The sequence below is a fragment of the Meriones unguiculatus genome, chromosome 4 (assembly GCF_030254825.1).
Source record: "Meriones unguiculatus strain TT.TT164.6M chromosome 4, Bangor_MerUng_6.1, whole genome shotgun sequence".
In the NCBI taxonomy this organism is placed as follows: Eukaryota; Metazoa; Chordata; class Mammalia; order Rodentia; family Muridae; genus Meriones; species Meriones unguiculatus.
This window is the reverse complement of record NC_083352.1, coordinates 125,116,583-125,224,497: the sequence shown is the minus strand read 5'-3', so window position 1 is coordinate 125,224,497 and position 107,915 is coordinate 125,116,583. Positions and strand designations below refer to the sequence as shown.

Here is a 107,915-nt window from a genome sequence, read left to right as displayed (position 1 = left end):
CACACCTTTAGTCCCAGCATTGCAGAGAAGAGGGAGGTATTTCTTCAGGACAACATATCAAGCTCCAGGCCAGCCAAGGCTACTCAGTGAGACCCTGTCTAAAATGAAACATACCCTCCTCTGATAGAAAACGAAAATGCACAAAACAAAACAAGACAAAATCCCATATTCTGACCAAAAGCGACTTAGAAAGGGTTTATTGGTCTTACCTGTTCAGGTCACACACCATCACTGAGAGAGGCCGGGGAAGGAACTCAAGGAGGGCCTGAAGCAAAACCATGGAGGACTGCTGCTTACCGGCTCACTCCCCGGTTAGCGCAGCTAGCTTTCCTTTGCAGCCCAGGCCCGCTTGCCTAGGGATGGTGCTGCCCACAGTGGGCTGGGCCCTCCCATGTCAATCATCAGGCAAGACCGCCTTTCACGGACTTTGGCCAATCAGATCTGGGCGCCCCTTCAGTAGTGACTCTAGGTTGTGTCAAGTTGACAGTACAGAACACCTAGGACATTTGGCAAAGGTTTGATGGTGACACCCGTTCTGAGGTTTCTTAGGAAGCTGGCTGAGATAATACCCGTGCAGAAGAGTCCTGCTTTCCACTGTTCCTCACAACTTCCATGGGATTCTGCCGAACCTTGCTTCCCAACTGTCCGCTTGACAAGATGCAGGGCAGCTACCTGCAGTGACCAGGCTGCCTGGGAATGGCTCTTGTGATTCTAACAAGCTTTTAAATTTCATTAATCATCACCATTATTATTTATTGCTGTGTGTGTTTAGCACAGCATGTGTGTGGAGGCTGTGAGCGTCAAACTCACATCAGCCTCGCGCGGCAGGCGCCCTCACCCATTGAGCTAGTTCACAGGCACTAACAGTCTTATATCTAGACTGTGGTTTACGGTGAGTTGGATGCCCAGTCGAACTTCCTATTTATTGGCCATTAAAGATGTACTTGTTCCTTTATGCTCAAAATTGCAACTGCCTCGAGTAGCTCCTCCTTACTAGCTGGAGCCAGCTAGCAACCAAGGTGTCCCACACCCCAAGCCCATCGTGACATGCCCCAGCCTTAAGAAGGAGCCAAGGAGAGCATACTTGAGTTACTAGCATGTAGACTAGAGGGGAAGCAGTACCTGTGACCCCGGATCAACCTCGCCCTAGTCCTCTCTGCCTCATTACATGGCTTGTAACGGCACCTTTACAGGTTGGGGTCTCATAGGGTCTAGCCTAGGGCTGACATGTAGCGGAAAGAGTAGGAAAGAGGCTTTGCATGTGGCAGGACGGGAAGCCACATAGGTTATTGGAAAGCTGTCCCTGGCTAGAGCAGCCTTGGTGAGATGTGCCATGGTGACAATTGCACTGGCAATTAGCAAAAGCCTGGGCCTGGATACTTTACTCTAAGGATTTCAGACCTGGGGGATGATTGCCGCACAATTAAGCCATCTTGTGTACAGCACTGCACCAAATGCCAGGACAGGATGAAGCAGAATAAACAGCTCCCTCCTCAGAACCGCAAGAGAAGAGGCCGATGGACCCCCCAGGTGAGGGCCCCTGGGGTGTCCCGGCTTGCTTGTGGGGCAGCTGGTGGAGGTTTTGGGTGGGTGGGGGAGCTGTTGTAATCTGTAACTCCTGTCAGGGTGGCCTAGGCTTGAATTTGAGTTTACCAGGCTGTGTGGCTACGGGAGAGTCTGAACATACTGGGACAAAGGTTGAAGTTGGCATCCCATGTAGGTCTCTTGGAGTGCTCCTGGGGGGTGGGTTGTGTCTGGGGCCTGACACACTGCTGTGTTGCTTCGGTGAGAGCGATACATCAGGCATACTTTATAGGTTAGTGAAGTCCATGGGTGAGATCTGGAGAAAATGCTGGGCATGGTGCCTTATAGGCAGCAAGCCTTACCCTCGTAATAGATGGCATTAAGAAAATGAAAGCCATCCTTCAGTGCCAATGGCAATGAGGACAGTGGTAATGATAGCAACAAGCGATGATTATGACTCATGAATTCCTTAAAAAGGATGAGACAGTATTGCCCAGATGTGCAGCAGCTGCCCACTAATGCCAATGCTGCAACAGTGGGCAGTGAGATCTTCGTGTCCCTTGTTAGGGAAGAAGTGGGGTGGTGTTGGTTGTGAGGGAAGGATCTTGTCTGGGTTTCAGGACCCGGCCCTGGGTCAGTTTCAGGACCGGGCGGTGGTGGTGGGGTGAGCACCAGGCACACGACTCTCTCACTCTTCTTTCATCCCAAACTAAGAGATTAAGTGTCTCTAAGTGTCTGCCCTGGAATGTTCTTGGTCTTTTTTTCCTCTCTGAAGCCAGATTATCAGGGATCCCGTATCGGTGGCCTATTCCTTTGGGTGAGCAAGGGTGTTCTGGTATCTTCTTTGGGTCTCTCCACTCCCCTGCTGTGAATTCTCAGCTTTACAGGGCTGGTATGTGGCTCAAATGATCGCGTGATTGAGAAGCGTGGCTGAGAACTGTTATTTCCTACAGCTGAACCCTCCTAGCAACTGCTTGGAGGCTTGAGCACTGTGATTATAGGAAAGAGAGTTGGGAGAGGCCTCTCCACAGGGTCATACAGCTGTCAGGCTTACGGGTAACAAGCAGAAGTCTGATCCCTAAAGCCAGCCTATCTTTGCTCCTCGATTCAGCCTGTGCCTTGTTGGCTTTGGTTTGGTGGAACTTAGAATTTCCTGCAGTCTTTGGCACTTGTGAAATTTGCTTTTTTATCAGGTCAAACTGTCCTTCTTTCTTACCTCCTATCTTGCTTCCCGTCTTCTTCTTCTGTCAAAATTTATTGAGTTAAAAAAAAAACTTGGAATTAAATATTATTAATTATTATTATTATTATTTGATTTTCTGAGGCAGGGTTTCTCTGTGTAGACTTGGCTGTCCTAGACTCACTTTGTAGGCCAAGCTGGTCGTGAACTCACAGAAATCTGCCTCCCATTGCCTCCTTTGGAGTGCTGAGATTACAGGCATGAACTATCCCACCCACCTTTATTTATTTTTCAAGACAGGTCTCACTCCTGGCTCATCCTGGAACTCACTCTGTATACCACACTGGCCTTAAACTCAGAGCCTGCCTCTGCCTCCCGACTGGTGAGATTAAAGGCTTGTGCCAGCACCACCAGTGCTTGGATCCTTGGCACCCACAAAAAGGCCAGGTGGGCACAGCAGCCTATCTGTGATCTCAGCACATGGGAAGCAGAGACAGGGATCACCAGAGCAAGCTGGCTGGCTAGACTGGAGGGCTGGTGCTCTCTAGATTAAGGTGAGAGACCCTGTGTCAGTACATAATGTGAAGAGTAACAGAGGAAGACACTTGACAGCATCCCTGGGCCTCCCTACCTGCAGATGCACATGCACGGACGCTGGCACACATACAAACATGCATGCACAAAAACAAAGTACATAGCAGAGAAACTTCACACAGGTCTGTTTTCTCCCAGTGTTGCTGCAGGGGAAACCCGGGGCCTCGTGCACGTTAGACAACTCCTCTAATGTCAAACTATGACCCCAGCCAGGACATTTCTCATTTCAACTCCTAGCTGTAGGCATACTTTAGAAGAAAACACACCTCTTTTATTTACAGTTCTTTTATCTTTTTCTCCCTACTCCACCCCAATCCCTTCCAATACCCCAACACCAGGTAGGAGAGAGAAAGGGTTAGTGGGAGAATGGGCACAGTTTTCTTAGCTGCTTCCTGCTGGCTAGGGTCGTCGGGTTCATTGGAGCTAGTCCAATCCTCATTGCAGGAGACGTCCAACTTCTTGACTCATAACAGCAACCAGGAGCAGCAAGGGGGAAGCAGGAGCAGCCTTGTTCTTTCCTGGAGCTCCTCACTCTCTGGGCTCTGGCATTTATTCTCTCTCCAGAGTTCTCAGATTTAAACTATCTGCAGCTGACAAAGAGCTCCTCTCAGAGCCCGCAAGAGGCAAATGGTCTGCTGCTGTGGACCATCTGAATCAGTCCCATATCCCACACCTAGGACCAAAATGAAAACATGTTTATATCCATAACACCTAGCAGAGGTAGGGTTTAAATCCAGATTACTAGCTTTGCTATTTAGGATATGACGTCATATATAAAATGGCATTATCAATCTTGCCCCAAAGCATTTACAAATATTTTAGATAAATTATTGCCATTGATGCTTCATTATAATAGCTTGTTGTTATTGTTGTTGTTGTTTTTTGAGAGTCTCACATAGTCTAGGCTGTGCTTGGGGTTTTTGGTTCTCCTGATCCCCTAAGTTCTGAGATCATATCATGCTCTGTTGTTTCCTCTTGCTTGTATTTCCCTATATTAACCCTTTTATAAGGGTAATGACTCAACTTTTGGGACCATTGTTAACTCTGGGATGTCTTCCCATGCTGCAAAGTGAAGTCAAGTCTCTTGTGGTATGGTTGGAATTCTATTCACCATGGAAAACAGCAATATGCAGTCTGGGAATGCCCAAAGCCCTAGGTTTGATCCCAGGATCACATAAAATGCTGGTACAAAACGGTATTCACTCAGGCGGTGTAGGCAGGGCGATCACCAGTAAGTCATCCACTGTTACCGTGTGAGATTCCTAGCCATTCTCAGAAAAATCCCCATGGCTTCTGCAACTGGGGCTAAGCCCAGACTTTCTGGGCGCCTGTACACACAGTGCAAGCACCTTGCTATACACTCGCTACTTTTGCCTAGCCCTGAATCTGATCTGGTTTGAGTAAACCAAGATTCAAGTCACGGATGTGTCCGCTTTGCCTCCTTTGCCAGGGTAGAAACTTTAGGAGGTCACCACCAAATGCCTAGTGCCTGTTTGGTCAGGGAAAATAAATGCTGGCAGCCAGGCATGGTGGTACAGGCCTGTAATTTCCTGTTGGAAAGCAGCAACAGGAGGCTCAGAAGTTCAAGGTTACCCTCAGCTACGTAGGAAGTTGGAGACTAGTCTGGGCTATATTAGACCCTGTCTCAAAAAATTATGAGGTTTATAAATAAGTAGTATTGAGACAAAGAAACCATTCTGAGTCCTGGGTCCAACTCTGTGATGCTGGGCAAGTCAACTGGCTTCTCTGAGCCTGCTTCCTTTGATGTGAAGTGCAGTTGTTCATCCTTTCATCAAGGTGCTACAAACAAGCACTGAGACACAGTCTGGAGCTAGAATAGGAAAGCGTCTCCATGGGAAGGCAGAGGATGAAGGCATAAAAAGAAAACTTCTTCTGAAGTGCTAAGAATAAACTGCATGATATTACAAGTGCTCCTATGAGGTGACTTTTTTTTTTCCTTCGAGACAGGGTTTCTTCGTATAGCCATGGCTGTCCTGGAACTCACTCTGTAGACCAAACTGGCCTCAAACTCATAGAGATCTGCCTGCCTCTGCCTCTCAAGTGCTGGCATTAAAGGCCTGTACCACCACTGCTGGCAAGGTGACTTTTTTTTTTTTTATTAAGGTGCTGTGCTGGCTAGTTTTATATCAACTTGACACAAGCTAAAGTCATCAATTAAGAAAACGTCCCTATAAAAGCGGTTTGTAGGCAAACCTGCAGAGTATTTTCTTAATTAGTCATTGATGGGAGAGTCTCATCAGCCCATTGTAGATGGGGCCACCTCTGGGCTGGTTGTCCTGGGTTTTATAAGAAGGCAGGCTGAGCAAGCCATGAGGAGAAAGCCACCATTCATGGCTTTCTAAGTAGCACTCTTCCATGGCCTCTGCATCCTGCCTCTAGTTTCCTGCCCGGTTTGAGTTCTTTCCATGATGAATAGTGATATGGAAGCGTACGCCAAATAAATATTTTCCTCTCCAAGTTGCTTTGGTCATGTTTCTTCGAAGTAATAGTAATCCTAAGTAAGAGAGATGCCTACCAGCTGGGCAAGGTGGTGCACACCTGTAATTCCAGGATTCTAGGAGGCAGAGGCAGGCAAATCTCTGTGAGTTCAAGGCCAGCCTGGTCTACAAGGTGGGTCCAGGACAGCCACATGGAGAAACCCTGTCTCAGAAAAACAAAACAAAAAAGGTGCCTATCAAATATCACCCCCCCCTTTAGAAAAATTCTCACTCTGTAGCTCTCTGGTTGGCCTTGAACTCAGATTCACTTATCTCTACCTACCGAGTCCTGGGATTAAAAAGGTTCACACCGCCACATCAGGCTAATCCATCTTAAATTTTTAATTTTTTTTTTTTTTACATTTATTTGTGGGCATATTTGTGTGCGTGTAGGCATGCGAGTGGCACCGCACGAATGTGGAAGTCAGAGGAAACTGGCAGGAGTCGACTCTCACGTTTTATCAGCGGGTCCTGGCGATCGAACTCGTCAGGTTTCAGGGTATGCACCTGCTGAAGCATTTCGACGGCCCCTTTTTCCCTTTTGGAGACCGGATCTCGCTGTGCAGCTCCGGCTGGCCTGCTACTGTGTAGACCAAGCTGGCCTTGAATTTACAGGGATTCTCTTTCCCGTCCAAGTGTATAGGAGTGGCCCATTAAGCCCGCTTCTTTTCTTTCTGAGACAGGGTCTCAGCACTCCAGGCTGAGCTCCCTGAGAGTCTGGATGACAAAACGATTTGTTGGAAAGACAGGTGTGCTCCATCACAGTCGGTTTCTGTGGTGTTGGGGACCGAACCCAGGATTCATGCATGCTGGGCGAGCACTCTATCAACTAAGCTTCCTCCCGACCCCATCCAATGACCCACTTTGGCCAAACAAATTCTCTTCTTGACTACAGTAAACCAGAATGGGCAACTGGACCCCGCCTCCTGAGAAGACTCACACCTCATTGGTTGCAACGGACCACGTGTCTGACAGGCTTACTCCCCGCCCCTGGGCACCCCAGCTGTCGATCAAGGGCTCGGCCCCGCCTCCGGCTCGCGGGCCAGTCAGTCTCTATAAAAGGCCGGGCGGGCGGCGACGAGCCGGTGCGTCGGCGCGTCACGGCGGGGTGCGTGTGAGGTCATTGCGCGCGGGCGGGCGGGGTCCGACGGTTTGAACGAGACGAAGACGGAACCGGAGCCGGGCGCGCGGACAGCGGACGCGGGTCCCCTGAGAGCCGGTGAGGCGGCTGGCCGGCCCGGGCGGCGGCAGCAGTCGGGAACTCACGGGAGGTGGCCCTCGTGAGCGGCGCGGCGCCGCGCGGGTGTGGGGGAGAAGGGCGGGACCGGGACCGGCGCGCGGCCTGTGTGTGTGTGGGCGCGCGCTCCGTTGTCCCGGGGGCGGGGCGTGGGCCGGAAGTGGGGGGCTGCCTAGTGGTGACCGGCGAGGTCCGGGCAGTGCAGCTGGGCCCGGAGCGTGTGCGCGGGCGCGCGCTCAAGGGGCGAGGTGGGGACCGTCGGTGTAGGAGCAGTCGTTGCAAGGTGGGTGGGAGTTGGTCTGCGGGGTAGAACCGCAGAGTACGACCCTAGGCAGGCGCTTCAGCCTCCCTGTGCCTCAGTTTCCTCCTCTGTAAAAGGGTGACAGTAGGATGGTCTCAGCGTGGTGTCTGGCAAAAGTAAGGCGGCCAGCGGGTGGCCTAGTAGATGCTAGGCCCGGTTTGCATCAGGGAGTAGACAGGCAAAGACATGCTTTCTAGGAGTCTGCTTTGCGGGCAGAGAGCTAGGAAGCAAGAAAATGAATACATGGCCAAGATAATTTCTGTAATTACTATAAAAGGGTGATACCAGTACTTCAGGGTACAGGCTGACCTCTGCAGCTTGAAGATGAGGATCTGGAGGCCCATTGAGGGAAGTTAAGCTGGGCCTGATGTCTGCCGGTGATGGGATGTCTTGAAGAGCATAAATCAAGATAGCTCTTTAATGGGCATTTGTCTGTGCATAAGGCATCATGTTAAAGGCCTGATGTATCGTAGTGTCATTTAATAGTCACATTGTCTTGAGATGCTATCGTCATTTTCTTTCTTTGCCCTGTGTTGTGTTTTGTTTTCTTTGTGGTGCTGGCAGTTGACTCCAGTTCCCCGACCCTCCACGTTAGGCAAGTGCTGTGTCACTGAGCTACCCTCCCTGATCATCGCCCTCTTACAGAGGCAAGTATGAGACTTTAGGTGGTGAAATGACTTGCCTCACGTTGTCCAGCAAGTAACTCAATTCCAGAGTCATAACCTGTGCTACCCCTTCTCCCCCAGTCTAGAAACTGTATTTCATAAAGATGTGCCTTTTGTTGTGATGTCAGAGTGCCAGCATATAGAAGCTTGGGAGGTGTGTTTTTCTGTTAGGGGTGGTCACTCGGATTCTTACTTGGGGAGTCAAGTGTGGTGCCAAATGCCTGAAGTCTTTAGACTTGGGAGGTACAGGCAGGAGAATGAGAAATTCAAGGTCATCTAGCTACAGAGCTAGTTTATGACATACTGTGTGAAAAGCAGAAGAGAATGAGTTCGGGAGACTTCTAAGAAGAGAATGAGTTCGGGAGACTTCTAAGAAGAGAATGAGTTCGGGAGACTTCTAAGAGAGTCACTGAAGGGAGAAGGATACTTGAATAGGTGGTAGAGGATTTTTCATTGTGGTTGTAGTATCGTCACATTGTCTTGAAGAGATGGTTGTACCCTTAGCTCAGAGAGCCCTAAAATGGTGGGTGTGTATCAAACTCAAGGATCTTGAGGCTAAGCAGTGGCCATTTTTGTTACTTTTTTGAGACAGGATCTTACCCTGTAGCCTAGGCTGGCCTAGAATGCCCTGTGTAGCCCATGCTGGCCCTGAACTTGGAGTGGGCTGTGTGTCTCAGCTTCTTGAGTGCTAGGTTTATGGGCATGGCCCTCAACCGTGGCTCAAACATCTTTACCAAGGAGAGTGAGAAAGAGCATAGCTCAGAGAGCATGTCTCTGTTTTGACTGCCTGGAAGAGCCAGTTAATTGGTTGAGTGAGTGGATGTTTATTACAGTTTATTGCACATCCACAGGGTGCCTAATCCCATGTATTTAGTGGCCACGGAGTTTGTGGAGCACATGAGACCTGGTATTAATGTACTGCTAATGAGAGAGTTTGAAATTACATGATGATGAAGTGCCATTAACCTTTTCTGAGCCGGGGTGTGGTCAGGAGACACATGTGGCTTTGCCAACTGCTTTCATTTTATGGTAGCATGAGACACACAATACCTAGTGAGTACATGTATATCCAAGATAGAAATGCTCAGCCTGGGATCATGTCATTCTGTTTGGATGGCTCTCATTAGTACTTGGTAATAGCATTCTGCATGCAGTATGCATTTTACTTGATCATTCAGAGATTTTTTAAACAGGAGAGAAATACCTAATGTGGTTTGTGATTCAGGAAAGTCTTTTTGGCTGCCATGTAGGAACAGATTGAGACAGACTAATTTAAGGGCTTGCAGGGGATCTTGAGAGGTGTTGGCAGCAGATATCAGGCACAGTTCTTAGCACTGAAGATATCATTAAAGAGGCGGTTTCTGCCCTCAACCCCATTTGTTCCTATGGCTTGTGTTTGATACGCCAGCTCTGATATGATATGCTGCCAGTTCCTTATTTTGTATTGCTCTCAGAGATCTGTTTTAGATGGTTGTGTTCATTTAGAGCTGACGTAGATCGAGTCAGTAACTTGTCCAAAGTCACAGCTAATGGGATACACTCATGTTCAAGCCCAGGTCCTCCAGTTGCATCCTGGCTGAAATGTGGTCTGCGAAGCTTAGAAATGGAGAAATGGAGCAGCTCCATGCAGTAGGCGAGTGTGGGAAGAGCCCCTCGCATACCAGTTACTAGGTGGAGGAGTGAAGTGTTCCAAGAGAACTAAGGGTTGGGTTCTCACGGCTGTTGTAACTTGCTGTGAATTCCATCCCTCTCTCCATTGGCAAGAGTCCTGTCTCAGGGAATGAGGACAGTTTTAGGTGTTAGAGTAACTGTAAAACCTACTGTTGGGGCTGGTGAAATGGCTCAGTTTGCTACCAAGCCTAACGAACTGAATTTGTGCCCTGGGAGCGACATGATAGAAGGAGAGAACCAACTCCTTTAAGTTTTCCTTTGAAAACCACACACATGCATATATGTGCATGCAGACACCACAAACAAAAAGTACAAAGCGTGAGGGAATGACTGAACAGGAATTCATAAGAGCATGAGATTTATAGTTGAATATAATATTGCTGCATGTAGTCCCAACTGCTCCCACGCCTGAGGCAAGAGGATAACATAAGCCTAGAAGTTTGAGGCAACATGGCAAGATCTGCATCCCAAAATAAAAGTATTGTTGGAAATAAAAATGATGTTGGGCTAAATAATGTTTATTATTTGCCCTATGATTATCACGGTGGTATTATTTCACCCACTGTCACACTCAAGTAAGACACAAACACCTGTTAGAGTTTATAGTTGCCTTATTTACCCTGGGCTGGGCAGATAGTTCCACCTCTGCTATCTCAGTAACCTTAGCATTCACCTCCCAGCCCGAATCCCATGCCATTTGCCTTAACCATTTATATCTGAGCTACCTTCCTTCCATAATCTTATAAATACTTGCTTATATTTTTCACCTCGGTGTTTTCTCCATTCATGCCATCCTCTGAGTTCTTCCTCCTGGCTCACGTGGTTCCTTCTCCACACTAACCCATCCTGGGGTCCTCCTTCCTTCTTTCTTCCCATCTGTCCAGTCTCTTTCCACATGATTCTCCTGAACACAAAGCCCTGGAACCTTAGCCACGTCTACCCCATTCTGCCCTGCCCAGGTTTTAGGCTCTTTAATCAACCAATCAGGTATAATGTCTTAGGCAGGTTTACACTGGATCTTGAGGGCCAGTAATTAGCATCAAAAACGAAGCATCAGACCAACCCCAACAAAAAAGACATTATTTCAAAACTCTGTCCAGAAAGGTGAGGGGCAGCATTTTCTGAGAAATGTGAAAATAGGGCTGGGCAGTCTTGGCTGTAAATATTTAGGGCTTCCTTTCTTCACCCCTGGAATAAAGAGTGAAGTGAGCCTTAAAGAGGATTGTCAGTTCAATAACAAGTGCCTTTGAAAGACCTCATACTTCGTTGCCACTCAGGTACTCTCTAGTTTGCAGGGTGTGCAGCAAAGAATAGTCGATGCCAAGGACTTTGAGAGATCGTCGCTTGACCTCACTTATGTAAAGTACCAGGTTATTGAAGACTGAAAGCAGATAGGGATTACTAGGGATTGGGCCAGGGCTTGGTACGTAGGTACACGCTCGGCAAGCAAAGCACTCTCTGGTGAGCAGTGTCCTCGCTCTTGGTTTGTGTGTTGCTGATGATGACTTGAGACAAGCTCTTACTTTGTAGCTTGTGCTGGCCTGGAACTTGAGGTTCTCCTGCTTTAGCCCCCTGAGTTCAGCTATGCTGCCACCATACCCACCTGTGCTGCTTATTTTTTGTGGTGTTGAGGATTGAGCCCAGGCATCAAGCCTGCAGAGCGCATGCTCTCCACAGCCCTTGGACTAGTGTTTTGAGCAGAATGTTCTTGTCTGTGCACCAGCCTCCCTTCATGAAGTACGTCCTGATTCCTTAGTGTCCTCTGTGACTTGTCATTGTGTATCAGTCTTATTAACATGGGACTGGCTGGTTTGGGGCAGTTTATTTCAGGTCATTTTATGCATGGAACTCTGGCTTATGACTGGAATCCTAGTGTCTTCTAAAGAATCTTCTTCTTTAGGGAAGAAGGCTACACTTAAAATTGAATATTCGTACAGGTTTGTGCTCGGTGATACTGGGAACTGCTTGCCCTCACTTTCATGCTTACTGTAACAGCTTTCTCGCTTTCATTGCCTGTTGCAGAAGATGGCAGTCAATGTGTACTCGACCTCAGTCACCAGTGACAACCTGAGTCGACATGACATGCTGGCCTGGATCAATGAATCTCTGCAGCTGAATCTGACAAAGATCGAACAGTTGTGTTCAGGTAAGAGACATCCACTGCACAACCCCCCTCCTTTGTGTGTGTGTGTGTGTGTGTGTGTGTGTGTGTTTTTTTAAGACAGGGTTCCTCTGTAGCCCTGGCTGTCCTGGAACTTGCTTTGTAGACCAGGCTGGCCTTGAGCTCAGAAATCCACCTGCCTTTGCCTCCTGGGTGCTGGGAATAAAGGCATGATCCACTATTCCTTGCTCACTAGACCACTTTTTCAAAGTACCTGTGGCCTTAGGGTTTGCATAGGCCTCCGTATGAAGCCACAAAGAGATTATGGTTTCTTTTAGCTTTACCCCTGCTGAGTGCTGGGAGGTGTGGCTCAGTTGATCGAGTACTTGCTCAGCACGCACAGAATGCTGGTTTAATTTCCACGGCTGCATGAACCTAGATATGGGATCACGCCAGCAGGGTGATCAGATGATCAGGGTTTTGTTTTGGTTGCTTAGTGAATTTGAGGCCAGTCTGGGATATATGGGGCTCTGTCTCAGAAGTGACTAAATGAATACTTTTTTCTGAACTGTGCTTACCCAGAACATGCTTCTGCATGTCCACTGCCTTTTGCTGAGACTGTGACCAGGGCCCAGCTTCTCAGTGCTCATGCAGCCACAGTTCAGGTTTATCCAATGACACAGAACTGTAACGCTGTTCTTGTGTAACTTTTTATTTTTTGTTGCTGGAGATTGAACACAGAACCTCACATATGCTAGGCAGTGCTTTACCACTGAATGGTACCCCAGCCAGCTATTTTTATATTAATTCATCAGTTATGTTTCATATTCCAAAGAAGAACAAGACCAAGTCTAGTACTTACCATTTCAGGGCCAGTTTCATCAAAGCTACAATTCGCCGTAGAAACAGTAAGTTAAAACAAGAACAAACCATGTTTGTGTATGAGCATTGGACATGTGTAGGAAAGTGGTAGGAAGAAGGGATCCTAGGGGGTCCTGTTATTCAGAGGATATGACTATTGGAACTTTTCTTTTTGTCACCTTCTGTATGTATATGTCGTATGTTCCAGCTTTTCATGTGATATTTTCCACTGTTAGCCAGTAACTCAGAAGTCCTTATTTTGAAAGCTATATGCTGTTTCTTTCTGTGTTTTTACTGTTGTTATTTCATCCCAGACTTGGTCTCTCTCATTTGGGACAGTGGCTTCCTAAATTTCTCAGTCTGTCTTTAACTCACCCTCTTGTCGAGAGGTAGGTGATTCATGAAGAATAAATAAAGTAACTAGTGGTCCCCAAGAATGGCCATTATTTATTAGCCTTATTTTGTTATAAAATAGGTTGCCTTAATTTGTGCTACTGTCCTCTATCTCCTGTTCATTTTCTCAGCTTTCATTGCTGTGCCATCATTTTTTGAAGTCTTTTAAAGCACTTGTTTGCCTCGTGATTTATGAGTAATGTGGGGGTGAGGTCATCTTCCTTTTCATTGGAGACTGCTTTCTTACCAGCAGTTTTTCCCTAAAATTTTTTTCTGTATAAAGACAGTCCAGAATATTTCTCACTTAATTGGAAGCTGCTTCTCTTCCTGTGTAGATAAGTTGTGCATGTCCCAGTCTGGCCCCAGGCTCTCTTATTTAGGCAGGGAGCTGTCATGGACACGTCATGGCATGAAGAGGCCTTTAGTCTGTTGTGAGCCATGTGACCTTGGGTGAATTTTTTTGATGGTCTTCTGGTACTATTTTCTCAGCTGTGAACTGGGGCAGGAGTCCTGGCTCACCAGCTTGGCTGTTGTCAGGGTCCCCTATAATAGTGTTGTGTGTCAGACCCTGGAGGCGAAAAGAGATCTCTTCATTTTAAAGATGAGATTGCCCATGGGAAATAGCTTAGACATTGCAGAGCTTGCCTTTGAACCTGATGTTTGTGTGTTGTGTCATGTGTGCACGGATGCTCATGAAGGCTAGGAGGATGTTTGCATCCCTGGAGCCAGAGTTACAGATGCGTGTGAGCTGCTTGGTGTTGGTGCTGGGAAGCGAGTCCTCTGAAAGAGCAGCCAGTGCTCTTAGTTACTGTGCCATCTCTCTGGTGCTGTCTCCCAACCTACCATATATATTTTTTAAGACTAAATTTTATTTTGTAGCAAAGGGTAGTTGGCCCGGAACTTGTGGTCATTCTCCTGCTTCTGCTTCTTATGTGTTGGGATGGCCTGTATATCATTATGCATATGAGATTAATTATGCATGGTATGTGTTGCATTTTAAAAGAAGTATTTGGAAGAGAATTGAACAAATCTAATTGTATATAATTAGTAATAATGACTGTTTCACCAAAACTCTGTGAAGTATTTCCACTTTTCTTAGCTCCTGTCACTATTCTTATCCCACACAAGGTATTGCTCCTTAGTGGAAAGTATTGAGTGCAAGACATTTAACTAATGTGTTAGTAAACTTCTATTCATTGTCAGTTGTCCTCTTGAAAGCTGCGTGGGATGGTTCTTGGTGTGTTAGGTGGTTGAATTGTATTTCACATTGGCGTTTTGAAAGCAGCTCTCACTTGTAGCTTGAGACCACATAGGATAAGCTGTGTAGACTGTTTCTAAGGAATTATAGTCAGAGAAGGGAAAGCTTCTCAGCTCTGTGTGTGTGTAAGGCCCTTTAGTACTGGGTCTCACTCCTTCTTAACGAACTGCCAATAAGCAGTGGATCAAAAAGACCAGAGATCACCAAGTGCAGTCTTTAGAAGGGAGGCATAGATTTTTCTCTAAAAGTACAAAGCTGGGGTCTTGCTCTGGTAATGTGCTGCTGGCTGTGAATGCATACAGACTCAGGAGCCTTTACTTGGCTCTGGAAATGAAAGAGGGTCAGGAGAACTTGGGTGACATGGACAGGTTAATTCAAGAGCACCCTGTGTTCTCTCAGGTATCAGCTTTGGAGCACTAGCCAGTCAGGTATATTGCAGATACCATCAAAGAAGGAATTGTCTTCACACACTGATTTTGACACTTCACATAGTGATTTTGACAGCAGGCTGTTTTGTCCAGAAAGAGCCAGGAGTTGCTTTTGCTACCCTGTGTCTAGTGGGCAGTGCTATTAATTTCTTCTGTTGGTGGATTGCTGTGTAGTGTTTCCAGTTTCTCACCCCTCATACTGGAAAGGTAATATATAAGCAAAAGCAAATACTGGTTATATAGTTCTGTTTACTGTTTTAAAAATCAAAATAATATTTTCCCTTGTTAAAATATTTTGAACTTAGCTAGGTGTGATGAAGCATGCCTTTAATCACTGAGTTCGAGGTCAGCCCAGTCTACAAAGTGAGTTCTAGAATAGCCATGGCTACACAGAGAAACCATGTCTCAGAAGAAAAAATTTTAATTTTAAGCTTTAATTTTAAGGTTTGCATTAATGACCCCCAGCCCTCTCTGCTCATTTTATTTATTATTTAAGATATGCTCTTTGAAGCCTAAACACTCACTTTTAATGGCCATGTGTGTTTTGTGTACCTTAATGTTAAAGGGCTAGATTTATTTATTTATTTTATGTGTGATGTATGGGTGTGAGGGCTTCTGGTGAGCCATGGAGTACATGTGGAGGTCAGAGAACAGGTTTTGAGTTGTTTCTTTTCCACCTTGTTGAGGCAGGGCTCTCTCTTTTCTGCCACTTGATATACTACAGGCTTGTTGGGCCCTCAACTTCCAGGAGAGTCCCTGTGACCCCTTCCTACCTGTTGTAGGAATGATGGGATTACAGATTACATTAAATCTGGTCTTTTCTGAGTTTTGGTTGGCCTTGAATTCCAGATCTACCTTTTTGAGTTTCCTGAGTTGTGGGATTACAGATGTGTGCTGTAGGGTAAAGTGAATATTGGCTAGGATTTTTCAAGCATACCCTGGACTGAACCAGGTTGAACATCAGTGCACTTGAGATGAGAAATGTCTGGTATTGGGAACTAAACTGGGGCCCACTGCAAGAGCTGTCCATGTTCTTAACTACTGAGCTGTTTCGGTGGCCCCATCTTTTTTGCTATCTATGGTCCACTGTATAAATTTTAAAGTTTAAAATATATAAAATTTTAAAATTGGGCCTGGGAATGTAGAGGACTTGCCTAGAATACACAAGCCCTGGGGTTCTTTCTGAGCTTCATACATATAATCGGGTGTGTTGTCTCATGCTTAGAAATCCCAGCACTCAGGGAGTGGAGGCAGGAGGATCAGAAATTACAGATTATTTTTGGCTCCATTGAGTTTGAGCCTAGCCTAAGCTACATGAGACCAGTCTTTAATAAAATTGTATCTGGTTTAAATAGATGTGGATGACCATGCTTTTCTGCTAGTGGCATTTACAGTGCTTGTAATGGTGCACACCTAAGGAGGCACAGGCAGGTAGATCTCTGTGAGTCCAAGGCCAGCCTGGTCTACATAGGAAGTTCCAGGCTAGCCAGGGCTGCGTAGAGAGATTTTTGCCTGGAGGAAAAAAGTGGCACTCGGTGACATATAATTTACTGTTTTTGTTTTGTGTTATTATTGATTCAGGGGCAGCATACTGTCAGTTTATGGACATGCTCTTCCCTGGCTCCATTGCCTTGAAGAAAGTGAAATTTCAAGCTAAGCTAGAACATGAATATATTCAGAACTTCAAAATACTACAAGCAGGTTTCAAGAGAATGGGTGTTGACAAAGTAAGTAAACTTTATTTTTTTGTTCGGGTTACTTTCTTATATTTAAGATACTTTAAGTTTTAGTTATATTTTATAAAGAGGTGTGTGTGTACACGTACATATGCAAGTGCATTTGTAGATCTGAGGACATGGGGGTGAAGTAGAGGGGAAATCAGATCATTAGGTTTGGCAGCACGTGTCTTTGCCCATTGAGCCATCGTCTTTTTGAGACAGAGTCTGTGTGTATAGTCCTGACTATTCTGGAATGATGTAGACCAGGCTGGCCTTAAATGCACAGAGATCTGCCTGTCTCTACCTTCCAAGTACTGGGATTAAAGGCATGTGCTACCCTACCTAGCCTTGCTGGCCCTTTTAAAATTTATTTTTGGAAGTCTGTTTACCAAAGGCTAGCCTTGAACTTACTGTGTAGCCCAGGCTGGCTTTGAATTCATGGTGATATTTCTGCCTCAGCCTCCTGCACTCAGGATTACAGATGTGAGGTACTCCCTCTGGCTGTTTTAAAGTAATGTTTGATGTTTTCTGTTTCCAATTTATGTTACCTCTTGTTTTTAGTTAACTTGATTACAGGGAACCTGGTTTTCTCTACCCTCCCACCCCTGCTTCCTTCACTGTCTTCTTTCTTTATTTTCTGAATTTAGTAACAGTCTGGGGCAGTCAACCTGTAATCTGAACTAGTGACTAAAATTTATTTTAAAAGATTTATTCTATGTATATGAATGTTTTGCTTGCATTAATATGTATTATATCATGTATGTGCCTGGTGTCTGTGGAGGGCAGAAAGAGGGGGTTGGATCCCCTGGAGTTGGAAGTGGTAGTGAGCCACCATTTGGGTGTTAGGAACCAAACCCGGGTCCTCTGCAAGAGCAACAAGTGCCTTCAATCATTCAATGATCTCTCCAGCCCTAAAATTTTCTTTCATTACATTTTATTGAGAGAAAGGGGAGAGAGGAGTGGAGAAGAGAACTGCAGGCACACGAGTACGTGTATGTATGTGCCTGTGTGACAGCACCTTTACCTGCTGAACCATCTCACTGGTTCTGTAGCAGACTAGTGTTTTATTTAATCTCTACTAGTCTGAGGGCTATTTTAATTTCTAGATTTATGTCTATAAAATATACTGTACTTGATTCTGTACCTTGACTTGTTTTTACCCTTCTTTCCTCTCCTTTCTTTGCTTTTCCTTTACCTCTCTTCCCACTTTCTAATAGTTTATTAATTTTTATTTCATGTGCATTGCTGTTTGTATAGTCTGTGTAAGGGTGTCAGATTCCCTGGAACTGGAGTTGCAAACAGTTGTGAGCTGCAGTGTGGGTGCTTGGAATTGAACTCGGGTCTTCTGGAAGAGCAGCCAGAGCTTTGAACAGATGAGCCATCTCTCTGGTCCCTCCCATCCCTTTTTAGATAGAGTCTTACTATGTGGCGTAGACTAAGCTTGAGTTTGACATACTCTTGTCTCAGCTCCCAGAGTGTTCACAGATGTGTGCCATTGTACTAAACCAGGGAATTTCTCTTTATGGCACAGTGAATATGCTACCCTTCACTGTGTCTTGATATGTGCATATGACTGTGGTGAGACTGGTTCCTCTGTGGTGTAGAGGATTCAGTACAAGGCCTGTGCATGCCAGGCAGGCACTGAACCGTATCCTGGTCCTTGTTCCTTTTTGTTCAAGGTTTCTTTTCAGGAGTTTGGAGAACTGGCTACGGATTGGTACTGTATTGAAGGCGAACTGATCTTAGCAAAATCTCTAAGATATTTTCTCCTTTTGGCAGAGCTTTGTGGGTTTTTTTTTTTTTATTGTTTTTGTTTTTGATGAGTGAACAGGTTTGATGTTAGCCAAAGCCCCCTGCTTTGTTCTGAATGGTTTTGACTTTTCTCTGCAGATAATTCCTGTGGATAAATTAGTAAAAGGAAAATTTCAGGACAATTTCGAATTTGTTCAATGGTTCAAGAAGTTTTTTGATGCAAATTATGATGGAAAAGAGTATGACCCTGTAGCTGCCAGACAAGGTCAAGAAACTGCAGTGGCTCCTTCTCTTGTCGCTCCAGCTCTGAGTAAACCGAAGAAACCTCTCGGCTCCGGCACTGCAGGTAAACAGAACTATGAGGCTGTTTCTAGTAATTCCACTTACTCAACACTGAACCAGAAGTTTTTATTCTTTTAAAAAAAAAAACAATTAGTGTAGCTTGGCATAGGTGCTCCACACAGAACTGTGCTGTAGCCCTGAGTAAGGAGTTTTGAGTAGCCATAGGCCTGTCCTGTGCTTCTGATAGGGTCGTGGATTCTGGCATGTGGCAGATACATGCCTGTGCTCTGCGGCTCTGTTGGAGCCTCTTCACCCTTTCCCTGAGGTCTTCCTCCCCTGTAAAGTGGGAAGTTAACACTTGCCTCTGGCGTGGGTGAGTGAGCTGTTTTACCTAAGGGCTTTTTGTTGGATGTAATAGAATTTCCTTATGCTAGCTCACATAAGATAGCATCAGTTACGAGGGAAATTGAGGCATTTTTATAAACACCCAAGAAGCTAAGTTACAGTTAGGTCTGAAGTTTGGGAACTCAAGAGTTTTCTCAATCTTTCAGGGACTCTCTAGGCTGTCTGCATCATTATGCCTTTAGTCTGTAGGCCAGCCTTCTGTGCCTGATTCTGGCTTCCTTCATGGCGATTCAGTGCAAGAGCTGCTGTGGCTTTGCTGCTTGCAGGGTCTAGCAGGGAAGGGAAGTGATTTGTAGAGTGTCTCTTGAGAATGTTTGGGCTTGTTTGTTTTCCCAAGGTGTCTTTTTAGTAGTATATTCATAGAACATGGGCATTTGTTGTGAGCCAACACTCCCTGCTAAAGATGGAGGTCTTTTTTTGAGGCTGGGTCTCTGGCCCAGGTGGACCTTGAATCCACAGTGTAGCCAAGGATGACCTTGAACTTTGTTCCTCCTGCTTGTAGAGTTTTTGTTTGAAGAGCTTTATTAAGAAAGAATTGACACATTGCACATTTTACCGTTTTAACCTAAAAAAAAAATTTTATGTGTATGGGTGTTTAGTTTGTATCTGTTTGTATCACATAATGTGCCTGGTGTCCTCAGAGGCCAGAAGAGGGTGTTAGATTCTATGGAACTGGAATTAGAGGTGGTGGAATTAGAGATACCATGTAGGTGTTGGGAACTGAATCAGGTCCTCTGGAGGAGCAGCTGTAGCTGAACTTTTTACTACTTTGTGGGTTCCTTTTTCTCTTCCACCCTTTAACACTGGATAGGAAAGAAAAAAGGATAGAGAGGAAAGGGGGTGATGTTATTGTTAGACTTCCTGCTGATTATGGTCATTTAGTTCCTTGGGGTAAGTTTGATGTTTACTGTCATGATATCCAATCTCTCTTCTTGATTCTTTGTATATAAGTACTTGACAAACTGCAACCAATAACATCCGATCACCAACTGGCCACCGCCACCCCTCATCTTTCAGGGCTATAGCATTTATATGTCCTCTGAAAAGTTCCCAGAATTCCAAACATTACACACCTGCAGAAACCATCTGCAGCTGGCAAAACCATGCCCCTGCCAGAGCATGAGGCAAATCATAGTCACCTGCTGTGAAGCAGCCTAATATCCCCACACCTGGGATTAAAATGAAACCATATTCCCATAACATTTCTGTGGTTTTTAAAGAAACCCAAATTACAAAATTCTCACTGTGTTCTTTTTATTCTTTAGCAGTTGAGAATGGCAACTATGTAGGTAATTGTGGGTATAGAAAATTTTAGATGTTCAGGTTAAGAAAGTACCAGAAAGTGCCACCCAAAGGAAACACCTATGACTGTGGACAAAAAGGTCTGTAGCTATAGATTTTGGGTACTAGGAAGATGAGCTATTTATTTCTAAGCCTGGTATAGTATCTCTGTCTCACAGAATAATTGCAACATGATTAGCTAAGGTGACAAATGTTCATTCATCTTGAAGAGTAGCCATTTTTGGTTATGTTAACTTGGGTCACTGCTTTGTCTGCCTTTGGCTATAAACACTGAGGGATCTGTAACTCTTCGTTACTGAGGTTGTTTTTCTCCTGACCCTGTAGATATCTAAAAGGTCAGCTCTGAAGTTACAGTGGTAAAGGCAGGCTCTACTCTGGCTCTTGTGAGCTCCTTCCCTTACCGAATCCAGTGAGTCTGAGATGATGAGTTAGAGGAATCTTGTTTTCCAGATAGGGCACAGAGTGCTCCAGTACCAGCTGGGATTGAGACTTGCTCTTGGTAGAAGGTTTGCCTTTGATGCATTGCTTGTGGGTTGCCTTGCTTGTGGGTTAAGGTCCATCATTGTGTGTACCAGAGTGATTGCACTTTTGAGCAGACCGTTCACTGCAGCAGAGTGAGGATCTCACTGGAGGACTATCCGAAGCATGAAGGAGCCTGCTAAAATTGTTACTTGAGTCTAATGTCAGGATAAAAGAACCATTTTGGATAAATGTGGGTTGGGGTATTGTGCTGTTTGTATCTGGGCTGGCTACAATCCCTTTGCTGACTTTTCTGTGGAAAGTAGTTGATCACAGACTTCTTGCTTTTTGTGCATTTTTGTCTGCTTTTGAAATTTCTCCTAACATGGTTAGTCTTCTCTCAGCTCCACAGAGACCCATTGCAACACAGAGAACTACTGCAGCTCCTAAGGCTGGCCCAGGGATGGTGCGAAAGAATCCTGGTGTGGGCAATGGGGACGATGAAGCAGCTGAACTGATGCAGCAGGTACTAATTGCGTTACCTCTTGTGTTGTTCACATTGTCGCTGTGGGTTCTTTGCTTCACTCAGGAGGGCAGGGCCTCTCTGTTTGCCTGTTCAGACTTGATCTCTTGACATGTGTGAGTCTTTAGCTGCAGCATGGGCCATGAGCTGTGGAATAGAACAGGGGTCAGGCTTTCCTAGTGCCACAGAAACCTATGTCTGTCTGGAAATTAACTTAAAAAAAGATTCATTGACTTTTATGTGTGTGTTAGTGTGTCTGACATGTGTACCAGACCAGAAGATGCCATTGGATCCCCTCTTACTGGAGTTACAGGCAGTTATATCCTCATTGTGGGTCAAAGTGGATCACAGTTAGTTCTGGACCCTCTTTGGAATGCCCTCAAGTTCTGTGGGATTCAGAGAATAAAAGACGAATGCAGAGCTGCTTTCTGGAGCTTGAGAATGAAAGTGTTAGGAAAGACCTGCTGTTCCTCTGTTCTGTTCCTCACAGTTCAGTGACGGGCAGTAGATCAGAAAAACAAAATGGGGGCTGTTGTTCCTCTTTGTATCAATCCTTCATTTGTTTATTGCTTTTGGGTGATTATTTTGACTCAGTCCCTACTGGGCACTGCTGCTGTGAAGTGTGGAGTCCTGGAGGAAAAGCAGACTTCCCTAAAACTTCAGAGGAAGCAGTTGCAGAGGAAAAAATACAAGAGAGTAAAGAGTGGTCAGCCGAGGCCACATGGCTCAGTAGACCCTGCATCCCGCAGGACCATCTAGACAGTCTCCATCAAGATGAGCACAGAGAGGAACCGAGACCAGTTCTGCCATTACTTCCCTTATGCTTATCAGTCAGCCTCTGGACTAAACACCTTATGTATAGGGTGGGCCTGATACTGTGGATGTTTTTGTTGTTGTTTTCCTCTTGAGATAGGGTCTTAACATGCAGTCTAGGTTGGCCTTTAACTCATGGCCATACTGCTGTAACATCTGCTTCTCAAATGCTGAGATGTAATCTGTAATCTGGCGGGAGCTAACACTTCGCTCACAGTAATTGAGTTGGGTGGAATGGTGTTTGGTACAAACTCCATTGAGATAAATGACAATAGACAAAAGATACTCTTGAAGTCTGGAGTAGATGTTCCACTGTTCTTTAAAAGGTCACATTGATTAGAACTTTTTGGCTTGTGAGAAATAAGAAATGAGTAAGAAAAAGGAAACTCCCCTAAAATTTAAGAGCAGTGGTTCTTAACCTGTGGGTTGAGAACCTTTGACCTCTGTCTCCCAAAATATTGAAATTACGATTCATAACAGTAGCAAAATGATAGTCATGAAGTAGCAGTAAAAATAATTTTATGGTGGGGGTTACCACTATATAGGTACCACAGTTAACACTGCATTAGGAAGGGCGAGAGCCACTGTGTTAGAGGAAGCAGTTGGAGAGAAAGATACAAGAGTGTAAAAGTGGTCAGAAATATGGAAACTACCTCATATTTTTATAGTTGCTTATGCCACACACAGAATGCTTTACACTACAGGTTTTTGGCAACCTTGTGAGGTTTTACAGATGAACACAGTGTAATTAAGATTTGCATCTGACTGCCTAGCCTATTTTTGGTGCTGAAGGGAAACTGAGGAGGAGGTTCTCATTTGTTTTCCTTTTTGATCCCATCTCAGTGAAAAGCTCCTTAATAGTTTAAGGTGTGTGTGCTATCTACCTACCTAGCTCTCTCTCTAGTTTGTTTTTTGAGACAAGGTTTGTCTGTGTAGCCCTTGAACTCCCTTTGTAGACCAGGATGGACTCAAACTCACAGAGATCAGCCAGCCTCTGCCTCCTGAGCGCTGGGCTTTGGGGCATGTACCACTGCACCCAGCACTACCATGTCTTGCAGTCTGCCCAGTCTGGGACTCACAGTCAAGGTGGCCATGAACTAGTGTATATTATTTTTCTAAGGCTGAAGAAAATTGACATTAAACTGAACTGGAATTTTGCTTATGTTTTATTTTGAACAAAGAACACCTCATTTTGGGTTGACTATTTATTGTTTCACCAGTGCTCAATGTTGTCAATCTCTTGTGCAGGTTAAAGTACTGAAGCTCACTGTTGAAGACTTGGAGAAGGAGAGAGACTTCTACTTCGGAAAGCTGAGGAACATTGAACTGATTTGCCAGGAGAACGAGGGGGAAAATGACCCTGTACTGCAGAGAATTGTAGATATTCTTTATGCCACAGATGTACGTGTTTACCTGAAGAGAGTTTCTTTCCATTCTGCCTCCTAAGAAAAAGATGAACGTTGTTGATTTTAGTTCACTTTGTGCTGGTACCCAGTGTAGGGTTCACCAAAAAATTTCATCTTTTACTCCCTCCAAGTTAGCCAAAGAATGCCTTCTCTAGGTCTGTGTCTTTGATTGAGGGAACAGTAAACTCAGGAAGTGGCTGGCTTGCCCAGCTTTTATAGTTTTGCCACCTTACCCTTGTGGCTTGACCATTCCAGCTGGAGGTATTTTTGCCATTATAAGGACTCCAGTTATGCCCTTGATCCTTGATGTTTGTGTCCATAACTGCCAGGGTATGCCTTTGCTCCTCCCTCCCAGGAGCTTGCCTGACTCCATTTGTGGTTTTCTTTGGATCCATCATTATTACATAGCCTTTAATCATGATGTTAGTTCATCAGAGAAGACTGATTTTCTTCCCCCTAGGTGTAGGATTTGATACCTAGCTGTGTCCACTGTTTAACAGTATTTGTAATTGCACATAGCTCACAAGGTCTGTGTAACAGTAGATGAAATAGTTTTCTAAACATATCTTTGGGATTTTGGAGGATTAAGACAGATGACTGAAAAGCTGCTAATTTGTGTGCTAAATCCTTAAGATTTTCATTGTGTTCAGTTATGAAAAAATAAAGATATAGGAGTCTTTGGTCTTTCAGTGGAAGTACATCTTAACTAATTTAAACTATAGAGATTTAGTTAAAAAGAAAACTATAGATGTGTTTTTATGAAAGAGCAGTGTGGTCACTCCGTGCTGTATGCCAGCGTTGAGCTGGGGGAGGGGCCACAAGTCTTAAGTTTGCCCTGCTGTTGGCTTTCCAGCCGTCATTGACATTGGACCAACCCTTTCCTGCTGTTGCAGGTACTTTGGTTCAGTAATGGCATTCAGCGTAACAAAGATGCCTGAAGGCAGAGCTAATAACGTCAGAATACTAAGATTTTTGTTTTTTAGATAGCACAGGCTGACCTTGAATTTAGCAGTTCTCCTGCTTCAGCCTCTTGAAGTGTTAGAATTACAGGTGTGAGCCACCGCATTCAGGTTAGAACACTGACCTTGATGGGCAACTTCAGGTTTTTGGTTTTGATCAGGGGTATCATAACCTAGGTTGGGATTGAACTCACTATGTAGCCAAGGATGACCTTGAACTCCTGTTTGCCCATCCTGAGTTTTGGGATTACATATGTATGTTACTCTGCCAGTTTACATGTCATTGACTTTTTATGTTTCTCTCTTGTGCAACTGGGGATTGAATCCAGTTTGTCTGTATACAGTTAAGTGCTCTGCTGCTGGAGCTCTGTCAGGAGTTTTTGAGGTAGTAAGGTCTCATTCAATCCTGGAACTCTAGTCTGTAGCCACAGACTGGCCTCAGCCTCATGGCCATCCACCTACCTTAGCCTACCGAGGGTTGGTTTTACAGTTGTGACTCCTGGACTTGGAGTTAAAGACTTTTGAGGGAATATACATTTTAAACATACGTTTAAACACATAAATATTCATTACTTCTGACTGCGTTGAGGATGAATTTGTGTGTAGTTTTTGGCATTAAGAAATGGTGCTGTTGATGAGTGTGGTAGACACACCTTTAAGCTCAGCACTCAGGAGGTAGAGAGGCAGGACAGTCTGAATGTGAAGCCAGCCTGGTCTATATTTAAATGAGGTCCAGGCCAGGCAAGGCTGCATAGGGACACGCTATATCAAAAATTGAAACAAACAAAAAAGAAATGATGCTGTTGTCTGAACAATATAATTGTGGTCACCTGGTCTGTTTAAGTGCCACGTGTGTAGGAGACAGGAAGAACTGCCTACAAGGAGAGGCTTAAATTGTGAGGTCAGTGAGGTGAGGGAGGAGCTGGCACTGTTTTGATTAATAGCTTTCCTCCCTTTTCTTTTTCCGGTTTCAGGAAGGCTTTGTGATACCTGATGAAGGGGGCCCACAGGAGGAACAAGAAGAGTATTAAGCAGCCTGGACCAGCAGAGCAACATCTGAAGTCTTCACTCCAAATCATGTGCTTAACTGTTAAATATCCCTTTTATTATTCTTAGAGAATTCACTGGTTTCTTTTCATAAGCAAAAAGTACCTCTTCTTCAAAGTGCACTTTGCAGAAGTCTCACCTTTTCAGATGAGTTGAGTTAGGAGCTGTTGCCTTGTAGCAGAGCAGTATTAACATCTAGTTGGTTCACCAGAGGAACAGAAAGGCCAACATGGGGCTCTTTATGTGGATGCTGGTCACACTGACTGATGGAGAAGGGGGTTTTATAATACATGAGGTGACAAACCTCAGAGAAATGTAAAGACTGAATTGAACTTTAAACTAATGTGAAATTTTGGCAGAGAACGAATTAATAAATAAATGCCTTAAGAGTATTTAAAATATGCTTCCATATTTCAAAATATAAAATGTAACATGACAGGAGATTTTATGTGTCTGACGTTGTATCTGGGAAGGAAGAGCCAGACTTTAGACTCTTTGGAACCTGCTGTCACAGGCCTTTCAAGGCTGCTTGAATCTCACAGATGTAGTCTTTGGCTCAGAAGGGAAGTTTGAAAAGTTCTGTAAAGCCATTTGGTGTCATTGACTAGTTGCATCCCTGCTATAAAAGCAAGCAGCCTGGTTGCTTGGGTGAATAGAGGGGTCTGCAATGCCTGAGACGAAGAGCTCAGCTTGTGTTGAGCATCCCTCTCAAGTTTTCAAACTGCCCCTAAGTTCCTATGTATTGTGTTTCTGGGACCTGCCCACATCTCTGGGATTTGAATGGGCGTTGAGTCCTGTTGTACTGTCTTTTAAGTTTACATTTAACACGTTCTCTGCTCCCCTTGACCTCTGGGAACTCCTCTGGCTCCTTAAGTTTGCTGCTGAGCGTTGTAAATACAGCAGGCAGGTGATCGTGCTGCAAGTTCATGCTGGACGTCTGGCAAAGGAGTGATCAGTGAAGGCCAGCGCCGCCTTGGGCTCTGAGGCTGGGTGCTTGGTGCCTGCTGTTCGCAGCTCCCCTTTGTCACCGAATGCTTTGCCAGTGCACCAATCTCTTTGGAGATAAACTCTCTAGATGTTACTAAATGTTAAAATGGTTTTTTTTTTTAATTTTAGAATATACAGTACCAAGACTGAAATATTAATATTTAAAATACTTCTTTCCTTAATTCTCCCTCATTTGCTTTGCCCACAGCCTATTCAGTTCCTTTGTTTGGCAGAATTTTGCAAGATGTATGTTACCCACTACTGAGATTGTTCAGCCCCTCATGTGTTTGTATTGATTTGTTTCTGGTGGTAGCTTGTCTTATGCTGTGTGTAGAAAACAGGTATTTTATGACAGATTGTTATGTAGTGCATGCTCTGTGGAATTCAGAGGAAATCCAGATTCAGTGATTAACAATGCCAAAAAAAAAAAAAAATGCAAGTAACTAGCCATTGTTCAAATGACAGTGGTGCTATTTCTCCTTTGTGGCCTTTTAGACTTCTGTTGCCCCCAAATTCCATTTTATTGGGAACCCATTTTTCCACCTGGTTTTTCTTGACAGGGTTTTTTTCTACTTTAAACAGTTTTTAAATAAAATTCTGTATTTCAAGAGTGTCCTGTCTTCTGAAATGTGTCTTGCCTCGGGTGTAAGCTTTTAATTATAGGGATAAGGTAGCTATTCATCCGTCTTCAACTGATTTTAGATAGAAGGCTGAGAAGTGATTCTCGATTTCTTAAATAGGACTAATCTTTTCAAATTCCTCACTTTTTGTCAAACCAACAAATCTGAGTCCCCTTCTAGCCTTTTCTTCCTTCCTCTCCTTCCTTTTTTTTTTGTTTGTTTTTTGAGACAGGACTTTACTCTTTTCCTGATTGGCCTCAAATTTGTGGTAGTCCTCCTTCCTTGTCCTCTTGAAGGGTGGGGTTATGTGTGTGCCATCATTTCTGGCTTAAAACTGCTTATTTCGAAGTTTCTTTCTGTCTTAAAATTCACATTACTTTTCACAGTCTTCGCTGTTTTAATTTCTTTTACACTGTTTTCCTCACAGAAGCAGAGAGCTGTGTAAGGCTGTTTTAAGCTGAATAGGGTTTGGTTGATGACTTAATTGGAGGTAATTGTTTCATTTTCCTGAAAATGTGTTTTCAAAGGCAGTTAGCACAGTCTCAAACTGGAAAATAAAGTTGTTGCCTCTTTCCTGTTGTGTTAAGAAAGTCCTATGCCTTTAAAAATGAGTTTAAACAGTGACCTGCCTGTTTTTTGTATCTTGAAATGTTAAATAGAAGGTTAATTCATCTGATCTTGAGAGTACCTACAGTATTGTCTGCTCTGGGAGCAGAACGTAGTGATTTCGTGAAGTTTATACTCACTGCTGTCCCTGAAGGTTGATGGCATGCTTTTTGGCATGATCTCATCCAGAAACATTACCAGTTTTGGGAAGCATTTGGTACCATCTGTGTTCATCTATAAGACACCTGCAGGGATGTATGTTGGGTGCTGTCAGTTGAGAAGTTACTGGGTAAGGAGTGAAGTGGAGACTATGCATTGACGTGGCTGAGCCCTGTAAAGCCTTTATGTTACTAATTTAGATTAGGGCAATGGTGCAGCTAGATGGAGCTTCAGGTCTTAGTGTGTGTTTCATTGAGAGCTCAGATGTGAGGGTTTTAATCTGATCCACCTCTGTTTTTTTTTTTTTTTGTTTCTTGCCTGCAAATCAAGGGCACTGATGTTGACCGAAGGGCCTCCCATGCTGCATGGTTTTTTGGATCAGGGGACGCTAACTGACAAGTGCAGAAACAGGGTTGAAAAGCTCCCTATGACAGGACAGGAAGCATTATTTCATGGCTGGAAATTGTTTTTAGATCAAAACAAAACAAAGATTCAGAAAACTTCAAACAGGGTTTTTGTGTCCTGAGAATTCAGGGCATGGCTTTGGGCATTTTGGAAAGTGTTGAATTCTTTTGGTGGCTTTTTTCAGCTTGGTAGGTGACATCAAGCTTCTTTGTCTTTGAGTCAGTTTTTCCCAGATGAAGGATTAAACACATGTTGTGTTTTATTTAAATGATCTAGTGACTGGTTTTAGAATACCATCCATGATTGAAGAATTGTTGTCTAGGATGTAAAGTGAGGAAGAAACGGCTTTCTTTTACTAGAACCATGGGACTCCTCAGGGAAGCCTTTTCTTTAAAGATTATAAGTATTAGTTTGAGGAGCCTTGTTGGGTGATTTCCCCATAATTCATGGTTTGATTAGTTCACAAATCAGGGCTGTGGGCTTTAAGCCTGACCAGCCTGGCCAGATTAGCTTGCTAGTGTGTGTGTGACCCAAATTTCACTGTTGTCAGCAGGGAGAGTGAATGGATCTGCTTTCAGCCATGCTAAATGTTACCATGTGATCACTGTCCCTGAATCACTGGTTATTTTTCTATCCTGTCACTTGCTCTGAGTGATAATGTCCTATCTTCAAATTCTCATAGTTTATAAAATGTGAAAACTAAACAAGATGATATTTAGGTGTTTTCATTGTGTTTACTGCCTCTTTTCATAGTGTTTTAGTAATGTTATAGGTGTGTGGAATATTTTTCAAAGACAAGGAGGGGTTCTTTGCTTTCACCGAACTGACCATACCAAGAATCCTTGACCTATATGGCGTTAGCCATGTTACTGCTTAGTTTTCACTTGTGATGGTCAATGTTTTCCTTCCTCTTTGGCTTAATCTGCATTCAAAAGGGCTGTTCTTATAGTCTAGGGCTTTCTTTGACATTGTTGCCAGGTAGCTTCATTACTTTGCTTGTCTAGATTTCTAGTCTCCTTACTCCAGAACCTTAAGTCTTTCTGTTATTTTGAGGCAGGGTTCATGTATTCCAGATTGGCCCTGAACCCACTGTGTATTCTGGGTGACTTTGAACTTTGGGATTATGGGCATCCACCACCATGGTCCAGCATCAGACTCAGGGCTTTGTGCATGGTAGGCAAACGCTTTACCAGCCAAGCCACATATTTAGCCCCGTGAGTGCTGTTGTACTTTGAAAACTTCAACTACTTTTGAGGATGGTACACTGTATGTTTCTTTTTCAGGTAGATACAGATCCTAGTTTGTGTTGCCTCTCAACTCAGTAATTTTATTTAAGTTTTGAAAGGGTTCATAATGTTGCTTTGGCTGGCCTGCAGCTTGCTATGTAGACTAGGCTAGCCTTGAGCTTACAGTGATCCATTTGCCTTCTAACTGCTGGGATTACAGATGTACGCCACCATGTCTGGCTTACATATTAAAAATTTTGGCAAGGTACATAGAGCTGAAAGATTGAGTTTTGACATTTTAGAATTTTGACATTTTAGTGAGGGGAGGGTGTTGCTGTTGATAAATGTGAGTGAAGAGGTGCCTGATCTCTGAGGGTCTGTGTCTGCTGTAATTCCTGCCCGCCTGAGGGCCCTCTCTGTTGCATCCCTTTCAGTGGTCAGCATGTCCTTGGATTAGGTTGTATTTTCAAGGGTATTCTCTAGGTTGTAATGCCCGAATTCATCTCAAGTAGGCTTTGAGCTTTGACTGAATCATTGTGTTGAGATTTATCTAGATTTTCCTTCTATATGCCTTCCCACATTTAAAAAAACTTGTTATTGGTTATATTTTGACTCTTTTGAACTTTTCCTTAAAGAAATGAATATATTGTAACCCAGTCCGTGTCTCCTCCTACCCCATTTTTCTTCTAGAGAAGGGAGAAATTATCTCCTAACATATTTTAGCTATATAAATACTGATAGTCAGTGAAAATAGGATATACTTGAAAAAAGAAACCACCATTAAGTTAGTAATATGTGTCACTGGAAAATTAGAAGCTTTCATAATAGTCAACATTCTATAGAGACAGAACCAAAAAACAATTGGAAACATTAACCTTTTATTTTTAGGCTGACGAGATGGCTCAGCAAGTAAAGATGTGTGTTGTACAAACCTGACATCCTGAGCTCAATCCCTGGAACCCATGGTGGAGGGAAGAACCAGCGCCTGGAAGTTACCCTTTCTCTTCCACACATGAGCCCACCTGCACCCCCATGTACTCATGGGCCACACAGTTTTATTTGATGTGTATGTCTGTGCCACCCATATGTATGTCTGTGCACCATGTGCATGAAGTACTGAAGGAGATAGAATAGAACAGGCCATCAATTGGATCTACTGGGATTGGAATTAAGAGACATTTATGAGCCACCATGTAAGTGCTGGGAATCAAACCTGGGTCCTATGGAAGAACAAGCACTGCTCTTAACCACTGATTCAGCTCTCCAGCCCCACCCACCTCCAATTATATTAAATCAAAATTTCTAGTTTTTCATATCTAGCCAAACTATTTGAAAGGGTTTTGTGCCTTTTAAAAATGACTTATCCATTTAACTTTTCCTATCTAGCAGTATGGCAGAATACCTTTGTCCCATTGGGTGAAATGGGAGCAGACATTACTTTTGGTTTGTTAATGTTCTCTGTTTAGGCCCAAGGAGGAAGTTTTGTCTGGTTGTGGTGTCTTGACAGTTTGGTAATGTCCAGTTTCTCACAGTCTGGTTTAAAGATCTGAAATCCATGACTTTAGCAGAAGTCTCACTCAAGAGCTCTTTGATCTGCTGGCTCTGGCATTTATTCCATGATGAAGAGTGATAAAGGTAGCAAGTCCCCCACCTTGTGTGTCTCTTACTGCCTTTCTCTTCTCAAATAATTGTGGCTGATGTAGAAGTTGGAGGCTCAGAGCCTTTGTGCTGTTTGCTGTCTCAACTGGGGGAAGCAGATGGCTTTTTTTGTTTGGTGAACCTGATTTACCATAAGGCCCCCTGGTGTTTGCCGTGATTCCTTTGAGGGGGAGGCTCTCTGGGCCAGTGCTTGTCATGTAGATTACTTTGTCATCATGTTTGTCCTGGGTCTTTGCTCTGTTATTGCCCAATTTCATTAATAAAAAGTCTCAAACTGGGTGAAAAATGGCTGTGCTTGGTTTATGGGTATATGTGCGATTTCCTTAGTTCCCTGGTTCTAAATTTGATCAGCCAGCTCTGCAGTCAGTTAGAAGCCCTGTCTGCCTTGGACTTGGGGATTTCTGCCAAGAGATTACAAATGATGTGAAAGTTGAAAACTGATAGCAATCTGTGTCAAATTTAGCTATGGAGATCAAATTGGGTCAGGGTGAATGTTCTCTGAAAATTGGTCACTTTGGCCTTTAGAGTCATTTGCCTGGCTCCAGGGCCTGAATAGGAACTAGAAGTATGTCTTCATTTCTGAGACAAATGTCCTTTGCCTTGAGTCATCTGCCTTAAAATTGCATGCTGACCAATTACAATGTAATATGTCAGTTACCCCCTTCCTGTGCTGTCATGCTCCCTACTTCTGGATCTGTACTGCCCTTGATTTTCCCTTTGTTGTCTGTTCTGAACAGAACTTTTGGGTGTGTTAAAAGCAGTGGGTATAAGTTGAGATCTTACTTGCTCTGTGATTCTAAATATAAGTTGAATCGCCTGTTTCCTCCTCCTCTGTGGACTTCAAGTTCCTCTTCTCCCTTCCACCTTCATTTCTCCTTTGTCCCTCCTTCCTCTGTGGTTCTGGGGATGAAATGCAAAGCACCATGATAGGCAAGTGTTCTCCACCAAGCTGTGCCTCCAGCCCTTTTCCATTTCTCTTGAGTGGTCTCTGCTGCCATTGAACAATGTCTTTAATCCCACTTGGTAGTTTGCTTCAGGACTACAGGGTCATGTTCTCTCTTTCTAACAAAATATAATAAGATAAACTGTTGTATCACAATCGGACAAGACAAACCAACAGAAAAATAAAAGAGCCACAAGAACAGGAACAAGAAGTCAGAGACCCACTTGTTCACACATTCAGAAGTACTAAAATAGTACTATAAAAGTACTAAACTGAAAGCTATAGTATATAAGAAACAGACTTGGTGCAGACCTGTGTAGGCCCTGTGCTTGCTGCTTCAGTCTCTGTGAGTTTATCTGAGCTTTGCTCAGTTTTAGAGGGCCTTGTTCTGGTGTCCTCCGTTCCCTCTTCTACTCCTTCTGCCTCCTCTCCTGTGGGGTTTCCTGAGCTCTGAGAAGGGGGATGGAGACACCTTGTTCGGAGCTGTGTGTTCCAAGGTTGGTCGGTCTCTCTGTCTGTGTTGTCTTGCCACAGGTTTCTGTATTTGTTCCCATCTGCTGCAGGAGGAAGCCTCTGATGATGGCTGAATAAGGCGCCAGTCTGTGGGTACAGCAGAATATTGTTAGAGTCATTCCATGCTGCCCCCAAATGCTCTTCAATTCTAGGTATCTCTCTCCTTATTCCCTCCCTGAATCCAATCTCCCCTCTCTCTTCCCATTCTCAAGCTCCCTTTGCCTCCCCCACACCCCCCACCATACACCATAGAATTTATTTTCCCATTTTAGAGATCCATATGCCACAACCCCCATTCCCATGCCTATCCTCTCTGGGTCTATGGATTGTAGCTTGGTTATAATTTATTTAGCAGCTAAAATCCAGATATAAGTAAATATATACCATATTTATCTTTCTAGGTCTAGGTAACCTCACTCAGGATGATTTTTTTTCTAGTTCTAGCCATTGCCTCACATTAAATGATAGTAATTAACACTCAATTGTGTAAATACATCACTTTTTAAAAAAAATATTCTGTTGAGGGACCCTTAGGTCGTTTCTAATTTCTGACGATTATGAATAGAGCAGCAGTGAACATTGATGAGCAAGTGTCTGTGGTAGGTTGAAGTATCATTTAGATATGTGTTCAAGAGTAATAGAGCTGGATCTTGAGATAGATCAATTCTCATCTTTGTGAGGAACTGCCGTACTGATTTCTATAGTGATTGTGCAAGTTTCTAACCAGCAGTGGAGGAGTGTTTTCCTTGCTCCACGTTTTCACCAGCATTAACTGTCACTTAGACATATGTCTCTTACAAAACTTAGTTTTGAGGGGTTGGTGAATGACTTAGCTGTTAAATATTGCCTTGTATACCCAGGACCTAAGTTTGAGCCTTAGAACCCACATTAAAACAAAACAAAACAAAAACCAAAACTCCATAACCAAAAGCAAAAAAACAAAGCCAAGAGTGATGACACAGACTTACAATCTCAGTGCTGGGGAAGTGGAGACAGGTTTCTGGGCTTGTTGCCCAATCAGCCTAGCCTCCTTGGTGATGTCCAGGTCAGTGAGAAACCCTGTCTCAACAACAAAAGGGAGTGGCATCTGAGGACTGACACTGAAAGTTTCTCTGGCCTCCATAGGCATGCATGCACCTACATGGAACTCACACCAGTCTGTAGCCATATACTGAGCACATACCCACACCACCAGCATGTACCCACACACTAGCTGGAAGAATAGTATGAAGAACTCCACCCAGATTGTGGCTATTACCCTGATTCGCTCTGCTTGTGTTTGTTGAGCCATTTGAGAACAAATTATGGGCCTTGAAAGTATTTAAGTATGTATGTTTCCTAATCAGTACATGATTTTTTTTTTTTAAGATTTTATTGTTTACAATGTTCTGTCTGCATGTACAGCTGCATGCCAGAAGAGGGCACCAGATCTCATTGTAGATGGTTGTGAGCCACCCTGTGGTTGCTGGGAATTGAACTCAGGACCTTTGGAAGAGCAGACAGTGCTCTTAACCTCTGAGCCATCTCTCCAGCCGCAGTACATGATTTTTAAGACCAGAAAATAAATGTAATCTATAGTTATATAGAGCCCATATCACGATTTTAACAGTAGTTGGGCCGTAGAGTATTCTTACTTTTTCAGTTTGGGAACCAATGTCAAATTGTATTGCTTCTAACTGATGGTTCCTTGAATCATCTTCAGACTACAACAATTTCTTAGCTGCTTTGTTTCACATGGCAGACCTTGTGTGCCCTCTCTATGTGTGTGTGTGTCTGTGTGTATGTGCACACGTGTGCTCGTACATGTGTGAGCGTGCATGTGCACACCTGTAGGGGCCAAAGGTCAATGTTGGTTGTCTTCTCTCTTTCCTCCACTTTAGGTTTTGAGACAGGGCCTCTCACTGAATCTGGAGTTGTCTCTTTCAGGTAAACTTGCTGGCTAGTAAGCCCCAGTGTCCTCTTCTCTACTGACCCCTGGCTCTAGGGTTACCTTTGTGTGTTTCAATGCCAGTCTTTTACATGGGTGCTGAGGATATGTCAAATAAGTCCTCAATCTTGAACACCATGGCTGACCCACTGAGCCATTTCCCTCCTGCTTTTTGCTTTTTGTAGGTTTTCTGCAAAGTTCAGGCTGTTGCCCATGCTGGCTTTAAAATCACAAATCCTCCTTCAGCTTCTCAAGTGCTGGAGTACAGGCATGTGGCACTCGCATCTAGCATGACATCCTCATTGTAAGTACAACCACTTATAATGTTGTGTCCTGCAACCTGGGTTTGACTTTTATTCTCTCTTGTTCTGATCTGTATGATACATGGCTCTATCACCACATCAAGAGATGCCATTTACCTCTGTCATTACTGATGCTATTTATATTTTTTGAAACATGGTTTCATGTAGCTCAGGCAGGCCTCTAGCTGAGGATGACCTTGAGCTTATTATCCTCCTGCTTCTCTACCTCTCAAATTCTGGGATTATAAACATTCACACACCTAGTTACTGTTCTGTTGCTGTAAGAGATACCATGACCAGGGCAACTTAGAAGAGAGTGTTTAATTTGGGCCTACAGTTTTAGGGGGTGAGTCCATTTCCCTTGTAGGAAGCATGGTGCTAGAGCAGTAACCGGTAGTCCACATCTTAACCACAAGTTGCAGAAGGCAAAGGGGGTGAGGATGGAGGCTTGGTGTGGTTGCTTTGATACCTCACAGCCTACCCCCAGTGACATACCTCTTCTAACAAGGCCACACCTAATCCTTCCTAAACAGCCCACCAACTGAGAATGAGACATTCAAATATACGAGCCTGTGGGGGCCATTCTCAAACCATCACAACCGCCTAGCCCAGTTTTATGTAGCCCTGGGGACTGAACCTATTGGTTTTATGTGTCATTTTCATTCCTTAGAGATTAGCTAAGCCTTTAGGACAATACAAAGCTTAACCCCTATGGGCATACATATTCTTGCTGACTTCATATAAGTGTAATGATCCAAATTCAGACTTTTTTGTAGAGCTTTTGTTTCTTGGTGGTTATCTTCAATCCCTGTTAGCCTTTGGCTTCTGGGAATCCAGATTGATGTCTTAGTTTGGGAGTAAAAGAGGCCCAAACTTCATCTCCACTCTGACAAGGCCCACTTGTTTGAGAAGAACCCATCCCCCATACTCATAATATTTTGTAATGGAAGTTTTGGTTTCCTTAAAAACTCAGTTATGGTAACCTTGTTACTGTTTTATTGCTGTAAGAGATACCATGACCAAGGCAACTTAAAAGAGAAAGTGTTTAATTTGGGCCTACAGTTTTAGAGGGTTAGTCCATTTCCCTTGTAGAAGCTTCTTGGCTTCTGATGAGTCACACCAGGCATCAAAACTCATAGCGATTTGTTGGGAGGGTTGAATCCAGAAGTGGCTGCCTCCGTTCCTGGAGAGGACAGTAGGGAACTGAATAGACATAGGCTTTATATTGGATTTCTTAGGGGATGGAGCTTTTTAGGGCAGAGATTTCCAGAGTGGTGATTGGTGGGATTTCAAGTCCTGCGCTTGGGAAGCTCAGAGATTGGTGGATTTTCCTGCACAGGAACTGGTGGCTTTTTTCACCTCTCTTCCCCTGCACCACACCCGTGGGTTAGGAAGAGAAGACCTTTTCAGGTGCAAGCGGCTTTGGCTGCATTGCCATTGCTGGAGCTGCTGGAGAGGGGGTGCTGCCACCGTGGGCAGCCCCTAGATACCTCACGACTTCCGCAGGCTGGGGTGGGGCGGGGGAGAGAAGGTGCTGTCGCTTTGACAGGTCCTGCAGCACACCCCTCAGGGATTACACCCTTCCCATGCCAAAGGTGCATCTTTAAATCCTAAAAATTGCTGTAAGCCTCTTCCCTCAACCCTCCACTTAAATATTAGATTGTGGGTGTGTTGGCACACAAGATAGCTCTAACACTTCGGAACTACATCCTTGGCCATAGAGGGAGTTCAGAGCCACGTGGGATACATGAGACCTTGTCTTAAAACCAAAATCCAAATAAACAAAAGGCCTAGATCTAATTGGTCCACTGTGTTACTAGTGGGACTCAGAGAATGCACCTGCATTGGCTTCTAGCCAGTGAGGCAGAACCAGGACGTTTTCATCCTTGAGCACACTAGTGACTCTACTGGTCACTCGTGTGCACATCACAGCTGACATTCAGTGGCTCCGCAGACAAGGAAGATGAGCGAGTGGAAGGCCAGCTCTGGGCCTTTCAACAGAAAAAGGTTGGAACGGAGAAGGCAGGCCAGTGCAGCCTTGGGTGTATCTGGCAATCGTGTTGGTTAGGAGTGAGTTGGAGCCCAGCGAAGTACTAACACTGAAGGGATCTCTGGACAACCAAAAGGGATCAAAAATAAGGGTCCTACCGAGACCTGGAAATCCACCGCAGTTCCAGGGAGAAGACGGAGACAAGTCCCCACCCCTATAACCTATAAAAACCTATAAAACTATAGGTTTTAGAAGAAAGCAGAAGGAGCAGCAGACTGCCAGCCCAGGGCTCCGCCTCCCAGCCTCCCACGGCTCCGCCCCTCCCATCTACCCTTACCTACCAGTCGCAGGTCTTTGCTGCCGCCGCTGCCGCTGCCGCGTGGGGAACAGTTTTCCTCCAGCCTCAATCCCAGCGCCTTTCCTACCCACGCGCACATTTGCCCGCCTTCCCGTACAAGGTTAACGTCCAGTCCCATATAGCTTCACCCTGTGCCTCCTGAGCCCCTCCCTTGGAGACGTTCTCTGGACTCTTGATCTGGGCCCAGTTTTGCTTGTGCTCTGCTCTTCTTCCTTGGGATGAGCTTGGGTGTGGGTCCCCTTCCCTAAAAGGTACAAATCTTATCTCCATTCTGGCAAGGTCTTGTCTGAACTGGCGGCAGCAGTAGACTGGACAGTGCAGATAATGCTTTGACCCCAGGATGTCCTCAGTCAAATTGTCACCGGCCACCTCTACCCCACCTTACCTAGTGCCTTAAACTAGGTTGGGCAAGTCCCTGGGGTACAGGAAGTTGGACAGGGATTGGGACCCTTCCGCCTTCCCTTTACCCGAGATCATGAACCTAGTGCAGTGACAGGTGAGGTCCTGTTTCTTGCAGCAGCTACCCAAAAAGCGTACTGGAGTACTCTCCCACTCCTACTTCGGTGCTGCGCTGTTTTCCTCCATCCAGTGGGATACTTACAGCTAGGAGCTAGTCCTGCCCCATCTCCTCCTTCCCACCTCCCCGAGGTTCTTTCTCTCTCTCTCTTTTTTCCTTCGTTCACAAACCACTTCTGGACAGTTGTGTTATTTTTCCTTCAGTGTTCACGCTTAGATGCCAACCACTACTGCTGCTGCCAGCACCAAGTATTCATCCTCAACCTTCTGATTCTGTCAGCATTCCCTTCCTCAAGGTACTCTGTGGGGAGGGGAGACTCAGTGCGGTGGGTTGCATTACTAACTGCCATTAAACTTAAGGCATCTTTCCCCAGGCCTTTTCATTTTTTTTAAATTTTATTTTATGTGTATAAGTGTCTTATGTGGATGTATGTCTGTGCAGTACATTTGTGATGTGTCCAAGAAAGTCAGAAGAGGGTGTCAGATCTCCCAGAACAGTAATTGTGGACAGTTGTTTGTTGCCATGTTGGGTGCTGGGAATTGAACCCAGGTCCTCTGCAGGAGTAGTCAGTGCTTTTAACTGCTAAGTCATCTCTCTAGCCCTTCCAAGGCTTTTTTTTTAAAATGCATGTGTCACTACACACATATATTTAACAGAAATGTACATATATACACACACACACTTTTACAGTTATTTTTCTACCATGTTCAGTGTTTTTTTTTTTTCAGAACCACATCCTAGCTGTCTTTTGTGTTTCTTTTTTCTGTTCCCTAAATGTATCTATACCTGAAGCTTCTTAGTCCCCAAATTTCCAGATATTTGAGTTTTATTTCGCTGTGAACAAGCACAGCGAAACTTTCACTCGAGATAACAACATGGGCCTGGTGAAGCAGTGCCTGTCCTCTCTCTACAAGAAGAATATCCAGAGGCTAATAAAGACCTTTTTAACACTATCGTTACAAGACATGGCAAGTCGTGTGCAGTTATCTGGACCTCAGGAGGCAGAAAAATATGTTCTACACATGATAGAGGATGGAGAAATTTTTGCAAGTATTAACCAGAAAGATGGTATGGTCAGTTTCCACGATAATCCTGAAAAATATAATAACCCAGCCATGCTTCATAACATTGATCAAGAGATTTCTAGCTGAGTGGTTATCATGACTTGCTTCATGCCCCTTTTCCTCCCTGCTCTTTTTTCTGGAGAAGTTTCTGCCATTTCCTTTAGTTACCCTGTTCTTGGCTTCTAGCCCTTCTTCTTGCTTCTTCTCTGTCCCTTGGTCCTTACCTTCAAGTTGTCAAGACACCACTGATGAGGACCTTTTCGGCCAGCTTTCCGTCTTCCTCCCCATTGCCCTTCCTCTTGCTCTTAGAACCTTCTCTATTGTCCTTCATGCCTTCAGTACCCTGAGCCAGATTCTCCTTTTTTTCCTTCTTACTATTTTCTCTCTGCTTTCCCAGATGTCTCCCAGAAACTCTGTGGTCCAGTCACATGGCTTACTTGTCAAACCCCCGGGGAGGACAGTCTCTTCTCCTTCCTTGCTGGCTATTCTGCTCTCTGAGAATGCCTCCTAACTCTTACCAGGTCTGGGGACCCTGCTAGTCTGGTGCCCCAATGTTTTAACTTCTCATTAGAAACATCCCTGGAGGGTGTTGGGTAGGTGTATGCAGTGGAAGGTCATGCCTTTGACCTTGGATGTATGTCTACCTCTGGATCTGCTTCTCCTCAGAGGTGAATGGCTCTTGGGACAACCACATGGCTTGCTAAGCCCCTGGGTTCTACAGATCCTGGATTCGAGCTGGGAGTAAACTAAATGAGGAATTTCATGGCTTCAGTGAGGCCAGCCCTTTCCATCAATTCAGGAAGGCTCTACTGTCAACTTAGGGGAGGTCTCTGTGGGAAAGGGGATGCTCATGAACCACTTAGGAGTGTCTGTGGACAAGAGGCAGCCATCATCTCCTTTACTTTTTCCCACTCTGAGTCTTAGTGAGGTCAGTTTTGTAGACTTGTGTTAAAGCAACTGTGATCACCCATTTTAGGCCAAGAATGTCTTCTGAGAAGTTAGACGAGAACCATCAGCCTAAAAAGGTAAGAAAGCAACCAAGCGAACAAATAGAGGGGGCATTTGGGAACCACACAAAATGTCACTTGCCAACATACAAGTCCACTGGCTTCTAAAATGTCACCAACATAGATCCAATACCTTCTGCACCAGGCTTGCAAACTTAGACATTTATTGGACCAAGTGATAACTTAGGTGAACCTAAAAAGCAGGCTCCTCTTCCTTCCTCTCCTTTCTTCCCCACCCCAATGCCAAGGCTCCAGCCCAGGACCTCCAGTAGGCTAGGCAAGTGTAATACTGACCTATATCCCCAGTCCTACTGCTCTGCTGGCCCGGAACTCACTATGTAGAGCAGGTTGGCCTCAAACTCACAGGATCTGCCTGCCTCTGCCTTCAAAGTGCTGAGATTAAAGGTGCACACAAACCAGGGTTTCATTATGAAGCCCAGGCTAGCCCCACATGTGTGGCAGCCCTGCCGCAGTCTCCCAGGTGCTGGCTGGGATTGCATGTGTGTATTTTTATTGTCACATATTTATTTAGCTTGGGTGCTTCTTTGAGAGCACAGCGTCAGCCAAATGCCACACACACGAGGATATCAATTTACAGACTGTTTATGGCTGATACTTAAGTTTGTTTAGCAAACTGGTGATAATGGTGAGGTGGATTATATACATTATCACCAAGCCAGATATATATCATATTATCTGCTCAGTGCAGGGGACCCAGGTAATATAAAGACAGTGCAAATTATGATTAAGTTAATAGAATGTGTCTCCCATCTTCCTATATATCATTTCAAGATATGTCACAAGGGCCATCATTTATTGTAATGCTACTTTCCTGTGGCTTCCTGTGTCATTTAGGTCTTCAGAACTCTGCAGGATGGGTGCCGTAGAGTTCTGTTTTTCAGGTAGAGAAATCTGTGGCTCAGAGAGAAGATGTAAAATGTCCAAGATAAAATAGCTTGTAAATGGGATTGCTGGGTGTAACTCCAACTCAGAGCTCAGGACCATGCAGCCATGGGTTTCCCTCCTCTCAAGACTGCTGTCTACATGCATAGGTAGGAGATATGCCGGAGCGGCAGAAATGATCAGAGCCTGGGGAATGTTAGGGGTGGCAGGGGTGGCTCTCAACTGAATGTTAAAAAACGCTCCTTGGAGAAAGTGCTGACAGAGTGGGGGTTAGCCTTGGGTAGGAAGGCAGTGTTGTGCAGAGTGCAGGCTGAGAAGTAGAGCACATGCTCTGTTGGGCCGGTGGGCTGCAGTTGGTGGGCCTTGGACATGGCGTGTGCCCTGAAAGGAGGAAGTCTGTTACAGCTAGGTTGTAAAGGGCTCCGGATGCTAAGCTTAGGAATGGGACGTGGAGGAGACAGCTATGAAGTGTGTCAGAGCCAGGCAACATCATGACCCATTTGCCTCCTAGGAAGCTTGACTGATATCAGTGTTGAGAGTGGACTGGAAAGGAAGGGTAGATCCTGGTCTTGTGGAGGACTCATTGCACTTGAGCCTGCCATAAGCTAGAGTTTGGGGTGGGATGAAGGCTGGGAGATGTTATCAGGAAGAATGAACAAGAGGAACATTAAGAAGGGGCAGGGAGGAGAGAGCTGAGGCGTTCCCAGCCGGCCTTGGGTGGATGGTAACTGCCAACTCCATCTGGCTCTGTCAAGGCAGGGTTCTTGCTTTGTTCTTGCTGAACCCGCAGAGAGCCTGGTGCTCAGTAAGCGTGTGTAGATTGTGGGGGAGTTAGTGGACGTTCATAGGAGGCCGAGCATGTTTGCCCCTTTGGTGGGGCTGAAGTCCATTAAAGAGTTCTAAGCTAGGTGGATGGTATACTCCTGTAATCTCAGCACTTGGGAGGTTGAGGCAGAAGGATCTCAAGGCCAGCTTGGGCTACTTGGTGAGACTCTGTCTCAATAAGCAAAACAAACTAACTGTTAAAAAACAAACAAACAAAAAAAGGAGCCCATGTCTTCTAACCTTGCTGACCCAAACTCGGCATCCATAAGAGGACAATGGTTGCCATCCCCCCACCACAAGAAGGACTTTTAGACCTTTCTCCAACATCATAGGATTAAAATATGTCAGAAATTGTTAGGAAGCCTCACTGCTTTGGGGAGTAAGCAACACTGTGCACCTAGCCGCTTCCTCACAGATTCCCCTTGTAAATAAAATATGCCAACAAACATTTGTCTCAGAGATCTAACTCTCTCAGTGCCTGGTTCTTATGTCATATTTGTCCCAGCTGTCCTTTCCACGTGGATCCCAGGACAAGGAGACTTCTGACTTCACGATGCCGACATACTCTCTTAGCCAGACCATTAACACCCAGAAGCCGCAGCAGTTTGCTGAGATGCACCTGGCTGAAATACAAAAGTTGTTTGAGAAGGAGACAGGCAAGAGTGGAGGTACAGCCATGCTGTAGGCTGGTCTCCGTGACTCCTGCTCAGGACCTGGTATCAGGGGTGTGTGGAGGGCTCTGACCTGATCAGCATTTTTACATGTGGTGTCTTGTTTAAAAATTCTCTTTGGGTAAGTGCAAGGATATTGAAGGCTATTTGGGATCTAAGACTTTTTTTTTTTTTTTTTTTTTTTAATCCCACTAGTCCAGATACCCAAGTATACCCTGCAGCATTTTGGTGTGTTTCCCTCTAAGCATTTTAGCCTGTGGTTTGTTATCAATCACTGTGTGACAGCAGCCCCATGATCTTACTGGTTGAACCCAACAAGTGCTCGTGATCTCATAGTTTCCGTAAGTCTGGAGTGAGGCCAGGGATGAGCTGCCATCCTGCTCAGAACCTCAAAAGCTGAAGTCCCGAGGTCAGCTGGGGCCATGGCGTTCTCTGGGGCTTGACTCAGGAAAGACTTACTTCTAAGCTTACATATGCTGTTCCAGAATTCATATCCTTGAAACTATGGTATGGAGACCTTTCATTTTTTTTCTGGCTGTTGCAAGGAGGCTGTCTTCAGCTCCCAGAAGCCGCCTCATAGTGGCTGGCCATGTGGGATTTGCCAACATGGAAGCTGTCAAAGCTTGAGCCAAAGGTAAAGCAACACTCACAGGAGTCACAGTTTATGGTCATGGGACTGTAGGCAATGATGTGATACCCTGTTGTCTAAAAGCAAGTCAAAGGTCTCATCCTAAGCAGGAGGGGACCACAGGAAGGTGTAGACAGCAGGACCTGCCCATCCTGGGGGACTCTGTAAGTATCTCTAATCTTACTCCTCAGATACTAATTTGAAGTAGAAAGTATTCCAAATTGAGAAAGGATTTCACACCTGACCAATCAAATACTAGCTTAGCCTCCCTTACCCAGATGTGCTCAGAATAAAACCAGCTAATACAATGCACATCTCAAAGTAAAGTGTGAGATAACTTATGAAAGGAAGAAACATCGATTAAATGGGTTTGCATTTATACTGCTATAAAGTGGAAAAGCTCTAAGCTGGGGACTGTATGTATTATTACAGATCCTTCTTTTTCACTTGATTTTTATGTCTGAAGGACTTGGTTGGGGCCTCAGAGCCTCCTAGGCAAGCCTTGCTAATGGGTCTGAGTGTTCTTCTGTGACTGGAGCTATTCCTCTGTTTTGTTTATTTACATTTCATAGGCTATAAATGATGTTTTGGGGATATCCTCTGCAGTCCAGATCTTCTCCCTCCAAACAGCTTGAGATCTGCCCTTTGGAATGATAATTCCTGAAAGTCAAATAGGAGTAAAGGCATTATCAGAGTTTCAAAGTTGAGTTGATAGAGTATGGACGCTAGCGCTGGGCCTACCTACTTTCCTGTTCCTTTGAATTTCTCAGCCACACTATGCAGCTTGGAGAGGGAGGGAGGAAGAGAGCGAGAGCGAGCAAATGAGCGAGAGGACAAGTTGACATCAGGATATCGTCTAGTGATTTTCACCTTATTTACTGAGACAGGGCCTCTTCTCCAGATCTGAGGTTTGTTGTTTTGGAAAGTCTGGTGGACAGCAAGCCACTAGGATCCAGCAGTCTTTGCCCTGCCTATGACTGCGGTTGCAGGCATGTGCTGCCATGTCTGGCTTTGTGTATAGGTTCCTGGGGTTGAACTCATATCTTCATACTTGCAAGGCAAGTGCTTTACCACCAAACTGGCTTTCCAACCTGAGCTTTGTATCTGTAAACCTCTGGTCATGGTGTTCGTTTAAGGAAGGACAGTTCCTTTACATTGATGGAAGGTTAGGAAATCAGGCTGGCTTTTTTCTTTAGACACCTTCAAAAGGGCTATGGAGAATATGGGTGGCATACCATTTCCCAGGCACCTGGACACCAGCCCTGGTGGCAGAAAGAGTGAGGCATGTCGGTGCTTTCCTGGTCACCGTGTCCTTCAAGCCAGGGAGTTCTTACGGTATGAGAGGCCCATGACTCTGAAGAGACCTCCTTCCCCTCTCCTGAGGCTTTGCAAGTACAGAGGAAGTTTTGCTTTACCTATTTCCTGAGGAAGGTCTCTGCAGTGCTCATAAACTGTCATTGTCACCATGCAGACATGGAAGGACCATGGAGCAACACTTACAGCATGGAAGCCTCTTGGCCCCAGCTTTACATACTTGAAATGGACATTTCTTCCAGCAAGTACATGTTGCTCAGACTTTTGTTTGACCCTCAGTCTAGTGTGGCAGGCACAGTGGCACTGGGTTGCTGTGGATGAGTAGGTCAGCGGTTTGAAGATCATGAGCTCTATGGACAGACTGACATTCCTATCTCTCACTACCTACCTACTTGCAGGCAGCATCTGTTTCCTCAGAGCCTCCCTTATGTTGCCAGCATTCATAGGGCGCAGAGAACAAAGCTATCACTTCCTGGTGCACGTAGAGTCACTTGGACCAGTGTTGAGTTATGGAAGGGCTCTCATGCACTTCCAGAGGTCATGGTGAAATGGGAGGCAATGCAGGCGTCAGACAATAGGAAATCAGGCAGCAGGGACAGTAGCCTCTTCAGCCAGTCTTTAGGAAGAAGGGCATTCTTGTAGAAAGAGTGACTTGAACTTCATGGAGGACATCCCTGTGAAAGGGACATATTGTGAAAAGGCCCTGTGGGGTGTGTAGAGAGGTCCTTATGGCTGGAGCAGAGTAGGAAGGACGTGGTGAAAAATGGTACTTGCTGAGAGGAGCCAGGTACTGCATGGCCCTCTCTGGCCATGGTGAGGGCTCCAGTATTTGAAGGGGATTTATAAGTGATTTATTTTATTTTTTAAATAAAATTATATATATACATATTATAATTTATTCACTTTGTATCCCCAGTGCAGCCCCCTCCCTTGTCTCCTCCCAGTCTCACCCATCCTCCCTCTTTTCCTGTGCTCTTTCCCTAGTTCCCTGATAGGGGAGGACCTCCTCCCCTTCTATCTGACCCTAGCTTATCAGAATTCATCAAGGCTGGCTGCATCATCTTCCTCTGTGGTCTGGCAAGGCTGCACCCAAAAGGGGGAGGTGATCAAAGAGCTGGCCACTGAGTTCATGTCAGAGATAGCCCCTGTACTCCTTACTAGGGAACCCATTTGGAAACTGAGCAGCCAATGCACTTCCTTTGAACAGGGGGTCTAGGTCCTCTCCCTGCACGGTTCTTAGTTGAAGTATTGATCTCTGCAGGCCCCCCTGGGCCCAGGTATTTTGGCTCTGTTGTTCTCCTTGTGGAGTTTCTGTCCCCTCTAGGTTTTTCTATCTCCCTCTTTAGAAGTAATTTTTAAAAAAAGATTTTTAAAATTTATTTATTATGTATACAGTGTTCTGCCTGTGTGCATGCCTGTGTATCAGAAGAGGGCTCCAGATCTCATTATAGATGGTTGTGAGCCACCATGCAGTTGCTGAGAATTGAACGTAGGACATCTGGAAGGGCAACCAGTGCTCTTAACCTCTGAGCCATCTCTCCAGCCCTTGGAAGTGATTTTTTTTTTTTAATTTTATTTTTTTTTATCAGTTACATTTTATTAACTCTGTATCCCAGCCGTGTCCCGATCCCTCATTCCCTCCCAGTCCCTCCCTCCCTCCCTCCCTCATCTCCACCGTGCCCCTTTCCAAGTCCACTGATGGGGGGGACCTCCTCCCCATTCATCTGATCCTGTTTTATCAGGTATCTTCAGGACTGGCTGCAAAGCCCTCCTCTGTGGCCTAAAAGGACTGCTCCTCCCTTCGGGGGTGGGGAGACCAAAGAGCCAGTCATCGAGTTCCTGTTAGAAATAGTCCCTGTTCCCCTCACTTTGGGAAACCAATTGGTTACTGAGCTACCACAGGCTACATCTGAGTGGAGGTTCTAGGTTATATCCATACATGGTCCTTGGTTGAATGTCAGTCTCAGAAAAGACCCTGTGCCCAGATATATTTGGTCCTTGTGGAGTTCCTATCCTTTCCCCATCAGACTAACTCCCCTTCTTTCTTATGATTCCCTGTACTCTGCCAAAGGTTTGGTCATGAGTCTTTGCTTTGAAAACACTGAAAAATATGGAACGCTTCACGAATTTGCGTGTCATCCTTGCGCAGGGGCCATGCTAATCTTCTCTGTATCGTTCCAATTTTTTAGTATATGTGCTGCCGAAGCGAGCACTGGAAGTGATTTTTGAAGGCAATAATGATATAAAAAAATTAGACAGGGTCAACTGACACCTTTGCAAACAGATTTTCTTATAGCCACAGAACCCAGCTCAGTGATAAAGCATTTTATGCTTGCCTTGCCTTCCTCCTTTCCATCTCTCTCTCTAGTCAAAGGTTGTTGCTGTTGTTATTGTTATTATTATTATGTCTTTCTGAAACAGGATCTCATGTAGCCCAGGCTGGCCTTGAACTTGCTCTATAGCCCAGATTGACCTTGTTCTCTGAACTTTTTGTCTCTGCCTTCCACATGCTAGAATTACAGGCATACACCATCATACCTGTTTTCATAAATTGTTTTTAAGAGATATACTTAACAGGCTGTGGTGGTTGCTGCTCATTACTTGCACCAAAGATGCCTCTGGTCTGTGGAGACTTGTTGCTCTAGTCTGTATCCCTTGATCAGAAGTGGGATTTTGCCTTCTGAGAGCCTCTGTCTACCCTCCCTCCTGGTGAGGGGTAAACACAGTGGCAGGTGTTCACGAGGAATCACTGAGTGTGGGAAAGTGAGATGGGAAAGATAATCGGGTGATGGCAGAAGCACCAGCAATCATCGGGCCTGTGCTAGGCTGGATGCTAGTCCCTTAAAGGAGAGTAGACAGGGTCAAGCTTATGACTGATGACGGGCTTGGGGAAGGGTTGCCTGCTGAGAAACCGTACTGCCAGCTAGAGTTCTGACAATCACAGGCAGGTAGCAGAGAGTGTCTGGAGCGGGGGGTGCCTACAGCCTGTGGCCTTCAAGGGCCACGCGACCTGTGATGAAGCACCAATGTTTTTCTTTCTCGAAGCCCTGGACAAGAAAACTTTTACCAGGATCATGAGGAAGGTGATGAGCGACATGACGGAGGAGATGCTTGAGGTGCTCTTCTTGAAGGTGGACTCGGACTGCAATGGATTTGTCAACTGGGTAAGGAGGGTGCATGGCTGCCGCAGGAAGCTGGGAGAGGATAGAGGGACCTCTCAGTGGAGCAAGCAGAGGCTTGAGATAGGAGTCAGCAAGTTTCAGACAGTCAGTTTGGACTCTTGTACCAGCCGGGGCACCTGCCAGGTGGAGGGAAGCTTGGTGTCTCTGAGGGGCCTCCTTTGAGACTTCTGTGAGGGGGGCTCATTGGCCCTGGCATCGAGACCTTCTTATCAAGCACTCACACCTGAGGTATAGCTAGCTAGCCTCCCATTTAGGGTAGGGGATCTTTATCAGTACCATGACAGTATCATGGCCCTTTCTTGTCACTCAGCTATAGGCAAGCTTATGGCTGTTGAATCCGGAGCTATCAGGTCTTCATAGCGTAGTAATAATGCTAACGCGGAAGAACTCAGAACATTAAGCAGAGCACATGGCATTAAGCCTAACAGAAACGTACAGAGCCTTGTCAGAGAGACTGATGTAGTAAAGATGACAGTGAAACACCATGACCAGCCCTTTGTGTATCCCCCTGTTGAAGGCTCTCAGGATCCAGAAGGAGTGGTGGTTGGGAAACTTAGGCTCAGAGCCACTAGGAACTTTATTTTAGTGTTACAGAGCTGGCCACCAGCTGAGCCCATGTTTAAACCCGGGGAGTGTGCCTCAAAGGGGATAACAGCCAGTGAACACCTCCTCGTGGTTTGGATATAATGTTCCCAGCTTTCTCTGACCATCTACACAATAATTCTTGACAACTTTTTTTTTTTTTTTTTTGTGGTGCTAGGATTTGAGCTCAGCATGCTAGGCAAGCATTCTACTACTGAGTTACATCCTTACCTTCCCTCCTTCCAACCCTTCTTTCCTCTTTCCCTTCCTTTCTCACTGAGATGAGATGTTGCCCAGGTTGGTCTTGAACTGTTGGACTCAGGTGATCCTCTGTCTCAGCTTTCTGAGTAGCTGGGACTACTATCTCTGGCTTCTACTTATTATGGCCTCATATGTTTGGCCCTTGGCCATGTTTGAGTGAGGCTGGTTACTGGAGCCCAGAGTTGCCGATATTTGTAGGCTAAGTGCACCCACATAGATGTGGACCCTTTCTGCTGTTAACTTGGTCATGGACTTAGACAAATCAGACAGGGTGGATTATCCTCCATGTGAAGCAGAGGTGATCAGAAGCTTTCCGTGGATGGTCACGTGGTGTGGCTGTGCCAGAGGGGTGCTTCATGTTATACACATGCACATTTAAGATTCAAGCACAGCCTCTCGCTCGTCTACTTCCCTTATGAGTGCTCGGAGGACAGCCTTCAGAGCCATTTGGATGGGGCCATGTAGAAGTAAGGGAAAACACTATGCCAGGCTTGGGTCCTTAAAGGCAAACATTAAGACCACTGCCAACACCTTGTTTCCCTTGCTTTGTCTTTCTGAGGCAGCAAGAGTATGTGGATTATATGATGCGTGAGTTCCAGGGCAAGGAGGAGATAAGGAAGAGCCAATACCGCCTGCGCTTCCACCTTCCCATGACCATCATCCCCCTGTAAGAGCCTCCTCCCTGCAGCTGGGGTGGGCCCCTCCTCAGTCCATGAGCTGCTGGGCCAACCAAGCTGCTTCCTGGCCTCTTGTCCCTTCAGCTTGTTCTTCCCAATCTGTTGGTGGTCATGATGACAAAGGTAGGTGGCTTGTCTCCTCATCACAGATGAGGGAGCCAAGGCTCAGAGAGGCCAGCCTGATGGCTTGCCTAGGCTGACAGGCAGAAAGAGGTGGGGCCGTTCTCTTCCCCACCTCCTCTGCACACTGCACTGTTTCTCCTGCTTCTCTCGATGGCCAGTGCTGAGCGAATCTGGCAGTTTCATCCCCAGATGGCTCACATATGTGCAGCTTGGATTCTGCTGGGAGGAAGCTGCTTGTGGATGCCCTGGACAGGCTGTGAGGGCCTTGCAAGGCCTTGTTGACCCACAGGAGAGGGTGGTGGTTGGCTATGCCTGAGCTGCTACTCACTCCGCTTGTGACCCCTTTGCCCATGGTGTCCACTGGAGCTCAGCCTTGGAGTGAGTGCTTCTGTGGCTGATGACCCACAAGAGAAGATCATACAGACTTAAATAAGTTTTATGTTTTCATGGGAACCCTCGTGGGGAAGTGAAAGTACAGAAGCTGTAAATCCTGAGTGCTGTGTGCTAGGTTTGAGGAAGAGTGAAAAGCTGTGGGAAAATTGCATATTTAATTTTTTAGATGACATGTGTCCCAGGCTCATCTCTAATTTGACATGTAGGCTGAATTTTTGATCCTCCTACCTCTGCTTCCTGAGTGCTGGGATTATAGGTATGCATCTACTTTTATAGCGTTCTGGGAAGCAAATCCAGGGCTTCATGTACACTAGCCAAGCACTACTCCAACTGATCTAAATCCCTAGTGCCTGGGGGAAATTAGGGCATTGTAGGGAGGAGGTAGTGTAGTAACCTGGGGGAGACTTAGCTGGCCTGTCCATCCCCGTTCCTCTCTGTGTCCTCGGCTATTCAGAAGCAAGGCTGTAGCTGAGAGTGGTGGTGCACACCTGTAACCCCAGAACTCAGAAGGTAGAGGGAGGAGAATCAAAAGTTCAGCTACATGATGAGCCTGGCATACATGACACCCTGTTTCGCGGGGGTGGGGGGTAGAAAGATTGCTTTCACCTGGGACCTTATGAGCCGCACAAACTGCTGCTCAAATACCTTCAGCTGAAAAGATGCAATAGTCCAAAGTGCCATGCTCCGGAATGGCGCGCCTCAACCTTTTCCTTTCTGTGCTGTGGCCCTGTCTCTCCTGTTGGCATTCTTCCTCCTAACGCCATAAGGAGGGGGTAGTTTGTTAGCCTGCAGTGGCTCTCAGCCTTCCTAATGCTGTGATCCTTTAACACAGCTCCTTATGTTGTGGAGACCGCCACCCCCATCCTAAATTATTTTTGTTGCTACTTCATAGAGTGGTTTTGTTACTGTTATGAGTCATAACGTAAGTACCTGATATGAGACCCTTGTGAAAGGACTGTTTGACTTCTAAGAGAGCTACAGGTGGAAACCTCACTGGCTGAGAGGTTGGCCTTCTGCAGCCAGGGCACTTCCTTCCCTGGAGCTACCCCAGTTGGAGCACCAGCAGCCTGGGTTGTGTGGCCAGGGTGCCAGCTCCTGCGGAGCAAGTGCAGTTTGGTGAGCCACATTTGTAGTTTGTTAGGGCCAGCTGTAGGTGGGCGGGTCCTTAGCCACACCCAATGCAGGCTGTAGAAGAGCAAGATCTAGAGTCTGTCTCTGCCTCTAGTAACCTGGAGCTTTAGTGCAGTGGGTGGCTCAGTGGAGATCATAGAAGAGCAGCTTGTAAAAAAATTATGGTTGGTAGTTAATTGAGGAGTAGCCAATTAAATGTGAATACTGAGAGTTTTTATAACTCTAATTTTGACATGAATACTTGGCTTCATGTAACTTCTCCTTCACCAGTCTTTCTGTTTATTCAGATCTCAGAATCTGGGACCAAAAACAAACAAACAAACAAACAAACAAAAAACAACTCAGGAAGCTTCTTCCTTATTTGCTCTAATTTATTTCTACAGCTTACAAACCCAGAGGGATCTCTGCTCTGATGGAGAAAGTAGCCAGAGTAGCCAAGCAATGTTCAGTTAATTTTATGAGAGAGTGACTCTCAAAAGTCAGCTCACCACTAACGATTTGGGCTGAGCACATACCCAGGACACCACCCTTTTTGATCCCTTCACTGTCCAGAAAGTGAGAGGTGCGGTCACCACATGGATGAGGAAACAGAGCTCCCTAGGATGCCATTCCTAGGGCTGTGTTAGCTTCAGGGCTCACCTCTCTATTCCTCACAGATTTTGGTACTGATAGGAGGGGTAGAGCTGAAGTGATGGAGGGAGAGGGAGAGAGAGAGAGAGAGAGAGCGCACAGAGAAGTAGGCCAATGGCAGGAGGCAGGGGGATCTATAGCTTCTGTGGAACTGCAGTGAGAAATGAACTGGAGTTCATAGTGATGTGGGTCCCCTCTAAGCCCCAGGTCAGCTCATGCCTGTTTTCAAGCTTTGGAGAAGGCCCTGGAGGAGGGATGAAAGCACTGGGCTTTGGTTCTATTCTGCTAGGCCTGAGAGGGATGCTATTCTCTGTGGCCTTTGTTGATGTAACCTGCCCTGCCCTGCCAGGACACAAGATGGGCAGATGACATGGGGGAGTGGGAGCCCTGATAGCCAGAGAGCTGGCTTTGCAGACACTAGGGCAGAAAAGCAACCCCTGGCAGATAGCGTTGAAGCCTGCCCAGGAACTGTTTGCAGTGGTCAGCATCCTGGCCTTGAAGAGTTGGGTGCATAGGGCCCAACTCCTTGTTACTCCTTGCTCTACTCTTGTCTGTTCTATTCTCCTCTTCACCCCAGAGCATGAGAGCAATGGTTGGAAAGTGCCATTTCTCAGATTACTGTCACAAGCCGTGCCCTGGTCGCTATCTGTGGGCTGTTTCTTTAGTGACAGAAGCTTTGAAGATCTCTATTCTCCAACTCTGCTCTCCCACTACAAAGTGAGGGCCTTGGCTGGTCATTTCTCAGGATGGGTTTGGGACTCCATTTCATATCATATCATAGTTAATTATTATTATTTTTCGATTGAACCCAGGGTGAACATTCTACCACCAAGACACACCCTATTCTCCACTGGGGTTATTTTCTTGTGGCCTTTGTTGATCCAGTTGAAATCCACTTGTAGGAGGGACAGAGTCCCATGTCCCCTGGAGACACCTACAGTTTCTTGGTGTGTGTATGTGTGTGTGTGTGTGTGTGTGTGTGTGTGTGTGCATGCATATGCACATGTGTGTAGTTGCCGCTGCTGGCCTACCTCTTCCATGGCACTTGGTTCACGCAGATACTTCTTTTCTGAGTCATGTTCGCATGCTTCTTGCCATCTGCAGGCACCATGGGAGCGAGATTGTGAAAGTGGAATTTTTATTCAAACGGTTCAAAACGATGGGGTATTTCCTGACTGTTACGAAAGACGGGCTCCTCCAGTTCTGGTCTGAGGCCTTCTCAATGATATCCTCCTTTCGGGTGAGTGGGACACTCATGGGGTTGGTGGAGAGCCCCTGCTGTGGCACCCTGAGTAGACTTGCCCTTGGCACTCATCATCCAAGCAGCCAGGCCTTGAAGTCACAGGGCTTAGGTCAAGGTGGTGACTTAACCATGGGGACCTCACACTTTCCTTCTGCTAAGCAGAGTTCTGCCTGGGTGTCCACTAGGCACCTCCAAGGCAGTTTTCCCGAGGAGTATGTCCCTGCAGTGCCCCCATATCAATGAGTCTTATCCTCTCACCTCTGCCAGTGCCCACCCTTCTCTCCTTGTCCTGTCATACCCATACTGCCCCTAAGTCCTGCTGGCTGGGGCTAAGGTTTGTGGAGGTTACATTACTCTTGCATGTGTGTGTGTGCATTCATATCTGCATCCTTGAGCCTGTGGTTTCTGTCACACTCTTGTCTTCCTTTTCTCCACATGTGTATAGAATGAGGTTTAATAGACTGATCTCTTGGCAGTGACTGCTATATGGTCACCTCTGTGCCCCTAAGGAGGCTGAAGAGACAGAGGAAGCCTTGCTGAAAAGTCTTGAGAGTTCTGGAGATTCTTCCCAGAGGACCTGGTTTGGGGTTAAATTTTGGCAAGGGTGGGCCTCCCAGGACCATTGGTGAATACCCACTGGGGGCTTGCTGTCATGCAAATGGGAGGCTTTTGAGGTAGGCCTGGCCCTAAGTCTCTGGGATCATGAAAATGGGTAACTACTAGGCCCATTTTACAGATGAGGGAACAGCCTGGAGTTTATCCAAGACCCTGTTTTTAGTGCCGGCATAAGTCTCCATGCCAGGACTGTGATTGCTCCAGGGTCTTGTGTAGTAGGAAAGATCCTTGTGCCTCTTCTGCACTCTGTTAGCGACCCTCCATGGCCTGAGCATCCTCTGTTCTTCTTCTGCCAGCTTGCCCAGCCCCAGCAGTTCTACCGCCAGCAGATGTGGGTAGTTGACATGATATGTCTGCACAACATGAACCTCATTGCAGTTGCCTCGACTGAGCTAAAGATAGGTGAGTCTCTGGGGCTCTCTAGGCCTGCCCTTGGCTTCTAGCGAGTGGCGCACTTGGGACAGACCTGTTGGCTGTGCAACCGGGAGCACGAGTGGGAGTCCTCTGGGAATGTTGCATGGAGAGGCCTTAGTCAGTGGGGCCTGCTGAGTGTTGTGCTGTAAGAGGTCCTGTGTGTTGGTTACTTGTGTTGGTGACTGCTTTTGTAGGCAGGCGTGCTCAGTGAGGGCTGTATGTCTACACGTATCAAACAGTTCAAAATTTAAACCATAGCCCATGCCAGTCTCTTCAGTTTGATTCCACCTTCTGCTGTCAGTGGAATAGCACTGAAGCCTCCTTTTGGGCTGGCACATTTCCTCTGAAGGTGCCCATAGCTACAAATGGGTTTTTGAAATGTCTCCCTGCAGAAAACCTTCACACCCCTACCCCCACAAAGCACAGAATGGAGGGGGATCCTTAGTGTAGCTCCTGAGGCAAGGGTGGTCTGGCTCTGCTGCTCATTGTTTTTCCTGGACTAGCCCCTCCTCCTGTTGTGCGGACTCTCCCATGACCTTCTCTGATGGACACTGTGGATCTGTGCTCACACTCTGCCTAACCTCTCACTCATCTCTTCACCCCAGAGCTTCTACTTTTCCTTTGATTCATCACAAGTGTTATTTTCTCAGAGACCTTTCCATGATCACCTAGTCCAAATCAGCTTCCTCTTAAAAAAAAAAAATGGCATAAGGTAAGGCCCTCTCCCTGCCAAGCCCCTTCAGAATATGATCATATATTTGTTAGTGTGTGTCTTTGATATCTGCCTTCTCTATGCCGGAGACGGCATTAGTGCATACCCACAGCCCATGGTGCAGAGCTAAATAGGAGGATGGAGAGCAGCTGAAACAGCCAGTGGCCAGGTTTCAACCCTGGCCTTGTCACTCAGTAGGTGTGTGACTTTGTGCAGCTACTTCACTTTCAAGGGCCTTAGGTTACCAAGAAGGAAAAATAGAGCAATGCTCTAATCTCTATGGTGAGTGTGGCTTAGTGATTGGATGTGTGAGGTGCTTGACACACACTAGGTACTTTAGCCAATATTGTCCTTATCAAGAGGACAGACTGTGACACAGCCAGAGAAGCCTCTAGTCATAAGCAAGGGCTTGAACAGCTAGGACCTTATTGTGTCCCATGATTCCAGGTACTCTCTCCCTTTACCCTCAGCCCCAAGAGCCTGGCCCTAACGCCTCAGGCCATCAAGTTGTGCTGACTGAACAGATGTGGTCTCCTCAGAGCATTTGGTCAAGGCCAGAGGCCAGAGGGTGGGAGGGTACCCAGCATGGGCCTTGACTTAAGTGGCTCAGCCGGTCTAGCTCTGTTCTGTGACCCATATCCCTTCTGGGTGGCTGGGCCTGTAGGAAGGAGACACTTGGGAGCCTGTCATTCAAACGTGGAAGGCTGCTCCCCATTAAGACAACTGAATTGAAACTGGGGCTGTCAGAGGAGCCAGGCTTCCAAGGTGGTGAGATTTAGATTTAGCAGCTGTGTGCCAGGGTCCCATGGAAGGCTTTTGGGCAGGATGTTTTCAGAAGGTGAATGTCTGGCACCAGCCAGTGGGGGTTGCACAAAACCACTCTACAATCTGTTCTTTATATGCACCTTATGGCATGAGCTTACCTGGTCTCTGATCTGCTTGGGGTTCCCAGCTCTAGCCCTGATGAGGGGTGGTGAGTGATGGGGAGGGACTGTATCTGTTATCTGTCTGTTCTAAACACCTGAAAGGGTTTAGTGGAAGCCATAGGGGCCAGAAGTTGCCTGCTACCCACATTACCCAGGGTTTGGACCTTGTGCCTTTATTTGAACATCACAGCCACAGTCACTCAGCAAAGCAGAGCCCCAGGTGCTAGATTAGATGCCCTGGATCCCATGGGTGCCGTGCAAACATGCTCCCTGCCCTCACACAGCGGTCAGGCCGGGGCAGGCAGCTCCTGTATTCAAATATAACAGAAATGAAGTTGAGGCAGAGATAAAGGTGGTGAGGGAGGTTGATGGGCATCCAGCCAGGTGGGAGAATGCCAGTGGGCCCTGCTGAAGAGGTGGAGGCCTTTCTAAGAAGCGGTCAAGGAGCTGATCTGGAAGGCGTCTGGTCTGGGAGTGTTCAAGGTGGGCAGAGAAGGGAGTGGATGATGCTGATGCAGCTACAGAGGTAAAAAGCTGGCATGCTTAGAGCCTGGTGGCTGGGCAGGGGCCGCAGGGCAGGCAGGGGTAGGCACAGAGGCAGTGTTTCATGTATAGAAGATACACTGAGTTGTGGGGGGCCTGATCGTATAGGACTTTACAGTCTGAGATCTGCACTGGGGTTTTACTCTGGGTGCGTGGGGCTAAGAGGGTAGTTTGCAGATGAATCTTGGCTCCGTGAGTGGCTATTCTTAGATCTACTGCCCTTGTGGCTAGGGGTGTGTGTGTGGGGACTACAGGGCCAGGGAGATGGCAGGGAGTGCTGGGAGGTGTTTGTCACATCCAGATACCTCCCAAGCCTGGGGCATGGTTCTCTGCTCTGCATGTCCCTCTCTTCTCTCTTTCCCAGAGTTCTATGATATCAGTAACCAAAAGTGTATCCGGGTCTTTACCTTTATTGACATGGATAGCTGTGTCATGGTCATGAACTATTGGTAAGTCTCACAGGAGATGGGTACAGGGGCTTGGCCGGTACCATATCACTGGGAAGGGAGCTGGGACCCTAGAGAGGCACCTAGGAGAACTGGTTCTGAGCACATTGCCACATTGCCCCTCACTGCTTCTCCCTGGGTTTTGCACACTCTACTCTGCCCTCCTTTCTTATCCCACCAGCCACCAAGTGTTAGCAGAGGCTTGTCCTGCTGCACTGAGGTCTCTGGGAAGTAAAGTGGTTGAAAAAGAGCCTGAATTTTGGTTCAGTGGTGACTAGGGTATGCTTGGCTGCTGGGCACAAGGCCCAGAGCAAGTCTGGAAGTCTGTTGGAACTGCTCTTGTCCCTAAGGTAAGCAGGTCCCCGGGGCACTAAGGCAGAAGCTCCACAGTGAAGGGTTAATAACCTAAAAGCCTCAAGCATCCTGAGAAATTCCATGCAGGAAGATTTGACACACTGATAAGATCAGTAGTATCGGTGGGCAGTAAGGAGCAGGGAGGTCAGTTGGCAAGGGGTCACCATGTCATTAGGACCTCCCAGGAGAACTCCTGGCAAGGATGCCAGTGTGGCAACGACCTCTTTTATGAGTTTGGGGAAATAGAAAGCAGGTCTGCAGACAAAAATATTCTTACCCAAAAGTTCTCTTTACTTCCCTATAGAACCCCAAGTCCCCAGTGCCCTGGCCACAGTCTCCACTCTCAGGGGGAGGCTGTCCTTTGTTATTCTGCTTAAAGGTCAACCCTCTTCTTCTGTAGAGACCATTCTCCTGCCTCCTTTAACACAGCATGCTCTATCCTAATCTCTTCCCAGGACCGACAATCAGAAAGGTGTGTTCTGCTTCGGGGACGCCAAGGGCAACGTCGTCATCTTCATCACTGAAAATGTGGCTAGTGGACTGTTCAACCCACAAATCCTTCCCCGGACCATCAAATGGGGTAGCTGAAAGACATGGGAAGGGCAGAGGCCTGGGGAGTGGCTAGATGTGGGTGCTAAGTCGGCCCTGGGTCTCTGAGACGTTTTTGCCTCCCTGTCTCCCGGCTCTGAATCTTTGATAAGGTTCCTTGGCATTCAGAGGGTGCCCTGCCCGCTAGGGCAGGAGTTAGTGCAGTGGTGACAGGATTTGCAGAGGAGGGCCTCGGGCTGCTGACCCTCCTTACCTCATTCACCAGGAATGCAGTGCTTAGCTCTGACCCTGGGATGGCTCTCCTGTTTTCTGAGGCCCAGGATAGTGGCTCCATGCGATGACTGTGAGAGGGCTTCTGCTCTCCTTAGTTTTGAGCTGTCTCTGAATGGGTAGGAGTAGGCTGGCAAGGCAGGAGGGCTGTGATGGAGCTTAGGGGACGACCTGGCGTGGCAGCAGCGTGAATGAACATCAGTAAGCAGCTGTCTGCCGAGCTCTTGATGCATGGTCCCCACCCACAAGGACTGAGTGACTTGTCACTGCTCATGAAGGGGGTTAGTGAGCTAAAGCTACCTGCACACACCCTGAGGCTGGGGAGTGGTGACTGAGACCTAAAGCTGAGCTGTGTGTCCAGAGCCTCCAATTCTCACCGCCTTCTGGGATGTGCCATCGATTGAATAAGGAAGTTGATTGGGTGCAAGGTCAACAGAGGCCACGGGCCTGTGGCTGCCTGGGAGACTCACTAGAGCTGGATTCCATCCAGGATGGAACCGTAGGTGTGGTACTGGGCCTGTAGCGACCCTAGAAGCCTAGGACCCTGGGGCCCTGCCTGCAGGGAAACCAGCCTCCCTTCCGTCCAGGTCACTAGAGCAGCCCTTGCTGGGACTGCTAGCTAAGGAGGACTCCAAGGGTCCTCAGGCCTTGGCAAGGACCCCTGTTAAATGTGCCTGTTGATGTTCAGAAAGGGAAGAAGCAAGTACTAGTACCCTGTCCTGTTGTTGTTGTTTATTTTTTATTAGTTCGTTTTGTGTGTGTGTGTGTGTGTGTGTGTGTGTGTGAGAGAGAGAGAGAGAGAGAGAGAGTGTGTGTGTGTGTGTGTGCTGGTGATTGAACCCACAGCCTTGACTATATCAGACAAACTTTGTAGCACTGAGCTACACTGCCAGCTACACTGTCCCATCAGCCCCTGGTGGCTGCCTTGCCCTGGTCATGTTTGTGCCACCCTGGGAACTAGCTTAGGGATCGTGGTGATGTCTGTGACAAGAGGGGTGTGAAACAAGCCAGGAGTGCTGGGTGCTAGTCTTTGCAGACCACCTTCTAAGGGAGGGCTGGGGACAAATGTGAAGATGTGGTGAGCTGTGAGAGGGGATGCGCAAAGCTAGGAGGTGCATCCAGCTCTGGGTGACCAGCTGCTTAACCTTCTCATCCAGATGGGGGCAAGGACAACCAGGCTTAGTGTTTGGGTCTGCTTTAGGGGGCATGGAATGAGTATTAGGCATACAGAAGTACCTCCCAGGACGCCAGAGCCTAGTGGGAGAGAAGGGCGGTAGACATTGTTAGGCTGCAACTTCCATGTTAACAGCTGCAAGCAGCATCCCATCTGCCTCAGGATTTCTGTGTGTGCTCCTGTTCATGTATGTTGTGTGCACATGTGTCTTTTGATGCTTATACATGTGTGTGCAAATGTGTGTGGTGACCAGAGGCCAACCACAGGCATCGTATCTCAGGAGCTGTCCACCTTGTGTTTTGAGACAGGGTCTCTTAGTAGGACCTGGGGTTCACCAAGCTCCAGGAATCCTCCTGTCTCCAACCGTTCCAGCTCTGGGAACAAGTGTGGCTCTGGGAATTAAGGTGGCTCCTCCTTGAGTAGCAAGCACTTACAGACTGAGCTATCTCTCACCAGCCTGGGGACTTTTTTTTTTTTTTTTTGCAAGCTTCCTCTTACCCCTGTACCGACCCCATGATCCACCCCCTCCAGTGTTTTTCCTCCCTGTTCCCTGGGAGTTGCTTTCAGACCTAAAGCCAAACTGACCAGCATTTCTGACCTACTTCCTTGAGCAGCTCCTGATCCTACAAGTGTCCCCTGGCACCATTGACTCAGCCATCTGTATCAGTTAGCTCTCTCTGGGGCTTCATCAGATGCTGCTTGGGTGGTCTCCCAAAGTCAGGGCAGTCAGTGGGTAGGGTGCCTGGCATGTAAGAGTTGCTTATTCATGATACATATATGCACCCTGTAAGTCTTGGGACTTTTGCCTTCTGGTCAAGGAGACCATGTATTCTGAGGCATGATGGCAAGCCCTCCGATCATCAGTTTCGGAGTGAACACAGCCTGAGGTCAGAGTGAACACAGCTTGAAGTCTCTGTTCATTCTCTAGATCTCACTAATGGAAGCCATCTTGCTCAGATGGCAGACTTGGGAGTGTGTGGACCCTGAAAGCCGGCCACTGTTGCACTGTGGGCTTGTAGGGTCATGCTGGGCAGCAGGGGAGTAGGTGGAGGTTCTCTGCTGAGCTCACGAAGTCACACGAGGCTCCAAGAAGTGGCTGTCTGGCTGGTGTTCTGGGAAGCGTGGCAGATGCACCTCAGGGAAGATCGGAGCTGCCAGAGGAGAGGCTGCTAATGAACACTCTGGTTGTTTTCCTGTCAGATCAATGGATCAATATTCCCTTGCAGAAACTCTTAAATGAGAAGTCCTCTCAGTACAGAAATTTCCGAGTGAAGGTAAGTTGTGTCTTTCCTTAGCCTGTAATTATCCGTGTACATGCTCTACTCAAAAAAAAAAAAAAAAAAAAAAAGCCCCAAGTGGATTCATCCTGTAGGCTCAGCCTCAGTCCCTGGGAGCTTGGAATCTAAGAACAGAGTTCAGGAAGCTGTTGCATCCCACCTGCATGTCTCTAGGACACAGGTGTGTCCCAGGGCTAGCTCTGAGTCTCTCACTGACTTTCCCCAGGCTGTGAAATTACCTTTAATTCTGGACAGCTGCTGGCTTCCTGTTTGGCCTTCCTACTCACTCTCTCTCCATGAAGTGCTTGCTCAATTCAGCATCCAGAGGAAATCTGCCTTAGAATACAGTCACTTCACCCTGGTGGCTTCCTGTCATACTTGAAGCAATCTCTAACTTGAGCATCAAACACAAGCTGATCAAACCCTGGCCTTATACCATCGTTAGCCTCCCTACAATCCCCACCCCCCTGCACCAGAGTTGGACTCTCATGTATTCAAGGCCAGCCTTGAATTTGCTATGTATCCAAGGGGGACTGAGTTTCTCATCTTCTTACCTCCACCTTCCAAGTGCTGGCATTACAGTCATGTGCCTCCACATATGTGCTGTAAGCCCAGGCCTTTGAACATGCTAGGCAGGCACTCTACCAGCTGGGCCACCTCCCCATCTTCTGCTGTTCTCTGCTTTCTTTCTTCTCATTTGTCATGGAGACAGGCTCCCTTGCTTGCCCCAGAACTCCCCAAGCCCCTTCTCACCTTGGCACATGCTGTTCCTTTGTGTTGCAGAGGTCTTCTGCTTAGCTCATCTGTCATCCCCACACTTGAGGTCCTATGCCCTGCTGCCGCCTCTGCTGTGAGCTGGGTCCCCAGAAGAGATTATCAGCCCTCACTGAATTATCTGATTGTCTTGTCCCATCATCCTCACCACAGTGATAGCCCCTCAAGGACAGGGGCTTGTGGGCTGTGTTCTCTGTTCTGTCTCTAGTTCCTGAAACAGTACCCAGGGCCCAGTGACTCCTGGTATATTGGAAGAGCAAATGAAGGAATGAAGCTTTCAGGGAAGATCTGAGTTGGATGCACTTTAGGAACAGGCACATGACCTCACAGGAAGCAGGACCCATATGACTCCCCCTCTTTCTTTTCTTCCTTCCTTCCTTTCTTCCTCTTTCTTTCTTTCTTTCTTTCTTTCTTTCTTTCTTTCTTTCTTTCTTTCTTTCTTTCTTTCTGATTGAGGTTCATGTTCCCAGGTTGTCTGTGAACACATGATCCTTCTACCTCCATCTCCCAAGTGCTGGATTGCTGCACACATCACCATGCTTGTTCCCCCCACCCCCTCCTTTCATTTGGGTTATTTCATTTGGGAGAAGTTTGCTGTTGAAGTTACTAAGCATCCTAGGCCTCATTTCAGTGCCTTGGCTTAGGTACCATTATTGTGGCAGGCATTAGAGGAAATGGTGATGTAAGACCCAACCCAGGGTCTTACCAGGCTTGCAGGTTTAAGGTGCTATAAGAATATTTGATAATCTTATCCATCCACCCCATCCCTCTTCTTCATTCTCCTCTTTGCTTGTCCTAGGGAGGGACATCTCCAGACTGGGAGGCTAAGCACAGTTACCATCCAGGGCCAGAGTGTGAATGTGTTAGTTTGCTTTCTGTTGCTGTGATAAAGCATCTAGCAAAAGCAATTTGGGGATGAAAGGGTTTCACCGGCTTATATGATCCACCATTGAGGGAAGTCAGGGTATGAGCTCATGTAGGAGCTGAGGCAGGAACCATGGAGGAAAGCTGCCTACTGGCTCGCTCTTCCATGACTTGCTCAGCTTGCTTTCTTATACAGCTCAGGACCACATTCCCAGGGCTGGCACCGTTCACCGTGAGCTGGACCTTCTCACACCAACTGTTAATGAAGAAAAGGACCCATAGAAATACCTGATGGAGGCAGTTCTTCACCTGAGGCCCCTCTTCCCAAGTGGCTCTGGGTCGTGTCAGTTGACAGACTCTCACCCGCACAGAGGGCATTTGGAGTCTGGCCAGCCTGCCTTTCCCGTTCTCTGAGTACCATCTCTGTTGCTACACTCCTGGCAGAGTGTGCATTGTGCCCCTCCTATTCCTGGGAGCCACCATGTTCTAACAAATACAGAGCATGGTAGTGGGCCTGGAAATGCAGGCTCCTGTAGTAGAGGCAGCCAGTAGAAGGCAGTGGGACCAATTTCACTCTTTGTCCCTGTTTCAAAGAATGATACTATCATAAGTCCTGTTGTTGCAGTTTCTAAATCTTAAGAGACTCTGAGAAAACAGGAGTTCAGATGATGGTAGGCTTAGTGCTTTTAAGCAGGTTTTTTTTTTTTTTTTTTTTTTTGAGACAGGGATGGGCCAGACACCTTGGTTAGGACCTGGTTAGGACTATGGGCCATATCATTTTGTCCAAGCTGTGGTCTCTAAGGCAAAGGCCTTAGATCTTGTGATCTCCAGTCCCATCCGGCACCAGCCCTGGCCATGTTCAAGGAGCAGGATATAGAATGTGACTGTCATTGGGAGGTCTCCTGCTACAACCATTCTCTTTCCCAGAGTCTCCACTCCACTTGGTGCCAGCAGATCAAGTTCATCCCCCAGCTGAATGTGGTAGCCTCGTGTTCAGCCATTGAGAGGTCCTCTCTTGTTCTCGTAATACTGCCAGCCAAAGGCCCTGAGAAACCCAGGTAAGGAGCACCTGATGATGGGAGGTGGATAGCAGGTGAGTCCTGGACATATCTGGCTTCCGTCTGCCATGTGCAGATAGCCCTGCTGAGAGAGGACTTGCTTCTGGGTTGTTGTATCATCAGCAGGGCACTGTCCTGGGGCTCCTGCCAGGCTCCAGGAAGTAGCTTGTGTCCCATAGGCTGACAGTGGGTGTGGGACTTAGCACATGGGCTCTAGTTTCTGTTTAATCATCATTCTGGAATTTCTACCAGTAGCAAAAGGGTAACAGGCCTCTCTCAATTCTGTCTGTCTCTGTCTGACTGTCTGTCTCTTCCTCTCTATGTGTGTCTGTGGGGAGGGCGCGCATGCCTTACTGCACATGTGGAGGCCAGAGGACAACCTTGGGTGTGGGTCCTCACTCCCACTGTTTGAGACAGGGCCTCTTTGTTGTTGATGGCTGTGTCCACCAGACTGCCTGGCTTGTGAGATCATGAAGGTTTGGCATCACAGCTGTAGAAAGACTGGATTACAGATGTGCACTACAATGCCCAACTTTCCATGGCTTCTGGGAGTTCAAACCCAGGTCCTCAAGCTTGTATGGCAAGTACACTACCCACTGAGACATCTGTCCAGTCCTAGTTCACCTGTTTTACCCACTAATTTGTTAAAAACAAACAACAAAATCAAATCAACCCCAGCATATGTCAAGTAGGCAGACAAAAAGGCATCTCTCTCTCTCTCTCTCTCTCTCTCGAAAGCATAGAGACAGGGTCTCATGTAACCCAAGCAGGTCTTGAACTTCTGATCCTCCTGCCTCTACCTTTCAAGGGCTAGCATTATAGGCCTGTGCCACTGGCTGGGCTCAAGACTACTGGGTTCACCCCCTGAAAGAAGTACTGAAACCAGTGTTGTCACCCTGGGACCTCAAGTTTCTTTCTTAGAGAGTGAAGCCAGTGCCTACTTTGTTTACCTCCAGGATTCCTTGAGTGGATAATATTCTGTGTGGCATATGTTGATCCATATTGTACAAACAAGCAAACAAACAAACAAAAAAACTAATCAACCTCAGAATAAGTGAGTCTAGCCAAATGCATGCCTTATCCTTCTACAGCAAGCCATGATGCAGGAAGAGGAGAACCCTCACAAGCATGCACATTTATTCTTGAGACAGTTCTGACATGTTTCCTTCATTCTAGAGTTTCTAGTTTTATTGTATTTGATGGCAGGAGGAGGTCAGAGGGTCACCTCACCATGGCCTCTGGAGGCTGGCTCTGATGCCTTCCTTTTCTTACCTGCTTTGTCTTCCCATTCTAGACACACAGGCCCAGAGTTCACACTCCTGCTCCAGGCCCTTTGCTTCTCTCACCTGCAGAGTTCTTTCTTTCCTTTCTTTTCTTTCTTTCTTTCTTTCTTTCTTTCTTTCTTTCTTTCTTTCTTTCTTTCTTTCTTTCTTTCTTTCTTTCCTTTCTTTCTTCCTTCCTTCCTTCCTTCCTTCCTTCCTTCCTTCCTTCCTTCCTTCCTTCCTTCCTTTCTTTCTTTCTTTCTTTCTTTCTTTCTTTCTTTCTCTGGATTTAGATTTTGTTTAGATTTTGAGACAGAGTCTTGCTGTATAGTACAAGCTAGCCTTGAACTTGCCATCCTCCTGCTTCCATCACATGAGTGCTGGGATTATAGGCATGTGCCACCATATCTGGCTTTCTTGTTTTGTTTTTCCCTTGTTGCCAGGGGACCAGACCCAAGGTCTTGTGCTTGCTAGGTGAGTGCTCCATCACTGAGCTAATGCCCAAGCTTTCTCTTGTTTTCACTCCTTTTTTTCTTTTTAAAATTTTATTTATTATTATTGTTGTTATTATTATTATTGTTATTATTATTATTTTGAGACAGGGTTTCTCTGTGTAACCTTGGCTGTCCTGGGCTAACTTTGTTGATCAGACTGGCCTGCCTCTGCCTCCCTGAGTGCTGGGATTACAGGCGTGTGCCACTGCACCCAGCTGAAAATTTTTATTTTTGAAACATGGTCTTACTGTGTAGCCCTGGCTCATCTAGAACTCACTCTGTAGACCAGGCTAGCCTCTAATTTACAGAGATCTATCTGCCTCCTGAATCCTGGAATTAAAAGCATGTACCACCATTTCCTGCATCTTTCTTCTTTTCTTCTGAGATAAGGTTCCTCTGTATAGCCCCTAGTTGTTCTGTAGACAAGGCTGGCCTTGAACTCAGAGACCGACCTACCTTTGCCTCCTGAGTGCTGGGATTGAAGGCATTTGCTATACCACCTGTTGTTTTGTTAATTAATATTTTTATTTTAAAAATCTCAAATATATACATAAGAACATAAAAAAATCCATAATTCCTTATCATCCCTTGGGAACTAGTATAAGTTAGTATTTCCCCAAGTTCCTCAGAGTGCCTTGCTCTAATTCTTTGGAATTAGGCGCAGATGGTTTTGAGCAGAGGGATGGTGGGTCTAATGTATGTCTTCAAGTCCAAGGACCAGGAAGAGGTAGGACCACAGCAGGGAGGAAATGATCACAATAGTTTAGGCTATGCATGATGGTGACTGGGAGTTGGCCAAGAGTAGAGGTGGAGAGGTTGGAATACTTTTTTAAAATACTCATTTATTGTGTATACAATGTTCTGCCTGTATGTACACCTGCACACCAGAAGAGGGCACCAGATCTCATGATAGATGGTTGTGAGCCACCATGTGATTGCTGGGAATTGAACTCAGGACCTCTGAAAGAGCAAGCAATGTTCTTAACCTCTGAGCCATCTCTCCAGCCCCCAAGGTTAGAATATTTAATTTGGGAGTAGGTTGGAGGAGGTAGCACACATGTTCTCTGTCTGTCTGTCTGTCTCTCTCTCTGTGTGTCTCTGTCTCTCTGTATTTCTCTGTCTCTCTGTTTCTCCTCCTCTCCTGCCCTCTCCTGTCCTTTCCCTCCTCTCCTGTCTTGGTGCAGTACCACATCAGGGCAGAAGGTGGCATTATTGGCTGCCTGTTGGTCTCTGGCACTTGATGCTCTTTGGGGAGTAACCATTATAGGTGACACTTGAAGTTGCCATACCCGACTGCTGTAGAGTCAGCCTCACTTTCCCAGGGTCCTGAGTGACCATCCTCATTGTAGTTGGTCTTACCTGAGCTTTTCAGGTGGTTGAAGCCAGGAGCGGAACTGATGAGAATCAGGGATTGGGGTTGGAGCAGCTGGTGTGGAGTGTGTGAACTGACCTGCGCTGCTTCCCCTCCTTTTTCTTTTCTTTTTCCTTCCACCTCCCCCTTTGTTGAGTCACTGTCACTGCTCCCCTCTGGCTGCTGTCCATACACACAACCATCTGCAGATCTCCAGCTGGGGCCCTACACAAACCCTTTATAGTCCAGGCCCTACCTACCTCGCCTCTGACTACTTCTGCCAGCCCTATAACCTTGGACTTGCTGCTTCCTTAGTCTGAAGCCTCGAATCTCCCTGCGTGCTTTCCTTGGCCATTTCTAATTACCCTGCAGGTGTCTGCCTCCCATCACCTTCTTCGGAGAGGATATCCAAAATGAGCCATTCAGTTTCCCTCTGCTAAGCCATCCCATTGCTTCCCCTGCAGGCTCCCTCATAGTTGGCCCTCCTGTCTCTTTCCATTTCCTTGCTCCTGTGTGTTGCTTTGGAAGGGTCTGTAAGTCAGGGAGCAGGAGCCAGCAGATACCATAGATGAGTGAGTCGGTCTGAAGTAATTCCTTCTATCTTGTCTTGGTGACAGTTGTTGCAGAAAATTTCTCTGCACATATGCACATAGATGGAGGCATCTGTCTTTTGCTTTTTAAAAACATGTATTTAATATAGGGATGGTGGTATATACCGATGTTCTCCTGTGGAGGTCAGAGGACAACTTGTGGGAGTCAACTCTCTCCCATCGTGGTTTGGGTCCCAGGAGTCAAGCCAGGTCATCAGGCTTGGCAGTAAGCGCCTTTACCTCCTAAGCCATCTCACTGGCCCACATCTCTGGCTTGCCAGTGGGTGGAATAGCCATGCTTTCATGTGTTCTTGAAAAACTGAAGCGAGGCTGGAGGTTAGGAAACAGCTGGGAGGCTGCTACGGAAGCTGAGGGTCCCTAGTGTAGACATGCTGTGGGTCCCTAGTGTAGACATGCTGTGGGTCCCTAGTGTAGACATGCTGTGGGTCCCTAGTGTAGACATGGTGTGGTGTGAAGATGATAAGAAAGAGCTGGCTGTGTAGGGGGCTCACAGCCTTGGGATCCTGTTAGGGTCTCTTGGACCTTTGGACCCTGCCCAGCCCTTTCCTCCTCTTCTCCATTCCTGGGGAATGGAGCCATTTCCTGTTGTATTTACCAGGGCAGAGTCCTCTTCCCTCCATAGATCTGTGACTGTGGCACCCTTAGGTAAGCTCTTGATCTCAGTGCACTCATCTCATCAAGGCAATGCCACTGTGAGGATTGCATGTGGGAGCCCCGGTGACTTGTGGGATTTCACCCCACACAGAGTGAGGGCACAGTGCCAATGGCCCTGGGCTACTTTTAGAAAAATTACTATTTTTTTTTCTTCCTAAAGGGTGGGTGCTTCCCCATGAGCTAATGATTTTAGCACCTGCTACTTCAGCAGGAGTCCTGGGCTATGCTTTGGGTACTGGTGTGTGTGTGTGTGTGTGTATGTGTGTGTGTGTGTGTGTGCAACTGGGCAGGTCTGCGGCCTCTCTTCTTCTGGGTGGATAGATAGTGACCCTTCCCTACCAAGCACCTAGTTCTTCTCCTTCCCAGGTCCAGGGTGCTGCTCTTAGCCTTGCAACCCCCCACCTTGATTTTCTATCCTAGGTTATCATCGCTGAATTTAAGAAAAGGAATTCTTTGCTTTGATTACTGTCCAGAGAGGAACTTTTTGGGTAAGTAATCTTTGTGTTCCCCAGAAGCAGAGTTGGGGTGGGGGCTGCAGCAGCCTGGGGATTTTGAGGTCCAAGGACAGGCTCCATAGCACCCAGCCTATGTCAGGATTCCCCTGCTGCTGATCTACATTGCTGGGAGGTGGGGTGTGACTCAGAGTGTGTCAGAGACAGAGACAGAGAGAAAAGGGCAACAGGGACAGTGATAGATCACAGTGGCCTTCTCCACCTGTCAACTCTGGCTGGAGTTCGGGCCTGGAAGAAGGTCCCAGCGTAAGCTCTGGTAGCTGATACTCATTTCTTGACTGCAGTCACTGGTGGCTATGACCCCCACATCCGCCTGTGGAACCCCTTGGTCTCAAAAAAGCCAGTGTGGCTGATGAAGGGACACCAGACATCAGTGACGCACCTCCTCGTGAACAGCAAGTACACCAGCATCCTCATCAGCATTTCCAGGGACAAGGTGTCATCCTCGTGGAGTGTCATCCTTTGTCCCCCATACCTCCAGCTCTGTTCCCTGGGAAAAGACACTAACCCTGGGGTGATAATGTAGCTTGGCTAGTATTGGGAGGAGCCTGTGGCACAGAGGTAACCTTCCTGGCCCTGCTCTTACGCTTTGCCAAAGATCCACAGGGAGGTGCCCTAGAAGAGTCATTATGCAGGTGGCCACAAGCCTCTGGCTCCCTCTGGTGGGTGTGGAGCCCAGCTCTAAGCGGTCTAGAACTGGCCTGGAGTCAGGGAGCAAGTGAAGATCAGAGGTAGGGCATGGGCTGCCTGCTGTTTTTGCTTTAGCTTGCTGAGCTTAGGAGGCCAGGCAGGCCAGGGGTGCTTGGGAACCTAGGTTATCAGACCATTAGTTCAGCCTCTCTAGGCGGGGCTGGGGCTACAGCAGACACATTATATGTGGTGGCCTTGCTCACAGGAGCATCCCCAGGACCTAGGATGCTGGCTGCATCTGCAGACCCTTTTGCCTACTCCCTACAGAACATTCGAGTGTGGGACCTGCATGACTATGTGTGCCTCCAGTCCTTCTGTGGGAAGTTTTTCCCTCTGGGCAACTGCCCCATCACCAGTGCCTACTTCCACAGAGACAGCACCCTCATCTGTAGCACCTACGACGTGAGTGGCTGTCCTAGGACTTGGACACAGCTAGCAGGGTCTGTCCTGTGCTGGCTTGGCTCTGGAGTTTGTGAGGCTCTGGCTCTTGAGCTTCCTTGAGAGTGGGTTCTGGACCCCAGCCCATCCTCTTTTCCACCCCTGCTGTTTCTATTCCTCTCTATGCCTGCACTCTTTGGATTCTCCTGTCATCCCTCCACGCTCCTTTGGCCCCATCAGTTTTAACTATGAACTCCAGGAAGGCAGAGAGGCCCTAGAGAAAAGAAAACTGTCAGGAAGAATGCCTGTGAGCTATTCTAGACCCTGCCCACAGGTCTGCTCTGACTTTGAGGATGGAAAGAGGGAGGACTGGCTAGAGCCATGATGGGGCCTGGTACCACATGGGAGCCAAGGGATGGGCCAAAGACAGGAGCTTCTGTCTAGGGAGCTTCACTGAGGCCATATACCCACTGTTGGCGGAGCACTCTGTTAAGGGTCACAGACATCTCTCTATGCACATGGCTGGCTCTCCTCTTTGCAACAGGTTTATGGAGAGAGAGAGAAAGAGAGAGAAGGGTAGGTGTTTACTCTCTGCTGGGTGCTGGACTGGCTGCTAGTGTTTTTTTTTTTTAATTTTTTAATTAAGTAAACCTTTGAAGGTCATTTTCAATCATTCTGGGCATTAGTGTAGGCTCTCTGGGTGGGGCTGTGGCAGCATTTAATCCCAAGCTTTGTTGGGGTGTGAGAGCATATTACTAAGGCTAATTCGGTAGGAAGTGCAAGGTCATGTGACAGTGTCGGATTCTAAGGGCTCATGGGCACAGGAATTCTCCTCTGAGTGGCACTGGAATGGTTACAGAAGGCTTCCTGAGGGTGTTACTAGATTTGTGGGTCATAATTTATACCTCCAGTCAAGTTCTCAACAAGCCCACTAAAAGAACCAAGTTAAGTCGGGAGCGGTGGTGCATGTCTGTAATCCCAGCACTTTGGGAGGTGGCTCTCTGTGAGTTTAAGGCCAGCCTGGTCTATAAAGATAGTCCAGGACAGCCAATGTTACAAAGAAAAAGCCTGTCTCAAAAACCAACCAAACAAACAAATAAACAACAACAACAAAAGAGCCATATCAACAGCGGAAAACAGAAAAAGGAGATTGGTGGTCACATTGGGACGCAGTCTAGCAAACTCCAGTGGTCCATCTTTGGGGTCCTGAAGTGAGATCCAAGTTTAAATAGAGGGCCAAAGGCATGCATATCTAAACAGTCCCAGGCAAGTTGTGGTCATGCTCACTATTGACCCAACATTATCTGGACTCCAGTCTCATCCTGTAAAATAGTCTGATGAGTTGTCAGAACTATGTGTAATCTCTTTTTGGGAGACAAGCATCTCTTCTGGCTGGTACCCTTTCCTTCTCCCAGCGTGAGATCCCCAGGGAAATTCCCATTTCTCTGGGGTCCATTTTTCCAACAGTCCCATAGTCAGATCGAAAGATACAAGTGTCTCTTTACAATATCTTCATGTCTGCCTACAAAGGGAACACCTGGAAGGTGAGAGGATGATGGACTTGGGCCTCAAGGTTATTGGATCATGAGGGACCAGGAGTCCCAGTCCTGGGAATAGGGACCTTGGAGTGGGGTAAGAGGAGAAATGGAATTCTGAGTTGTTGAGGAGCCTTGTGCGGATGTCCTGAGGTTTCTCCTCCAGACTTTTGTCACAGAGGGCAGAGCCCATGTGACTGCACAGCTGTTGGTCTCCCCCCATCTTGCAGATTGGGATCCTTGGAGGATACTTGGAGTCCCAGGGCCCCACGAAAACAGGGAAGATGACCACTCACAGCTCAATCCTGTGTGCCGTCCTCTACAGCAAGATATTTAAACAGGTGAGTGGGCAGGACTGGCCTCAGCAGCTGGGAGGAGTGCCGGTGTCAGAACCCGGGCCTTTCTATGTACCCACGTCTGCATTCAAGTGTCAGTGAGCTCACATGGCACTCTGGAAATGGTTAGTGCTTTCGTAGTTCTGGTGTCTCCAAAATCTAGATAGGAAGTATTGCAGACCGGTTGGCATGGGATCTGACTGAGCTCCCTGATCTGGATTGTTGACCCTCTGGGCATCCCTGCCTTGGCCTGTGTCACTTAGGTCAGCTCTGGGCAGGCGGTCTTCTTAGCAAGGAAACAGATGCTGGTGTGGGGTAGTCTTCAAGGTTCCCATCCCATGAGCTACCCTAGAGTACCTCCTTGCAGAGGCTGCATTCTGTTTCTTATGAGAAGGACAGAGCAGCCTGTGCCCTCGGCTTAGGAGATGTGTTAGTGTGGGCAGGGCAGCTGGGCACACAGAATACTTCTAGGCATCGTGGACAGAAAGGGCTGCAGGCTTCTGGCCACTCCCAGCAGCACCTCACGTCAGATCTGGGCAGTGGACAGGGCAGCTGTCCATGCAGGACTGGCCTCTGGCTATGTAAGGCCAGGGCTGCTATCCCATTCCAGCTTTTAGCGCCACTTTCTCAGTGTCCAGCTGCCTTAGGGCTCTTCAGTGCTACAAAGGAGCATTTTATTCCTGTCTGTAAACATGCTCAGCTCTTCTCAGTAGCAATGTCAATCTAGAGTAACTTCTCAGGCCACTCTTAGAACAGGCTGAAGGCAGAGAAGCCACTGCTATCTTGCTTCTTCAGCGCTTCTCTGTGGAGGTGCTGGGAGTCTGTCCCCTGCTTAGATTTTTCTCTCTCATTTTGGTCCTGACTAAAGGTGCTTTGGCAGGCATGTCTCTATACAATGGATTCTTTTCTACAGAGAGAGTGATAAGTGTGTTGATGTAAACCACACCTCTTACCCCATGGGGAAGAAAATGAATATTAATGTGACACCAAATATGAATAACTGTGGTCTGGGAACATGGATTCGCTTTGCCCCAAATTACATGTTCTGATGTTGAAGTGGTTACATGAGCTTTTATAGTCACAAGATGAAAGAAAGCCATAAACGGAGGCATTTCCCCAGATGTATTGGTGGGAGCATGAGGTAGGTGAGTGACAGTAAAGCTGGGGTCACCCTGCTGTTGGTCTCAGATGTTAGCTGATGTTGTTCTCTGCCTTCCTGTCAGTGGAAGCTGGTGGTTAGCTAAGCTAATACAGTTTAAAGGTGTTTACTCAGAGTTGAAAGGGTGCTAGGTCAGACACAAAGGTGGACAATGAGTGGCTGTTAAGGGAACTAAAGATAGCCCAGGATCATTTGGGTCTGGATCTGTAACAGTCCAACCTTCCATAGTCATGAAGTTTAAACAACTCCACTAGTGCTGTAGAATCTTTAAAATAGGTGTGGCTCTCCCATCTCTTCTGGGAACTTGAGCTCCTAAGTGCCATTTTATTTTTTTGCACTAATGGGGGCTTTATGAAATTAACTCATTTAAAAAGAGTTGTAGCTGCAGTTTGTGACACAGCTCAGGAAGGCCTGTTTTCAGGCACAGTTTGTTGAGGTGAGGGTCGGGATGTGGAGGGGAGAGGGGCCACGACATACTTAGGACTGCTCTGCAATGAGTGTGTGTGTGCGTGTACGTGCATGTGTGCCTACAGGTGGTGAGTGGCTGCCTAGTGGGCACCGTGAGTGTGTGGGACATCACCACGGGCAAGAAGAGGATGGAGTTCTCTGTGTGTGGCATCCAGCAAGCCGAGCTGACCGCCATGGCACTGGACGAGTCGGAACGGTGTCTGCTCACAGGCTTGCGTGATGGCATATTGCAGATGTGGAACTACAACACAGGGGAGTGCCTGATGAGCTTTCCCAACCCGGACGGAGTGGAGGTCAGTGGGATCCATCAGCTGGGGATTTCCATGTGTCTGAGAGGCTGCACAGCATGGTCAGGCTGCCTACCTTCAAACCTGCCTGAGCCTTTGGGCTCTCCTCCCTATCGAGGATTCCACACATGCCAATTGCTCTTGCATTTAAAATCTGCAAGGATGTATTTATTGTTCTTCCGCACCCTGGGGCTTTGGGTTGTGTTTTTAGCAGTGGGAGTATTTGATCTGGAGGCTCCTATGCTCACTCCTTTATGATATGGTTAACAGTTTTATTGTAGATGAGGGAGAGAGAGAGAATGAGAGAACAAGAGAGAGCATAGGAGAATAAGATAGTGAGAAAGAGAGTATAGTGAGAATAATGGTGCATGGCGATGGGGGAGGATTGCCATTATAAAGAGAACCAATGGGCATCTGGGAAGAGGGAAACCTGGGGCAGTGAGAAGGGCTAGGATGCTAGCATGGACTTTGAAATGTGTAAGAGGTACTTGAGATACCCCGGGAGCCTGGAGGCCAGCATGGGCTTTGATAGGCAGATAGGTGCCACGGGTATCCCTTCTGCCAGAGGAATGGAAATGACTCCTTTTGGAAGATAAGAAATGGTTTCACAAGTTCCTGAGGAATGCTGGCTTTCATGTAACCACCAGAAATCCTCCTGTAGTCCGCATCGATCTCATTTCTGGACATCTGGATAGCCTGAGACAAAAAGTACTTGTTAGGGCTCTAGGAACAGTCCATGGATAGAGCATAGAGCAGAGGCAGCATAAGTGCCTCTGGGACTTGAGCCCCTTTCCGTTAATCTGTGCAGAAATAGTACTTGGTCAAGAAGCCAGAGGAGAGGGTTCTGAGGAGAGAGCTCAGCTGGTGGAAGAGTTTGATCCCCAGCATCCATATGAAAAGCTGGGTATGTTGACATGGGCTTCTAATCCCAACACTGGGGAGGTGGAGACAGATCTCTGAGGTTTGCTGTTCTGCCAGACTAGCCTAATTGGTGAGCTCCAGTTCCCAGTAAGAGAGCTCTTTGCCCCAAACAAAGTGAATAACTGAAAATCTACACTGGAAGTTGACCTCTGGCCTTCATTTGTGCATGTGTACACACACAGACACACACACAGAGACAGACAGACAGACACACACACACGCACACACTAAACAGGGGATTTAATACTGATCTATGTGCTATCCTCAGCTGTTATCAGACCTTAGCTGGGTTACAGTCAGGTCACATGTTGCTCAGTTATCTCTTCTGTAAAATGTCCATGGGTACCCACATTTTCTGTCTCTTTCAGACACACCAGGTTTGATGGTCTCTAGTTCCCTTCAGGTAGATAATTAGCAGATGCTCTGAAAGCTCAGCAATGGCATTGACTCTAGGAATTTCCACCTTCATTGAGTTTTGACTTCCTGGTGGGTACATTTAGGAAAGCACCTGGGCTCAAAGGCATGCTCTCTGAGGAGTCTATTGCTCTGCTTTCCTTATCTCCAACAGATTAGTGGAATTGTCCACATGAAGAAAGCATACTACATGGCGGGGTGGAGCAAGAGAATCACCCATTTCACGTGAGCAGCAAGCGTGATGGGAGGTTTGGGCGGGGTGTCTCCCCTTATCTTGTGCTTTCCTCGTTGTGCATTCTCAGCCGCTGCAGTGGCTAGCAGGCACCTGTGGTGGCTACCAACCATTTCATTGCTCCACCTGTGCATCTGCCCATCCATTCCTTTACGTGGAGAGATGCTTCCTACTGTTGGTGATAGTCATGGCAAGAGCAATAGTCTCCATCTGCGTGGAGCCACTCATTCTGTGGGGGAATTACATCAATCTCTTATGACAAGATGCCATTGGCTGGTAGCTTGTAAAGTACAGGAATTTATTTCCTATATTCCTGGAGGTCTAAGCCAAAGGCATTAGCAGGTTTGGCTTTTAGTGAAGCCTGCTTCTTGGTTCTAGAAGGTTCTTTCCTTTCTATAATCTTACAGGGTTGAAGGTTCCACCCATGTGACCTCACTATATTCCAAAGGCTTGGCTTCCTTGTGCACTCACACTGGGGGTTAGGTTTTAATACATGCATTGGAGAGAAACAAAACAAAACTCAGTCTATAGTGTTCTACCTCTGGCTCCCCAAAATTCAGGTCCTCAGGTGCAAAATGCATTTCGGCAGCCCTCAAGCTCTTTTCAGAATTGGTGCCCTGGAATTGCTGGGCTACATAATTATCTCAGAGCTGACACCTTTCCCAAGGAACTAAGGGGCAAGAAGGGACAAGGCCACCAACTAGTTAGATGTGGATGGGACTGAGTGTACCATTTATCCTGAGGCAAGTTCTCTCTTGGCCGTAACAATGTGACATGGGCTAGTTATGTATACTTCCAGAGTCCACCAGTGAGATGGGTACGGGGCAGGTGAATGGGGACAGGAGGAAAGAAAGGAACAATAAATCCCAATGAGTCTGAACTCATTAAAACAAATTTCAGATCTCTCATCCACCCACCATCCATCTATTCACCCATCTATTCTATCCATTCATCCATCCATCCATCCATCCATCCATCCATCCTCCATCCATCCATCCATCCATCCATCCATCCATGTCTGCCTATCTCTCTCTCTCTCTAACTAATTTCTACCATCTATCTATTTTTTATGCCATGGCATACATGGCAGAGGTCAGAGGATAATTGTGGGAGTCAGTTTGTTACTTCTACCATGAGGGTTCCAGGGATTGGACTCAGATCATCACGATTAGCAGCAAGTGCCTTTATCCACTGAGTCATCTTAAGACTCCAAAATAATCCTCTTTTTTGGTCCTCTGCCTCCAAGGCCCCTGAGATAGAGACCCTGTTTTGCAGGGGCTAGACATATAAGGCTCTAGACAATCTGCTTTCTTGCCTTTGGAAAGCTGGGATCTCTTGGTGGCCCTGGGCCCAGGTGATAACCCCTGTGATGATTCTAGTCCATGCATGGGTCCTGTGGCTGGCTGGGGCTGGAGTTTTGAACCCATGGCTTTGTCTGCTGGAATCTAGATGATAGAAACAGCCAAGCTTTCCTATTTCTGTTGGTATAGCTTGTATCATACTACCATTCTCAGGAGCTATGGCTAAACAACATGATATCAGAATGTGAGATGACAGACTATGAAGTGAGGTGATGAGAGCAAGGGGTGCTGAGGTACAACCTGTGCTGGTGGCCTCTTTTCTGATACTCTTTTGCAGCAGGAAGGACAGTTTAAATGCCTGAATTCATCTTTGAGTCATTCTTCTATTGTCTTAGGCAGTGGTTCTCTGGGGCCCTTTAATACAGTTCTTCAAGTTTTGGTGACCACTCCAAGCATGTATCATTTTTTTGTTGCCACTTTATAAGTGTAATTTGATTGCTGTTATAAATCATAGTCTAAATATATATGTATATATTGGAAATAGAGGTTTGCCAAAGAGTCAAGACTCACAGGCTGAGAACCACTGGTGTTAGGGCATAGGGCTCAGCTTCTGCCAAGTGGTTGACCAATAGTGTTCTCATCAGACAGTCTGGACCACACCCTGGCAGGCTCATCTTTCCTTTCAGTTGATAAAGGCTGAAAAGAGAAGGTCTCAACTCTGTTCTTTACCCCGTTTTGGTGCTATGGACTGAGCCACAGCCTCATATGTGCTAGGCTAATGCTCTACCATTGAGCAGCAATCTCAGATTTTCTTCCCCTTGGCTCAACAACTGTGTTTTAAAAATTATTACTCTTTTCTAGAATAGTACTATGAACAGGAGAAAACTGTCTATACCTTCAAATGTTTTTTTTTTTCTTAGAAATCTCATTCAAACATATATCTGAGTCTCAAGGCCTGCAAACGCTACTTGCTACAATGCACTAGAATGTGACACAGTCCAGCCAAGTTCTTTATCACTCTGTACCAAGGATGGCTCAGCCTTCAGTTTCCAGTAGTGGGTTCCTCATTTCTACTTGAGATGTCAGAATGGCCACTGCCATCTGTATTGTTACCAGCAACTTAGGATCACTTAGGTAATATTTGAAAAGATGGGGCTGGGCATATAACTTAGTGGTTGAATACAATCTTAGCCTGGGTTCCAGCTCCAGTGTCGGAGAAACACATTGTCTCTCTCTCCCTCTCCCTCTGTATCCTGTAGCTAAGCTGGCCTTGAGCTCCCTTATGTAGATGATGTTAGAGTTTTGATCCTCTTGCCTTCACCTCTCTGGTGATAGGATCATAGCCATCACCACCAGGCTCAGTTTATTCAGCACTTGGGATCAAATCTAGGGCTTCACACATGCTCGTCAAGCACTTATCAATGGAGCTACATCCCAGCATGGCCTTCTCTATTCCTCTTTCTATGCCCTTGCCTGAACCACCCATGTCCTTGCTGGAACCATCCTTGATGGCCCAGAGGTGCTGATACAGGCTTTTCCTGGTGTATGTCTTAGAACTTTTCCAGTTTCTGTCCATTTGCTCCCTCCAGAGTTAGCTGCACATTTTTAGGTGTTACCTGTTACAACAGCACCTTGCTCCTCTGTATAGTTTCTACCTTACTCATGTAGGCCACTGTAGCATACCATCACAGAGTGCATGGCATACAAACTATGGAGGTTTGTTTCTTGCACCCGTAGAATCTGAAAGGTCCCAGGCCAAAGCATTGTGGAGTCTTGTGAGAGAGCCTTTCTTCATTTATAAAGGGCCATCGTCTTGCTGTAGTTTCTGTGTGTGGGAGGGGAAGGGTGAAGGATCTCTCTTTGGTTTCTTTATCACACCATTCATGAGGCTTCCATTGTCACAACCAGATGTCATCCAAGAGGCTCCATTCCTCACCTGAGGATTAGGTTCTAACATAGGAATTTTGAGTGCATGCAAACACTCAGTCTCTGTTAAGTAATGAGATAACTGGATTTATGAAGGTTATTGAGTGGTGTGGGGAAAGAGCAGAGACCTTGGTTAGTATTGGAGAGTGCTCTGAGCAGCTGAGTCAAGGAGGCCTAGGGAGAGATGTGAGCTCAGGGTAAGCGGGAGGGGTGTCAGGGAAGTACTTGGGATGGGACCAACATGCACAAGGTGCCCTCTGTTACAGGAGGCCTGGTCACAGCTATCATTTCCCCTTGTTTAAACCTGAGTCTTTACTCAGGAGAAGAATCAAGCCTCATTATTTGTAAACCTCAATAGCAGACCCTTTATGTGTGGTGCATAGTGGGTGCCTAGGAAATGAGGTCAGTGGGGGGCTTTGAACCAGCTCCTGGACTCCCTGAGATAATGCTGCTCTAAGTTGGCTTCTGAATCCTAAAGGCTGTGGTTTCCCACAAAGAGCATTGCAGCCTGTGAGCTCTTGGCCCTCCTGCCTCTGGCCATGTGCACACATTCCACAGGACCATGCTGGTACTCTCCTGCTACCACTGGCAGACCTTCCACACGGAGGACATCCTGTGCATGGCCAAGTATCAGAACCAGTTCCTTGGGACCGCTTCCTACAATGGCGACATCATTTTCTGGAATGTGAGCATGTTGAAGCCCATCTTGAGTTTCAATGCCTCTAGGAGCCCTTTGCCTATACAGCTGAAGAAGGTACAGTCATAGTGCCTTGCATTCTCGTACTTTTTTAGGCACATTTCACCCCAATCACAGTCTCCTTTTATTTTTGTCTGGGCTGTGGGACAGAGTCAGGGAGGGAGAGAGAGAGCACCATGGAAGCAGAGAAAGAAATGGATGGTTGTACTGGGGTGAGGGGTTTGATAGTGAGGCTAGTGGAATGAGCATCTTGATGTGACAGAGGAGAAAACAGAGGCCTGAAGAACTTAGGCACCTTTCTGAGGGCATACATCCAATAAAAGGTAGACCTAGACCATGACAGTCTGGCTCCAGGGCCTGCTAGTGATATGCTCTCCTTTTCAACAGATTATTTCCTCCCTGAAGATGGTCCACTGTTAGCTTTTCATTGCTGTAGCAAAATACCTAACAGAAGCAAGTTAAAAGGAGGAAAGACTTAACTTGGTTCACAGTTTCAGAGATTCCAGTCTGCCGTGGCAAGAGGGCCAGGCCAGCCAGAGTAGCTCACATCAGGGTGACTAGAAAGCAGACAAAGGGGTGCCAGAGAAATGGGCTTCCTCTTTTGTTCCAGCTGGGCACACATTCAAGGTTGATCTTTCCTTCTTTTTTTTTTTTTTCCTCCTTGAGAACACTTTCACAGACACCCAGGGACTGCTTTACTCTTCTCTAGGTACTTCCTAATCCCATCAAGTTGGCAGTAGTTCCTGCCCACAGCTTCCCTATTTGAGCAGTAATCTTATACATGGCTCCCCAGTCTCATGATTAGGGATATAGGCAACTTGCCCAATCTTTAAATTGCAAGTTTAGCACAGTCTCTAAATTGCTATGTTGTAGCAGCCTAAAGCTGGAATGGTGCTAGAGGTCACCTTCTCCAGTGGGTGGAGGCCACCTCTTTGTAGGTACACTGATGGGTAGAAGCTCTTGCAGAGGTCTGGGGCTCTAATAGGTACTACATCCCCATAGACAGCTCAGTGTTTTATCTGTTTTATACTGTGGGCTTGCCTGAGGTTGAAAGTGACTAAGCAAATATTTGGAAACCACCATCCATGTTTCAGATAGGGAGATCCAGTCTCTCTCAGCAGCTGTGTCCTGCCTAGGGCATTAGTAATAGGCACAGGAGTATGTTTATAAGATCTGGTCTGAGGTCTCTCAGGCATAAGATTTCTGGGCAGCAATGCTGGGCTCCTTATAGGGCTGGTAACCTCTGTTCTGGGTCTAGGAGGCCCCGTGATGGGGTCTCTGGAGCTGGCCCTCTCTCTGCACAGGTGAAAGAGGCAGAGGAATTCGAATTTAAAGCCCCAAACAGCGAAGAGCAAAAGTGGGCTCACTCACCTGGCAGGAAGCCTTCCGCCTCTGCGATACGGAGGCTGATGTCAGCTCCCCCGGTGATGCATCACCAGAGAGACTCTGAGCAAAAAAGGAAAATGTCTCAGGAGGTGGGAGTGAGCCCATCCCTCCTGCACCTACAGCTCACTTGTTCTGACCATATGGGGGGGATGGGGGTGGGCAGGGGGTAGGTTACCTCTCTGGTTTGATCCCATTATGGCTGATCCACTCTGCTTACTCAAGTCTGGGGATGGCCCCTTCCTAGAGCATCTCCAGCCCAGGTCTGAGAGTTGAAAGCTTATGAATAGGACCTACAGGGTACACAATTCTAGAAGCCTAAATTGAATGATAGGTCATGGACTACAACTTCTCTTCTTAAGAGGGAGCCTCCTGGCCTGGCCCCGGTTCAGGAGTGAACTATAGGGGTCCCCAGTCACCACCTCTGCAGAGCCTAAGCTTCAGTGCAGAAGGGCAAAGGGTAGCAAGATGGTCTTCACTTCCAAGCCATGAAGGCCTAGGATTTATATGACAACTCTGCTTTTTTTTTTTTCTTTTAGGATGTAGGAAGGGAGCAAGGGTTGAAGGAGGGTAAACTGACCTTGGGCTTGTAGGAGTGATAATATTTTCCCAACGCTGAGTATAGGAATGCAGGGGCAGAGGGATGGAGGAAGCAGCCCAGTTGCTTCTGCAGCTGAGGTCTGACTCCCATTCCTGAGGCCTGAAACTTGAATGAAATGCCAGCTTCCCCAGTCCCGAGTATGGGGCCATGTAGGCCAGCTCCTGCAGGGTCTGCTGAGCTGAAGTTCTCTTGTGAGATGTACATACTTCATAGTCCTATGAGATGTGCGGTGATGTGAAGCGCTTACAAGTCATGGCACTCTGAGAGTCAGGCTCTTCAGGGTGCTATGAGAATCAGTAAAGTGAATACATATTACTGTCAGACACTGTGCTGATCAGTTTAGGCCTCTGCACTCACAGCTTGGGAAGAATGGGGGTTAGGTCTCTCTAGCCTCACTTCCAGGCCAAAGGAAGGGTCTACCCTACAGGCAAAGTTGCCCTACAAAACAAAGTTGCTCGTCACTTAGAATGGAAATCTCCTATCCCCAGAGTATCCTAAGCCCCAATCAGATACCCCACTGGCCTTTGTGCAGGGTGGTGTCTCTTTGACTGCTCTTTTATCCACTGCCTCTGACCTCCATGGTCTGTAGGAGGGAGGATGCTGTGCAGTTACCTGGGAGGCCAATTTTTATTTTCAGAAACCTCCCAGTGCTCAAACAGCCAAATTATCTACTGAGTGCCCCAATAAAATAATTCTTAAACAGCCAGGTCAAAAAGATGCTCAGAAGAAAAAGGTGGATTTCTGGGGGAAGCTGAACCTGCATCCCAGTGTGTCCGTGGAAAAGGTGAGCTGTGCTCAGCATGGGAGTGAGCCTCCAGGATGGGTAGGGTGGGTGTGCCACAGGACTGGGGAAGATTTGGAATTCCAGAGAAGATGGTTAGGGTCTGGGTTAGGGGTGGCCTGGGAGAGAAGTGGCTTTTCTAGAAACCACTGTTGGAAGGCTCTCTCTTGGTCTGGGATGGTGTTTTATAGTGGGGTGCAAGTTGGGTTGATTCATCTGTGCTTATCTCTTCCTCCTGTACCTGTCTTCTCTCTGACCTGGACTCCTCACTGTGGTACTCTTAAGGTTTCTGAAGACCCACAGCCTAGCGGCGATGTGGAACTGTAAGCTGACATAAACCCTTGGTCATAGTGTTTTATCACAGCAAAAGAAATCCCAACTAACACACTTATATACTAGGGTGTTGTTAAACTCTTACTGAGGCTGATGACCCTGGGCTTTGGCTTGCCCTGCTCCTATCTCTCAAGCACTGGGACTCCTTGGCTTGTGTAGTGTTGAGGGTCGGACCCAGAGTATCATGCATGCTAGGCTGGTACTCTTCTTTTCTGCATGTTTATACGTACGTATGTATGAAGAGTCTACAGAGGCCAGAAAATTGCACTGAATCTCCTGAGGATCAAGTTCTAGAGGACATGAGCTTGTCCTGGCTTATTTCTGAAAGGGCCCAAGAGAGACCTTTTAGCCTCCTGTGGTTGAGAACTTACTGCAGCCATGGACTGAGGGAGCCTGGGAGCCCAGTGTGAACCCAGCATCTCCTTCTATGATGAGAGGGGACTATGTTTGGGGTTTCAGGGACTTGGGGGGTCAGAGCCAGAATACAACAGGAATAGCATTGGTTATCTGTGTTTCTTAATGATACACATCCTGCCTAGTCCTGCCCAAACCCAGCCTCCTGCCTGTACATGCCCTCACTGCCAGCTACACATCTGGTCCTGTGCCCTACCTTGGCCCACAGTTCTTGGAATGATGCCACAGGCCTGAGTATTCTCCCTCTGGCTGTTCTGCCGTCCCAGCACTGACAGTGAAGGATGGCAAGGAAGCCTGTTTTTCCCCAGTTCAGAAATGAGACACATTTGTGGTGTAGATGATGATAAGTCCTGTCTGGCATCCTCTTATAGCTTCCATGGGCACCCACACTTATGTGCACTGCCCCCCCCCAATAACAAAAAATCCTATAAAAATAATTCAGGCATGCTGGACTTCCTTTATTTGAATTTTTTCTATGCCCCTATGCTGTATATATATAAAGATATAATTTTGGTTTCAATACCAAACTGAGCATTTGAAATTGTGGTTCAGTATTAATTTTTTAAAAAAATATAGCAGCATTCAGCGGGAAACCTTTTCTGTCAGAACTCACTGTTACAAACTTCATTCCTTTCACTTGTTTTGTATAGGGACTGATCTAGGTTTTTGTTTTGTTTGTTTCTGTCTGAAGTGTACTATACTTTAAGAGTCATCATCTTTTAAGAAAGTCACACACCAGGTCTGGAAGTGGGGGGCTATAAAATCTCTGCCACTTGTGGTAGGGTTAAGGTTGTAGACATGAGAGAAGGAACAACCAGAGGGAGAGTTCAGCACAGAGAGAGAAAGAAGCGGACTGGACATGTTCAGGGCTAGGGAAGTGAGAGACTGGGAGAGACTAATGGAGACAGCGACATAGCAAGAGATAGAAAACAGAACCCAGCCAGAGAGAGTGGGAGAATTCGAGAGAATAAGTGGGAGACAGAGAAAGAGAGGGCAGTGAGACTAGCTGTGGATGAATAGCTAGAAGAGGGAAGCCTGTGAGCTGGCAGGACTTTAGAGGAAGAGGTGAGAGGAGCTAAGATGCTAGCGTGGACTTTGAAATGTGTAACTGATACTTGTGATGCTGAGGGAGCCTGGAGGCAGGCTGATAGGTGCCACAGGTAGCCATATGTACCTTCTGCCAGAGGTAAGGGAAATAACTCCTTTTGGCAGATGGGAACTGGTTTCACAAGTTCCCAAGGAATGCTGGCTTTCATCTAACCACCAAAATCTGGTAATCCAGTTTAAGTTCATTTCTGGATATCTGGACAGCCCTTAGACCCATCATTCTGGCTTCTTGTTGATGATGAGGACCTTCTGTCTCTTCTGAAGCTGCTTTTCAGCTGGGCAGCTCATTATGGTGATCCAGGAAGACTACAATGTGGGTCAAAGTCTGGGAGCCGGTAGGAGCTAGTGGCCCAAGGAGACCAAAGAAAAGCCTTGAAGTCAGCCTCTGGAGGGCATAGTTTGCAAGCCGGTCCTCTTTCACACATCAGCTTTCGGCAAGGTCAGGGCTTGCCAGTTCTGCAGGATCATTTGGGGATAATGAGGTGAAGTCCATTTTGGAGTAGTTTACAGGACCACAGTTGATTCCTGGAGGGTGTCTGTTAGCTGCTGAGTGGAAGTCTGCTGGGGCAGATATAGGTGAGAGACAGACAATAAAGTTAAGGAGCTTAGGGGAAAAATCTTTATCTTGGGTATTCACTTGAAACATCCAGGCCTATAGGTCTGGTAGTTGGAGGGTGTGCAAAGGAGTCCCAAGATCAGGGGAAGAAAAGAGCCCACCCTCAGGGGTAGGCAGTAGGCAGCAAAGCTTAGGCGTTGATTGACAGGAATACTTCTTAGGCGAGGGATCTCAGAGTCTACTTGACCTGTCATGGATGGACCCAAGGCTCAATTCCCTGAAGTTTGACTGCATGAATTTTTCTGAAGTTTACAGAAAGAGCTAACAGTTTTAGATGTATTAGTATGTCCGTTTGTAATCTGCACCCATATTGTAGAAAAAGCAGTTAGCAACGTCTGTAAACATCTAGAGTAGACTCATGCCTTTGAGCCGTAGCAAAACAGCCATTATCAACAGGCTAGAGGTACATTTGTGTATATATAGGTTGGACGGAGGCATTTTCAGCACAATGAGGAATACTTTAAGTTTCTATTTAAAAAACAACCAAAGGAAATTGAAAATGTTTGAGTCTGTGATTATGATCATAGTAGCCATTTTTTTTTGCCAAGGTTAGATTAATACTTTATCATAAATCCACTGATGACTATGTTAAAACTTTGAACTTTGAAGTCTTAATAGTGTGTGCTTTACCTTTAAATCTCATTTTTACATACTTTAAGTCACTTTCTCAGACCTTTACAACCTCCATAAATTTTATTTTTAAAAATTATTTATTCATTTATTCTGTGCATTGTTATTGCGTCTGTGTGAGGGCAATGGATCTCTTGGAACTGGAGTTACAGGTAGTTTTGAGCCACCATGTTGATTCTGGGAATTGAACCTGGGTCCTCAGGAAGAATAGCCAGTGCTCTCACTTGCTGAGCCATCTCTTCAACCCTGGATTTGCAGAAACTTTGACTCTTTTCTTTTTCCTCCATCTGGAAGCATTCAATTATTTTCCATGAGACATAGGGGCTTGATTATTGAGATCTGTCACTAAAAACATATAGATCTGACACTTTGAATAAAGTTTCAGGATACAAAACCAACACTAAAAAACTCAGTAGCTCATTAGTGCCCGTATCTAGGGTGGAAGGAGAGAACCAACTCCAGAAAGTTGGTTTTTTGACCTCCACATGTGTGCTGTGGCATGCATACACACATACTGGCACACATAATACACATTCACATAAATAAAATTGAAAACTATTTTTAATAGTGCACGTACACACAGACACACACACACAGACACACACACACACACACACACACACACTTACTTACACATGCACCAATAACAAATTTCCAGAGAAAGAAATTAAGAAAAACATTTTATTTATAGTAGCTTAAAAATTATCTAGGAATAAATTAAACCAAGGAGATAAGGGACTTCTTTTTTTTTTTTTAAATTTTTCATCAATTACAATTTATTCATTCTGCATCCCCCCATAAGCCCCTCCCTCCTCCTCTCCCAGTCCCACCCTCCCTCCTCCCTCTGCTTGCATGCCACTCCCCAAGTCCACTAATAGGGGAGGTTCTCCTCTCCTTTCTGATCTTAGTCTGTCAGTTCACATCAAAAGTGGCTGCATTGTCCTCTACTATGGCCTGGTAAGGTTGCTCCCCCCCAGAGGGAGGTGATCAAAGAGCAGGCCAATCAGATTATGTCAGAGGCAGTCCCTCTTCACATTACTATGTAACCCAATTGGACTCTGAACTGCCCTGGGCTACATCTGTGCAGGGGTTCTGGGTTATCTCCATGAATAGTCCTTGGTTGGAGTATGAGTCTCTGGGAAGTTCCCTGTGTTCAAATTTTCTTGTTCTGTTGCTCTCCTTGTGGAGAGATAAGGGACTTCTTTAAGATCTTGAAAACTTTAAGATCCTGAAAAAAGAAATTAACAAGACACTAAATGACGAAAAGACCATCTATGCTCTTGGATCATGTGTGAACATGGCTGCGCTAACCCATGTAACCTACAGATCTAATGCATCCAAGTGCATCCATCACAGAACTAGGAAAATGTTCCCAAAGTTCGTATGTAAAGACACAAAAAGATTGTGGATAGCCAAGGCAATCCTAGGCAGGAAGAATCACGCTTCCCAACGATCTCAGTTCCTTCTCTGTTGCTGGGATGAAACAACAGGATCAAAAGCATCTCAGGGGAACCCACCTGGTCACTGAGCTACCACGGGCCACATCCGAGCAGAGGTTCTAGGTTATCTCCATACATGGTTCTTGGTTGGAGTATCAGTCTCAGAAAAGACCCCTGTGCCCAGATATATTTGGTCCTTGTGGAGCTCCTATCCTCTCCACATCATACTAACTCCCCTTCTTTCATATGATTCCCTGCACTCTGCCGAGGGTTTGGTTGTGAGTCTCAGTATCTGCTTTGATACACTGCTGGTAAGGGGAACAGAGACTGTTTCTGACATGATCTCAATAGCAGGCTCTTTGACCTCTCCACCCCACAAGGGAGGAGCAGCCCTGTTAGGCCACAGAGGAGGACTTTGCAGCCAGTCCTGAAGATACCTGATAAAACAGGGTCAACATAAGAAATGATATTCTTAAATAAATAATTCATGGAAAACAAAAATGTCATATGTAACCTCATTGTATTTTTCTTTTTATCAGTGTGTCTAGGCTTTGCCACAGTTCTCTTGAATATGTAACTGATGTCTTTAAAATACTGTAAATTAGAATAATAATTTCTAGTAAATAATTGCCAATACCAAATGTAACAAAGAAAAAAAAAAAAGAAAGGGGAGGAGGTCCTCCCCTATCAGTGGACTAGGAAAGGGGCAGGGAGCAGGTGACGGAGGGAGGGTGGGATTGGGAGGGAATGAGGGAGCGGGATACAGCTGGGGTATAGAGTTAATAACATGTAACTAATAATAAAAATAAAAACAACAACAACAAAAGCAAAACAACAACAACAACAACAAAAAAGCAACTCAGGGAGGGAGGGCTTGTTTCCTCTTCCAATTCTCAGGTCATGAACCATCACCAAACGAAGCCAGGGGCAGGAGCCCGGAGGCTAGGCATGAAGCAGAGATCATGGAGGAGTGCTGCTTATTTTGGCTTGTTATTTTTTTTGCCCCACCAGTGTTCACCAAGGCTGTTCAGTAGTAGTTAACTTGTGGAGTTTTTTGGGATCAGACTGACACTGGCTTCATAGGGAGCACTTGGAAGCATTCTTGCTTCCGGTTTCTTCCCCTTTGCCTCTTCCTGCTCGCCTCCCACCCCCTTCTGTGAGGTCTGAAAAGGACTGGCGTGGCTAGTTCCTTAAATGCCGCATAGCGTTCACCATTGCCCTCAAATTCAGGGTCTAAAGTACTTCTGTTTCTTTTCATCCTGGCACCTGGATCAATGGGAGGAGGGTTGAGCATCTTGTTCAGGACTTCCATGACAATCAGGATACCCAAGAATTTTGGAGCTGGCCAGTAAAGAACTTCATACCCATGTACATATAAGCAACCTCAGTTCAACTCAACGGGCTCTCTCTCCCTCTTTCCCTTCCTCCCTTCCTTCCTTTTTTTTTTTTTTTTTTTTTTTTGAGACAGGTTTCTCTATGATGGCCTGGAATTCACTAGGTAGACCAGGCTCTTGAAGTCACAGAGAGCTGCCTGCCTCTGCCTCCTGAGAGCATGTGCCATCACCACCTGGCTTCAGTGGATTATCTTTCTTTTTTTTTTTTTTTTAAGATGTAAGATGTAAGATGTGTGCTGGTAAGTAGAAGGGGTCCGGAAGGAGTGGGAGGAGCATAAGAGAGAGGAATAGGGGTGCGTGTGAATATGATCAAAATACATCATACACACGTATGACATTGTCAAAGAATAAATAAAATATTTTAGATAAAGAGGCCAGCTTGGAATACATTAATTACCTTCTTTTAGAAATTGATTTTTGTTTGTTTGTTTGCTTTTGAGACAGGGTCTCACTATTTAGCTCTGGCTGTCTCGAACTCACTAGGTAGACTAGGCTGGCTTCAAACATACAGAGATCTTCCTGCCTATGCCTACAAATGCTGGGATTAACAGAGTACACCACCATGCCTGGTTAGAAACTAATTCTCTTTTTAAAAATATTTATTTATTTATTTATCTATCTATTTATTTATTTACTTAATGAGTGCTCTGTCTTTACATGTACCAGAAGAGAAAATCAGAATCCATTACAGATGGTTGTGAGCCACCATGTGGTTGCTGGGAATTGAACTCAGGACTTCTGGAAGAGCAGTCAGTGCTCTTAACTGCTGAGCCCTCTCCCCATCCCCCTAAAAATGAATTCTTAATTAAGTTTCCCCTTAGATGACTTAATGCAAGTTTTCACTATAATAAGAAGATATTGCTAGTTTCTGAGGTAAGGTAAAATGTTCAAGGTCCTGGGCTGGTGGGATGCCTCAGTGGGCAAAAGTGCTTGCCATGCAAGCTCGACAACTTGAATTCATTCCCAAGGTCCCAAGTGAAGGTGGAAGGAGACAACTGATTCCACCATGTTGTCCTCTGACATTCAAATGGGCACTTTTTGCTGTAAATACATTTAAGAGAGAACGATGTCATACGATGTCACATCGAGGGAGCAATCGGATTGGAGAACTTGAGATAAATGAGGCAAACTTACACATCTTCTTCCAATGAACATTTGCTGGTTGTAAGCCATGGTATCAGGAGCCATTGCAGTCACTTAGGGTAAGACAGTAATTAGCAGCAACAAAAGATACATTCCATACCTGCAAATAGCTCTCTGGTCAGTATGTTGTCCCCCAGTTCCTGCCAGGAAGGAAGGAGCATCCTGGGAGACTGAGGCATCTGCTGGGCTTGGTGACTTGTGTGGGTCCATTAGTGATGTGTGACAGTAGCCAGTGGGAGCCACTGCTGAGGCAGGCCAACCTTTCTCCCGCAGATAATTTTTCTGCAGACCAGACCTCGCCTGCCACACACAGCTGCCATGCTGAGCAGCTGCATCGACGGCTTCATCTACGCCTGGTCCATCCACGGGAATGGAGGTCTGCTGGGGAAGTTCCCTGTGGACCTTAAAGAGAATGGTGACAATGCTGCTGTGGGTGCCATGGCCACCGATGAGAACGACTGGATCCTCCTCACAGGGGACAGCAAAGGGGTCATCAAGGTGAGGAAGCATCCCAGCTTTCGGCCATCTCTGTGCTGCATGTAGTCCTTGTCTACTCCTGCTGGGTACTGGTCTCGCTAGAGAAGGTGGTGGGAACAAGGTGAGTTACTGAGGAGCCTCCTGTTCTGCTCTGGCCAGTGAAGTGAACCAGGCTTGCTGAAAAAGTTTCTCCAAGCCTCTTGTAGCCTATTGTCTATCATGGTTACCCCACAGCTCCCACACTGGCCAGTCGTATGTCTCATCTGTGAACACCTGTCTCGCAGACGATTTTGTGCTTCATGGTGAGACACGAGGCAGGACTGCCTTGTCCATCTAAGCCCCTCGAGACCCCTCTGCCTGCTAACTGAGGGGTCTGGCTTAGAATGCCCTGTGGCGCCTCGTCAGTGAGTAGTTATTTGCCTCAGAGGTGTAACCTCTGCTGAAGCTCAGAGAGACAGTGTGGGAGGAACTTGCAGCATGCTCCAGGCCTGGGCTAGGGCTCCAGTCAGTGCTAGGCCACTGACTCACACTTTGTGCCTAGATCTGGGACATCAAGGATTACTGCTTATTTACTGGCTGGAAACCACCCCATCCCAGCGAGGTCAAAGACAGTGGAGGAAAGAATAAATTCCGGCTCTTAATTTCTAAGCAACTCCAGCTCCAACCTGTGAACCACATTCCACAGAAGGAGAAGGAGGTAGGAAGATGGCAGGAGGGTTGGTTGGGAAAGCGCTTTTAGGGCCCTCTAGAGAGCCAGGACTGTGGTTTCCCATGGACACTGTTATCTTCATGCTCCGTTCGTGACGTCTGGCCCACGTGGGAAAATCTGTTAAATGCCGTCACCACCACAGGGGACAAGGGCCAAGCACGCTCACAGGTGTGCATCTACACAGACACACGCTCACCACACCCACACCCACTCACGTTGATCTTCGCAGTGAGGACCCTAGAGTCATGAGTTTAAGACGGAAGCACTATGTACTCTTTTGCGCAGTCAATACTTTTACACGGTTCAAAGTACTTGGTGTTTGCAGGGCCTCCTGGCATCAAGCCTCTTTTCTTTAGTTATCAAGAAAAAAAAAATAAGTGGAAGTGACAGAGTGACATCACTCCATCCTCACCCAAACCAAAAGGCACAAGCCAAAGTCTGTAGGGATACAGGCCCAGAGAAGCAGCTGTTGCAGTCAGGCATTGGCAATTAGCACGGTCACTCTGGGGAGTATCTGACCTGACAATAGCTAACTAACCTGAGCATGCATGCCCTTCTACCCAGTGGTTCCACTCTAGCTGTACACCCAGAAGTTCATGTAAAACGTAGACAGAATGCTGGGAGAGTTAGCATTTATAACGGCTTCACACTGGAAACACACATTCAGCAGCCTGGGCTGGAACTCACACAGAGCAGTAGGTAGGTGATCACATCTACTCACTATGGACTCACCATCTCTTCAGATTATTAAGTCAGGCCAGACGCCAGAGTGTGTACACTGTGTTATATATTCCTGCTTCTAGAGAGCATAAAGGTGGAGGAAATGGGCCTGTCCTGTTAGAGGAGTTGTCACTTTTGTTGGCGTGTGTGTTGGCTGGGAGGAGTCTTGACAATATCACGCCTCATTATCTGGGTTTGCTTATACAATCATGTTTAGTTTCTGGGTTTATGCTTAAATACATTTGTTATACACACAACCTTTCATGTGTGCATCATACATAAACGAAAGTTTTAAGAGTGCCCAGGCAACGTAGAGAGGCCTGGACTCTTGTGAAATACTTCTTCCCTGAATAATTCCATTAATAATAATAATAATAATAATAATAATAATAATAATAATAATAATAATTCCCTGTTACTGATTTCTGGTTATTTTAGTGTTGATTTACATGAGCATGTGTGTGAACAGTGATTTCCCTCTTTTTTTTACCTGAAGGTGTAGACACACACACGCTGATTCTCCCCTTGCTTTTCTCATTCCATAATGCATTTTGGAAATTTTTCTAGATCTAGATCTAAATTTTTCTAGATAGTAAGCCATGGGCTATGCTATTAATAAAACCCCTTTCAAGGGGGAAAATTGCTTTGTTTTAATTTTAAAAGTTACTCTTAGTAGTGAGTACTATCTCACATGTGTGCTAGCATTTCTGAAGGATACATTCCTTTAGGTGGTGAACTAGGTCAAGGGGTTGCACGTATTTGCAGTTTTGTTAACCATCTCCCAGCCAGAGCTGGACACAGGTGTAGACAGAATGAGCCAGAGAATGAGAAGGGGCCAGAAGATTAGAAAAGATGGCTGCAGTTAGTTTGAGGCCAAGCAGAGCAATTCAGGGGTTGAGAGAGGAGCTAAATTGAACCAGCAGAGTTCAGAAAGAACAAGTAAGAGTGAGCTTATTCAGCAGTAAGTCTCAGAGGCTGAAAACATTCTAGGCCTAGGTTAGATTGTACAGAGGGTAGACACTTCCAGGACTAGGCCTTGGCTAGCAGAAGGAGGCAGTGAGCCTCAGAGACAACAACCGAAGCAGGAGGCTAAAAGCCCCTTTTACAAGACACTGAGCTGCACTCTTTTCTCATATTACTGCTCTTGTGATTTTCTTCTTCTCCCTATACTCCCCCTCTTTCTTCTTTCTTTTCTTCTTTACTGTTTTTGAGACAGGGTCTCATACAACCCAGGCTAGTCTTAATCTTGCAGTGTAGTCAAGGCTGCTTCCACGTTTGGGGGCTGGGCTTACAGGCTTACGCCACCTATCATCCTCTTTGCTCTGTTTGTTGAGACAGAGTGCTTAGCCTGGCCTTGGCTTTTGTATTCTGTAACTTTACTGAGTTTCTTTAGCACTCTATTTTTTGAGTGGAGTCTTGAGGGCTTTTGATGTATCAGACCATGGCATCACTGGACAAGTGCGTTTTACCCATTCTTTTTTATTAGTGTGTCTTGTCTTTCTCTCTTGCCTGCTTTCTCAGATTAGGACCATTTCCATGTGGAAGAGAAACAGGCACAACATCCCTGTCTCACTCCTAATCGGAGGGGGGAAGCTCTGATGATGCTGAGTCTCACGTTAGCTAAGGTTTTGCTGGAGCTGGTGCTGCTGTGCTGAGCAGCCCTTCCCCAAGGCTACCCTGGTGAGAATTCTTAACGTGGAAGGGCACTGGGATTTCTCAAGAGACTTTCCTAGACGTACTAGAATCATTTTATGGCTTTTAGCTTTCATTTTGTTAGTGGGCTATAGACTATGTATGGCAAGGCAAGCCATTCTTGTATCTCAGGGACAGCAAATCTCAAAAGTCAGACTTTCTAATAAAAGAGGATACTCATTTTCTGCAGTCATGGTCATTCTGCAGAACCACATGCATTCATTTGGCTTGTTACTTATTGTTGACATTGTAACAGTTTCTTCCTTCCCTCTTTCCTTTCTTCTTTCCTTCCATCCCCTTCCTTTTTTTTTTGAGACAAGGTTTCTCTGTGTAGCTCTGGCTGTTCTGGAACTAGGCTGGCCTCAAAGTGCCTCTGCCTCTTGGGTGCTGGGATTAAAGGCATGTGCCACCACCACCACCTGGCTTTAATTTTTTTGTTGCAAGAAAGAAAAAGAAAATGGATAAAATTTAAGGAAGACACGAAACCGACTCAATAAAAGAGAAAATCTGGGGACATGGGCTATCTGAATAAAGCAAGTAAAGTGTGGAATGAGCAATGGAATGTCTCATGGAAGGAATGCTGAGGAATATAAACGACAGTTTCTACACAAACTCTTCCAACAGGTTTTTTTTTTTTTTTTTTTGTGAGGTCCTAATAATACTTTTGATACCCCATGAGACCTTGTCTCAAAACCTAAAAACCAAAAGACCAACCAACTAACCAAACCAAACAGCACCCCAAAACCAAAACAAATAAAAGTCAAAGCTCATAGTGTTTATTTTAGTTTCGGATGAGATGATGGTTGGTTTTCTTTCGACAGACCACTGGTGAGCAGGTCCTGTTTTTGAACCACACTGTGAGATACTATTCTTGTACAGCAGGGTTTCACATATGCTTAGGATGGTTTCTGAGCTCTCTGCTGTCTTTCATTGTTGGGTTATAGTTTGCATTAGTCTAACTTACCGTTCCTATTTATAGCAGAATAAGTGTCTCTTCCTCAGTCTTAGCTCAAGTTGTTTGGGACTGGGCAGATGGCTCATTGGATACAGCACTTGCTGCCCAAGTGTGAGGGCTGAAGGCTGAGCCCCTAGGACCCATCTAACAGCTGGGCGGGCACTGCATGGGCCAGAGGCTGGGGATGCTGGAGAAAGCTGGCTAGCTAGACCAGCTGGAATTGGCAAACTCTGGGTTCAGCAAGAGAGGTCAAGGAGGACACCCGACGTCAACTTGAAGCTACCACCTGTGCCATATACATGCATGTGTACATGCATACATGTAGGCAAACACAAGTAAACATATGTATATGAATGAAGCATACACACACACACACACACACACAGAAACTCTCTCTCTCTCTCACACATACACACACACACAAACACACACACAGAAACTCTCTCTCTCTCTCACACATACACACACACACAAACACACACACAGAAACTCTCTCTCTCTCACACATACACACACAAACACACACACAGAAACACACTCTCTCTCTCTCTCTCACACACACACACACAAACACACACACAGAAACACACTCTCTCTCTCTCTCTCTCTCACACACACACACACAAACACACACACAGAAACTCTCTCTCTCACACATACACACACACACAAACACACACACAGAAACACACTCTCTCTCTCTCTCTCTCACACACACACACACACAAACACACACACAGAAACTCTCTCTCTCTCTCTCACACATACACACAAACACACACACAGAAACACACACTCTCTCTCTCTCTCTCTCTCTCTCTCACACACACACACACACACACACACACGGTCCAGGGTCACTTCTCAGTTACATAGAGTTATTTTCTCTTAGTAACATCTTTCCTAGGGTAATGTTGCCAGTCACGTCTTACAGTCTGTTCTTCCAATGCTTGGCCATAAAGAGTTAGAAGGTGTTCAGACTTACGTCTGGTCCCATCACTTTCTCAATAAAGTGGTGAACATGCTTTCTATGGTCTACAAGACTGTGAGGTTCCAACGAGATGGTCTGTGTAGAGGTTCTCAGCCAGCAAACGGAAAGTGACTCTGGTGGCTTTACCAAAGGGGCACATGAAGCCGAAGAAGTGCTTAGACCTACAAACATCAGGCTAATGCAAAGCGCTCAGAGGAAGTTCATTGGCTGAGGTCCAAGCGCCCTTCCCTGGACTCTGCTGCTCTGGGTCCCAGGTATCTGCTAAGGCTATCTACCTAACACTGCAACCCTTTAATACAGTTACTCAGTTGTGGTGACCCCCCCACCATAAAATTACCTTGTTGCCACCTCATAACTGTAATTTCGCTACTGTTACGAGTTGTGAATAGTTAACATGGGGGATAGTTGATATAAGGAGTCTGTGTGGTAGCAGGGTGTAAGTCATCCTCTGCTGCCCTCTACAGGTTGTGGAGGGCCACACCATTTCTCTGGTTCCCCCACCACTTCTGGTTTCCTGGACTAGCCACGTGGAAAGCATAGCAGATATCCTGTTTGTGGAAACCTTCCAGGTGGTTATCAGTGCTGGCAAGGACCGGGACGTCAAGGCTTGGAAACTCACTGGTGATGCCATAGGTATGAGTGCTGCCGAAGCATGGCCTTTCCTGTCCCTGTCCCTGACAGAACACACGTGGGATGCCCGGTGGGGAGAAGGGTCTCACAGCTGCTCCTAGAATCTTGCAAGATGTGAATCTGTCCAGTTGTCCATTTACCCACAGACCACCCTTGCATGCATTCACTCCTCCGCCCAGCTTTGCTGCCCTGGTGAGCTTTAGAGAACTCTTTATCTGGTAAGGTCTGGTCTTTTCTCCGAAGAAAATAAGCATAAGCCAGGTGGTGGTGGCACACACCTTTAATCTCAGCACCTGGAAGACAGAGGCAGGCAGGTCTCCATGACTTGGAGGCCAGCCTAGTTTACAGAGTGAGTTCTAGGACAGTCAGGGCTACATGGAGAAACCCTGTCTCAAAAGACAAAATCACCTCCAAAACCCAAGAAAATAAGCATAGTTTTAGTGTTATACCACATTGCCCCAGTCTGAATATCCAGCGCATGTGTGTATCTATCTGTACAGCCCCCACTGGGAAGCAGACACCCCTGGGTGTCCCCTCCTACCACTGTCTTGGATGCCTCTAGCTTTTCTGTAGGAGATACTACCAACACAATGAAAAAGCTGCTTTCTGTTTTTTACAGTTATCTATTTATTAGGGGAGGACATGCCATGGAGCACATGTAGAGGTCAGAGGACAGCTATAGGAAGTGGTTCTCTCCTTCCGCTGTGTTGGCCTTGGACTCTCAAATCCTTTTCTCTTGTCCTTTCCAATGCTGTGTCCCAGATGGGCACCGCCATTCCTGACCTAGCTTCTAAACTCACAGATTGTTTCTGGACTTTGTACATGTGGGGCCATGTGATGAGCTTTTCTTTGTTTCTGTTTTTTTTTTTTTTATTCCTAGGCATTCTAGCTGTGAAATTCTGCAGAAATTCTGCTTTACCCATGTTACTCTTCCTAGCTACTTTACATGATCAAGAATAATACTCCTTTAAATACTTTTATACATGTTTTTGTTACAAGGATATATGTAATATATATATATATATATATATATATATATATATATATATAATAATATTTTCCCTCAGTTTCAGTCATTATTGCTCTGTGGTCTTCTGAAGTGGTTCCCAGCTTTCATTCTCTCACCAGCCAGGTGTAAAAACTCTCTTTGTCCCAGCAGTTTGCTATGTGAGCTACACTTACTTAGTTCCCTGGACTCTGTCATCTTGCAGTGTCTCCCTTCTTCTCAGAGCCTAGGCTCTGCTTTCTGTTTCCACGAGGTCTGACTATTATAGACAGGAGGTTATACAGTTGGCCCTCTGTCTGGCTCATTTCACTGCGCCATATGTCTTCAAGGTTCATTCCCCTTGTCATAGTCACAGAATTCCCCTCTTTTCTAAGGCTGGAGAGTGTTCCGTTACAGGCATATTGTCTGAATCCATCTTTTGGTTGTTTACGTAATTTTGGCCACTGGCGATAATGCTGAACTGACTTCTGGGAGTTGGGAGCAAATGATCTGGTTTTCAATGTGTGTGTGTATTTGTATGCATGTGTAAGGTGGGAGTGGTCTCACTGTGTAGGCCAGATTGGCCCCAAATTTGCAATTCTCCTGCCTCTGCCTCCCAAATGGGTTAATGACATGCTTTCAATTCTTTTAGGAAAATAACCAAAAGAGGGTGGCTGGACCAAAGAAGTCCCAACTTCAGCTTTTAGAAATGTTGCAATGTTTTCTAGTGCAGTTACCCAGGTTTACATTCCTGCAATGGTTCTGATCTCTCTGTGTGTCCTCTGCTGCCTGTTCCCTGCTCTTCTGATGACAGCCATACCAATGAGTGTGAGGTGTATTCTGGTTCTTACATAGAGGTGCTGAGCATCCACAGCCCACTGGCCATTAACACACTAACATGTCTCATTTGGATAGATGTCTATTCAAGTCCTTTGCCTATTTTAAAATCAGCTCTTGCTGTTATTATGTTAGGCTGGAGGAGTTCCATATTTTAGTGGTTGCCTGTGTTAGATATATGCTAAGGGACTTTTTTCTTTTCTCATTCCATAGTTCACCTTTAACCTGTCTAGGAGCTTTTAGTTCCATGTAATTCTACTTTTATAGAGCTCTGATTTTCTATTTTTGCTTTTGTTGTTAGTACTTCTGGTGTCTTGGCCAAGGTGTCACTGATAAGACCAATGTTTAGAGAACTGGTTGTTTTCTTGGCAGGCTAAGATAGAGTCTTGTGTGTGCTCATGAGTGTGCACACATAAGTGCACACACATGGAGGGTAGATGTCTTTGAATCAGACCCTCTCACTGGCCTGGTGCTTGTCAACTTCACTAGGCTAGCTGGCCAGCAAACCCCAGGGATCTGCCTGCCTTCGCCTCCTGCTGGGAGGGTTTAGCATCGTGCCTTTCTGCATTGGTTCTGGGGATTGGAATGGGGTCCCCGTGCTTATGTGGTGGGCACTGCTTTACTGTTGAAGACATCTCCATGAGCAAGTGGAGGCGTTTTGCATTTCTGTTCCCCAAGGATACTGGCCAGAAGTTTTCTCTTTGTGATGTCATTGTCTGGCTCTGGTATCCACAATGCTGGTTACACGAGTTTCTTGGACTGTTTTGCTGTCTTTCTATTCTTTCTGCACAGAGTTAGGGGACCAGCCTGCTGAGATAAATGCTTGAGTCACCACTGGGGTTGGTGTTATACAACCGAGCGTATATACATTTCAAAAACAGAACACAATGGGGTTTTTCTGGACGCTGTGTAAATGATCTGTGAAGACTGAAATTGGTATCAATTTCCCAGAACATGGGTTTTCTCATCTCACTGAGCCGGATCTGAGCTGGAAGGGCTGGAAAGCAGATTCAGGTAGACTCAGTTTACCTTATCTTGGGTATGTCAAAGCAGACTTGGTAGGCTTCTTATTGGGAGGCCCTCTCTCTTAATCTCATTCTAGCCCAGCCCTATAACCCTAGTACTCAGTGCATACCTCACAGGATTTTGTGCATTTAAGACTGCCCTCTGCAGGGCTGGCAAGAGCTCAGCTGGTCCCACAGCTGCATCCTTCTGTCTAGGCCAAGACTGGTTCCTACACAGCTTAGATCCATGTTGGGCACTCCTGGAGAAGAAAGTGACCACCAGGCTAGTATTTCCTGTAAAGATTTCCCTGTCATTTTAGTTGCTCTTATGTTTGCTGCTATAGCAATTTGGTAATTTCTCCAAAATGGGATTTTTACAACCTGCATTCTTTCTTTTCCTTAATTTCATAATTCCACAGCAAGGAGAACGGCCCGCTTTTATTTCTTTGTGTGTGGGGAAGGGGTGTCTGTGCTACTGCACACACACATGGAGGTCAGAACTCTCAGAATTTGGCTCTCTCTCAATCATGCTAGTTCTGGGAATTGAATTGTCATCCAAGCCAGGACCAGAGCAGGACTCTGACTTGTTTCTCTTCTGCTCCAACCCAGATCTCACCCAGACCGGTCCCAGCTATTTAACGCCCTTTTCACTTCACAGATAACCTGCCGGGAGCCTGGCTCAGGCTCTTAGCACAGTGCTCTTCCCGTATCAGTCTACACATGGTGCAGGACACTTCACACCTAAGCTCTAGCTAGGCACCTCCTAGGACTGGGCTCTGGCAAGTCTGGAGGTTTGTTGTGTTGCCAGCATAATGCCTGGCATGTGGGCAGGCACTCAGTGTTTGGGTGAGTGGGTAGGGTGGCAGGGTGTGGCAGTGGGTTCAGGGTGCTGGTTCTGAACAGGGTTTGGTCACATGACAGGAACATTTGGTCCGCATATTTGGGAGAAGCTGCAGGATGGCCTGAGCATAGACGATCTGGAGCAGATGACAAGTGTGGAGGAGAAGCCCGACTCTGTCCACTCCACTGTCAGCAGCTCCTGGCTGGAGCTGCGGTGAGTCTCTATAGCTAACAGAGGCTCCTTGGCTCCTAGAAGCCTCTCTCTGGGGTGGGGCGAGACACTTAGAATCTGCAGGCAACCTGTGGCCCTCTTCAGCCATCTCCGTGGCAAGACCGAGCAGTCAGGAAGAGTAGCACAGATAGAGCCCTGCAGGGTGGCTAGCGGCACCTTGTAAAGGTCATCACCACATGGGCAGGGGGCTGTCCAGGGCTACTATGCCCAAGGTTGTGGTCCTGAGCAGTCATCTGTGTAATGCATGGGGGAGGGCTGATCCTCCAGCTATTGCTTCTCCTCTGGGTTCCTTTCCACACGCTTCACCCACTCCATCTTTTTCCTCAAATTTCAAATGGCTTCAGTTCCTTCCTTCCTTCCTTCCTTCCTTCCTTCCTTCCTTCCTTCCTTCCTTCTTTTCTTCCTTCCTTCCTTCTTTTCTTCCTTCCTTCCTTCTTTTCTTCCTTCCTTCCTTCCTTCCTTCCTTCCTTCCTTCCTTCTTTTTTTTTTTTTTTTTTTTTTTTTTTAAATTCTTGCCAGGCATGATGGCACAGACCTTTAATCCCAGTAGGAGGTGGAAGCCTGAATGTGTGTGTATGTGTTTGGGTGTGCATGTGTGTGTGTGTGTGTGTGTGTGTCTGGATGGTAGGGAAATGGGAGGAGCATGTTGTGAATGAAGCCTCTCGCAGAAAGGAACTGGAAGCAGCCCTGTTGCACCAGCAGCGTGAGCAGGCAGCACTGATGGCCCTCCTGCACGGCAAAGAGGAGAAGGAAGCGGAGGCGTGGGCCAGGTTGCACCAGATGTCCCTCATCTCCCCCTGGAAGGGCAGAGAACAGTTTGAGACCGAGGAGAGCTGGAATGAATGGGTTAAGGACAAGCAGGTGGGGAAAGTGGGGGGAGGGAAGCCCCCCCCGCCAGCTTCTGCTACTGCTTTGACCTGTAACTCCTGCAGGTAAGCACAATCGTGGGAGCGGCGTACAAACCCAAGGAACGTGTGCGGAACGCCAACCTCCTGGCTTCCAGGGTGCAGTATAACTGGATGCGGCAGCAGGTGAGGGACTGAGGGTGCTCCAGAGATGCTGGGGCCATCTGAGGCCAGCAGATACCACGGGGTCTGTGCCCTCTGTTTCTGGCATAAACTGGTCGTGCCGCCTTGCCTTCTGTCAACAGAAATCTTGTCTCTGGGGACACAGGCCACTGACTTAATGAAGGGGTGGTCCTCCTCCAGTCTTTCCTGTCTATCCCCCCCGCCCCCGGGCACCATTATAGTCTATGGCAGCCCATTATCAGATTGACTACCCCTGTACCCATGGGTGTAGGCAATCAAGAGCAGACATGAGGGATGTGGGTACCGGGTATACATGTGGGGATTACATGGAAGGGTGGCTTCCCTTAGGTGGATAAAGGGAAATCTGAGGCTTCAAAAAATCAGTCAAACCCCATCCTGTCTCTTGCCTGCACAGACCTTGCCCAGTCTCTCCCTCCCATCTGCCTTAGGGCATTATGGGAATTCCCGTGATGCCAAAAGCTACATCCCTACTGTGTAGGTTGGTGTGAGAGTGATCTGGAGGTTCCTCAGAACCCAGCTAGGGGACTGCTGATGGGAGACCTGACCCATGCCCAGGAGCTCTGTATTAGGCCCCATTTGAGGTCTAACTCATGGCCTTGCTCAAAAGTCCACAGGAGTCCTGGTGCCATGACCACCTCACAGACAAGCATGGGGAGGAGAGGGTGGGAAGGTCCTACTGAGGGCTGTGGGGCCCACAGCTGTGGTCTTTAGAAGCATCCACAGCACTAGAGATTTATATGACATAGGAAGACCTGAGGGACCTCTCTTGCTGCAAGCCTGTTCTGGGTCCCTGAAAGCTCCAGCAGGCTTTCACCTCCTGTTCTGTTCCCAGATCTCCCCTCAGGTCTATCAAAGCCTGTGCTGCACCGACCTTAAGCCAGTCCAGCATCCCGACTTCCTGATGTTTAGGGTCCTGGACCAGCAGAGCCGGCACATCCGCTGGGTGGCCAGTGATATCCGGAACGAGCTGGAAGCTGTCCGTGGTCAGATCTTCACAGGAACCAGCAGCACACCTCTTGGCTCGATCTCCTCCCTCTCCGTGCATTCCCTGGGAGCTTCAGCCTCCCGGATTATGGACCCTACCCCTGTGAAGTCTTCTGCATCCTGCCTGAGACCTTTCTCAGCCTCTCCAGCTCCGTCTGCCTCTTCTCTATCACCCCAGACCTTCTCCCGCAGAGGTCAGAAAACCCAATGCCAGTTGATCCCTTTCTCATTCAACATCCAAACCCCGGGGGAGCAGCGTTCATGTCCTCTATGAAGAGTGGCTCCTACCTCATGTTTTGAGGTGTTTATTCTTTTCTCTATTCTGTAGCAGGGGACCCATAAAGCATTGCATGTCCCTGGCTTATTCTCCTCTAGGCCTAGGGGATGCAGCCCTTTTTCTGGGGGCCACCACACTGCGTCCGTCTGGATAAGTCCAGCTGTCTTGTGGCTCTGCACAATTCTGGAGAAGACAATAAATGTTCTTCTGTGTTAGATAGTCCTACAGTTAACATGGCTGGGCTATGTCTTTCACTCCCTTAGGTCCCTGCTATGCTATGGGGCAAGTCACAATACCTGGCAAGGCTTTAGGCAGACATACACTTTGGTTATCATGCAGCAGGCCCACCCTACTAGGGCTCTGTGTGGCATGACAGGTAGATCACATGGTCTGGATGCCTGATGGCTGATAGCAGCCTGATTCAGCCTCATAGAAGTCATTCTGGGCTGACAGTGTCTGTTTGTCCTTTGTCCCTGCTGTCTGTCCTCCTTGGCTGCCAGGCACTCCAGACCCAGCCCTAGTGTTTAGAAGCTGCTCTGTGCCTTGTGTCAGGGATATCTGAGATGGTTCCTCCCCTGGACTTGGAGCATCTGTCTCAGCCAGAAGCACCTGTCCCAACCTCTGCCTGGTCTGTCCTTCACAGAAGGTCAACTCAGGTGTATGTGCACACAGAAGAAGAAGAAGAAGAAGAAGAAGAAGAAGAAGAAGAAGAAGAAGAAGAAGAAGAAGAAGCATGAGGTCCCACTAGTTTAAACAGGAATCCCTTAGGGAGAATGGCTTGTGGCTCTGGGCAGAGCAGAATTCTAAGGCTCATTCTTGCCAGGGATGTGGCACCAGGCAACCTCCCAGCAGCCCCAGGCATTAGGCTAGCCTCAGCTAGCTTTAAAGCCAACCAGGGACAGTGGGCTCAAGGCTCATCAGTGGCACAGGAAGGAAGGGCTAAAGAAATTAGAACCTTTCAGGCCTTGGGGTTTGGGCTGGATCTATCAAAGTTCCCACAACCCATGGGAGCTATGTCTGCAAGCTCCTCACAGAGAGCCCCTCTATATATGTGTCTTATTTTTTTTATGTGCTTGTATTGTATATGTGTGTATGTTCTCATGTGTGTAGGCACACGTGTTCATGTGTGCATGAGCACACACAGGTCCAAGGTTGATGTGAGGTTATTTCCCCTTTTTTATATCGAGGTAAGGTTGCTCAGTGGATCTAGAGTCGCCACATGACTCTGGGGACCTCACACATGGGTCCTGGGGATCTGAACTCTGGCCCTCATGCTTGTATGGCAAGTGCTTTACCCACTGAGCCATCTCCCAGCCCCTCATGTATATCTCTTATGTGTGGACTGTACTGAGTCCTGGGTCAGATGTTGTGGGAGTGGGGTTCCAAGGCAGAAGCTTAAAACCCCACTCCTGGTTAGCATACCAAGAGTGCCTGGGGTCTTCTAGGCAGCCTCCGTGCCTGGGGTGACAGTACTCTGGGGCACCCAACCTCAGGTTTATACTTTAGACCATTGCTAAGGAAGACAAATCTACCACAATAAATCCTTAAAATGAGGCCCAGGGCCTTGGTGGCTTGTGTCTCAACAGGGGCTTCTGTGTCATCAGCTCCTGAGCAAACTTTGCGGCCCTTGGTTTTATGTGTGCAACCATATTTGTAAGTATCTACTAATTTAGAAAAAAAAAAAAAAAACCTTCCCCAATTTGGAGGTGTATCAGAGTCTTTTGGAGCAGGGGCTCTCAACCTTCCTGATGCTGAGCCCCTTTGATACAGTTCCCCGTGTTGTGGTGACCCTCAACCATAAAATTATTTTTGTTGCTACTTCATGACTGTAATCTTGCTACTTTTATGAAACATAATTTGAACATCTAGTATGAAGGCTATCTGATATGCCACCCCTGTGAAAGGGTCAGTTGCCCTTCAGAGGGGTCGCAACCCACAGGTTGGGAACCACTGCTCCAGAGGAGCAGAACCAATAGACCATCCATACAGGTCTTCTATCTGCTTTTTCTCAATATTGGCGAAATAGTCCAGCACCAGCTGTCTCACACCTGAGGGGCTGAGAACCTGGTAGTTTTTGTTAGTTGCTCGGCCCTTAAGGATTGGCGCCTCAGCAGCCAGAGTAGTCCAGAGAGCCCGAGAACCCCATGGTTGCCCAGTCCTAATCTGTCCTCAAAGGCCTGGAGGCTCCCGGAGGGCCACTGGCTCTTGATTCTAGCTGGAAACCTTGAAAAGCTGGTTCTAATATCAGTGAAGAAGTTGGTGGCCACCAAGAGGGTGAATTAGCTTAGCGCAGGAGGGAGGAGCGAATGATTTTTTTTTCTTTCCTCTCCTTTTTTTTTTTATCTGGGCAGCTATCAAAAGATGCCACTCACATTCAGGAAGGGTCTTCTCACATCCACAAAGGCAATCAAGACAGTTCCTCACAGACGTACTCCTAGGGTAACCTAGTGTAGGCAATAGCTCCCTGCTCAGGCAATTCTACATGGGTCAAGCTGACATTTAACCAACCATCACAGCCTGTCCCTTGTTAACTCGACGCAGAAACACAGCACTATAAGAAATCACAGCCTTCATGCCTTGACCCCGAAGTCTCATGTTTATTTTACAGTGTAAAATACAGTCTAACTTCTTTTTCACTTTATGTATATGGGGGCTTTGCCTGCATATATTGATTTCTTCTGGGTGTCCCGTGTGCAGTACCCACAGAAGTCACAAGAGGGAGTCAGATTCCACAGGACTGGAGTTACAGACAGTTGGGAACCTCCGTGTGGGTGCTGGGAATCGAACTTGGGTCCCCTGGAAGAGCAGCCAGTACTCCTACTGCTGAGGCTGATTCCATCGTCTACCACCTAGTCTGTATTTCCTCCACTCTCAGTAGGCACCTCAGTAGGTCTTGGTTCTTTGCTCGGAGAGATGACTCACATCTTCATTCTCAAGGGTCTACGCCATCTGTCATCCTTCCTGAATTGGGCTGTTACAGCTGTTGCGGTCTTTTACCGACCTCAATAGTGTCTCTTACATCCTCCCATTGTGGAGAGGTAGTCCAGTTTCCCTCTGGTAGTCTAGATCAGTCGCATTATGAGCCCAAAGTGCCCAGGAGGAAGACTTAGTCTCCACAATGTTTATTTGTGTCTCCTGGTGGAAGCTTTACGTGCAGGAAAGGCAAATCCATAACCAGATCAGTAATCTGTTCCAGGAAAGATGAAATGCTGCCCTTTCCATGATGCAAATGGTCCAGTGGGGTCAACTTGCCATCAGGCCTGGCTCTTTTTCATGTCTCTGGACAAAGTAAGGAAAAGGAAATAGGTTCAATGATACAATAGACCAACTCCGAATGGGCACAAATAATCTAAATGTTTGTAAGTGTGCCCCGGAAGAAAGAAGTATTTGCAGCAGCCATAGATCTCCAGTTTCAGAAACCCAAACCCAAGATTTCATCACACAGTATCCGATTGGCTGACTTACAATGCGAATTAACTACGAGCGTCAAAGGATGTCTGCAGTTGAAATGATTGGAAAAGAATGGGATCCTATAATTTGGGGTTGGAGATGTGTAAGAGGCCCCCAAGGAGGTTGGAAGTGGTCTGAGACACTCATTCTGCTGAATTAAATACTCTCCCTACTCTTAGCAGAGGATGCATTTCCACCCCACCCCATGCCAACCTCCTGTAGTACTGCAGGTTGAGTTTAGAACCAGTTGTCACGAGAGGTGACAAGACCTTTCCCTGGGGTTTAGATAGGGTCTCTTCTGTGGGTTGCAGAGGCCCATGGTTACTGTTTCTTCAGCCACGCTGTCCTTCATCTGAGAGGTAGGCATGGCTAAAGTCAGGGGTGGATGGCTCTGACCTGGGTCTCTGGATCTTGACCTCTGTGGAGATACTAGCCTCTGTCTTTGCTCTCCCAAAGCCACCCCACTTATGGCTGGACTGGGTTGGGAGGCCTGGGATCTCTCTTCCATGGTGGGCTTCTCCTGGCCCAAATCAGACAGGGTATGACCCTGAGCCATAGGGTCTAAGGAACACCGAACCCCTTCCCACCCTGCTCTCATGCAGCTAGTAGGAAGCATCAGTCTTAGCTTGTAATGACAACAATGACAGGCATGGAGTACTTAACTGTGCAAAATTCTAAGGGTCTGATACTATCCCAGTCTACCAGATGATGAGGCCAAGGCACAGAGAGGATGAGTCTCTTGCCCAGGAGTCACAAAGCCGGTTCGAGGTAAAGCTGGGATTTGAACTCAGGAAGACAACTGATTGCAAAGCCCCCCCCCCTTTTAAAAAAAAAAAGTCTTTGCCAGGTGTGGCGGTACATGCTTTGAGTCCCAGCACTCAGGAGTCAGAGTCAGGCAGATCTCTGAGGTCTGTCTGATCAATGGAGGATTTCAGGACAGCCAGGGGCCACACTACAGAGAAACCCTTTCTGCGTGGTATGTCTGCACACCATGTTTCTCTACAGTGCCTGCACAGGCCAGAGAGGGCACTGGCTCCTCTGGAACTGGAGTTACGGACAGTTGTTAGTTGCCCTGTGGGTGCTGGGAATCAAACTGGGGTCATCTGGAGGAGCAAACAGTGTTCTTAACCACTGAGCCATCTCTTGAGCCCCCTGAGCCTTGAACAAAACAATGATACAAAAACCAAAACTTCCAAACAGCCTTTGTCTTTGTCTTGACCCTCTGGGGTGGGGGCTGGGGCAGGGGAGGCATGTGTCCAGCGGTTATGGGCTGCTGTGATGACATTCTAACAGATAACAAGCACGTGACTTCAGGGCAGAACTCAGCTCTGCACTCAGCAGGCCAAGAGTTACACATCTTCCACACGGCCAGAGGAGGGAGCCATATCCTTTTTGGAAAAAATTTCAGTAAATCTGATGCGGCAGGTACCATGTGGACAATTGACCAGGGGCGCACAGCTCTCAGGGTGGCTTGCCAGTAGCTCTCTGGTGTCCACTGATGGTTCTGTACCTCTCTGCGCAGCCAAATCATTGGGGCCTCTTCAATCTTAGAACGCTGTCTGCCAGGCAAGATGGCTGCTGCATTTTTTTTTTTTTTTTCTAGTGCTGGGAAACAAATTCAAGCTGACTGGGAGTTAAGGTGTTGGGCCCAGGACGCAGTAGGGCATTGCAGGTGGGTGCGAGAGCAGGGCATTCCTGGAGTTCCCTTAACCTCATTTGTGGTTGTAAGCTTGTGATTGCCCTGGAGGTAGGCCTCAGGTCTGCTGGTCTCTAGTGCTACCTAGTGGCTGCTCTTCTCATAGGGTAATTGTCCTGCTGCCACTCTGAGAGCAGTTAGTTCACTCTTACAGATTCCAAGGTAGGTGAATGCTCAGCCACCGAGCCACATTCCCAACAGATAACTCCATGAATTAGGAAACAAGTTCAGAGGGCACCTGTGATTCATGTGTGATTCACATACAGTATCAAGTATGTGCCATGCAGGACACTCTTTTGTCCACACATCTTTACTTGCAAATGTTTATGGTTCTGGTTCGAGGCCTCTGGCTTGCGGTACACTATCAGTACTGGGTTCTCACCAGGACTCCTCTTGGATGTTCTGTTGTTGCCCTGTGTCATGGAGACCCTACAGCTTTGCATCTACAAGACTGGCCCCTTCATGTGCTCTAGCAGTTCATAGATGGGGTAGATGTTGGGGTGGGGCAACCCAAAGCCTTGGATCTGGGCCTGGGTGGTAGCTGAGTTGGCCAGCGCACCAGCTCTCCTGCACACACACAACCATGGCAAGCTCTCTAGCACTACCCTAGCTAGCTCACCCAATGCCACAACCATCAAGGGGCAGGGCCAGCTCTCCCACCTGCAGCAGGTGATGAGGTGTGTGTGAGTGTGTGTGTGTGCGTGTGTATCTCCCTCACCCATGCCACTGCATGGCAGATGAGTGGCTGCCAGCGCTCCTTCCCTCATGCCCTTGGGCCAGCTCCCCTGCACCCCTGCCACCAGGGTCAGCTCTACTGTGCTGTCAGGTGAGGTACAGGGCCCACTCTCCTGAGTCTTGCATCTGTCAAGAACTGGGGCCAGCTCCCCGGAGTGCCTCAGACAGGGAGGGGAGGGGCCATCTCTGCACACCCTTCGGACATCAATATGGTCCCAGGCAACAGCCCAGACCAAGGACTTCTAATAGGCCTTTGGTGGTAATACAGGCCACGGACATGGACACAAACCCTTGCTGCTGCATGGCCGTGGGCCTAGATATGGCCCTCCCCTCAGTGACAGCACTGGATGGGACTTCACCATGGCCTCAGGTGGCAGGCTGTTCCTCTCCACCCTCACCTCTCCAGTCCTGCCTCTCTTCATAGTGTTCATACCATTCTGCTTCTCTTTCTCTCCCATCTCTTTACCATATACTTGCACATCATAGTGGTCCACAGTGGGTGGGCCTCTGGCACTCACACCCTGTGAGTGGGTGGGGGAGGGGAGTCATTCATGTTGTTAAAGAAATTTGTTCGTTTCACTAAGATGTTGAAATTTATTGGCATAAAGCTGTTCACAAATTTTCCTTTTTTTTTTTGGTCTGTAGGATTTGTCGTGATGCCCCCTTTTAATTTGATATTAGTAATTTGTCTCTTTTTTTTTTAAATCATGAAAACTAGAATTATCAATGCTCAAATTTTCTAAAAATTTTTCTGATGAAACCAAAGAGAACATCTGTTTGGTGCTGATGATTCCTTGTGTGTGCTTCTTCGGGTATGCTTGTGTGCATATGTGTGCAGGTGACACATGTCTGTTAATGAGCGTGCAGGCCAGAGATAAGCTTTAGATGTTGTTTCTCAGATAATGCTCACCTTATTTTTTGAGATATGATCTCTTATTGGGCCAGAACTTAGCAAATAGTCTAGACTGGCTTGGGAGCCAGCCCCAGGATCTACCGTGTCCACCTTCCAACTGTTAGAATGTTTGTACAAGAAGCACTTTGTTGAGTGCATTGTCTCCCCCATCACATTTCTTCATAAAAGGCTCTGATGTTGAGAGAGGGGTGGGAAGACACTCCTCTAGGAGGAGGGTCCAACATAGAAAAGCATGGCATTTGTGGGGGGTTGAGGGTCATATGAGGGTCATGTCTTGATACAGTCTGTGTGGCCTGGGAAGCTCTGGATTGTTCTATGGTGTAAGAGCACAAGCTATGGAACTTGACTAGTCAGCTTTGCTGTGTGATAGGGTGCAAGTTGCCAACCCTCTCGGGGCTTTAGGGTGCGTTCCAAATGTCGGAAGGGGACAGGCTTGATGTGTCAGCATGTCACAGTCACCAGGGATACTTTCTGTTACCGCTTTTACCAAGAGGCCACCTGTCCTGTCCTCTGTTCCTCTGTGACCCGAGAGACAGAGTTTTAAGTCTCACAAGGCCTGAGCTCCTCATCAATTCCAGGACATCTGTTTATGGTGGAAACTGAGGAGGCTCAGAGAAGTTGAGACCAGGTTTCCCAGGGAGTGGTGTCTGCAGAATGGCAAATGCCATTCCCCCACCCTGGGTTGCTCTACGGCTGTCCCGTTAGAGGAGAGGGTGACTGGGCGATGTGCTCCTCAATAGGGCTATGATCTCAGAGATGTCCTTGTGGAATTGTTGTCTCCCTCACCTGGTTCTCATCCATGGGACACGGCCCAGGAGTTTGTGGAGGGCTCGAAGGATGAGCGGCTGTTAACAGAGAGGACCCCTTTGATGTGTGCTCTTCCACATGACAGGTCTGCAGATGCCTAAGATCTGTGTGGCCAGCAGCCATCGACTTCCTGGTTTTTAGTTTGTTTAGCTATTGCACATGTATGCATGGTAAATGTGCATGCATGTTCACGATCACACATGGAGCGTACATTTGTGTACAGGTGTGCACGCTGTGTGTGCATAGGCCAGAGGCTGATGGTAGGCATCTTCCTTGGCCATCATGTATTGAGACAGGGTCTTGCTTGAACACAGAACTCACAGATTCAAATAGCACTGTCTGCTATTTTCAGAGGTCCTGAGTTCAATTCTGAGGGTTAGGGTTAGGGTTAGGGTTAGGGTTAGCTAGCTAGTCAGAGCTTCCCCTGTCTTTGTCCCCCAAGTTATAATATCGAATCCATGGCATTTATCTGGGTGCCAGGGAACCAATGAATGAATGGCAAGAGCTTTATCCACAGAGCCATCTCACTAGCTTTCTAGGCTGGCCCTGACTGATTGCCACCTGTGCCAGCCCCAGCTGTGTTGGGCCTCATGAGGTGCTCAGTGAGCCTCTGGGCACCCACAGTGGTATAAGCGGAGTCACTGTGCCCGGTTCTTCTGCAGAGA

The 107,915-nt window shown here is 46.7% G+C and overlaps 2 protein-coding genes and 1 non-coding gene across 5 annotated transcripts; 2 read left to right on the top strand and 1 right to left on the bottom strand.

Moving 5' to 3' along the window:
- The first annotated feature begins 6,869 nt into the window (after positions 1–6,869).
- On the top strand, positions 6,870–26,977 carry Mapre1 (microtubule associated protein RP/EB family member 1). Of its 3 annotated transcripts, none has more exons than XM_021639699.2 (7): positions 6,870–7,015; positions 11,693–11,816; positions 16,293–16,438; positions 18,320–18,527; positions 21,034–21,155; positions 23,214–23,366; positions 25,305–26,977. In XM_021639699.2, the coding sequence occupies exons 2-7, from the start codon at positions 11,696–11,698 to the stop codon at positions 25,359–25,361; spliced, it is 807 nt and encodes a 268-aa protein (XP_021495374.1). In that variant the 5' UTR covers positions 6,870–7,015; positions 11,693–11,695; the 3' UTR covers positions 25,362–26,977. The 3 variants fall into 3 exon arrangements, with proteins under 3 accessions (XP_021495374.1, XP_021495376.1, XP_060239022.1); XM_021639701.2 differs by lacking the exon at positions 6,870–7,015 and adding an exon at positions 7,200–7,316; XM_060383039.1 differs by lacking the exon at positions 6,870–7,015 and adding an exon at positions 7,918–7,981.
- Positions 26,978–33,052: 6,075 nt separating this feature from the next.
- Positions 33,053–99,864, top strand: Efcab8 (EF-hand calcium binding domain 8). Its single transcript, XM_060383247.1, is given in 32 exon segments — positions 33,053–33,094; positions 37,793–37,884; positions 38,885–38,915; positions 38,917–38,975; positions 39,630–39,678; positions 41,894–42,056; positions 47,047–47,165; positions 48,590–48,693; positions 52,085–52,220; positions 53,135–53,240; positions 55,798–55,882; positions 56,689–56,813; positions 59,427–59,500; positions 62,069–62,199; positions 66,992–67,059; positions 67,368–67,519; positions 68,041–68,175; positions 69,917–70,027; positions 71,714–71,941; positions 73,425–73,495; positions 75,850–75,858; positions 77,288–77,509; positions 78,300–78,317; positions 78,772–78,901; positions 80,114–80,194; positions 87,541–87,765; positions 88,286–88,441; positions 93,276–93,444; positions 97,189–97,321; positions 98,008–98,200; positions 98,272–98,370; positions 99,221–99,864. Coding segments are annotated over 32 exon segments (3,942 nt in total). The 3' UTR covers positions 99,647–99,864.
- Positions 46,106–46,214, bottom strand: LOC132653901 (U6 spliceosomal RNA). Its single transcript, XR_009591725.1, has one exon. It is a non-coding gene; the product is annotated as a U6 spliceosomal RNA (small nuclear RNA).
- Positions 99,865–107,915: the final 8,051 nt, after the last annotated feature.

Coding starts and splice junctions, on each gene's coding strand:
- Mapre1 (XM_021639699.2), top strand. CDS start 11,696: ATGGCAGTCAATGTGTACTCGACCTCAGTCACCAGTGACAACCTGAGT. Junction 16,439..18,319: donor AGAGAATGGGTGTTGACAAA/GTAAGTAAACTT, acceptor TTTTCTCTGCAG/ATAATTCCTGTGGATAAATT. Junction 21,156..23,213: donor CAGCTGAACTGATGCAGCAG/GTACTAATTGCG, acceptor TCTCTTGTGCAG/GTTAAAGTACTGAAGCTCAC.